The sequence below is a fragment of the Dermacentor albipictus genome, unplaced genomic scaffold (assembly GCF_038994185.2).
Source record: "Dermacentor albipictus isolate Rhodes 1998 colony unplaced genomic scaffold, USDA_Dalb.pri_finalv2 scaffold_14, whole genome shotgun sequence".
Classification (NCBI taxonomy): Eukaryota; Metazoa; Arthropoda; class Arachnida; order Ixodida; family Ixodidae; genus Dermacentor; species Dermacentor albipictus.
Genome location: NW_027225568.1, coordinates 7134445 through 7273917, shown reverse-complemented (window position 1 = coordinate 7273917; position 139473 = coordinate 7134445). Strand labels below are relative to the sequence as shown.

The 139473-nt window shown below is 47.2% G+C and overlaps 1 protein-coding gene across 1 annotated transcript; it reads left to right on the top strand.

The window, feature by feature from the left end:
- The first annotated feature begins 34117 nt into the window (after positions 1-34117).
- Positions 34118-110261, top strand: LOC139051797 (nose resistant to fluoxetine protein 6-like). Its single transcript, XM_070528787.1, has 17 exons — positions 34118-34358; positions 34469-34670; positions 35061-35212; positions 35786-35997; positions 38028-38073; positions 49809-49893; positions 55084-55175; positions 56584-56763; positions 62361-62454; positions 67607-67693; positions 69119-69284; positions 76901-76983; positions 84030-84152; positions 85319-85439; positions 92417-92606; positions 98133-98275; positions 108277-110261. The coding sequence occupies exons 1-17, from the start codon at positions 34118-34120 to the stop codon at positions 108532-108534; spliced, it is 2475 nt and encodes an 824-aa protein (XP_070384888.1). The 3' UTR covers positions 108535-110261.
- The last annotated feature ends 29212 nt before the right edge of the window (positions 110262-139473 follow it).

The following is a 139473-nucleotide window of genomic DNA, read 5'->3' as shown; positions in this document are numbered from 1 at the left end:
ACAACAGCAGCAACTGCAGCGACCAATCCTGTTGGCTTCCGTGCTTCGACACGTCATCCAAGAGCACATATCCGAGGCCATGCCGGTGCCCATTCAGCAGCAACCTGTCGCCGCGCCTCTTAGTTACGCTGAGGTAGTAAAGCGGCAGCAGCTTCAATAGCTCTCACCGTCCCATGGTGTGTCGTATGCTGCAGCCCCGATTCAACCGTCCGTGACATGGGCTGCTCCTATCACTGCAAATCCCTGGCGAACGCGCGACAACCGGCCGATCTGTTTTGCATGCGGTGGCCCTGGTCATATCGCCCGATTCTGCCGCCGTCGCGCGCCAGGATACTCAGACGCCCTTTCGCAGAACTACATGGATCGTCCCCGCTCTCGTTATGAAAGTCCGGGTCCCCAAACAAGCACGCCTTCACGTGACTATCCGCAACCCACGTCTCGTCGCTCACCTTCACCTCGTCGCCGATCCTTGTCGCCCATGCGTCGTCGACCAGCCCCTGAAAATGAGGGAAACTAGCCCCCACAGTTCGTGAGGCAAGAACTGCTCTGTCGAAATGCTCAAGTCCTTGACCATTGCCGTCAAATATTGTCGATGTTTTTGTAGAAGGCACCCGTGCATATGCTCTTGTCGATACCGGTGCTTCCGCTTCTGTTATAGACGCCACACGTTGCCGCAATCATCGGAAGGTGACCATGCCTCTTGAGATGATGCCCTTACGTACAGTGAATGGAGACCCTGTTCGGCCTATAGCTGCCTGCACTGCTCGACTTAGTATCGCTAAAGAGCACTACATAGTTGAGTTTATCATCCTTTCATCCTGCTCGCACGACATCATACTTGGCTGAGACTTTTTATCGTATAATCACGCCGTTATTGATTGGGCCAGATCTGAACTTGAGCTCTTCCCGTTGTGTGACCAGTCCTACAACCCTGCTCATCAAGCCGCACACAAACTAGTCGTAACAGAAGACACAGAAATTCCGCTGACAGCAGCTGTTTTGCTCCCCGTGTTCTGCAACAGCATATGTGATGAAGCTGCATTCTTTGAACCATCACGCCTCCTTCTAAATCGGAAGCCACTTCTTCTGCCTTATTCGACCCTCTCTATTTCGAATGGAACAAGCGCTCTCTGCCTCACAAATCCTCTTCCGTATCCCATCAAAGTGCTTATAGGTGAATCCCTTCGATGCGTGCAACCCATTGGTATCGGCCAAATTTTTTCAATGCAGCAAGATTCAGCTCGACGCGACCTCGACGTCGTCAGTCCTCCTGATTCTGAATCCTTCTGATGTACCAGCTGCCGACCTATTCGATTCGTTGATCGCAGACGGACTGTCACCATTTTAACGCTCTTCTCTTCTCGAGCTGCGCTACCAGTTCCGCGACCCTTTCGATGTTGCCCAACGTGCCCTTGGCCGAACTTCTACCATTGTTCACTACATCGACACCGGCTCCAACTCGCCACTGCGACAACTCCTTTACCATGTCTCCACCGCGGAACGTCAAGTTATTACCGACCAGGTTGACGATATGCTTAAACGCGACGTTATTCGCCCTTCCCAAAGTCCATGGACATCACCTGTGGTTCTCGTTAAAAAAAAGGATGGATCAATTCGCTTCTGCGTGGATTAGCGGCGCCTAAACAAGGTCACTCGAAAAGACGTGTACCCGTTACCCAGAATTGTCAATGCCTTTGATAGCCTACAAGGTGCCGAGTTTTTTTCATCGTTATATTTGCGTTCCGGGTATTGGCAGGTGCCTTTAGCAGAGGCCGACCGTTCAAAGACAGCCTTCGTCACGCCTGACGGTCTATATGAATTCAATATCATGCCCTTCGGCCTCTGCAATCCGCCTGCCACCTTGGAGCGCATGGTGGACTCGGGTTTGAAGTGGCGCATGTGGCTCTGCTACCTCGACGACATTGTTGTCTTTGCGCCAGATTTCGCAACCCATCTGGAACGCCTCAACCATGTCCTGACGTGTCTGAAGACCAGTCAGCTGCAACTAAATCTCAAGAAGTGCCGCTTTGCTGCGCGAAAACTTACAATTCTCGGTCACGTCGTATCAAAGGACGGCGTGCTTCCGGACCCGGCTAAACTACGTGCAGTGACCGACTTCCCCAAACCGACGACTCTAAAGCAGTTACGAAGCTTCATAGGGTTATGCTCCTACTTTCGTCGGTTTGTGCGCAACTTCGCCCCTATAATTGCGCCTTTGACCCAACTTTGACCCAACTGATCAATTTCGCTTGTTTAACTAGAAGGACTGCGCTTTAAGAAAGGCCCTTGCCCGTGTTAAACGTTTGCGAAAGTTACAACAGAAATTCAGCACTTTGGGCTCCCAGAATAAAAACACGGAATTCTCCCTGGTTTTTCTGTTAAAATATAAATCCAATTTTTAACTCTCGAATTTCAAAAAAAATATAGCACCCGAAAACAAAGGACCTTATTATACATCATTCATTGCCTCCGACACTTGTGCTGCCGTGATAGCATGTACTGTCATAAAGTATCGAACCATGTTGCAGTGAACTTGAGTCAAAGTCTGAATAATACCCGTGTCACACGGGCGTTTGGAAGGCCTTCCAACCGATAGTCAGTTGACTCAAAGGTCAAGTTCGAGCTGCCACACGGGCCGTTTCGAAGGCCGCCGAGTCAAAGGTCTATCGAGTCAACGGAGCACCTTACAACTCTATCGAAATCTCGATGGCCTTTGAGCAACGGAAGCGGAAACAGCGCGAACATGCCTTCTCGTTCACATTGTGCTCGTACTCACGGTTAGTAAGAACAAATCAAACCAAATGCTCTTAAAATACTGTATATGATTGTTATTCATTATTCAATAAACTGTTTTTGCCACTTGACATGTGCGAACACACACCAGAACGGCAGCCGCATCGAGCGGCGCAAACGTTGCCGCAGTTTCGCTACTCAACAACTTAAAAACTAAACATATATGTATGATAAACAAATTTTTTTAATGTATAAGCAAATATAAAAGAAATTATAGTGCTTTTCAATGGTTTTAATGTTGTTTAACTTTTCGTGACATGAAAACGAAAATAAAGAACCGCAGTGCCACACAATTTTGCGAGAAATGCCTGAACCACTCAACGGCCTTTCAAAAGTGCCGTGTAGCAGCGTGACAACTCCTTTGAGTCGATAGAGTTGTGGGTTTCAAAGGCCGTTGACTGGAAGGCCTTCCAAATGTGCCCGTGTGACACAGGTATAAGATAATATTAGACTAGGCGTGACGCAATGTGCCAATTAACTCCCATTGTTGCCTGCATAGTTTTTACCCGTTAAAAATGACAGATATATCGATGTGAAACGGGCAGCGAAGAGAATGGGTAAAAAATTGTGATCTTGACAAGCTATACCACTGAAATCGAAAATTACTTCTCACCTCATTCGGAAAGCACAAAGCTTTTGCATTTGCTTGCGAACACCACGTGCACACTGTAATAAAACCTTAAAGTACCATTAAGTACGTTAAGATGCACTGTTGCGGAATATCACTCCCACAGGTGCCGCTGAGCTATGGGTTCTACTATAAGCTCTCAGCGGTCAACGTGAAAAAATTCATACTGAACATTGAATATGCTTGGAATTCTACATTAGAGAAGACCACTGCTACTAGCTTTAGTAAAATCCAGGGCATCTGCAGTTATTCCTCGGCATCTGGTGATGGCTTCCTTGAAATATTTCCACGCAATTCGCTTTCACAAATCAGCTTGGTCAGCTCTGTCTTGTGATTTCACGTGCATATGTTTGAGACAAAGAAGACGATAAGGAAGGAACACCAATCCACTAGTGGCGTCCGTACTAGCAATAATATACCAAAATGTTCAATGTGTAGACATGTCATTGAATTGAGAACAGACAGAATTCCAGCATCTAAAATTTCCGTGGAAAATCCAGTGGTGGCCATCAAGACAGCCAGAAGTAGTGATCACAAGATAAGGATGCCGTGTTCGCCCATTTAAACCTTTATTTACACAGGAGTGGTCTCACACTAGTGCCTCCATGTCCATACACTGCCAAGAAACAGAATTCCTAGATCAGCATTTTTTTGTCGCCGATAGAAATTGTTAACAACAAGACTTCTAGACCTCCTTCTTGCTAAATTATTGCTAATCTTATCAGAAATAACAGTGTCTTTCGGCGCGTCAATTATAGGTTTCAGCCATGCCGTTTGCGGTGTCATACAATCAACTAAACGAATAACTTTCTTAATCTTCTTTCTTCCTTCGTTATTGTATGCTTTTTTTTCTTGCTTTAATCCAATACGTAATACTTCAAGACATTAGGTAAATGGTTAAGCACACAATTCTCCAGCAAACCTCAGTGTGGATACGAGCCATACTACGAGGCCAGCATCATCATCGCCATCACCCGCACGTGCCTGGATGCGTCATCTCCAGTGCTGCCACTTAATGTTCTGCCCCTGCGTGTCATCATGCTAAGCGGCGATAACGCTGAGCAAGAACCCATTTTGCTGCGGGGCCAAAGCGCCGTGAAGCGGGATTGTCCGTACGCCTGGGGCGCCCACCGGTCTTCAGATCCCCATGGTCTTCAGCATTTGTACTTCCGGCCAGAACGCCTCCGGCCTCGTCCCGTCGCGAGACGGGGACCACTGGTGCCGGAAATGCCCTGCGTTGGCAAGCGCAAACGTCGCCCGCTGAAAGGAGTTCCACAGCGTGGTGCACGCCAACTCAAGCTGCAGCCGCCAACCTCGGAGCCACGACCTGCAGGACGGCGTTCGAGAGGCTGCATCCACGTCGTGCCTAGCTTCGCCGGGAAGTTGCACCTGCGCAAGCACAGAGGCGTCAGCGAACAAGGCGTGGTGGTTGGGCGCGGACGGCGGACCGTCACGGGGTTCGGGCCTCGGAACTCTGCCGGCGGCGCTATCTCGGAGCTGCGGGCTCGTGCTGAGCCCGGCGTCGCGGCCCATGGCTGCCGGAAGCGTGTGCTTTCCATCGTACTCTCGCACGCTGAGCAGATGGTCCAGGAATGCCGGGGTGCTTGAATACGTTCGCCTCAGCGAAGACCCCGAGGCCTCGGAGATGCGTGAGGTTGCAGAAGAGGCGGCATTTCCGGCCATCGGGAGAATTATTTTTCAATCTTGTATTGTTGAAAAAAAAGCCACCAGGGGGCCGAGTGGAGCGGACGCGCTTCGCATGGGCTGCTGCTTTTATCGTGAGTTATTGCGGTTAACCTTAACCAACCTTCACGATTTTGTGCCACTGAACTCAACAAGGCAATCGGCATCGAAAGTCGCCAGAATTACCACGGTGAGTGGATTTGTTTACCTTGACGCACCGAGCAAAGAGCACCTCGGCATATTCGAACACCGTTCTCCGAACGCCGCACGCGCCCCAGGAGCGGGCGCGCGTGGCCTCGCGAGCACCGAGAATGGCAGGGGAAACGAACGGCAGTGCTCACGAAATGGACATAGAGAACAATAGCCAAGACTCCACAGCGGTCCAGAGCAACATGGAATTCGATGAGAACAGCGGCAAGACGCTGAGTCAAGCTGGCCCATGGTTCCAAGCAATCAAGGCAAGAAAAAACAAGAAGGCGCCGAACGAGGACCGCATACAAGAGAGAGGAAAGCAAGAAAACCCCCAGAACCAGCAAGGAGGACTGAGCGCGAGGAGCAACCCGAGAGTAGAAGCAAGCATGCAAGCCACCAGCAACCACCAACGGCAGCAAGATCAGGGAAGCCGAACCATCGGCAAGCCACCGCCGCGACGCGTGACGCCGCCGCTGCCAGAGAACGATTACAAGGTGGTATACCGACCAAGAACCGGCATGAAACTGTCAAGCTGGCCGGACGAGAAGATCACCGAAGGACTTGCAAGGGCAAGTGGTTCCCCTTTCAAAGAATTTTGCGCGAACGTAACCATCCAAACGCAGTGGAAGCAGAACCTGATACTTGCCAGCACCGCAGACGAGGACTACGCACTGAAACTCGGTTCCATCAACGGCATCGAACTTGGGGCGGCCACATACGAGATGACGCCGTACATCAAACCGCTCCCAGGAACAGTACGTGGAGTCGTGCACGGCATCACTGCGTGTACGACGGAGAAACGACTTGCGGAACTGCTGGCAGCCAACAACTGTGGCATCCTGCATGCGAGGATGCTCGGCAAATCCACCTCAGCAGTTATCACCTTCGAAGGTCCGCACATCCCTTTCTATGTGAAGGTGGCCGGCTCGTACACACGTTGCCGCCCATACCGCAGATCGGTACAGTATTGCAAGGCCTGCGGAGAAATCGGCCACCGGCAGGACGTATGCCCCAACCCAGACAAACACATTTGCAACAGGTGCGGGGTGCAGAACCCACAAACAGATCATGATTGCCAGTTGCAGTGCAAACTATGTGGGCTACCTCACGAGACGGCAAGCAAGGAGTGCGAGAAAAGGCTCAAGCCAAGACCCCCACCCCTGTACGTGAGGGAGAGAAGTAAATCAAGAGGCCGACAACCACCTATAACAAGGGAGACAAGTTCAAGCTCCTCGGAATATCGAACAAGTAAGCCACAGCAAGAACAGCAGAAGATCAGCTGGGCGGAAGTGATAGCCAGTTCCAAGTCGACAAACGACCAATTTCCCTCACTGCCGACACAAGAGCGAAATTCAAGATACGAGGAAACCATCGCCTCCCTCAGAAGGCAAAACGCCGACCTGATGAAGCGGAATGAAGTGCTCATGAAGCGTCTAGAAGAGCAAGAAGGACGTCAGGAGGAACGGGACAAAAGAGCTCAGGCCAGGGAACAAGCCCTGGAGAGGAAGCTCCAACATCTCATTGAGCAATTGCAAAAACAGCAGACACCGACCATAACGCCAACGCCGCCGAGGGAACATACTCCCCCGATAGAGGACCTAGAATCGGGAATAGAGTACAAGGTGAACAAGGCCCGAACCGAAGACAAGACCGAACTGAGAAATGAATTCCGAGCCGAACTGGCTCAGGCCGTCGACACCATAAGCAAGTGTGTGGCAGCCACCGTCCAAGCAGCCTTACAAACGCTCCGCCAGGAGATCAACCAGATGGGCAACGAGCTCAACCAACGCATCTCCATCCTAGAAAGGGAAAAAGAGCAGGCAAGGAAAAAGCCAAAATACCCCATCAGAGAAGCCCAGATGAACGAGACTCTGGGAAACCAAGATGGCGAATAAAATAGCAAAGAAGAAAGAAGCGACCGAAACCCTGAAAATTTGGCAGTGGAATTGCAGAGGAATAAATCGGAAACGGCAAAATTTACTTCACCTATGCACCCTACACCAACCTGACGTCATCGCGTTACAGGAAACAGAGACAAATAATATTACGATGCGTGGCTACAAAACGCACATTGCCCAAGGAAGGACCAGGACCGCCGTCCTCATCAAGAAGCACTACACGACGCAGCAGCACGAAATCAACCACAGAATCGAGCACACTCTGATTGAGCTGGTTCCTCCCAAGAAAACCCTGCAGAGCCTCTACATCCTGAATGTATACAGTCCTCCGCGCGACACGCTAAAGGACTTGGACAAGTTACTGAGAGAAGTGAAGAAAGTCACCGACGGTCAGGAACTTCTCGTGGTGGGCGACTTTAACGCTCCACACGTGGCTTGGGGCTACCGATCAACCAACAAGAAGGGTATGGACGTGCACAACGCGGCACAACACCACCAGCTGACGTTGTGGACCGATCCTCTAATACCAACTAGAATCGGCAACAGTGTCTCCAGAGACACCAGCCCAGACCTGACCTTCTCCACTGGCTTCAGGCAAGTCGAGTGGTCGAGACTGGACGAGACTCTGGGCAGCGACCATCATATCATCCAGACCGAAATCATGCACCACAAAACCCCTGTGAGATTAGGTCAAGCCAAAATTACAGACTGGCCTGCTTTCCGCAAAGATGAACACCCCAGCAGCCTAGAGAACATCGAGGAGTGGACCAAGAACGTGATGGACTTGGTTACCAAGTACACAAAGACCATCCAACTCACTGCGGACAATCCCGAAGTCGACCCACACCTACTTCACCTCTGGGAGGCCAGGCGAGGACTTTTGAAGAGATGGAAGAAGCAGAAGAGAAACCGCAAACTCAAGATCCGCATTGCCGCAATCTCGCGGCAGGCGGAGGAGTATGCTGAAAAACTCGGACGTCAGAACTGGAATCAAGTGTGCGACCAGTTACAGGGAACCCTCAGCAACCGAAAGACCTGGGCCATTTTAAAGACCCTTCTGGCGAAGACGGAATCAAAAACTGTCACGGGGCAACACATACAAACACTTATACACAACTTCCAGGGAACCGAAGAAGAAGCGCTCGAAGCCATCACTGCGAAATACATCGGAGACGAGCAACAACGGAAGACGCAGCCAGTCATTCACCCGGAGTACGAGGGGGAACCCAATCCGGATTTAGACCAACCTTTCACCAAGTCGGAGATCGTGGCAGCCATAAGAAATCTCACAAGAAACACGACGCCCGGCAGGGATAAAATTAACAACAAGACCCTCCGTAACCTGGACGACGGGGCGACGGAGAGTTTGCTAAAGTATATCAATGAAAGCTGGGAGACGGGCAGTATACCGGCTTCCTGGAAGCACGCGGACGTAATGATGATCCCGAAACCCGGCAAGCCCATCAACCTACAGAACCTGCGTCCGATCTCTCTTACGTCATGCGCGGGAAAACTCTTCGAGCACATGGTCCACAATCGTCTCTCGCCCTACCTGGAAGAAGGTGGGCACCTGCCGAACACTATGTTCGGTTTCCGGCCTAACCTCTCCACCCAGGACATTCTACTTCAGCTTAAAGAAGAAGTCATCGACGGCCTCAGCACATGCCACAAGAGTGCCATCCTGGCACTCGACGTGAAGGGAGCCTTCGACAACGTCTCACACGAAGCAGTGCTAAACAGCCTACAACATACCAACTGCGGACGGCGGACATACAACTACGTCCGGGACTTCCTGACGGGTAGAACGGCGACCATAGGCCTGGGGAATCTCAGGACCAAGAAGTTCACAGTACCGCAGAAAGGAACCCCCCAGGGGTCGGTGATCTCCCCGTTGCTGTTCAATATAGCGATGAGGGGATTGCCGAACCTCTTGGAGAACATCAGGGGTATCCGTCACGCAATATATGCAGACGACCTGACCATGTGGACGTGCACGGGATCGGCGGGCGAACAACAAGACGCCCTGCAGGAAGCCATCGACAGGACCGAGCATTATCTACACCACTGCGGTCTTTCATGCGCGCCGGAAAAGTCGGAGCTCCTGATCCTCAAAAAGAGGACAAGAGGGCGGCCTCCGCAGGACACACCTGACCCAACGTTGACACTAAATGGAGTCAACATACCCAAGGTGGACACACTTCGTATTCTGGGCCTCACTTTCCAGAAGGACGGTGCCGGTCTCGCCGCCATTAAAAAACTGCAAGCGACAGTTATCCAAGTCGCGCACTTGGTGCGAAGAGTGACAAACAAAAAGCACGGCCTGAAAGAGCAGGACACAATCAGATTAATACAAGCCCTGATAATCAGCAGAGTCACTTACGGCACCCCGTACCTGGGTCTCAAGAACAGCGAGAGAGACAAATTGAACACCCTAATACGAAAAACCTACAAGCTGGCACTAGGGCTTCCACCGACGACGTCGACGGAGAAGCTGCTCAGCCTGGGCATACACAATACTTGGGAGGAACTTGCAGAGGCCCACAAGACCAGCCAGATAGAGCGACTCAAGCTCACCAGCACGGGTAGGGACATGCTAATAAGACTGGGCTACCCAGTCGAATATGAGTCTACAAAACAGCGGGTTCCTCTACCCCTGAGGGAGAAGATCACGGTGGCCAGCATCCCGAGAAACATGCACCCTGAATACCACAGAGAAAGGAGGCGAGCGAGAGTGAAAGCTCTACGTAAGGCCTACGAAGGACCAAAACAAGGAGAAGTCCGATACACCGACGCGGCAAAGTACAAGAACAGAGCGGCCCACGCTATCAGCGTGATCAACGGCCAAGGACAAGAGGTAGCTGCGGCCTCGGTAAACACTACAGACATCGACTGCGCGGAAGAAACGGCGATAGCCCTGGCGGCCACTACGGGCCAGCGAGAGGAAGATCTACTCACAATCATCACCGACTCGCAAACAGCATGTAGAAATTACCAAAAAGGCCGCATTTCCAAACAAGCCCTGAGCATCCTCGAAAAACGAGACAATTTTCCTGAACTGTACATTGTCTGGGCCCCGGGACACGAGTCCCTGGCGGGTAATGTAGCGGCTAATGCCGCTGCCCGAGATCACATTCTCCGGGCTATCCCACCAGGTTCACGAGCGCCGGTAGACCAACAAGATAGCGTCCCGAAAAGATACGCCGATATCCTGAGCCACTACAGGCTGAGTAGGAGGATCTATCCGCCCCCGCATCCCCAGCTGACAAGAGAAGAGGCGGTGATGTTCCGAAAACTACAGACCGGCACATTCCCGCACGGCACCCTGCTACACGCGATGTACCCTACGAGCTATACCCACAAATGCGCTTTCTGCTCTAGGCCCAATACCCTCTACCACATGGTATGGGAATGTCAGCAAAACCCATCGACACCGCCCATCACCGGACCAACCGTCGAGCAGTGGGAGGCCCAGCTGACAAGCTCGAGCCCTGAAGACCAGCATCGCCTGGTGAGCAGGGCCAAGTTATCAGCTCAGGCCCACGGCATCCTGGACTAGGGAAGCCGCCCACCTCGGACGATTTTACCGTCGGCTCATTTCTACTAATAAAGTTTATTCCTCCTCCTCCTTGTATTGTTCCTCTTTTTTCATATTTGTATAATTGTCTTTGTACCTAAATGAAATAAAACACGACGTCGTGTCTGAGCGGCGTGTTACTTGTCAGCCCCCGCGTCGTGGCTCCGGTTGAAAGCATTGCATGCGTAAGCGACAACAGGCCGCGCAATATGGAGGGGCTCCTTTGACAGTGGCTGCGCATATTTAGAGTTTTAGAGCGCAGCTTTTTGGCGTCCGTTCCTGGGTTTCGCGTCGTCGTCGGCGTTGTCGTCGGCCTCGTAACCAGCTCCGCCCCCCTTTCATGCCCCCAGCGCTAGCAGCGACCGACTGATACCGCTGGATGCCGCTGACGCCGCTAGAGAGTCAAGATAACGTGACTGCATAGAACACCGTCGCCGCCATGCAGAAAGAGGAGGAAAGGGTCCCCCCCCTGTTCTTGTGTGGCGGATAGGCTGCTCTTCAGTTGCCGACGCGCCGGTTATTTCACGTAGGCCCCGGCACGTCGACGAATACGTGACCACCTTCCCACGGCTAGACCTGGTTCTTAGCGCTGCGGAAGCGAGGGTATCATATTGTTTGTGTCGGCATCGGCGGCGTTGTCCCTGAAACCAACTCCGCAGCTGGGGTTGACTCACTATCGGCGTCAGCGGCATCAGTCAGTCGCTGCTATCTCTTCCCTCCTCCCTTTATCGTGTTGTCCGCTTGCTGCGCACGCTTCTGCCCCCATCCTTTGCCGCTGGGTGTACACGCCGCCCCCCTCCCCCCTCTTCCTGCGAGTCTCCGGTTGTCAAAGCGCCGGCTGGAACTTAATTCCTTTCTTCGCTCCTCCTCCAATGCAACCCCTGTGCGGTGGCAATCAGAGAGCCAGATCGGTGGCGGCGGATCTGTATATGTGCACCGCCCGAGCCGAAATTGCCGCTGCCGTTCGCCCTGTGCGGTGGCAATCAGAGAGCCAGATCGGTGGCGGCGGATCTGTATATGTGCACCGCCCGAGCCGAAATTGCCGCTGCCGTTCGCCACTGCGAAATTATCTGCCAGTTCTTTCTGAGCCATGAGCGAGACGACCGATGGAAGTCCTCCGTCTGCTGCTGCTGCTGCTAACCGAGCTGCCAGGCCCAGCGCCGTCGCCGTCAGAATCCAGAGGTGCGTGCCGCCGAAGCAGAAGCTTACCGTCGCCGCCGTCGAGATGATCCAGGAGTACGCGTCGCCGAAGCAGAGGCTAAGCGCCGCCGCCGAGAAGACCCTGCCGTTCGCGCCGCCGAAGCGGAGGCTCATCGCCGCCGTCGAGAGCAACCAGCAGAGGCTGAAGCAGAAGCTCATCGCCGCCGCCGAGAAGACCCTGCAGTTCGCGCCGCCGAAGCGGAGGCTCATCGCCGCCGTCGAGAGCAACCAGCAGTACGCGAGGCCGAAGCAGAAGCTCATCGCCGCCGCCGAGCTGCGCTCAAATTTCGCATTAGGAAGTAACGTAATCGTCGGTAATTTTTTTAAGTGCAAGAGGTACACTTGCTAAGCTCGGTGATCAGCTGCCTCGGAACAACGTATATTGAAGTAATAAAACGGAAAGGTGTGTGCCAGTGTAAACATTTAAAGCATGCTGACGATGCTTCGGGACGCTGCGGGAGCTATCCGTACAGGGTGCTTTTTTTTAGCTGCACCAAATTTTTTAAAGATTGCCTGTGACAGATGGCACAGTTCAAACCCTTGTTCTGAATTACTCCATGAAGCGGCCATTACTTCTAGGAGAACTCAAAATGTTCGATTGTATAATTACCGCTCCTGTTGTAAGGTTCGTAACAGCGCAATACAAGACGCGGACAAAAGGACGGTAAAAACGACGACACGGCGCTGTTTCGTCGCTCCTTACCTTCCCTTTGTCCGTGTCTTGTGTTGCGCTGAATTACGAACCCTACATTAATGAATCCTAACCAACTGGCCCCACTTGCCGTCTTGATGCATTACCGACCCCGCTGTGCTTGCCTAGTGGCTATGGTGTTGGCCTGGTGTGAGACGAGGTCACGGGACCGAATCCCGGCCACAGCGGCTGCATTACGATGGGGGCGAAATGTCAAAACACCCGTGTACGTAGATTTATTGGTGCGCGCTAAAGAATCCCAGGTGGTCCAAATTTCCAGAGTTCCCCACTACGGCGTGCCTCTCCCGTAATTAGGTTAATTAAATCTTACTTATTATCTTTACGCCACATATTTCAAACTACGAATTATAGCCGCTGAGTTCGCACGGAGTATCCACTCGAAACGAATTCTCTGGACAGCATCAGTACCGACGTATTAATTTTCAGTGTCCGTGAAATGCATTGGTGTTACAGTTACTCTTGTGCTTCAATGCATAAAAGAGCAGTTGCTTAAACTACTAAGTGGAATGCTAATGTATTTCATCGGACACATTGTAAATTCATTCTACTTATGAGTAGACATGATATGTTCGGCTTTCATGTAGCAATTTTATTGCGATAACAATTATATGAACACTCCAGGCGCCTTTTTGCCGTCGGCGACGCCGTGAAATTACGTACAGAGTCAAAGGGCGACAACATAGTCGCCGCGCGCCGTATGCTGTATGTGCGAGTGAAAGCGAGCGAGACTGACCCGCGATAGCGACTCAATCTCGCGCACATAAGGGAAGAAAGCGGGGAGGAAGCGCACCGTCTCCCATCGCGCACAAGGCTTCAGGACGAGAGTAGGGAGCGTTGCATTTCGGGCAGCCCGGGCGGATGCGCGCGCCCTCCCGGGGCGCTGTATCTTTCTCTATGGCTTTATCTTGAAGCCCATCTGCGGCGGGGGACAGTCAAGCACGCGCTGTTTCCGCGGCTCAGTTCGTGTTGATGCGAGACGCAGCACGGAGGTCAATTCGCTCGCCGCTGCTGCCGGGCTTCCTCAATACATGCAGTGTTTTCACAGCGAATTTCCGCTGTCATCGACTCTGATGTGATTATGTTTGGCAGAGTGCGCGTGAGACCATGCTTGTTCATTTAGTTAGTAAGTGAATGCCCCAAAGTTTAGATAAAACTATTATCCTTACCTAGTGTAGATGCCCACCAATTCGCTAACGCAACCGATGCGTCGCCTTTCGGGACAAACTGCCATCAATTTTTTTTGTCCACATAACTAGGGAGCAGGAATTACTTGTCAAAACGTTTTCTACATCCTCCGCCTTTCCCTGCAGCACAAAGCAGTAAATCTTAATGTTATTAGGATATCCGTAATCAACCCAAGAATGCCTAGTTTATCATATGAATCTTCTATAAAAAATTTTTTCAGTCTCTTTAGACAGGCAATTGGGGCCGAGGAGTTACGGAGTCGCCATCTGTCGGAAGCGACTCCCTTGCGTAGTATGAGGGATCACGCGGCGCGCTCCTCATAGGTTTCACTTACGGCGCTCAATATAAACGCCACGAGGCAGCCCTCCAGGACATTTATGTAGGTACTCTCAAAACGAGCGAAGTTTTTGAGTGTCGATATAATAACCTTGGGCAAACTTACAGCACATAATCGTTCACAGACGCTATCTGTTTACCGAATACGTACAGCGAACGCCACTAAGCGCAGTCGCCGCGATGAAGTCTCCCCAACCGACTTCTTGCGTGAAAGGTAGGCAAACGCAGAAAGTAATCTATGTGAAATATGTTCTTATAGTAAGCTGTCTGTTTAACCAGATGGGGCATAACAGAATGAAGCCACAATGCGGCGATCGCACGGGTTCACAACGACCGACTACGCGTATGCATGCATGTCCGCGCACAATGTTTTGCTTTCGCTGTGAGCGCGTTTGCGCACCGTGCCGTGATCTTTAGGTCGCAGCATATGAGTATTTGACGGTATACTAGCAACCATAGTTGTGTGGACGCTATCAGAACTGTTCAAAAATAATTTTGTTCTAGAGACATTGACGCCTACGGTGACTGTGATGTGCCGTCGCAACGATTCAATATTTTTTTTCTAAATTCTTGAAAGTTTCAATATTATTTTTCATGTTGCGTCGCACTGTATGCATTCAGCGGGCGATTTCGCGCTGCTTCTTTTTCGTAATCCTGTGCCTTAATTCATAAAACAAATTTGACCATATGCCATGCCTTTGTTTATAGTGCTTCTTACCATTTCCTTTTCATTCCTCTAAACTTGCTAGTGTCTAGCATCAACAAGTTCATAGACCAAACCGTCGTGACATCAGCCGGGCAGCGGGCGCGGGCGAGCGTCTCAGTGCGCGTTTTCTGCTACTCACCGAACATCTTCGCGTCTGTATTCACCGAAATTTCTGTACTCACCGAATATTCCTCGCGTCTGTGCTTGCTGTACACCCGAGTTATGGCCGGTGGCTGTCTGCCGCTTCTAAGTTTTGCCAGCCAATCTTCACGCAGCTCTTTGCCCTGCGGCTACGTGCGAATAAGGCTGACACCGGGCTCCGTTGCGTAAGTCCGGTACTGCGGAGCCCAGGAGTAACCTACCATGCTGCACGCTTCCAAAGGCAGCCACTACCCATTACAGTAGTTTCAGATGTTGTCAAGTTGACGCCCGAGGTGGTGAAGCCTCGCCACTTAATCAGAACTGCGGCGCAGGTGGGACTATAAACTTCCGTTTTCAGCTCGCTTCGGCGCTTCCGAAGCAGCGAACGTGGCCACTGTGTCCACGTGATCCCTCATGCCACGTCACGCCAAGGGTGGCGCCAGCTTCGCCAGTGGTGGAGCTCGCCGCCAATAGGAGAGGGAATGTTATGCCGTCTAGCAAAGCAGCTGGCACCTGTGCTCATTCATCTTTTTTGCAGCGCTCCTTCTCCTCTTATCTCACTTGTTGAACGCAAAACATTACCAAATCTTGTTTTCTTCCTATATTTGTGACTTTCTAATTTGTCGCCAATAAAATCGCTTTGTGCTTGCTGAAATGGCAGCATGAGCGCTGAACAGATCGCCGAAGCGGATTATACCGCGAACAGGTCTTAAATATATGCCATTCTGCCTGTACGTCCTGTCCGTGACGGCACAATAGTTGGACTATTATTGACCATGCGTGCCGGGCAATGGACAACTGTGCAGGTCCAGAGTTCGCTAGGGCGTGGTTGCGCCAAGAGAGGCGCGACATTTTACGAACGTGAATTCGCTCATTGTCAGCGAAAACTGTTCGGCTTTTCAGTTAATCCTATAGTCTGGAACATCGCGTACTGCAGGCGAGCAAGCGATAACGAGAAACTGACAAGCACGCGATTTCTTGGTGCACGCGGAGCAAATTTGGCTGCGTATGACGTTACAGGGCTCCCGGCGCCGTAGGAAACGACGAGGATAAGCCAGCGCTGGTCGCGTGCTCTTGACACTTGCGGGGTCCCCTGTCGAGTGGTTCTTGTACGAAAATAATGAACTACAGATACGCCGACTGGCAACCTCTAATAACGTGTTTTTCTTACCTTCATCGATAAGGGACCGCTCTTCCACTCCGATAGACTGCACAGCCAACCACGATACGGTCGGCGTAGTCCCTTCCTCGAGCTGGAGTGGTCAGAGCAGAGGCCGTAGCCGTTATACATCTGCTCCCGCGTCAGCCCCGCCAAGATCTCTCCAATTAGCGAAATGTGTCAAATCTGAAAAATCGGCAAAATACCGCGTGGCCATAATTGAAGAACACGTCCTTAAAAGCGATCCCAGAGTTGAGAGTATCAAGAGGCGACTAAAGAATTCTGCCCTTCTAGGCACAGGTTGAAGAGTGAAGCGAACCTATGTCGTCACATAGCTAACTCGAACTTCTTGTAAATCAAAATGCAAACGGTGACTGGTACCTAATCGATTCTCTTTTACTTCTGCCGTGTTAAAGGCAATTCAAAGGCGGTGATGGAATAAGCGAAACACTGGTTACCGAAATGCTCATGCATCCCAGTCACCATCAGGATAGGAGGAAAGGCAGGGTTAAAGCATTACAAAAATCACTAGATAAAAAGCAAGGGGTTTTCATGGAGAGTAAAACTTTATGCAATGTAAATAAAATAAGGTAAGATGGTTGGAGCCCCCATTCCAGGGCCCCACTGGCGCGAGGGGCTCGCTTGGCTTGGTCCAGAAGAGCCAACTGGCTCTCCCGACCATCGTCCGCAAGCCATGCTTCCCACTGCCTAGTCCTCATTAGTGGATGTTGGTGTAATATGGGACTGTCTATGTGCGGAGGCCTCCTGGGGCACTCCAATGTGATGTGTTTTAGTGTGGGTGTGCCTGGGCACCACGGGCACTCGTCAGTATACCTCGTGGGGTGTATTCTGTGTCGGTGGTGCAGGTTGTGGTATGTATTCGTCTGAATACGGCGCCAGTCCCTCTCTTGTTGGCTATTTAAATCGGAGTGAGGATGTCCAAAACGTCTCCGCTCCTGCCTTTACTGTAGGAAGATGTCACGAGAATTCGGTGGAAGGTCGTCGTTAGGCCATTCCGTTGCTCGGACGTTCAAACCTCGAGCAATATTGTCTGCCCTCGCGTTTCCTTCCAGTCGCTCGTGTGCCGGACACCATACGATAGTGTGGTGCCCCTTTAGTTGAGTGCCTAAAATTTTGATTATTGATTTGGGTGCCGTTCCATGTAGAAACAGGCGGCAAGCCGCTTGTGAGTTGGATAATATGACAGCCAAATTGCTTTGGCGCTCGGCGCCCTGAATGGCCAAGGCGATAGCTGCAGCCTCTGCCACGCATGCCAAGGCGGTTTTGAAGGATGCCGTTGTTATGTTGTTGCATGTAGAGACTATGGTGAAAGTGTCTGAGCTGGCTCGACTGGCATCCGTATGATACAGCCCCCTTCCCATGCCAAAACGTTTGTGAATAGTCTTTGCCCTTGCTCTGCTTCGTCCGGGATGGTACTTGGGGTGGGTGTTTCTGTGAATTGGAGCCACCACGATGTGCGATCGAACGTTGCGGTCTATCTGTGCCATTTCCTCTCCGCAATACTGGGGTCTCAGGGAAAAGCCTGACCTCGCCAATACTTCCCTGCCCTGAGTTGAAGAACAAAGTCGTTTTTCCTGAGCATATAACGTCGCGCGACTGCGTACTCGTCAAAAGTATTGTGCAGGCCCAGTCCCTAGAATCTCTCTGTGCGGCGCATTCGGGAAGACCAAGGGCGGCTTTGAAGGCTTTTCTTATTATTGCGTTTGCCTGTTTAATCTCTTGGTTTGTCATGGCCTGATACGGAAAGGCGTATGTGATTCGGCTAATTACGAATGCGTGAACCAGGCTGATGGTCTATTCCTCAGTTAGGCCGTCTCTGCCTCTTGCCACTCTCCGTACCATTCTGGCCACGTTTCCTGTGACCGCCTTTAGTTTTTGTAGGGTGTGAGATGTTTTAGCGTTCTGTTGTATCCACATCCCCAATATTCTGAGTGTCTCCACTGGTCGAACTGGCGCCCCGTAGAGAGTCAGAGTGAGCGGCACCCAGTCCTTCTTTCTTGCGTATTTCGCACGCACCCGAATGAATTCCGATTTTTCGGGTGCGCATGCCATGTCCACCGCGTTCGCGTATTCCACAACTGCGTCTATGGCCTTTTGAAGGGTTTCTTGCTTGTCCCCGTAGGACCCCTGGTGAGCCCAGAACGTGATGTCATCGGCATATATCGCACAACCGAGTTACGGGTGTTTATCTAGCTCCAGGGCTAGCTTTCTCATCCCTACATTAAATAGCAGTGGGGCGAGTATAGCTCCCTGAGGGGTACCCCTGGCGGGACAGCTGAAGGTGTCGGACCTCGTGCAGCCTAACCCGATTGTGGCCGTGCGGTCGCTGAGCAACGAGCGCACGTAGTTATAAATTCGTGTTCTGCAGTTCACCGCTTCCAGTCCCTCCAGAATAGTGTGGTGGGAGATGCTGTCGAAGGCCTTTTTGATGTCCAATGCCAGTACAAATTTATCGTCCGACTCTCTCTTGGGGTGCAGGAACTCGTGCTTTAGTAGCAGAAAAATGTCCTGCGCCGACATGTGGTGTCGGAAACCGAACATGATGGAGGGGAACGTGTTGTTTAGCTCTAGGTGGTTCGAGAGCCGGACCTGCACAACCTTATCAAAGAGTTTCCCCGTGCACGACGTTAGGGAGATGGGACGAAGGTTGTTGATGTTACGAGGCTTACCTGGTTTTGGAATAAGAATAATTTTTGCTTCCTATTATTCTTTTGGAAGGACGCCGTCCTCTGTCCAGACTGTGTCGTTAAAGAATTTGGTCAAGCTCTTTAGCGTGTCGTCACTTAGATTGCAAATCATTGCGTTCGTGACCTGATCTACCCCTGGGGTCGTGTTTTTCTCGAAGGAGTGTGTTGCTGCGTAAACCTCTTCAAAGGTTATGGGGGCGTCCAGTTCCGGTTGATCCTGACCTTCGTAAACGGGTTTGGTGGATTGCCCGGTCGGTACAGATCCTACGCATATCTGTTTTTTTTTTGTCTATCATGTCAGCTTCCCGACCTTCAAACTCGTTTTAAAGCAGCTTGAGTGTGCGATTCGCGACTGTTTTTGTTCTTCTCGGTCAATCATACTTCGAAGAATGCGCCATCTTTTCTTTGTAGTCAACGTGCCCTGAAGCGAGTCGCTGAATGGCTGTCGCTTAACTTTTGTGCGTATTCGTTAGCTTCCTGCGCAAGATGAGCTATCCGTATCCTGAGTTTGCGATTAAGCTTCTGCCTTTTCTACCTTTTTGTGAGGCCTCTGCGGGCTTCCCAGAGATGCAAGAGGTGACGATCCATGGCTGGAGCCTCCGTTGTCGTCTCAATTATATTTGCGACCCCAGAGTGAGCAACTCTGATCCGCTCGGCCCATTCTCCTACGTCTGTTATGCTGCCGATTGTTTTCTGTTTTTCACGAAATTTGGTCCAGTCGGATAGACTTGCCTTGCCAATAGCTCTTCGAATCCTGGCTGCATTAACCGATATGCTTAAGATATAGTGATCGCTTCCTAGGTTTTCACCTAGATTCGTCCATCGCGTCTCACTTTCGCTGTTGGTGAACGTGAGGTCGGGGGAAGTGTTCTGGCACACGCTGTTCCCGATTCGCGTTGGGAGATCCGATTGAGTTAGCTAGAAAAATCCGTAGCGCTCTACAACGTCTGCTAACAATATGCCTTTGGGATTGCCTCCACTGCAGCCCCAGTTTAAGTGTTGTGCGTAAAAGTCGCCTAACAATATTATATTGTCCCTACCTTGAGCAAGGCGCACCGCGGTGGCCACTACGTTTTCGAAATCCACCTGTTTTTTTTTTTGGGAGAACTATAAACGTTGACCATAATTGTTTTAAGTTTGCCCCTTTTCTGCGGCCAAATCATGATTATCTGGTGCTGAATTGTTTCCCGAATAAAATAATTTACGCTAATCGCGACATCCTTCTTGGCCCTTTAAGTTTTTTATTTTGTTTCCCTATTTCATTAATACAGATAACGTCGGGAGGGATAGGCACCGATTCTAATTAGTGCGTGAAATTAGCCAATTTAGTGCGTAGCGTGCAGCAATTCCATTGCCAGATTTAAATGTGTCCGGTCTCTGTGTTGTTTGCCATATTATCCATGGATATTACTGTCACTATCAGTGTGCTCTATAGCTTTCGGTGTCCTGGTAGGAGCTCCCGGATTCTGACTGGCCCTCTTTCCGTTGACGGCTGCGACTTTTGTTTGCACATCCTCTACCATTCGCTTGAGTTTGTGTAGCTCTGCGAATATTAGTTGCATGCTTTGTGCAAACTGTTCCAGCGTTACCGATTGAGCGTTAGAGGCGGTACTTCTTTGCAGTGATGTCTGCGGTGGTGATGTGGAAGTGTGCTCCGCAAATTGTATGGGTTGCTGCGATGTGCTCTTGTTTGCCGCTTAAAAGCTTCAAACTCGGCTCGTAGCTCGGCTAAACTGTTTCGAAGTATTTTGTTTCCTTCTACTATTTTCTTGTACTCTGGGTTTTGTGTGATTGGTGTAGGTGTATTCTAAGCATTGGCAGTGGGAGATGCGACTTGCGCCAAGCTCACCTGATTATTTTGTGGGGTGCTGCATGCCAGTAGGATCCCTGGTGACTTGCTTCTTGGGGCCTCTTTCTTTTTTGTCTGATGTTGCTGTTGCGGCACCTTGGGTCGGGATGCCGACCGTCTCCTCTGACCGGGCTGCCTGGAACAAGATCGGCTCCGCGATGGCGAGCGGGTTCTGGAGTGGCTGCGACGATCCATGGCCGGAAGGAACTCCAGCTGGGAGTCCTCGTCTTGGGTGGCGAAACACCATAGCTGGGTTTTTGTTGGTTTCTTTGGCCGTGGGCTTGATATCTGCCTGACTGGCTTTAGTCTTTTGGTACATCGGCGGTCACCCGTTGGATGATCACTGCCACAAATGGCGCATTTGGGGATGCACGTGTGTCCATCGGCATGCTCCCGCACCCCGCCCGAGCGGCACACCTCTACGTCGGGCTGTGTACAAACGTCGGTGCTCTTTTCCACGGTGCCACAGATGCGGCAGAAGTGTACCGCATTTCGGTTGGGTGTTCAGAGTTTCTCGCCCCCCCCCCCCCCGAATTAATAAACACACTTGGACCCTCGGTTGCCATAAAAGGTGAGCAGAGCACTTTGTGACTCGCCCATCATTCTTGCGTCGATCAACTCCAGTCCCTGCGTTCGGATACGTAGGTTCGATCGCAGCACGACAGAAGGGGTGTGTGCTTCTATCCCGTGGATTACTCCCCGCGTCGTGTCTTCTCCTGCCGTAACCTACGCATTGACCGGGTGTTGTCGTCCGTTGATGTTCAAGGGTTTAATAGCTCTTATGGCCTTGGCCGTATCCCGATTCGGGGTGGATATCACTGCAATGTTGGAGCCTGACTTGATTCTTAGAATAAAATTGTTGTCGGTGGTTCTGTGTGGCACGCCTCCATGACGGCTCTAGCCAGGGCCTGACTGGTAACATTCTTGAGTGGTAACCCTTGGTGTGGTCTGATTACCACCTTCAGGTCCCTCTTCGGTAGCGGCGGAAGACGCTTGAGTCGTCGGCGCCTGCGATGCGCTATGCGTTTGGATGAAGTGGTAACCGGACTTGATGGCAGTGCCCTTCCTTGCGCGGAGCGTCGTTCCTGAGCGAGATTTTTCTTTTCCTTCAGAGAAAGAACGCGCTCCCATCCGGCCTCCGCTGACGTTTCGTCGACCACGATAGCGGTTTGCATGTTGTTGTTGATCGTAGCTGCCCTATTGCATTCGTGGTGCGGTGTTGCATCACCCACCTGAGGTGCAGTGAAATCCATCTGTTCTTCAAGCCGCGACGTTGTAATAAGTCGCGGGCTCGATGTCGCAGCCGGAGTTCTTAAGGCCACCATGTTCAAATGCGCGCTCGCCCGCCGGCGCCGCTCCCCTAACTGAAGTTAGGGTTAGCAGCTCGCCACGTTCTGAAGATAGAAAATCGGCCGTAAAACGCCTAAATATGGTCCGACTGACATGCAATTGGTCTCCACAGGCGCCGGACCACTTCTTGGAGATGGTGGTTATCGTTTCTGACAGGTTTGAGAAGGTGGTCCACCCGAAAAACCAAACATGCGTAGCCCGATGTGAGCGCAGCCGTTTTGAACCCCACATATGCAAGCGGTATTGAATTTTCCTTTGGCTTCCAGTTTCGTGGCGACGCTTTACTGCCAATACCGAAACTAAAACTAGTTCGTCGGTTCCGTTTCTGCGTTTTTCTCTTCTACCACGCGTGGTAGGGTAACGCTAGCGTACACTCTATAGGTAACGCCTTGATGTCAGCGCCGAATCCTGCCGTTCACATCCCGATGGAGAGGCGTGCCATCGAGCGCATTTTAGAGGATGGATGGATGGAAGAATGTTATGAGCGTCCCCTTTGGAATGGGGTGGTGGGTCGCGCCACCATGCTGTTGCTATTATACTTACTAATGTCCTACACTATGTTAAAAAAGAAAAGGAAAGCCACGATGAATTCCCACAACCAAATTTTCTGAGCTCCTGCTGTGAACTTTGCATTTGTAGTTCTCCGTTTTTTTTTCGTTTCCCTACTTTTCATCCACCAATCTTCCAATCGCCTTTACTCTCGCTGAACCCAAGGGCTTCAAGGGCACCAGTGGTGCCTAAATCGACCACTGCACAGATGTCTTCACTATCTAATAAAACATGCTCCATAGTTTCCCTATCGTTCCTGCAGCATTGCACATGCTTCTTCTTCCTTTTTATATCTCGTTTTATAGGTGCGTGTCCTAAGGCTTCCTGATCTCTCTTGGAAGTGTAATGAGCTTCCCTTTGAGTTATCATAAATTGTTTCTTTCCTGATTTCGGTTTTTCCTCTTAAGTAGTCACTCATGGCAGGTTTATTTTTCATTGCCGCCACCCATGAAATTATTTCAGCCTGTCTGACTTCCGCTTGACCTTCTTTGTTGCTGTGTTGCTCACCCTACAGGCCGCATACTTGCTGGTAAGCTTCCTAGTTCTTTTCCTCCACTGTGAATCAATGTTTTTCCTGAACAGATTCATCAACACTCTCCCAGCCCATTTAATTTCTTCCATATTCCTCAATCGTTCTTCATACTCGATTTTACTGCGAGCTTCCCTCACTTCAAAATTAGTCTTGCCCATATCACCCTGCACAGCTTCTTTTGTAATCTTCCCGTGAGCACCCAATGCGAGGCGTCCCACTGACCTTTGGTTCCCATCGAGTCCTGATTGCACCCCTAATTTCAAGCAAACAACCGCATTTCCACAACGAAGTCCTGAAACCATTACACCTTTCCACTTACGCAGGAGCACCTTGTATACTTGTTGTATCCCCATAGCGCTATGTGCTTTATTCTGGCTCCATTTCTCTTCCGCTTTACTGTTTATGTTTTTCATGTGTTTCCATCTATCTATCGCATTCGTTTATCCATATACTAATGTATTTATATTCTTTTACGCGAGGTATTTCCTGGCCTTGTATTGCCAATGTCTGTTCACTACTTTCATTAAATACCATAACAACAAATTTTCAAACCGTAATTTTCACACGTAAATTCTTGTCTTCCTGTCCACAGATATTAGCCAGACGTTCCAAATAACTTTGCTTGTTAGCTAGCAACACAATGCCGTCCGCATAAAATAAACCTAGAAGCTGCTGCTCTGCTACTGTATTCGCCTGTTGGTATGAGAGATTATTCCCGATATTACTTCCTTCTAGCGCACTCTCCATCCTCACCTTGTGCATTATAAAGAACAATAGGCATAAAAGGCACCCCGGCCTCAGTCCCTTGTTGATATCAATTGTCTCCTCGCTCGTCATCCCCTACCATTCAACGCAAATGGTACTTTCTAGGTAAATCTTTCTCAAAAGCTGTAGACAATCGTCACTTAGGTCTTCCTCTTCCAGAATATCCCACAAAATTTTGCAGTCAACGTTGTCATAGGCTCCTGTAATGTCTAATAAGGCCACATCTAACGGTTTGCTTTCTACTCTTGATGTTTCAATACACTGAGTAAGAACAAATAAGTTATCATCCAAATGCCCACCTATTTTGAAGTCTTGCTCAAGCTCTCCCAAAATGCCATTATTGTCTGCCCATGCTTGCAGCTTTAATTTGATTGCCTGCATTTCTAGCCTTTATATTACCGATGTAATGGTCAACGGTCTGTACGAGTGAATTCTACCGTTCTCCCCCTTACCTTCATAAATTAAACTCAATCTACTTTTACCGCCAACCGTCTGGTATTCGTCTATCTTTTGAAGTTTTTTTACCCAGCTTTCATTCTTTACTTCTTGGTCCTAATTCATTAATCCTCCTAACGGGAACCTTGTCTAGCCCTGTTCCTGTGCGCTTTGGAATTTTCTCTTCGGCTTTCTTCCAGTTGAAATTTGTCAGCACCAGCTCCTTTTCCATCTGGTTCTCTTTCATGCTCTTTTTTTCTTCAAATACAACCTCGCCATTGCCTTGGAAAGATTCGGCTGTTATTTTTGGGATGTAATTTATTGCCGCTTCTCCTTCCAGTCTGTTTCCATCTTCGTCTAGGGTATGTTGTTGTATTGTTGCTGACTTCCTGCATAATAATTTTATGTGGTTACAAAATATTATTGGTGCGGCCGTCTTTTTCTCACATATTTCTGACAACCAACGTTCACTTCCACCTTTTAATTTTGCTTGCACCAGTATTTGAACCATAGGCTTTTCCTCCCGGTATATTTCCCATTTACTGGCTACTCCATCCTGTGGCAACTGCGCCTTCTTTGTCTACCTGGGCTCTCGGGATGCTTTTTGTCGTTCGGCGATCGCTTCTCGTATCTCCTTGTTCCACCAGCTTTTCTGTTTCTTTTTTCCTTCCCAACGAACATGTTGTTCCTCGTTCCGTATTTTTGTCGTTATTACACCTAAAAGCTCACTATATTCCTACTCTTTACTGGGCCATTTGCCAAGTTGTTCCATGACTCTAGTGACTATATATTTAATTCGTTCAGCGTTCAAATTTGGACTACAATTTTGCACTCGTTGCTCTCTTTCCCAACAACATCTGCCATTTTCAAAATGATGCATTTATGGTCACTCCCTATGCTGCTATACCCTTCCTCGTCAATGACCATTTCTCTCAAGTTATCATGAATTCCTTCTGTAATCAGAAAGAAATCAATGGTCCATTGCCGGTCGCCCACTTCCCACGTGATCTGCCCTTCACAATTAGGCCCTTTATTCACAATAACGATGTTATCTTGCTCACAAAGGTCTAGAATTGACTTCCAGTTGTTGTAAGTACAGCCATCTAATTCCTGTATGTGGGCATTCAAGTCACTTAAAATATATATTACGGGCAGTTACTACTGATCCTCGCTTTTGTTTAACTTCATCAGACTTACAGTTTGCGCGTGCTACAAAGTATTCTTAGAGACAACTGTGCTCGGCATAGGCCCCCACTTGAAGGCCGTGTAGTTCTCTCGCGAAAAAGCGGATGCCATCGTTGACACTGTTGGCAACTGAGCGAGTTTATGCTGCTGTTCCGAATGCACTGCCTCTTCTTTCCTGTTTGACGCAGAGCAGGAACGTAGCCAGGGGAGGTGGGGGGGGGGGCTTATGGGGCTTCAGACCCCCCCCCCGCCCGAAATATTTTCTTGCTGTCCATGCACCGCCGACCAAACTAACCCCCGGCGCCAGAAATAATATTGGATTTCGTCTAGAATGTCTTTTTCATGCTCGAAAATACATTTCACCATGAACATTGCGAACTCGGGCGTGATTTTGCGACAACGTCCGTGCTCTATACAAGCAGCCGCTTCCGAGCACAAAGTTTCAAGGTCGTTTTGATGGCGAACGGGCTCGCCGCGACATCTCGCAGAGGCCGCGGAATCTACGGAGCGCATGGATGTCAATTCCGAATATTTATGGGTATAAAGTTCTCATAAACATTTGATGTGAAACGTGCATTGGCATTTCCAAAGTTGTGCTTCGCATTTTCTATTGCAGAACGTTGTTGGTTTAATGCTGTCATAAACATTTGACGCCTAAGGTGTATTGACATGTTTAAAGTCGTATATCGGAACACACAACAAGGCTACAGTGTACTAGATAGGGGCAGTCTGTTCATACGGCGCAGCGCGCCACGCACCGCTTTGAAGCCGGAAGCGTAGACAGGTCCCGGATGTGTGCGGCGGCGCTGCAGTCGCACCGGTTGTACGGACGCGTTCTCCGTGTGTTGCGCTCTGTGGTGCTGCGGCCAGTTGCAGCCTGCTTGCCGTGTGCTTGCTCTGAAGGGTTCTGAAGGAATTCCTCGAGTTTCTGTCTCGTTGGGAGTCACATGAAAAAGGATTGCCATTTGTTGGGCGTGTTGGTAGACTGACTTGGAAAGCATATTTAGCGCCAGCGAACAAGGACAGAAGGGAGACGACACCTCAATGCGCTAACTTTAACGTGATTGTCAGGAAACACCCGCCTATTTAACTGTACATGGGTTAAATAGGTGGGTGTTTCCTGAAAATCAAGTTGTTAAAGTTAGCGCATTGTGGTGTCGTCTCCCTTCTGTCCCTGTTCGCTGGCGCTAAATATGCGGCTTGAGCCAGTCGACGGCAGATGGGCTCCGTGTGACATTGTGCAGCACTTTGGCTCTGTCAGAATACTTGGAAGGAGAGGGTTTTAAATACCTATTGACATCTAGACTAAGCCAATAAAAGTTGGGGAATTTCTTGTGAGGTAGTCGTGCGGATCCAATGATCACCCAACGCCGCATCAATTTTTATTGTTGTGAATAGCCTTTTTATATCTTGGCGAAGGCAGTGCAAACAGGCAACACAGAGTTCAGTAAGCATTTGCTATCGCTACTTCACTCACCTGATAATTCTGACAAGGAAGGGGACGTTGCGTCACAATTGACGAGTTAGTTGAAGCTGGAAATCTTACGCTGGTAAAGCAAAGGCTAAACAATACTCCGGCAGAGCACCGGGCTTATGTGGAAGAATGGAGCGGTGACCGCCTCATCCGTTATATATGGCAGTGTATGTCACGCAGAAATATTTTGCTCGCAAAAAATGTGAGGACTGCCGCTCTCTTCTTTTGCAGAACTCTAGTGTCAGTAGCAGTCTCAAAATTCACGAAATTTGTGACAGGGGAGGATTGCTGTATCCGTCCAAGTTCCTTTTCGAAGCACTAGAGAAACTTGAGGGAATATATTTACAACCTTCTTCCGCAAAGAGGAGCTTTGTAGCGACAGCATAGTTGATGTCATGATTCTAGTGAAAGCTTTAAATTTGGCTCTGCCATATATGCTGCAAATTACATGCTGAGGATTTCACATCAGCAGCTGTGCGTTTTTATGTCCCAACAAGGCTGCACTTATACGTAAAAGGTGTTAATCAGTGAAGAGAAGCATGACGAAAAAAGAAATTCCACTTTAAAGTTAGCTATACTGTTCTTAGCAGGCTGGTGCAACATATGTATGCTGACCCTTCTTTGTCTTTTTCATCTGAATGCACAACTTCTTCTGGTGCATTCAAAAAGCTAATTTTGGTAATATAATTAAAAAGGAATGAAGCAATATATTTGCGCATATTAATTCCGCTGTAGGTCTCCATTGTTTAGGTAGGAATGTACGTGCACTGTTTTTCTGTGTTTTGGCATACTGTGTGTAGTTTTGCAGAGATGCCCTTTACTTAGCGTCTTTCCTACCTGTTTTATTCCTTCCATAGAAATGTAAGATGTCGGTGTGTCTCATACTCGCACTTGGGCCTGACGTTCGGGAACGCTTCATGATGGAAATAAAAAAAAAATCACGAATAAACTTATGTAGTTGCGGGGGGACAGAACGAGGGACAAATGTTTATTGCGAAAGAAGGTAAATGCCAAGCAGTGAAGCTCTTTGGCTTTGGGCTATGTACGTGCATGTTTGCCTTCTCTTCTACAACAGCGGCTGAGGAACTAAGCGCTTGACGTTGGGTCGCGGATGCTGCGGCCGCTTTTTTATGAATGCGAACCGCAAAATAAAATGTGTGCACCTGGAATCCGAGCCGACTTTTCCGGTCGAATAATTTCTGGCTACGGGGCAACGTGGCTCAACACAAATTTAACGGCTTTACGCCACTACTTCTGTGTCTGCAAAACCTTTGCTGTCAGGTTAATAAATGCGTCCAATGGGTGTTGAGATGCGCTAGGAGTGCACATACCATTCATCTCTTATATGTTGGGAGTTTCGGGGATGCATCATAACATCCGCCGAGCATTTGCACGTCTATTTGGTTGGAACAGAAAACGATCATCAAAATATCAGCGTGCAGCGCCGGCACTGCGCCGTACGTTCCGTGCAGCCCATGTTCCTGCAGCGCCATCTCGTTCTATCTACATGAAGCGCCTCAGCGGCGAGCGCTTCCTGAACACACTGCCCCTATTCTAGTACACTGTAACAAGGCAAACCAGATGAACACACTATCAGACAAGTTGACAAAGCACGCAGCGAGGTCCGATGAGACGAAGCGTTGAGGTGCTTCATTTGTGCCGCCATCTCACATAAAAAATATAAAGATTTTTTTTTTCACCTACTCCAAAGCATCCATGTCAAGACACCAAAGCCAGGAAAGGTAGCTGCGTTCTTATTTATTTTTTCTACTTTGACTTTTACTCACGAGGACACATTTAGCCTCTTCAATTTTTTTGTTCTCCTACCCTACCCGCGGGCTGCCAGAGCCAGCCAGAGCGCTTGCGTTTTTCTCATGTTGCCCCGACCACCGTGCGGCGCAGTTCGGTGCGCATTCGGTTTTCTCTGGCCGAGTGGAATTTCGCCTAGCAGAGCTTTGTACGCTTTCTGGCTAGCAGACGAGGAAAGGGAACAATGGTCACTCGCCGCCATCCCTGGGGGGACTCGACGGATGGCATCGCGTTCGCTTGAGAGCAACATCTCCGGAAAGTGTTGTCTAGCCGGTGTAGGACACCGAGGAGTATGCGCATGGTTATGGGTGGACCAAATGTCTCGCGTTTTCTTCGATATTCCTTCGGTAGCCACATTAAGGGCCCAAAGTAGGCATTCGATTGTGGAGATACTTTGCGTTTCTTCATTTCGGTGCCCCACCCCACAGAAGGAAAAAAAAAGACATTGCTGTGGCGCAGCGACTTATCGCATGGTGAAAGTTCGATGTCGTTACTGCTTTTGCGGAAAAGAAAGCGATGGGCCACTGGACGCTTCACTTGCCGGATACTCTGATTACATTATTCAATTATACGGATGCTACGGGCCCATTCCTGCCGCCGCCGTCGCCCTCCCGTTCCGTATAAAGTCCAAAGGCGATAACATCGCGGTGGCATGCAACGGAAGGTTAAGAATGCCGCTAAAAAGGATCATCAGCAAAGAAAAGTTGACTGAGCGAGGTCGTAAACATGCCGAAAGTCCTCGAAAACGTTACACTGCCACGCAAAAAGGTATTATGGCACGCAAATAAACCCATGCTCTCCGGCAGGTGCGATTAGTCAGTGCCTGAGCGATCGGCGGCAGCCATTTTTTATTCCTTTCGGAACGGCATAGCCAGCGGCTATTCAGAGAAAAAATCAGTTTTGTTCGGCATATTAATGCATCTCTGGCCGCATCGTACTATGGCCACATCGTCAGCGAATATGGCATTGCAGCGCACGCGATGCCAGAGGTTCAACTCTGAACACAAGGGACCACACCTTTAGTTCTGATGGACGGGAAATTCCTGCGAATGTCAATCACCGATTCTGTTGGGACCCTCTTATTGTCTACCACTCGACTGCAGCGATAAACAGCAATTACTTCAGTCCCAGATAACTTCTCTAATGTTACTTATGGAGACAGATCAGCGTCGACACCTCTGACTATTCCCTCACTGCGTGCGAGGTGAGAAGAAATGAAGGCACTCACCGGTAGTGACGCGAATGATGAACACTTAAGAAAATCCGCGACACAGCTCTGGTTAGGTGATCTGCACCTAACTTTAACGCGTACACGTCACTTTCACGCGGTGAGTTTTCGCGGTTTTGTGACGCCGCGTTACAGGCAGGTGAAGTGGGGCAACCCGACAACTTTTGACCGATAGCCGAGGGCTAATGGCGAAAAGGCGTCGAATCAGAAATAACTATGTTTCTTTTGTTCTTTGCAGTCATGCATAATCAGTCTGTTCACATCATATCAGATGGGGAGTTTCCGCGGTTCTCGTGACGTCGCGTGACAGACAGGCGAATTGGGGGTGGTTAAAAAAAGCTGTCGGCCATTGGCGGAGGGATGATTGCAAAATTGAATTAGAAAAGCCAGGAATAGCTTTACGGTACAGCGCCCCTAGTATATGAAATTGTCAGTTGCCGAGAAGGACACAACTGTGTATTGCAGCGAAAATTTTGTAAATCGCCCTTGGGAAATGAAATAAAACATTTATCTAGTGTTCGTATTTTTTCATCTGAGCGCATAGCTTTAAGGTTAGCAACATGATGATATTGGCGCTAGTTTGTTGCCCATTTTGATTAGTGTTCTTTTTTTCTTTTTTCGCCTTGGTTGCCACACGGCATAATGCGGGAATGTAATAAAGCGCTTCAAGGTCCTCGTTGAAATTTAAAAAAAAATTACCTGTGGCCGACGCTCAATTCTATTCCATGAACCGGTCCACTCGAAGAGGCGGACATTACTGGCACATCAAATTGAAACGAATAATCGGCTAACTAACAAACGTTCACTTATAAAGTTTCAACTATTTACCTTATGCCACATATTGCAGTTTATAGATTCTAGTGGGTGAGACTACAAGGCATATACACTTGAAAAGAATTGTGTGGATGACACCATTCACGAGATAAGCGTCGTCAAACTTGCAGTAAAGACCCACTGTCGTTTCATTTAATTTCTTAACAAAACGTCGTTTTATACAATGAAGCCTAAAAGTAAATGGAACGCCAATGCATTTCCTCGCAAAGTTCGGGAATAGAATATCTCGGAACTGATGTCACCCTGAGAATTCCTTCCAGCCTTGCGGAATCTTTGGCTAGAATTTGTGAATATCAATATGTGCCATAAGGAAATAGGTAAATAGTAAATTCTTGTTAATTAGTCGATTAGGCATTGCAATTTTTTTGCAAGTAATATCCGCCTCTTCGAGCAGACCAGCTTATGGACTAGAATTGTGATATCTGCCACAAGGAATCACAAGGAGTCTGAAAAAAAATTGACAGTCTTCGCTAAAACACCCGGTATGTCTAAAGATGGAGGCCAGTTTCATCCAAATACAGCAGGTGCAACTTATAGAAAGCATTGCCTAAGAGCCACATTACTCAGGTTGTTCAGTTCTTAACTTATTCCCGAGTACACTTTCACAGACTGTCGTTGTCCCACCACTTGTCCAGAGTAGATGCCGGGCATCCACTGCAGACACGGCGTTGTCGTAGGCGCGTTGAGCGGACGAGCATTTTTCAGTGAATCGCTGGCAGTGTCTTCGTTTCGCGAACCCCTTCACCACCCTTTGCCCCCAAGTAGACCAGTGGGCCTCCCGTCAATATTCCAATAGCACTTATTTCACCTTCTCCTCCTCGTCATTATCATCATCGTCATTATCTTCCTCATCATCGTCGTTATCATGTTCAACTCTCATAGAGCTGTCTTGTCCGCAAAAGTAACGCAATCACACGAGGCTAGTTTTTCCCACAAATAGTCAAGCACAAAATTCACAAACTACGGACAGCGCAAAAAAATAATAAATGAACAAAAAAAACGTGAAGTACGGCAGAAGCCTCTGGTTTTTTTGGAGCGTTAGGCCCTACGCCTGTTTCTCGGACTCCCCAGGTTGGTAGCTATTAATGTTATCAAGAAGCGCGCTTCCGAAATTGCCCTGCAGATTTCGCATCTTAACAATTCAATAATTTCTGAAATTTTACAGCTTCTCGCTTAGACGATCTCAATACGCCTTTACTAATTATCCAAATTCCTTCTTTCTTTCTCATTGGCCTCATTTTCATTCTCCACAGACTGTATTCGTACAAAAACAATTAGTTAGCCGTAATGTGAACATTCGAGAAGTAATTCCACCAACCGAATCAAATCAGACTATTAAGATACATTTTGATGAAATTTTTCCCCCCAAACTCGAAGTTTCTATCAGCCACTTCATTAAATAACCTGTTGCAAGATTGCCTTGCGCACGTACAAACAAATAACATAATAGCGACAGATGCTTAAGCGAACAACGAAAAGGCGGGCGTGGGCATTTTCTCGCTTCCGCTTGGCTGGTCATTCTCCTTGAGACTGCCTGATTTCACACCCGTTCTTGAAGCCGAGGTTTTAGCAATGGTTTTAGCGCTTCGGAAACTGCCTTCGAACTCAATAAGTGCGGTTATTATACCAGATTACCTTTCGGTCTGTACTTCGTCCACAGCTTCATCCAATTCGGCAACTCTAAAGACGTTTCTAACATTAGTTCCTCCACAGTGTAATTCTCTAAAACTATTATGGGTACCTGGCCACTTTGGCTTACATTTAAATGAAATGGTAGACTCAATAGCACGATAATCCATGAGTGGACCTATGATGCCGGTTCTTCGAGTAGTGGTGCACATAACAGCAATTAGATATAGACAATATTCAATTCATAGAGATGTCAATGAATCCATAATGACATGGACAGAATTTCAGCACCTAAAATTTCCATGGAAAATCCATTGGTGTCCATCAAGACAATCAGAAGTAGTGATCACGAGATTACGCTGCCGTGTCCCTCCTTTAAACCTATATTTACACAGGACTGGTCTGACGCTATCGCCTCTGTGTCCATACTGCGAAGAAACAGAATCACTAGATCACTATTTTTTGTATGTCGGCGATACAAATTGTTAAGAAAAAGAAATCTAGAACTTCCGTTTGCTAAATCAGGGCTAATGTTATCATCAGAAATCATACTATCTTTCGGTGCGTCAGTCATAGGGGTCAGCCATAGGGACGTGTTTGATGCGGTTTGCGATTAGATACAACCAACAAAAGGAATAACTTGTGATTGTTCTTTTGTAATTTGTTTGTTTTAATATGTTTCCCTTTCTTTCCTGTTTTCTCATCCAATATGTAACACTGCAATAGAATAGGCAATCGTTTCAGCACGCTATTCTTGGCCAATCCCCGAGTGTGGGTATGAGCCATAATATGAGGCCATCATCATCATCATCATCTTCTATCTATTAACGTCTAGGCTCTACATGTATGTACATCTGCCTATCTCACGATCTCTATCAACAGTAATGAGATTAGCATTCAAGAAATATAGCTACACACTGTATTGCAGAAGTTACGTTTATTATTTAAGATCAGTAGTGCTAAAATGCAGAAACTACGCTAACCTCAGCTGTGGAAGAGCAGCAATTCCGCATACAACGCCTACGTACGTAGACGTCGTGAAAATGCATTAATTGCATAGCAAGCCGACAACAAGACAACACAGAAAGTTTCAGAGTCCTGCTGTTGCGTGACTAGATGACACGGCAAATTTCGTGGCCTATTGTTCCGTCACTAGATGACGCAGCAAGTTGCACGATATATTGACAGCTAGTCCGTTTCGGGCACTGTTGCTCCACTGTCTCTAGAAGACGCAGCAAGTTTCAGAACCTAAATCTCCGCCACTAGTATATCGCCTCGGCGCTAAAAATACCAAGCACCGACGGTCTCAGAACAGACCGTCGCCTGCGAAGAATCACAAAACACCATTGCCATAGATTTCATTTTATGTACAATTTGAAATAAAGAAAAATTGAAACACACAAAATCACACAAGAACACGCTGCAAAAAAGTTAGTCAGCGCAGCCTTCGCAAAAAACATCGGGGTGCTGGTGCTGCAGGACGGCAGCACCGACACCCCAAGCCCGCGTCGTGCGAGCCGAGCGATTCAACAGGGCCCGTGACGTCGCCCTCTGGCCCGGCGGATGAGGCCCCACCGCTGCTGCATCGTGGCCCGGGCAGGCTGGGGCTGCGGCGAGCTGTGCCAGCGCGGACAGGTCATCGGCAGAGGCACCCCCGGTGTGATGGAGAGCATAATCCGGGGGGCGCCGCGGACGGGTGCACTGGGCTCGCCGCCAGTAGGAGGCCCGGGGCGCAGGCGAGCAACAGGAGCGACGCCCCCTCGGCCCGAGCGACGTCCCGGTGCTCCCGTTGTTCATGCACACGGCACGTGCCCGCTCGCCGATGACGCCGCCGCTTGTCCGCTTAGCACTCGGCGGAGAAGCGAGGCCCGGTGCGAGGCCTCCTGCAGCGGCACCCGTTGACCTTCCGCGTAGCGCCGAGCTCGCTCCTGGCGGTGACGTCCGCGCTGGAGAGGCCGCGTGGCCTCCTGCGCCAGTGGACCACCTCGCGTCGCCGGAACAGCTCGATGGAGTCCGCCGTTGCTCCAAGGAGCCCGGGTGCCCGATGGATGCTGGGCGCGCGGGCCACCGCGCTCTTCTCGCCGGCCCCGACGACGGCTGGCCGCATGTGGTGCTCGTGGGTGGATGACATCTTTCGAGACGGGAGCGCTGCCCTGCATGGCGTTGTAGAACGGGGCCATCCGCTGCGGTGGCTGCTGCTGCTCTGGCCGCTGACGTGTCCTTTCGTTCCCTTTCGTCTTTTACCACGCGGAGCGCGTGAGCACGCTAGATCGCGTGATCGCGCGAGAACACGAGCCCAAGCTCGTCTTTATCAACTGGGGATAGCCGAAAAACAAATATTTTATGCAAATTATTTGGTAGAGAGCCCTGAACTTTTCTTGCGATTTATCGCGAAAATACGCGTTCCACGCAAATGTTCCTTCTTGCGCTTCATTCGTGTTAACTAGTCAATGCATGAACAGCCTCTCCTCCAGCCGTCATCCTCGCGCCCGTCTTATCCCGGCAGACACAACGAGGTAAACAAAGTGAAGGAGGAAGAAGTTACCGCATACTGCGCCATCAGAAAAGGGAAAGAAAACCAAACGTCGTGGTATGTTGCAGTACTGCTTCAGGGCCAAGATGTGACACATGCCGCAAGCCCACCAGTACCCCCACTAGGTACGCGTCATCGTTGTGAGCAAACGCGACATGTTACCCGTCCATGAGCCGTCGGCATTCCTGGAACGTATGCCAACTCGGCGCGTATTTGATTTCGCATGGTTGGTAGCGTTCTTCTGTGTAAAGCTATTTTGTTAGAGTGAATTTGCGTCATATCCCAGACCACCTTGCTACGTTTCTCTGAGAGAGTGTTACCTATTGTTTGAAATTAAGGGCATTGAGTGACTTGCATGGGTAAAAGAATGAAGTTTTCATCTTAAAGGGTTAGCAGCGCACAAAGACGGAGACTGAGTGAAGAACAACAGGACACAGAGCTACAATTAGTGCTTTGTCTTGTTCTTCTCTCTGCCGCCGTCCGTGTGCACTGCTAACCCTTTTAGACGCTTTACCAACTAGCCCACCACGCCATCGTTGTTAACATGTCAATTTTGCTTTATTGGGGTCAATAGGCGGACCACATGCCTGGGTATGCCTTGTTCTTGTTTTCTCATTTAGCAACGTGCAGTTGCATTTGGGTTTCTAGATGAATTGTGTGATACCAACCGGCCGACCATGGTGCGTCTTCCCTCGCAGTGATCGACGCAAGCGCCAAGTACCCGACGGGGCTGTTCCAGGGCACGTGGTCCGACCTGGGTTCCTTCGACGAGTGCATCGAGACCGTGGCCCGTGACCGGAACGGCGGCGAAGTGGCGCGCGGCCAGTACTGCAACGTCTACGTCAAGATGGCCAATGACACCTCATTCTTTGACGAGATGCTGCCTAACTTCATCATGGCCCACGAGCGGGTGAGCTGGCCAGAGTTTGTTGCAACTGGGTGGCGCGTGTATCAATAGAATGTCACTTGAAGAAGAGGAGTCACAGACCACAGAAACTTCTCCATTGCTTGCATGATACTCTCTATGAAAAGCGAAGAGCGAAAAATTAGTATTAGCGAAACAGAGCAAAACGTACCACGAAGTAGCCTGCCGTTGAGCCAAAAGGATAAAGGCAGGAATGAGGGGCTAGATTTTTGGTTGACTTGAGCACAGGCGCTCGAATGGACTGCAACTACAGAACCTTACTGAAATTTCACAATGATGCCTGGTTGTATCCACTTACAGAATACTTGCGACTAAGACGCCCGACTACCTTCCTAGAACCAAAGAAAACGACAACGAAGAAGAGCATATAAGTTGTGTATAAACTCTCTTACGTGTACACCTTTAGCACCTTTTACACCTTTAGCACCTTTTACATGCTACCTTTAGCACTCGTAGAGCACGGGAAAGATATGCTATGAACTGAAAGGTCACCGGTTTGAAGGTGCTTGAGTTAAGCATGCGCTACGTCATGGCCATGTCGCTACTGTAACTTACGCTCTCAACGTTTTTCGTGGAGCTTTATCGCAACTCACACATACAGTGCTCACGGAATGAAACGCGTCAATTTATGGCTAACTAATGCTCATACTTCAGTTTGCACCCTTATCAGTTCGTATCACATGAACGTAATTTTGGCGCGTACATTTAGACCGGAGTCCCCGTCACCGTCGGTGTCCAGATTCCTATTGAGATGACATGGTACTTTCGAGTACTTTGCATATATGCAGGGATCTAGTATATGCTCCCTGTCGCGTTTCATTCCGCGAGCACTGTACAATATCGCCAGTCGCTGTGGCCATTGTCAAGTGCCGAAGCAAGCTTTGAGCCGGCAACATGTGTGGACGATGGAACCTCTAAAGCCATGAACATTTCCTACCCTGAGACGGGCCCAATGGTGTCAATAAACACACCGAAGCAATCCGGACGGCCTGTTATCGCAAGTGTTTTTACTATCGACCCATCCCGTATGTACTGCTGCCTTGCACTCGCCACAATGGTGCTGGTGGCGGAATGCGAGGACGCTCTTGTGGTTAGGTGTAGGCGCACGTTATAAAGAACGCCAGGGAGCAAAGTCCTCCACCACGTCATCCGTTAAAGCGTCACAGTGTTGCTTTCGGACGTTAAACCTCATCTATGAATGAACTGTCTCGGAAGGCGATGTTTTGAGAGAGCTCGATGCATTACAGTCTCAAGGGTAATGTGTAACACTGGTCCCACAGATGCGAACCAGTGAAACTCGATATGGCTTTCATGTTAGCTGGAGTACTGGGCTCAGCTGGGTAACAATATAAAAGCCGCTTATACATAAATACAGCAATGTCGACTACTACGAGTATGCAATATTCCAATGTAGATCTAGCTTTTTCTTTGTGCTTCGCACTCCTGCCAATTGCTAATACGCTGTAAATATATAAGCCGCCGTGGTTGCCTAGTGGCTACAGTGTTGGGCTGCTGCTAAGCACGAGGTCGCGGGATCGAATCCCGGCCACGGCAGACACGTTCCGATAATAAAAACATTGTGGTTTTAGCATGTAACACCCAAGAATATTTTTAAAGTTCATGCTACGTTTAACTTGGCTTAACTTAGCCCGCAAACGGGAATCCACATGAACGAACCACGCGTCGAATAAACGAAGTTATCGCTCACGAAATTCCGTATCCGCACTGTTACAAAACCTGCCAGCCTTCTGGCAAATCCCGAACTGTTGCGTGTGATTAGCATTGTCCATTCGGCTCTTGATTTGTTGACACCGGACCCAGAATCCCTAACCACGCACGCACGGTTCTAATGAACCATGACGATGGAGTAAAATTGCCACGGGGCGGGTATACAGCATCAAAAGCCTCTGTCAGGCTGCATAGCCTTTTGCTTTTGCTTCGATTTCTGTTGATGTACAGAAAGAAATCAATAAATAAACCTCAAACCTCAAACATTTCGCTTTTTTCCATTTCAGTCCAGCCCCCCTCCCCACTCTACACCGACTGGGTCTGATAGCAAGGGTGAGGGTGGTCTCCACTCAGGCCAATCACCATCATCACCATCATCATCATCAGCCTGTTTTTCATCATCATCAGCTTTTGCCTTATTACAAACCGCAGTACAACTAGTGGCTTCAAGGTTCATGCATGTGACGCACGCGTTCTGGCCTATGAATACGATATAGCTGTTTTTTGTTCAAATCTCGAAAGTATTGCCGAGGTTAACACCGTTCTAAAACACTTTTGTGAGGTAAGCGGAAGTGCAGTGGATTAGTTTTTCTCGGCTACCACTGCACCAAATTTGACGAAGTTTGTTGCATATAAAAGAAAAAATTGGGGGGGGGGGGAGGGAATTCTAGTGACTGCTGGTTTCGAATGTTTCATGTAGGTCGTAAATATTTTATTAAAAATTGGCCAAACTAGCAAATTTTTAGAAATGAAGCTATCTAGTTTAGAACTCTGTAACTCAACAATGAAAAAACATATCACAATTCTGTGAACTTCATCTAATAGCACATCTACAGCGGACACAATTGGTATGTTACACATGAATCTAAAAAATTTAGTATTATGGAAACGCGGCTTTTGCAGAACCTTTGTACACAACGTAACCAATTCGCGTAAGATACAAATTGACATACCAAATTTGTCCGCTTTGACTGTTATAATAGATGCCGTTGACAGAACCGCGATATCAGTTCTTGATGCAGAGCTGTTTGCAAACGTCGTGCTCCTATTTTTTTCGAACTTTCAAATTTTTCGAAATGTTTCAAACAAAATTCAGGTCCTCAATCGAAATTTCGCTTCCAACAGACACTACAATTTAACTTTCTGTCTCAAATGCAACAAGTTTCATTAAAAGCGATCCAGAGGTTATCTCAGAAAAACGTTTCTGCGTTTTACATGTATTGAAATAGGCCGCGTCGGAGTGGGGCCGAGCTAAAGATTCCTCTTCAACAATTTGGCGAGGAATCAAATACATAAATAACAAATGCATTGCCATTGCCAAAAATGCTGCAAACGAATTCTTGAACGCTACGCACCGTAAAAACAAGTAAAATATATCATTCTTCATAAAAGAATGTACTCGTATGTGCCGAAAATTGTGTTCAGAATAACTGATATCAATGCTTCCATGTTTTCTGTCTATTTAATAAGGTAAGAAAATATCACACGAACTTTAGAACTATATCAGTTCGAAACCAGCAAAGCAGTGCATGCCGCTGATATGAAAAATGTAAAGGCCATGAAATGAACAAGTTGAGGACAAATATGTTAATGAAACTTTGTCACTCAAGAACCGTGTTTACATTCATGTACGTATGCAACGGCCAGTGCAAAATATCAACGACGCTGGCTTTCATCCAATGTATTACGCAGGAGCAGTTGTCACCGGTCGTGTATCGTGAGTAATTACACCGAAATTATAGTCGCAACAGAGAGCACGTCTAAAAAGCAGGAGTTCTGCAAAGTATACGAAGGCGAGTCAAATGAAAGTGAGCCAGATCGAATATATGACAAACGGGGTCCTTTATTTAAAAGTAGTCTCCATGAGCATTTAGACATTTGTCCCATTGACTAAGGAGTCGCGTGATTCCGGTCTCATAAAATTCCTTGGGCTGCTGCTTCAAAAAGTCTGCAACTGACTCTTTCACGTCATCGTCCGACACGAATGGGGTTCCTTTGAGCTGTTTTTTTTTTCGGTTGCCCAAAATGTGGATGTCGCAAGGCGACAGCTGGGCTGTGTAGCGGATGTTGCAGTGTTTCCCACTTGAACGTTGCCAGTTTTGCATTAAATTCATCAGCGATGTGGGGACGGGAATTGTCGTGGAACAAGATGACCCCATTCGTAAATTTCCCACATCGTTTTTTCTTGATTGCAACACACAGCCGTTCCGGCGTTTCACAGTATCGAAAACAATTGATAGTCTCTCAAGACTTAGCGAATTCTATCCGTAATGGTCCATGACGATCGAAAAAAAAATTCAACAACACCTTTCCGGCAGAAATGATGGCCTTTGCGTTCTTTGGGCGTGGTGAATTTGAATGTTTCCACTGTAAGCCTTGCCGTCGTGTTTCAGCCTCGTAGTAGTGGCACCATGGTTCGTCCCCAATCACAATTGCAGACAAAAAGTCGTCACCGTTATTGTGATACCGGATCAGATTATTCAAGGCAGCGCCAAACTTCTCCGTCTTCTGGCGGTGGTTCATAATATTGGGCGTCCATTGCACACACAAAAGCCGATGACAAAGACGTTCATGAATTATGGCGGGAACCGAATTGTGACTGATGTGCGGACGCTCTGCCACTTCATCGATGCTTATCCTCCGTTCTTGTGTCATCATATCATCAGCTTTTGCAATTTTGTCAAGGGTGATTTCACGATGGCTTTAGTCCCGTCTTGGATCGTCTTTGCATCTTTTACGTCTTGCTTTGAACCACTCTCTCCGACGCTTCACAGTGGCCAGTGAAATACGATGTTCAACGTACATGGCAGCCATACGGCGACTAATTTCTTTTTACGGAATACCTTCAGCAGTCAAAAACTTCACGGCACCACGCTGTTCAACTTTTGGAGTTTCCAATATGTCACGCAACCATGTTCAACCGAATGTATGAGAGCATTACAGAACCTTTATCCTCACACCTGCGTGTCACTTTTGTAAATGAGACATCCCTCTCTTCTACGCATATACCTCGCAGATAATGAACCGAACCATTATTGCGTGGGGTGGGTAGGCTCACTTTCATTTGACTAGCCCTCGTACATTAGAAATGTGAAGATGCAATGAGATATACAAATGCGAAGATAGAGCTTGATAAAGGGCAAAAAAGTGCCACTGGAAACAAAGTTCACTGCACGTATACACGAAATCTCCCAACAAGAAGTTTAAATACACGCATAAGTTTGCAATAAATGTACGTACTAAGAAAAAGTCACGGTGTATAATGCGTCAAACGAAGCAAATAAACATGTTGCGCAATCACAGATTCACAGAATCCTAGAAACCGCCCCCATTCCATTCACTCCCCCCGATGTATCGCACGCGACGGAACATGACTAGCTTGTTCTCCACTTTTCTCCTTTGCGCACACAAAACTGAGTCACCATCGTTGTCTCACCCATTCCAGCCCCCCCCCCCCCCTTCACGTACGCTTTCACTCGCACATACAGCATGCGGCGCTCGGTAACGATGTTATCGCCCTTGGACTTTATACGAAACATGAGGGCGACGGTGACAGCAGGAATGCGCTTGGAGTGTCCATATAATTGCTATCGCAATAATGTAATCAGTATCCGGCAACTGAAGCGTCCCGTGGCCCATTTCTTTCCGCAAAGGAAGAAGTAACAAAATCGAACTTTCACCGTGCAACAATTCGCTGCGCCGCAACAATGTATTTTTTTCCTTTAGTGGGGCGGGGCACCGAAATTAAAAAAACCCAAGGAATATATGTTGGCCCCAATTGAATGCCTTCTTCGCGCACCTAATGTGGCTACCGAAGGAATACCGAAAAAAATTTGAGACGCTTCGTCGACAGAAAACCATACGCATACTGCTCGGTATCGTACACCGGCGAGCCAAGACTTTCCGGAGAGGTTGTCCTCAAGCGAACGCGGTGCAATCCGTTGACTCCCCACAGTGATGGCGGCGAGCGACCACTGTTTCTGTTTTTCGTCTGCTAGCCAGAAAGCGTCTAAAACTCTGCCAGGCGAAAATCCACTTGGCCAGAGCAGACCGAACACGCACCGAAGTGCGCCGCGCGGTGGTCAGGGCAACACGAGATAAACGTATGCGCTCTGGCTGCCTCTGGCAGCCCGCGGGTAGGGCAGCGCGACCGAAAAATTGAAGACGCTCAATGTGTTCTCGCGAATAAGAGTCAAAGGGGGAAAAAGAAATAAGAACGCAGTTACCTTGGCTGGCTTTAGTGTGTTAACCTGGATGCTTTGGCGTATAGGTGAAAAAAAAATTGATATTTTTATGTGACATGACGGCACGAATGAACCACCACAACGGTTCGTCTCATCGGACCTCGCTGCGCGCCTAGTCAACTTGTTTATTAGTGTGCTGATTTGGCTTGTCGCGTTGTATGTTCCAATGCAATTGACTTTAGAAAAGGCAATGCACCTTTGGCGTCAAATGTTTTTAACGCCATTACACCCACAAGGTTCTGGAATTGAAAATCTAAAGCACTACTCTGGAAATGTGAATGCACCTTTCACATCTAAAGTTTATGAGATTTATACCCATAAAGTTTCGGAATATATATCTATGCGCTCCGTAGATTCCGCGGCCTCCGCGAGATGCCGCGGTGAGCTCGTTTGTCATCAAAACGCCATTGAACCTTTGTGTTCGGATGGGGCTGCTTGTGTTATGTGACTCCCGCTGCCTGGGCGTTGCCACGAAATCCAGCCGGAGTTTGCAAATTTCGCGGTGAAATGTCTTTTCGAGCATGAAAAAGACATTCTAGACAAAATCCTGAACGATTTCCGGCACCGGGGCTTGCTTTGGTCGGCGGTACATTGACGGACAGGCCGCCATTGGAATCTGAACCTGGCAACGTTTAACGTTAGAACGTTATCTAGTGAGGCGAGTCTAGCAGTGTTATTGGAGGAATTAGAGGGTAGGAAATGGGATATAATAGGGCTCAGTGAGGTTAGGAGGACAGAAGAAGCATATACAGTGGTAAAAAGCGGGCACGTACTGTGCTACCGGGGCTTAGCGGAGAGACGAGAAGTAGGAGTCGGATTCCTGATTAATAAGAAAATGGCTAGTAACATACAGGAATTCTATAGCATTAACGACAGGGTGGCAGTTCTTGTTGTGAAACTTAATAAGAGGTACAAATTGAAGGTGGTACACGTCTATGCCCCTACATGCAGTCATGATGACCAGGAAGTCGAAAGCTTTTATGAAGACGTGGAATCGGCGATGGGTAAAGTCAAAACAAAATACACTATATTGATGGACGACTTCAATGCCAGGGTAGGCAAGAAGCAGGCTGGAGACAAGTCCGTAGGGGAATATGGCATAGGCTCTAGGAATAGCAGAGGAGATTTAATAGTAGAGTTTGCAGAACAGAATAATATGCGGATAATGAATACCTTTTTCCGCAAGCGGGTTAGTCGAAAGTGGACATGGAGGAGCCCGAATGGTGAGACTAGAAATGAAATCGACTTCATACTCTGCGCGAACCCTGGCATCATACAAGATGTAGACGTGCTCGGCAAGGTACGCTGCAGTGACCATAGGATGGTAAGAACTCGAATTAGCCTAGACTTGAGGAGGGAACGGAAGAAACTGATACACAAGAAGCCAATCAATGAGTTAGCGGTAAGAGGGAAACTAGAGGAATTCGAGATCAAGCTACAAAACGGGTATTCGGCTTTAACTCAGGAAGAGGGCCTTAGTGTTGAAGCAATGAACGACAATCTCATGGGCATCATTAAGGAGTGCGGAATAGAAGTCGGTGGTAACGCCGTTAGACAGGAAACCAGTAAGCTATCGCAGGAGACGAAAGATCTCATCAAGAAACGCCAATGTATGAAAGCCTCTAGCCCTACAGCTAGAATAGAACTGGCAGAACTTTCTAAGTTAATCAACAAGCCTAAGACAGCGGACATCAGGAACTATAATATGGATAAAACTGAACAGGCTCTCAGGAACGGAGGAAGCCTAAAAACAGTGAAGAAGAAACTAGGAATAGGCAAGAATCAGATGTGTGCGTTAAGAGACAAAGCCGGCAATATCGTTGCTAATATGGATGAGATAGTTCAAGTGACTGAGGAGTTCTATAGAGATTTATACAGTGCCAGTGGCACCCACGATGATAGTAGAAGAGAGAATAGCCTAGAGGAATTCAAAATCCAACAGGTAACGCCAGAAGAAGTAAAGAAAGCCTGAGGAGCTTTGGAAAGGGGGAAGGCAGCTGGGGAGGATCAGGTAACAACAGATTTGTTGAACGATGGTGGTCAGATTGTTCTAGAGAAACTGGCCACCCTTTATACGCAATGCCTCATAACCTCGAGCCTACCGGAATCTTGGAAGAACGATAACATAATCCTGATCCATAAGAAAGGGGACGCCAAAGACTTGGAAAATTTTAGACCGATTAGATTACTGTCCGTTGCCTGCAAAGTATTTACTAAGGTAATCGCAAACAGAATCAGGAACACCTTAGACTTCTGTCAACCAAAGGACCAGGCAGGATTCCGTAAAGGCTACTCAACAATAGACCATATTCCCACTATCAATCAAGTGATAGAGAAATGTGCAGAATATAACCAACCCTTATATATAGCTTTCATTGACTACGAGAAAGCGTTTGATTCAGTCGAAACCTCAGCAGTCATGGAGGCATTACGCAATCAGGGTGCAGATGAGCCATATGTAAAAATACTGGAAGATATCTATAGCGGCTCCACAGCAACCGTAGTCCTCCACAAAGAAAGCAACAAAATCCCAATAAAAAAGGCGTCAGACAGGGAGATACGATCTCTACAATGCTATTCACAGCATGTTTACAGGAGGTATTTAGAGACCTGGAGTGGGAAGAATTGGGGATAAAAGTTGATGGAGAATACCTTAGCAACTTGCGATTCGCTGATGATATTGCATTGCTTAGTAACTCAGGAGACCAATTGCAATGCATGCTCAGTGACCTGGAGAGGCAAAGCAGAAGGGTGGGTCTAAAAATTAATCTGCAGAAAACTAAAGTATTGCTTAACAGTCTCGGAAGAGAACAGCAGTTTACGATAGGTAGCTAGGCACTGGAAGTGGTAAGGGAATACATCTACTTAGGGCAGGTAGTGACCACGGATCCGGATCATGAGACTGAAATAACCAGAAGAAAAAGAATGGGTTGGGGGGCGTTTGGCAGGCATTCTCAAATCATGAACAGCAGGTTGCCATTACCCCTCAAGAGATATGTGTATAATAGCTGTGTCTTACCAGTACTCACCTACGGGGCAGAAACCTGGAGGCTTATGAAATGGTTCTGAATGGTTATGAAAATTGAGGATGACGCAAAGAGCTATGGAAAGAAGAATGATGGGTGTAACGTTAAGGGATAAGAAAAGAGCAGATTGGGTGAGGCAACAAACGCGGGTAAATGACATCTTAGTTGAAATCAAGAAAAAGAAATGGGCATGGGCCGGACATGTAATGAGGAGGAAAGATAACCGATGATCACTAAGGGTTACGGACTGGATTCCAAGCGAAGGGAAGCGTAGCAGGGGGCGGCAAGAAGGTGGGCGGATGACATTAAGACGTTTGCAGGGACAACATGGCCACAATTAGTACATGACCGGGGTAGTTGGAGAAGTATGGGCGGGGCCTTTGCCCTGCAGTGGGCTTAACTAGGCTGATGACGATGATGATGACATTCACAGCACGAAAAAGTTTCGGGGGGGGGGGGGGGCTCCACAGCGATCCTTACTGGCGGAGACAGACAGACGAAAACCGAGAAAAAACATAAAAATGGAAGGGCAAAGATTTGTATATTTCTGCTCGTGCTACAGTTCGCAATTTCTTTTTCATTAGTAAATTATGGTACGTGTTGTGAGTGCTCCACTATTCTCTAACGAATGTGCAAAGATTTCATCGGGTTTTTGCCGTGTTTATACGGGGATCAACATGGGAACGAAAAAGTCGGACAAACCTTTTTCGGCGTGTATGCCAGGGGGCCTTGAGTTTATCGCATTTATTTGTGAGACAGCTCGTAGATCGTTTTTTATACCTTCGGGATGTACAGGATCCTTTCTTGCGCACAGTTTGCCAAGTATGACTGGCCAATGCTTCGCCTCAGTTTGTCATCTCTTCCAGTAAAATGGAAGGTCGACTAAAGGGTTACCTCAAAGAAGCTGTTGAGTCGTGTCGCTTCCTGAAGGCACGATTTTCTTTTGAAATTTTAAGCACCGTATCCCCCCCAAAATTGTATAAGTATTTATAATCTTTTTCTCCTAATTTCATTGCACCGATCTCAATTCTCTTGAGGAACTTGGCGAAAAGTGCTGAAACGTGTAAAAAGCATGGCTGTGCGTCCGGGGGGTGAAAACTTTCTTTAACCTAAATGCAGGCGTTTTGCCAGTTAAGACATGGCTTTCTGAAAAGGGCTTCTTCGTTCTGCGTATGACCACTGTTACATTGTGCCACAAACCAGAAACGATTGAACATGTCACTGGAATGCTGACATGACGTGTTCTTCCGGGATTTCCTGCAAAGGACCTTAAAGGGAAGCTGAAACGGTTTTCAATTTCATGAATTGCTAGGGTTGGGAAGAACAGACCTAATAATTTACGGTACTCATTTTTTTTCGCTTTGTTATTATAAGGGGCGGAAATTTCTTTCTAAATCCAACCCCCGCGGACACGCCCCCGTCGCTTCCCGGAGTGCCGGGTGAGGAGGCAGCCGGAGGAGAGAACCCGCGAGAGTGACGTCAATCCCGGGGAGCATGCCGGCGGACCGGCGTGCTGGCATGTGCTGGCGTGTTTCTTCCCGTCCTGCGCTTTGCTAAACGACGCTACGAGAGATCTGCCGCCGCTGACGTTTGCTTTCTTTTGCGACTTTCGTGAACTGTGCTTCATTTCAGTGCTGCGTGAGTGCCTACAGCCAAGGGCACACAACATGCCCTCGTTCTGTGCAGCATTCGGCTGTGCGAACACACGCAGGTGAGATGATGTTGTGTGTCACATGTTCCCAAAGGACAAGAAGCTTGCAGCGCAGTGGGTCCGTGTGGTGAGGAGAGAGAATTTCGTGCCGAAGAAATCAACTGTGCTGTGCTCGGACCATTTCCGCGACAGTGACTATCATCGGAGCTTGACAACGATGCAGGTAATCGGTATTCCAATTCCGGTGTTCCGGTGCCCACATTGATTCACTCTAGAAATGCGAACATTTGCAGCCGTGAACGTCTGTTAACGCAGTTTTAGCGTAGCCGGATAGCCTTACGACCAATGCGTAAACGCGTTGTTGCTAGCGTTGCTAGGCTTGCCTAGCGACATTTGAGGTACGGTTGCAGTTACGGTAACGTTACCGTGTTTATCACACGGCGGTGCTAAAACTGCCTAATATCTGTATGTCAACAATAGCATGCAGCATGCATACCGATTCTTGATCGAGCCACAATAGAAAAGTCGTCGAACCATAGTCTGAATATTGCACATATAATGCCTCTGGCCATCTCGATCTGGATGTGTATGATGAGCAACTTTCATGACTGTACCTCGCAGCACTGTATGGGCGCGCTTTGAAACGCGGTACTTATGTTCGCGATCGCGTATCAACACGCAAAAAACCACCGAACTTTAGACAAGCAGCGGCAAGGTGCTTGACATCGCGGAATTGCACCGGTCTTTACGATCTAATGAGAAGTTAGTGCTTCGGCATTCCTTCAGCAGCAAGTTCCCAGTGACACTTTAGCGCGTTTTGTCTCCTATAATTGCAACGTGCAGCTACATGAAAAAAAAAACATATGTACCAGCTAATATTTCAAATGCGCGAGAAGGTGCACATATCGTTCTCGCTGTTGGCCATCCCACCACCTCGGGCTTCCTGATCGGCCACTACTTCGCTTCCATCGCTACGACCCTCTACCTTTCCACCTCCTACTCTCTCTCTCTCTTTTAACCCCATCCCCTCCACCCTGCTGGTGCTGAGCCGTGCTCCCGCATGGATTGCAGCAAATAGCGCTAGCCTTTTCTCCTTCCCCACAAGAACCACTTCTCTCTTTGGCACACTCAACATCGTCGTTGCTGCCATAGTTTTCTGTAACGGCTGTCGGTTCGAACATGTAATGCTATGTTCACACTACGGTCGTAACGCGCGTAACAGCTCTTTTGGCGTATCGAACGTAACGGCTGTAAAAAACGTTACGGCAGTTAAGCCGGCACCTTTGTTCACATTTACTGCTGCTTAAATTACGGCTTTTACAACAGGCCAATCAAATTTGGAGCTGCAGAATCGACGTCACCAGCGGTCCAATATGGCTCCTGCCAACATGCGAGCGCTGGCCGAGATCGAAGAAATTCACGCTCAAAACAAACTTATAGTCATGTATTCAATCGCCCAAAGACGACGAAGGCGACGCAGAAGGGTTTGGGTGCGGCAAGTATTTTTCGACAGGGCCGTGGACGGCGATTTTCACAACCTTTTCGCCAAGCTCCGAGTTGGTGACGCTGCGATGTTTCATAACATCATGCGCATATCGCCTCAGCAGTTCCGCTTCCTTGAAAACCTAATGAGACCACTCATCGAAGTTCTGAGCACGCATCTGCGGCCATCGATTTCCTCGGCGGATAAACCAGATGAACTGAAAACAGTCTCGCAAGGCGCACTGCAAAAATTTTCACGAACACAGCCAATCGTGCGCACGGAATGGCGGAATGGCACTTCCCGCGCCCGGAGCTGTCTGCAGACGGGAGGACGGAAGTGTCGTCACCGGTTGTTGAAAGCCGAAAGCTTATCGGTCATTGGCTGTGTCGCAGCGGTCGTAACATAACAGTCGTAAATGTTGCCGACCCTTTAACACTCTCACCCACGATTTTTGCGAGAATTGCGCACGTTGGTACCTTTACGTTCGCAGTCTGAACTAGACGCATACGCTTGTTGCGCTTCCGCTTACGTATATTACGAAAAATCGGCGCCTTACGAACGTAGTCTGAACATAGCATAAGGCGAAAATACAAGCTGTCCGAGACCGCGAGAACGTTCCATAATGCTTACAACTCATCTGTGAAGCCAGACCAGAACGGCGTGCTACGCTCTGAAACGGCGGCGGCGACCGGTGATCCCCGTGAAGGACGTCACAGCCATCTCGACCAATCACGGGCAACAGCGGCGTTCGCGCGATGCCTAGAGCCGCTGGCGCGCGTTGTCTTGCAAAAAACAGCCGCTTGCGTTTGTTTCAGCCCTGTTTAAACTAGATATTCGTGTTCAATGGTCTAAGAACTGCAGAATGCCGCAGGGAACTCATGTATTTTCGAAAAAGTGTTTCAGCTTCCCTTTAATGAAGTATTTCCTTTTGGAGGCACCGGGAATAAGGTACCTAACGGTTGACAACAAGGATGGTTTTCCTTAGGATATTGTGGTGTTATTGACTTTGCACAGCATTTGGGCGTCACGCAGGGCTGTTCGCCATGCAGATGTTGATGCTCGTCCCGCTATAGAGTACTTCCGCTAGCCTCTCATTTCATTTATGGAAATAGAAAAAGCGCAAAAGCGTGTACCTGATTGGGTGCCCCGCATGGAATGTTTGTCACATATGAAACAACTGCAACATGTGTGTTTGGCATTACGTGGTTGATTATTGTACCACTGCAATAAACAAGAAAAAAAGCGTAGCCCAGTTCGTAAGACCCCAATTCCGTGTGTTCGGTCCAAGATTCGACACTTACTACAGCTAACGTTGCTTTAGTTTGTTTAACGTTTATTTCTTTATAGCGATTACCGAGTCCTAGTTCGAACGCAAGCGAGAACTTGCGCCGGCAAGGAACGCGGTAGTAATTAAAGCTTGCGAGAGAGAGAGTGACGTGGCGTCGCGGCGATTCCCTCTTCTCTAACGCAGCACCTGCACGCTATCGCGACCGCAGGTGTTTCCTTTCCCGCGGTCTGCTCTGTCGAGGCTCGCTCGGGATGTGGCGTCGCAGCTAACGGGAATTTAGACGGCCTTTCACTGCTCCAGACAACAGACACGGACTTATTCGCTTAATGTGCCATTTGGTGCTCTCGCATTAAAGAAACCCTGTCCACTCTTGCAGTCACTGAAGGAGTAGCCAAGGCTATTGTGAGCGACTGCACGACCAACGAGCCGAAAGAAGTCACCCAGGTCCAGCTGGTGTTTATGTAAGTCATAGCAGAATTTTATGTTGTGATGTCGAATAGGTGCATCAAAGTGTCATAGTTCAAAACTTATGCAAGAAATTCCTCTCACGGAGAAACTGCCACACACACGGAAACAAAAATTGCACTGCCTCTTGAAGTGAACAGAAGTGCAATCTTTGCAGTGTGCAGCTTTTTCCCGAGTCTATCTGCCGAATGAGTTCCTAACAGGTTGTCAAGCTTTCACTTATGCGAGTACAACCACTGAAGCCCGCATGCGCCTTCACTGCACACATCGGTCGGCCCTCGCTGATCATGCCATGCCTACAAGTCGCGTTGCGTGTTGGGAAAACGCTGCTTCCTTGTGGATCATAAATGAATATTGGGCAATCCAGATGAACACAGATTACTTAACGTATGGTAGGTGTACTCAATACACAAAAGAAATGTAGGTATAATAACTCGAACGAGCTACTGAATTTCATTTGATTCCGTGAAAAGTGCATTCATCGTTTCCACAGGCGAGGCAGCTGTGTCATTCTTTAGTAAGGACAAGCCGCTGAAGAAGCACGACATTCTGCATTTAATGATGATATAACGAACCGAATGCAGCAGAATAGCGAAACAGGCCTGCCATATTGCTCTAATTGATATGGACGGCATACTCACTCAATTACCCAATGGCCCTCAGTCCCCAGCAGCTGCGGAGCACCTGACCAAGGCGGTGGTCAGACCTGTAACGCAGCACAGGGTGCTGAGAATCTCTGGGTCCGGACAGGCCGCCAATGGGAACTGACCCTTGCAACGTTTAACACTCGAACCCTCTCGAGTGAGGCTGCCTTAGCAGAACTCTTTGAGGAACTATCAGATATATTGTTTGGGATATCATCCGCCTTAGGGAGATTAGAAGAATTGCTGAGGCTTGTACATTGCTGAATAACGGACATCTCCTCTGCTATGGAGGTCTCATAGATAAGAAGCAATACGGGCTGGGATTCCTAATCCTTAAGGACATAGCCGGAAACATTGATGAATTCTGCAGCAATAATGAGAGGGTAGCTGTAGTCGTAATTAACCTAATAGGAGGTATAGATTAAAGGTATCACAAGCCTACGCTACAACATTCAGTCACGATGATGATAAAGTAGATCAGTTTTACGATGACGTTGAATTAGCGATGAAAAAACTGCAAACTCAGTAAACAGTAGTAATGGGCGACTTCAGTTCAAAAGTGAGGGAAAAGCACGCTGGTGAAGAAGCGATAGGCGATCACGGCGTCGATTCTAGGAACGCCTGAGGAGAGATGATAGAATTCGCAGAAAGGAATAAGCTTCGAAAAATGAACACGACTGTTTCAGGAGGCGTAGCGACAGAAAGTGGACCTGGAAAAGCCCTAATGGTTAAACACGAAATGAAATTGATTTCATACATTCTGCTGATGCCAGCATAGTGCAGGATGTAGAAGCTATAGGTAGAGTAAAGAGCAGTGATCATAGGTTAGTGAGCGCTGGTATTCACCTAAGTTTAAAGAGAGAAAGAGTAAAATTGGTCAAGAAGAAATAGATCAACCTAGAGGCAATAAGGGTAAAAGCAGATAAATTCAGGCTGGTACTTACAAAAAAATTAGCTGCCTTAGAACAGAGAAATGATGATGACACATAGCTAATGAATGAAACCCTAACAAGGCTGGCTTCAGATGCAGCAATGGAAGTGGGAGGCGAGGCACCAAGGCAACCAGAAGGCAAGCTCTCCCTAGTAACAAACTACCTAATAAAGAAACGACAAAGAATGAAAGTGTCCAACTCAAGAGATAAGATAGAACTGGCGGAACTGTCAAAACTGATCAAAAAGGCGAAAAGAAGTGATATTCGAAACTCTAACGTGAGAAAGAGTGAAGAAGCCGTAAAAATTGACGCTGCCTGAAATCCGTGAGAAATAAACTTGGCATAGGACAAACCAAGATGTATGCACTGAAAGATAAGCAGTGGAATATCATCAGCAATCTCGATGTTATATAGTAAAAGAAGCGGAAGAATTCCATACTGACATGTACAATACCCAGAGAGGTCAGGATAACTCCATTAGAAGCGGTAATGAACAGGATACAGAAACTCCACCTATAACTAGTGACGAGGTCAGTAAGGCCTTGCAAGACACGAAACGAGGAAGAGCGGCAGGTGAAGATGGAATAACAGTCGATTTAATCAAAGATGGAGGAGACATAATGCTTGGAAAACTGGCGGCTCTTTATACGAAGTGTCTATCGACTGAAAGGGTCCCAGAAAACTGGAAGAATGCAAATATTCTTATCCACAAAAAGGGAGACGTTGAAGAATTGAAAAATAATAGGACCGTTAGCTTACTCCCAGTATTACATAAAATATTTACTAAAATAATCTCGAATAGAATCAGGGCAACACTGAACCTTAATCAACCAAGGGAACAAGCTGGCTTCAGGAAGGGATACTCTACAATGGATCACACCCATGTCATTATTCAGGTTATCGAGGAATCCGTAGAGTACAATAAGCATCTCTATATGGATTTTAGATATTACGAAAAGGCGTTTGATTCAGTAGAGACACCAGCAGTCATAGAGGCGGCAGAACGCTTACGTAAATACCTTGGCAAATATCTACAGAGGTTCTACAGCTACCTTAATTCTACGAAGTTAAGCAAGAAGATACCGATAAAGAAAGGGGTTAGACAATGAGACACAACCTCTCCAATGTTGTTCACTGCGTGCTTGGAAGAAATATTGGAGCTATTAAACTTTGAAGGCTTAGGAGTAAGGATGGACGGTGAATACCTCAGAAACGTTCGATTTAACGATGACATTCTTCTATTCAGCAACAATCCAGACGAGTTACTACGAATGATTGAGGACCTAAATAGAGAAAGTGTAGGGATCGGGTTGAAGATTAATAGGCAGAAGACAAAGATAATGTTGAATAGCCGGGCAAAGGATTAAGAGTTCAGGATCGCCAGTCAGCCTCTAGAGTCTGTGAAGGAGTACATTTACCTAGGTCAATTAATCACAGGGAACGCTGATCAAAAGAAGGAAATTCATAGAAGAATAAAGACGGGTTGGCTCGCATACGGCAGACATTGTCAGCTCCTGACTGGAAGCTTACCATCATCACTGAAAAAGAAGGTGTACAATCAGTGCATTTTACCAGTGCTGACATGTGGGGCAGAGACTTGGAGACTGACAAAGAAGCTTGAGCACAAGTTAAGGACCGCGCAAAGAGCTACGGAACGAATATGGCTAGGCATAACGTTAAGAGACAAAAAGAGAGCGGTTTGGATCAGGGAGAAAACGGGTATAGACGATATTATAATTGACATCAAGAGAAAGAAATGGAGCTGGGCAGGTCATGCTATGCACCGGTTAGATAACCGTTGGAGCATTAGGTTTACAGAAAGGGTACCAAGAGAAAGGAAATGCAGTCGAGGACGGCAAAAGATAGGTGGAGCGACGAAATTGGGAAATTCGCGGGCGCTAGTTGGAATCGGTTGGCGCACGACAGGGGTCATTGGAGAACGCAGGGAGAAGCCTTCGTCCTGCAGAGGACACAAAACAGGCTGCTGCTGCTGGTGATGATGATGATGATGACGATGACGTTATTTTCATTTGGAGGCCGTTTGCAAAGAGTGCGTCATTGTGTGTCAAAACTTCACACACATCCCAACGAACATTTCCAGAACTTCGCGCTGAACAGGAACATTGTCTCAAATTTATTAGGCCAAATTAGCAAATAGACGGACAGTACAAACACAATAGTAGTAAATTTTCGCGTCGAATACTTTCGTGACCGCACCTATTCCCATCGATAGCATGTTAACGATGGTTTCGAATTTTGCGACTCTTCGAGCGCTTTTGGATAGCTAGCGGTACCTATAATGGGTTAAAACGAAACTATTTTTATCGGTTTTGTTTTTATGTTTCTGTTTTCTACCGCGCGGAGATTATTAAAGCGCCATCGCAGTCGGGGTGACGAGCGCTCGTAGTTTTCAAGATGGCGTCGACGTCGCGCGCCGGTGTTCCGCGGAAACGGCGAATTTTGGCGTATTCCGATGCAAATGGGCTCGAACTTCCGGAGCATGGTAGTAGCGCAGACTTGGAAGACGACTTCGATTCGTGAGAATTCAGTACGTACGACGTCAGACCGCCCCGGAACGTCAACAGGCACCCGCCGGGATTTTCGCTTCCTGTACCGCTTCATCGCTGCCGCGCATTGGTCTAATGGCGAATTCGGCAAATGGCACCGGAGCACACCGGGGCGAACCGGTGCGATATGCCGAATTCGCCGTAAGTATATCCGGCGTGTTCTAAAGGCCGCAGTTCTTGTCTGCAGGGCGGCAGCGTCGTTCGGCCGGTACCGCACAAAAGAATTAACGGCCGGCGAGCGCCCAGGGAGTGGCGTTTTCTGCGCGTAAGACGGTCGGCAGTGGACCTCGGCATCGTGCTCACTCGGGCCAATGTTTTCCCATGTATCGAAAGAAATGTGGTGCGTACGGAGCGCAATATGGAGCATGATTGCATGTGGCGCTCGTGTTAAACATGCAAGATTTCGATTCTTTTGTCTTCCTTTAGCCCAGAGCAGCATGGATGTTTCTATCGATCTTTTTCATTCTTGTTCCAATTTCCTGTTTTCTAAATAACTTCCTAATACTGTTTTAATGTGTAGTTTGAAATTAAGACACGCGGAAAGATAATTGCGTTACTCTACAATTTGATACAATACATTTTAGCATCAAGCATTTTTTGAGGCAGGAAAAAACAATTATTTCCTTGACCACCCAAAAACTAATGATATTCCCGCGGTCACGAAAGTGCTAACTAAAGCAAAAAAAATTTCGCATAACGAGCTTTGAGCCAATGTCCTTGTCACGTCGGAAAAATGGGATACCGATGTAGAGCACACTTGTCCTTTACACGCGTTCAATTAGCACATCTACAATGTGAGCTCATTGGACTTTCCAGATTCAGTGATAACAACATCTTCTATACTGCCTAACGCAGGTGTGTTAGCCCGCTGGAACCCATCGAAGCATCCGAGTTTCCTGTATGCTATAATTATTCCGTGAAAGAGTGTACGGCTTACTCTCAGAGCTCGAAAGGTATATTCCTCACGCCACTCACCAGCTCCCACAGGCCTATACAGTGAGTGGCCTTACGTGCAGCGCTTGACGCATTCATTCATATTGCAGCTGCTTTCTGGGAGTTGTGATATTCTTCACAGTGGTGAGCACCATCATCGACGTCTGTTGCTCCCGGAGAGGAGAGAAGCCGGCACCACGAAGTGAGTTTTGCATGATGTGTTTAAATGACCACCGTATTGCAGCACGGATAACATTATTGCACGATTTGTTTCAATTTATTGCTTGCATCGTGACATAAATTTGCGGCTTGACACTTCAGATGACTGCTCTTCCAGCGTCTAACAACAAAAGAATAATAATAATAATAAAATATAAACATCAGGCATGCAAAAACCTTGAATTATATGTTCATATCCAGTGTACAATAAAGAAAATCATATATAAATAAAATACATGTTTGAAATATCGTAAAGGGCCGCGGCACTCGTTAAGGAAAGCATAGAGTGTTGGATCGGCTGCTGGCATTTGTTTCATCAAGACTGATTCCGAGGAAGAGAAAGGAATTAGGAGATGTGCGCTGAAAAATGTTTCTGGAAGTTCGCCACTTGACCATGCACTTCGCGCTATATGAGATGACACTACAAGAAAAAGATAAAGCTTAGTACGGAGACACGTTCTGCATAAAAAAAGAATTAAATTTCACTGCTCCAAAGTCCATCTACAAGTGTGCTTCTGACTCATACATTTCTCACGAGTTCCTGCTCTTTAAAAAAATATAGTTGTTCAAGTTCAATCATTAATCGTTATTCATTAATCATTAATCCGCATGCTCATACATGCATGCGGACACACACACACAGACGAAGTAAACTGATGCGCAGATGAGGTGCAGTTACATTAACGCCATAGTTATCCGGGCCCTGCAAGCTTCGGTTAAGCCTCACCGCACTTATGGTCTACCGCAGCACACAGACACACCCTAGCTTCAAATAAAATGCCTAGTTACCATGTGTAATGAAGACAAAGATTTTCTTTCGTATACGTGCTGTTTGCTACTGGCCTTCGCTTACATTGTGTCCGACATATCCACTGTGGTGGCATAGTGGCTTTGGCGTTGCTCTGCTATGTCCGGGGTCGTGGTATCAAATCCGGGCCGCGGCGGCTGCATATCGATGTGGACGAAATGCAAAGACCACCGTGTGCCGTGCATTGGGTGCACGTTGTAGAACCCCAGGTGGTCAAAATTATTTCAGGGTTTCCTAGTACGGTGTCCCTAATATTCTTATCGTGGTGTTGGCAGGTAAAACACCAAAATTTAATTTGATGTTAGGGTCCGATATCACTATTTGCTGGCACCTGCTGTCCCAAAGAGTTTCAGCGTAAGAATGTTTCTTTTCGTGTGTGTGATTACGGGTCAAGTTATTTTCATACAGAGAATTTGTGCCTTTCTACTGCCGGGAAGTCAAAGAGCTCAGTCAGAAGAGTGATGACACCGAGCAGCACACACAAATCGCAAAAAATTGAGACTGAAATTTCTTTCACGTTGTTTACATCCACAGCAGGAACTATTGCTCAGAAACTGCATTTCTTGTTGTTTATCCACACCAGCCACGCTGCGCATCTTGCTGACGGCGTTTTCGATGCCCAGAAACACGCGTGTCCTGCTTGCTTTGAATCGGGACCGCAAGTCGGACTCGTACAAGTACCGCTTCGTGCATGGCCTACGTTTCTTCAGTATCCTGTGGATCGTGCTGGGACATTCCTCTATGGCTCTCGACCCAGTAATTTGTGAGTTCGCATCTTGGATGATTTGATGAAGAGCTTATTTCTATATTGAGGCTATTCGTTGAACTTTCTGTGATAAGCTGGGGCCTAATTAACAAACCTTTTCGGTTGTAGGTGTTCAGCATCAAGATTGGTTAGAATTGCTAATACGAGCAATTAAAGGGTTAGAAATGTTTGGGAATGCGGCCCTGAAAGCACCGAGTAACGAGCGTGCCAGCCATTCTTATCCAGGCTGGTATGAATGCATACCACATTGTCACGTGGTCGTGACGTCAAAGAACACAGTAGAAATACTGTGAAAGGCAAAAACTAGCTTTTATTGGGCGAACCTCTGCCCACAAAAGAGGCTACACTTATAGCTCAACGATAGCGGCGAACACGGTCGGCGATCGTCGAAAATCTGATCAGCGGGTCCAGCGCGTCCGCTTTTGTACAGTAGTCATCGAATGTTCTAGACTAATCGTAGGTACCCGCGTGCCTTCCACAAAGTTCTATACTATTCGCGTCACGCGATGAAATCAGATAACACCAGGTTAGGCGACAACAGACAGCGGATAGAATCATCGATAACTTTCCCGGAACTTCGGATACACACAGGCGCGTCCCGCGCTGTGCGATAAGATTTGTTAGGCGGCGAAACGTGGTCGCCCGATAAATATAAGTACACGTGTCAATATATTCTGCGATACGGGTTGATACTTTTTATTTAGAAAAAGTGTGTAAGAGAGTCCAGAGTCTGCTTTGATTCAAGGATGTGGTTTGGGCACAACCGACACTTTACATCAACCCGCGGCCTCTATATGGTGGAAACAATGGAGCAAACTTTTCTTTTGTGCTGCGAGGCAGATGGCTTTCACCTTACCACATTTAGGTCCACACCATGAGGTGAAAAAATAAACGAACGAAAACACGTTGCTAATTTTCTCTATACTGAATGAAAAGTCAGGAATGTACGTTGTGACGGAAACCATGCTGGCAAAGCCAAGGATTGTCGATACAGATCGAAGCGTCGTTTGGAAAAAATTCAGATGCCTGTCTACGTCGACATGCTCACACACTGCAGTAAAATGCTGGTTCTTTTTCCAGTGAATTGCCCATTATGTTTGCAGCTTCGATTCACGGAATCGTTCTTTATGGCACTTCTACATTCAGTGGTCCTCCAAGAGTTGAGGTCGGCCTAGATTAAAGTAGGTGTTGGTGGTGAAAACTTATTTATTTGCAGTGAAATTGCCGCGGAGAGACTCTGAGTGGTCGGACGTACTTGGCTTGCGATAGGCGGGACCCTCAGGGTTCACCGAATGCGGTCTGTTCTTTCGGCAATTGATGACAGGGACATGTGCTTGCATTGTGGAATACTGTCTCCCAACATCCGTTTCATCTGTTCTTATCGTCATGATTTTTCATAGTTATTCTAGATATTGGCATTGTCACTGCGTCGGCTGTGAGGCTAGCACGCTAATTTACGACCCGCACCTCGCTTCATCTTGTTCGAACTGAAAGTGAAGCTACAGCAAGTTACACACGTGCCGGACCAGCTTAGTACCTAGAGAGCGCCAGAACGCATGTTGCAGAGGGTACGTTAATTTTAAGCTGAGGTTATTTTTTTTTTCTCACAAGATATAGCTTTGCCACGAGAAGGTTTAAAGGGACCCTTAAACAATTTTGACGATATTGCACAAACCTACTGAGTCGTTAGAGTAGGTCCTTCTGATCATTAACTGACGCATCTAAGTGGTCCGCGTAAATCGTCTAATTTATTATAAGGTTTTAAAAATGTACATCGCTACCGATCGCAGCACACAGCTCGGCTGAATTTTCAGCTTTCCTAACCATTTGACGTAGATTGGCCGAATGATGCTTGTAGGACGAGCAATCCGATTGGCTGCCCAGGGCACGCCATTCATTATTTTTCCACCTTTATGGTGAACAAATGTTGTTCGCAATAGTTCCAATGTTAATTTGCTTCTATAAAAAGAAAGTAACAGAAGGGGAATACACGGGAAGAATTTCTCACTACACTTAAGCACTTCCGACACTCAGCAAGTGTCGTCTGCTTGTATTACATCCTGCTCCATGTTGACGAGAGCTCGGCGGTCAGGGTCGGTCTCAGATTTTTCGCGAGCGCCATGATTCACCCTTGTTGCGTTGTGGGCTGCAAACGCAGCGATGCAAACGCAGCGACTATCAATATGTCAAGCTGTGACATCGTGTCCCTATGCAAGGCAGCTGATGAGTGGAGTGGCTGCAGCGCATCGGACTGCCGCTATCCGATCGGCGCCAGGATTTGCGATTTGCGCATTGCACACACAGGTGTATACTTTCGCTCGCACCTTCGTATCGCTCTACGTTACTTTCCTCGCATAGTCGTGCAGTTACCGACAGTTCAGGCTTTCCGTCCATTTCTGTGCAACCAGAATTACCTTCTGGTTAGGTTTTGTTTGCTGCGCGGGATGAAAAATAACTCCTTGTCGGCCTCCATCTGATCTCGGCACCCATCCGCACAGCAACAAGGCATTTCGGTCCTTCGCATCCTAGGTCATACCGATCTATTCAGCGGGCTCACAGCGAACTAAAATAAATAATCTTCACAAACTTCGGCCCTCAACATTCATGTACGCGAGTGAAATACTATCACCGCTCGAAACACGCACGTGCATATTTTCTATCGTACCTTTGTATCGTTGTATGTTACTTGCCTCGCGTAGTCGTGCTGTTACCGACGGTTCAAAGTCCGTCCGTGCAATTCTGAGTAACCATACTTTTCGTCTGGTTAGGTTCTGGTTGCCGCGCGCGATGCAAAATAACTTCTTGCCATCGTTCGTCCGGTTTCGGCACCCAATCGTACAGCAACAAGGCATTTCGGCCTTCCCGGAACGAAATTATCGCAGCGATGTGCATAGCACAACAGGCGAAACGCGTGCACTTCGCCCGGCGCGCAGAAACTTTCCTGGCGGCAAAGGGGTGGAGCAAGGTCACATGTCACCGATCAGCCTATCGCAGGCGTTGTCGGCTGGATCAAAGCCTGACGGTGCTTTTAAATGATTGAAGGAGTTTAATCGCGCCTCCCCCTCACACGGCGCAGATACGCCACCGCCCGCCCGGTCGGCCGTGAGCAAGGGAGGTCCGGAGGGAACGTCTTCGGAGGCCCCTTCCCACGCGCCTTTCAAGACGCGAGACAATGGAGCACCGGCGGCCGCGCTTCGGGGGTCAGCTCAGGGAATATGATGCGCCTATCCTGACGTAAGCCCCGAGCTCTGCGAAGACCGTCTGACGTCTGTGGGGGCGGTGAACCTGTGCGGAAGTGTGTGTGTGTCCCTCCCGCAGAGAGGCGGCTTGTTTACGATGCCTGGTCGAACGCTTCCCTCACCTTGGGATCGAGGGAGGACTGAGTGTTTATAAACCGCCGTTCTGCGGCTGCTGAGTGTACTTTCTCTCTCAGTCATGCTAGACTGATGCACTGCAACGTCCTTATGCAGATACTGTAAACAAACCCATATATTCCTCGTTCTCGATGAGAAGCAGTCCTTCCCTTCAACAACGTCCTCAGCGTGGATATGTTGGACGACGGCATGGGCCAGCTACCATAAAATTCATGCCCGACTCCAATCTTGACATCTGGTTACGAACGGTGGGATTGGCATCCCAATCCTCACAGCGTGCAGACAAGTAGACCGCGCTTGTTTGCACAAGCTGGGAAGCGTCGCACATGTGCCACTGTGATTATCTTGAGATGCGTAGTACGTGATATTGCGCTGTTCATGTGTTATGTATTAGATGACGCGGCGTTTGTCAGGGCGTTGAAAGCACGAACATTTTTTGTACCCGGGTGCAGAAACGGGTATAGAACGTGTAAAGCCAGGGCCTCAATTTTTAGACCGGCTAAAAACTCAGCTCGTCATGAATTGTGGTAGCGAAATATCAAACGTGCTAACGAGGAGTTGACAACGGAGTGTGTCCTTTGTGAATGGCACTTTGAATTGAAGTACATCGAAAGGACCTTTCAGCATGTGATCAATGGAGATATAGTCATCAGAGAAGCAGATAAATGCAATGCAGACAGCGCGTTCACGCAAAAATTTGACCGGGTAGGCCCATCGTAGACTGTATATGAGTTAGCCACTCTCATTAAAGCGTTGATGGAATGCATTGACATTGTTCTTTTTTCAACAGAGAAGCTTTGTATGCTTTCAGTGTGCATGATTTTCTGCAGTTCTTGAACAGTAGAACGCTCTGCCAAATGGGATGTGAGCTCCATAGCAAAGAGCTCTCTGCATAACTGATCCAATTTGTGGTGTTAACTAGGCTGCACTTTTTCACATTGAACATGGACAAGGCTCTTCAAAGGGAGTGCCAGAAACACTTGAAATGAAGGAGAGTGAAGTAGAGCCTACTGCAAAGCTCGGTCTGATGTGTGCATGTTGAGTGCTGTACTACGTAATAAAGTGTTTCGGCTTGTCTACCTGTACAACAGAAGCAGTTATGGAAAATATTTAGTGCAGGTTGAGGTTCGTCAAAACACTCACATATGTTCCTAATTCTTTCTTACAAAGCTAAAGCTTTTTAAAGGGCATGTTGCTGGCGCATGCAGACGCGAATAGTGAACTGAACGACATGGTGATGCTATTCCCCGGTTTCTTGCGCACAGCCGCAGCGTTGTCTTTGTCTGGTTGCATGTACGATTTTCCCCGCGCCGACTGGCTACACTTGCGCCATGTGAGGGAAGGACAACAGTTGAAAGACGGCGTTTCAGGTTGTTCGCGTTTACTGTCCACGTTCACTTGCGCCAACACGATACAAGCTTATTAGTGAAAACCAACTCGACCAGAGTGGGCTTCAAGTGCGATATTCTTCCTTTTAAATCGCGTGGCTAAGCATCTGCTGTGCATTCCGGTGTTGCAAATAGCGCATCTTTCAATTGTCTGCTCTCCAAAGAAGTGTCACCCTTCTTAATAATGCATCTATGAGCCGCAAACACTTCGTGATGTTTACATCATGCTTTACATTAAAAATTCAAACGCGTCCCAAAGTGAATACGACGCACGTGGCAGCTGCTGTGCGCTACCCCTTTCAAAAGCTGCGAAAGCTGCACAGCAGATGCAAGTAGCACCATCTTCAACTTTCACCGCGCCTTTGTGCAGCCAACCGACTCCCACCCGTCACACTGCCCCGTTCTAGCCACCATAGCTTTGTGCGCTCGCTCTATACAAGCGGATGTAGACGACACGACGTGCCATGATGACGCTGAGCCAGTGTAGGCGGGGCTTAGCTCTGATCACTCAGTGAACAAGTTGAGGAGAAAATGCATGCCTATGGAGGACGCTAACTTGTAGTCGTCAGTAGCTCTCTTAGTATGAGGCGCTTAGGACAAATTGTGACGCGAATGATTAACTTTAGCTGTGCCCTACGCGTCTACAAAATATGTGCGAACAGTTTCAGGTCCCCTTTAAGATGGTGCACAGGGATCCTTACATAGGCTAATGATCAATGCAAATTGTATGTGTCTGCACGAGACTGAATATTTTGCGTATACTACAGTGTACTTACTTTGTGTGTGCCGTTGTATGTGGCATACTGAGCTCGGTATAATGAACCATTTGCAGCTAGGTACGCCAACGTACTGCATGTCACCTCAAGCTGGATCTTCTGCATCATGTCGACGTCGTTTTTGAGCGTTGACACGTTCTTCTTTCTAAGGTTGGTGCCCATGCAGATTGTACTAAGCGAAGTATGCTGCCAGCTTCCATGATTTGGAATGTGAAAAAATATATACAAACGCAGGGGGTATGTAGCAAGAGAAGATTGTGCTTTGTTTAGAGAGCCTTAGAATTCCGTAAATGAGTGCTGCTTACATGGCCGACTTGTTGAATCAGCTGAACTTTTGCATGATGTACGTAGCTTCAATTCACACAGAGGTTCATAACCTAGTTGGTTTAGACAATAGAACATCTACCACTCCATTTCATTAACCTATATTTCGTGTAAGTGTATGTAGCGTAACATTCCACATTTTGTCATTAATTCCCTTGAAACCAGTAACTTTTTTATTGTCAGCACGGTTTCCATAAGGGACTCTCTACTGACACACAGCTTGTAACACTAATTCATGATATCACACTTGCTGTAGATGCCTCAAGTCAGCTTGACCTTATTTTACTTCATTTTAGAAAAGTGTTTGACTGTGCCTTCCACAATAAGCTAACAACCAAAGTATGATACATTGGGATTTCAACATCGGACACACACTGGGTTAAATCTTACTTGTAGAACCATACCCAGCTTATGGAAGTTCCAAATCACAATCTCGGCCTGTAACATCTGGCTTTCCTCAGGGTAGTGCCCATAGTCCCATTCTTTCCTTAATACATATAAACCGTTGTTATACAGCTAATGCACGTCTTCTAGATGTTGATACTAATTTCTTTGCCAAAAATTGTATTCTTTACACAAAAAACAATAACTTGTCACACCGATCAAATCACTGTGAATACATGTTAACTTGCATCGTCGAGCAGTGCACGAAGTGGTCCATGACATTAAATTCCAATAAATCTGCGCTCTTACGGGTCAGGTACTAAATCATGTATTTCGTGTATTCTTACAATGTAAGTGACGGGTCAATTAAGGAAGTATATGATTCTAATTTACAATAGGCAGCGAGACACTGGAAGTAGTAAGGGAATACATCTACTTAGGGCAGGTAGTGATGGCAAATCCGGATCATGAGACAGAAATAATCAGAAGAATAAGAATGGGCTGGGGTGCGTTTGGCAGGCATTCTCAGATCATGAACAGCAGGTTGCCATTATCCCCCAAGAGGAAAGTGTATAATAGCTGCGTCTTACCAGTACTCACCTACGGGGCAGAAACCTGGAGGCTTACGAAAAGGGTTCTACTGAAATTGAGGACAACGCAACGAGCTATGGAAAGAAGAATGATAGGTTTAACGTTAAGGGATAAGAAAAGAGCAGATTGGCTGAGGGAACAAACGCGAGTTAATGACATCTTAGTTGAAATCAAGAAAAAGAAATGGGCATGGGCAGGGCATGTAATGAGGAGGGAGGATAACCGATGGTCATTAAGGGTTACGGACTGGATCCCAAGGGAAGGGAAGCGTAGCAGGGGGTGGCAGAAAGTTAGGTGGGCGGATGAGATTAAGAAGTTTGCAGGGATGGCATGGCCACAATTAGTACATGACCGGGGTTGTTGGAGAAGAATGGGAGAGGCCTTTGCCCTGCAGTGGGCGTAACCAGGCTGATGATGATGATTCTAAGTCCTTGGTATTAAACATGCCGAAAACATTTGCATATCAGCGATGCGCAAACTTGCTTGTTTGACATGGAAACTAAAAGTACCACTTTCCGAGTCTAAGCTCTTGGCAAATAAACCATTCAGTCTCTCGAAGTTGAAGTATGCTTGTATTACGCGGGATGCTTTATTGGCGCGAAGAATGTATGCAAGTTGGAAATGATTCAAAGGAATGCAGTCCGTTCTATCTTATAAGCCCACGGATTCACCAACAAGTCTTATGGGCGTGAAAATAACATTCTTACGCTTCAGGATAAACGAAGAATCGCAAGACTGACGCTTTTGTACGCACCGTACAGAATTATCTGAAATTAATGTGCATGCCTACATATAAGCATTCTACTCCTTTTCTTCCCGGCATAAGCATGCACAGAACTAGCTCACGTGCTCTACGTGCACAGTATTGTTCAAAAATTGCATTTGTTTCTGAATATAATGCCCTGTACATCTGACAATCTATTCATGAGTGATTCCACAAACAGTTTTCAATGTCGAGTGATGTTTTTATTTCCAGCTCTGTGATTTGCTCTTGGTAATCATAGTATTAGTGTTGTAAAATTGTGCATTGAACCTGTTTGATGTATTTCCATTTACATGTTTTCATGTTCTTACCATTCGGCCTATAAAACGCCCTTGGTATTAAACATGCCGAAAACATTTGCGTATAAGCGATGCGCAAACGTGCTTGTTTGACATGGAAACTAAACGCACCACTTTCCGAGTCTAAGGTCTTGGCATATAAACCATTCAGTTGTCCACAACAAAACAAAATCAGGCTGCGATACTGTGTTAGTTACAGATGCATCTAGGTTATTCCACTCGCGAACAACACGGGGGAAAAAGAAAGACCGAAGAATATCGTTATAACAAAGGAACTAGTTTAGTGTATATGCATGATTATGACGAAGTACGCGTGATTTACAAAAGGCATACGACACACTCGTTAAATGGGTGTGCCGTATGTCACAGGCTTCTCGTACCACACCTTGAATATATTGCAAAATAGTTTCTGCATGTGTGAAGCTTACATTTTTTGGGCGAAGCGTAAAATTTCTGTGATCTGTGGTTTTCACGTATTTTCAAGCCGACTTGCTATGTCTTTCGATAGCCTGCAACGTCCCGCTAAATAAATATTGGCAGTTCAACCGAAGCGCAAACCACTGACTGCCATAGCAAGGGATAGCGTTTGCGCATGAACTTATCGGGCGGTGTTGTAAGCACAAGAGGGTCCGACTAAGGTGAACGCGACATACGCGGGTGTGTTAAAGGTTCTGACACCATTAAGCACCCTGAACGCACCGTGTATGACCTGTAACGACAACGCACAGGCGTCACTACGCTGACTGTAAAGAACCACGCCAATAAAATTACATCACTCTCAGGTTTGAACACCGGTATTGTTTTGAACTTTTCATATTTAAAACCTGAGAAAATTTCAGATAGAAGCAAGGCGCTGTGAATGTAGTGTTTCATTACACATGTTAGTGGGGCTGCCATTCCCAAAATTCTGAGAAATAATTCTGGCGACAACGTAAGGCGCAGTTTGAACAAATTTGGTGGCTTAATTGTATAGAGTTTAGCTTGCATGTATGGCACGCGCACACATATACCAAGCATATAGCTAAATATATGGGGAGCCCCATGGCGACGGAGTGGAAATTTGCCTGGAGTGTCCATGTAATTGCTATCTGAATAATAATATTTTGAGAAAAAAATTTGTAGCACTGGCGCTGGCATAGTTAACCTGAACAGAAACAGTGTGCTTATGGTGCTTTCGTTCCGAAGATATGATCTTCTGAAAACAAAACACTGGTAGTATTTGAAAGCGGACAAGCCAACACTGTGCATGTGTCGCGCTCTACGCCAGTAAAGTTCTCAATGAAACTGAGGAAGCCTGAAAAGCACTTCTTGTTGGGCGAGTTGGAAGCTGTTCATTATAATATATGAAGACGCCAAATAAGCAGACACACACAAGAGAACGGGACCGGGGAAGCCTGACTAGGGAAAAGCGGCGAAGGACGTTAATGTTACTGAGCCAGGCTTAGAAACTGAATAGTCGGTACGCTACATTCTGAAGAGAGTGAAAGCTAGAAGGGAATGCTGTGACGACTAGGGCAGACACGCACAAGTAGTCCCCAACTTCCAACTAAATTTCATCAAGCAAAACAATGCGATTTATATTTATTTATTTATTTATTTACATTACTCCCAGTCTCATATCGAGACCATAGCGGGTGGGCATATGATTATACATACAATTCATGTTTTATAGGCCGAATGGTAAGAACATGAAACATGTAAATGGAAATACATCAAACAGGTTCAATGGACAATTTTACAACAGTAATAATATGATTAACAAGAGCAACTCACAGAAATAGCACACTTCAGGTTACATGTACGTAAGGACCATTAAAATGATATAAAGCAAAGAATTAAACAAAGGGGGTAACTGTTTAGCTATAGTTCAGAAAATGGGAGTTCTGACGATTATCTATGCATAATAACTATTCTTTCCTAACTACTTATTTCATCTTTTTATAACTTGACAAAATTAGACTGCGAGACTGTGTTAGTTACAGATTCAGCTAGGTTATTCCACTCACGAACAACGCGGGGGAAAAAGGAAGACTGAAAAGTATCGTTATTACAAAGGAACTCGTCTGGTGTATATGCATGATTATGACGAAGTACGCGGGATTTAGAAAAGGCAACGCATGCAGAGGCATTTATTTTTAGTCGGCTGTGTAATATTTGATGCAGAAATTTTAGGCAAAATTTTAGTGTACGGGAACCATACGACATTAGCCTACTCAAGGACAGGTCTCACATATGTAATCTAAGTTAAAAGTTTTACGTTAGTTGGCGCCAACCGCAGGCATCCTTTGAGAAAGAAGAGTTTTCGTAATGCACAAGAAGTAATGTTGTTATTAGGCGCTGTCCAGTACATATTACTGCACGCTCGTAATAGTTCAGAAATAAGCTACAAAAAGTTAGCCTTCGAAGGTGTGCACATTTGACGCGTCGTTCAATAGCACTTGCTTTGATGGCTACTTTTTATCCTTTGTTACAACATCTTGCATATAACCATGTTGTTTCGCTTGAAATACAGTTTAGGTCGGGCCTGTCCGGCTTGCTATCGTATCGTTTTCAGGCTTCACCTCTAGACATCAGTGTATAATGCAAGCAAACATACCCATACAGGTCTATTGCGCGTCAATGCAGTGACCTGTGTGGTGAGTTCTTAGTCTCTAAATCGGTTACGCATTCGCCCTGACCGAACGCTAACAATGTGTATTTCCCTGTTATTTTGTCCGCTTTATGGTTTTATGGTAGTCACTTTACTAGCTGCTGGAGGCATAATCGTGAGGCAAAGATTGGATCAAGCCGTGAAACAGTCAAGGATGCTAATCAAGAAAACGTATATTCTTCTTTCAATTTGCTGCTAGAATTTCCTAATAGCCAGTTCTAAATAAACTGTTTCAGTTCCTCTCTCCTCCACGTGAACCTGTCTGATTATCTCTTTTTTTCTGTCTTTCAGTGGATTTCTGCTGGCTTACAACATCCTGAAAATGAAGAAAAACCCTGTTCTTGTCGGCACCATAGCTGTATTGCGCAGAATTATCTGGTAGGTGCATTCTAAGCAGTGCATCAGCCACGTATACACTACACCATATACACTGCGAAAACATTCCAGGCTATGTTTTGTAAAGGAGTTAATTTTTGAAGGACGTGATTATAGAGGCTTGAGTCATTATCACACTTAACAACAAAGTGCTTATTTTTCTCAGTAAGCGTCATCGTGGCAGTGGGGTCTTCTGGCAAATTACTTCGTGTGGTCTTGAAAAAAAAGTTCACAGTAATGTCGATAACAGCGTGCTATTTGATTTTGCAAATTATTCATTACGCTGGTTCTATTTTTGCATGGTCGTAGCTTCGTATGACACCCGGTTCTATTAAATACATGCTAATGCCTACATGGGCCCTCACAGCTGAATGAAAAGTCCTTGCCTTTTTAGTAAGGGTTTTTGAATATTCAAAATTTTGAATTAGAATCGAATTGCTCTTGCTAATCGATTCATATTCGATTGAGAGTTCGCTGCTCGAAATAGTCGAATATTCGTTTCTATTCTTGTTAAAGTGAAAATAAAACTTGTTTTGAGTCTCAGAGAAGAGAGTGATGGTGCAAGTGACGACTGTTCTGAGTGATTCCGCTGCAGAAGAGTGGTGGTTGTTGCACACAAACCCTAGGTAACGACCGAACACACGGCGCAGATACCTCTCGCTCAATAATTTCCGGTCGTTGTGCCTCGTTTTAAGGCAACATACAAATTTTATGTCTCTATTTAGACAAATCAATTTATTATTTAGCCAGCCTAACCAGATTTGGATTCCTTCAAAACAATATGCACCGCTGTAATGAACAGTGCCCTCGCAATGAATCTGGTGACGTGGCTCTTCCCTTGTTTCGTTACTCTCTTTGTCGTGGAGCGTATAGCTGAAAACAGTTGTCTCTAATTTACAGACTTCTTGTTTAACCAGGCGTCTAGTTGCGACTGGTGTTATACTTGCACGCATAAAATAACCTAAATATGTCTAATTTCATTTAAAGTATGGACTCCAGACAAACCTTGTATTTTACTTTCATGAGAAATAAGATATCTGATATTTGATTTAATATTTGAAGGTGATTTTTTCACAAATATGCGTATTTAATTCGGCTCTGGAGTTTCGGTATTCAAAATACATTACTTTCTATGAGCGCCTATAGCAAGGGCAGATAGCCTAGACTACATCCATTATAAGGTAGAAAGTACGCACAAGAATACTGCTCTTGCGTTCTTGGGTAATGAGTTGGACTAGCCCGCATGCCTGTAGGCGTCTGATCAGGAAAAAGGGCTGCTGTGATTCCTTGGCAGTGCAGGTGAACAATAGTCTTTCTCTCGCATTGGCTTGCTCAACAGACGCCCACTCACACACCATTAAATTTGCCGAGTATGGTAGTGGATTGCCGCATTTTCTGTCCCTGTCCTAAGCATCACCTGTCATGCAGGGTTACCGTTCCCATGTTTTTTGTCCTGATGTGCTTCTGCCTGCTGCCACTGGCAGCCACTGGTCCGAACACCGTCTTGCTGTTCAGCAAGTTCCACAGCGAGCTGGAACGACACTGGTGGAGGCTGATCCTTCACATCCGGAACTTTGCCAACGCTAACGAATTGGTTAGTGGGCACTATTTCATCATTCACACGACATTGTGCACCAAACGTTTTTTTTGTTGTTGTTGTTTCTTAAAACCTCGCGCGGAATGAGTTCTAAGACAGCTGCTAAGTCTGGTTATTGGATAATTTAGGACCATTTTATCTTTTCTAGACTGCACTGGCAATAGTTATGAGTAGGCGAACTTGGAAAGGTTTTGTTTCGTAAGTGCGTTTTGCCATTGGCCAACCAACTTCGCTAACGATATATCTATCAAGGAGCTTGGTGGCCATCTGCCCTTACGAACAGTGCGGGGGTAAAAGCTATCGTGCGAATAAGGGTACACATTTTAGCTAGCTGGTATATGCTTGCTTCAAAAATGAGTCCTTGACTCGATGCTGTGTCATTGTTTTATTGAGTTTCTTCTGTGTTTTTGTTAGATTGCTCGTTTATTCTTTTCTTCGAAATGCCTCATCTACGAACTTCATATATATGCGGGGCCCGCATTTGGTTGGCTTTTAGTTCTTAAATACGGTTCAGTATTGGCCAGGCGCCTTTACTCCGACGTTGCAATTGGCTGGCGTTTGCTCACACGAATAGTTCTTGCATAAGAACCTTTCTGTTAATACAGACACTGGATTTCGTCACGAAGGACTACAACAGTCAGATAGAGTCACGAAAACCACGTAGCGCTTGCAGTCTTTCTAGTCTGGTATTCTAATAACATACTTGCCAACTCTCCCGAATTTTTCGTAAACTTTACGAATTTGTATATTACTTACGGTTTTACGAATGTTGCATGAAGTTTTACAAAAAAATGCTCCTATCGAAAAAGTTTCGCTCGTCGGTCTCCGAACCTCCCGCTCAAAGTTTTCCGATGGTGAAAGGGAGGAAAAGGGGCGCCTGCTTCGAGCGAGTTGATGAAGAAAAAAGGTGACATCTGTACTGTGATGTCCAAAACGGTCCGTTACTTGTTAGTCTCAGTGGTTCAAACTTTACTGCAGCTGCTGCTTGTGTGCTGCGTCTAAAGCTAAGCCATCGTTAATAATGTGCATATTTCCCCACGAGCTAGCGAAATATGAAGTCGACCACGAGGAAAATTGGGCTACACACATTGAGATATTTCTGACAACTGATCTATAGGGCTCTTGTGCAGTGCAATATGTAATCACGCTTCATGTTCAAATTTTATATTAGGAGAATCCCAGCAAGCTTGAAGAAGCGGGAAAATCAGAAGCAGACATAGACAAAGGGACAGAAAGGTGGCAGGACTAACAACTTTATTCTCCAAAGCAACATCCTCCATGTCCGTACTGAACATGCGCAAGCCACAGCATATTGACACGTGTATTTATATTTATCGGGCGACCAGGTTTCGCCGCCTAACAAATCTTATCGTACAGCGCGGGACGCACTTGCATGTATCCGAAGTTTCTGGAAAGTTATCGATGCTTCTATCCGCAGTCTGTTATCGCCGAACCTTGTGTTATCTGATTTATTCGCCTGACGCGAATGATGTAGAACTTTATAGAAGGCACGCGCGTCCCAACGATTAGTCTGGAGCATTCGACGACTCTGTATAAAAGCCGACGCGCTTGACCCGCTGATCAGATTTTCGGCGATCGCCGACTGTGTTCGCCGCTATCGTTGTGCTTTAAGTGTAGCCTGTTTTGTGGGCACAGGTTCGCCCAATAAAAGCTAGTTTTGTCTTTCACAGTACTGCTACTGTGTCATTTAACGTCACTACCACGTGACACCTGGTGGAGGTGCTTTTGGTTCATGTACCGGACGCCCCCGACAAGCCGTGATCCAAGCCCGGACCGTAAAGAGCGCACCAACGTAGTCACGGACCATCGAGTAAGCCGTCGTCTACAACAGCTGCCCCCGGAGCACGGACTGCTTCCTGAGAAGACCAAGAAGATTATGGTCAATGCAACCCCAATGACAGCCCCAGTGTCGCCCATCGTGCTGCAGCAGCCCAGGGAACCACCGACGTTCCGCGGTTCCACATTTGAGGACCCCGAAAGCTGGCTGGAAACGTATGAGAGGGTCGCTACGTTTAACAGCTGGGCAAGCGACGACAAGCTGCGACATGTCTATTTCGCATTGGAGGACGCCGCCAGGACGTGGTTCGAGAATCGAGAAGCCACTTTGACGACGTGGGACCTGTTCCGCAGCGGCTTCCTACAAACATTTACAAGCGTCGTGCTAAAAGAGCTAGCCCAAGCTCTACTGGAGACCAGAGCGCAGCTGCCGAATGAGACGATTGCGATCTTCACTGAGGAAATGACCCGTCTGTTCCGCCACGCCGACCCGGAAATGTCAGAGGAGAAGAAAGTCCGCCTACTAATGCGTGGTGTAAAGGAGGAATTTTTTGCCGGAATGGTAAGAAGCCCACCGAAGACCGTCGACGAGTTCCTTCATGAGGCGACGAACATTGAGAAGACACTAGAATTGCGGAACCGGCAATTCGACCGACGCACCAAGCCAACAAGCTACGCCGGCGTTCAATCAGTGGCCACCGACTACCTGCGCGAGACCATCCGGGCAATCGTACGAGAGGAGCTTCTGAAGATCTTCCCTTCATCGCAACCTCAAGTGGCCTCAATCGCCGAAGTTGTCAAAGAAGAAGTCCAGCGACCGCTCGGAGTTCCCGAGGTACAATCACAATCATCGCAGATCCAGCCAGAAGCGATGACCTACGCCGCCGTTGCACGCCGTCAAGGTCCCCCTCCGCGACCGCGCCAGGGCCCTGTCACGCCGCAGTTCCGTCGTCCGCCGCCGCCGCCGCCGCCAGCACGACCACCCGTCGCCCAGCGCACCTACGCTAGGAAGACGGATATTTGGCGCGCCCCCGACCACCGCCCGCTCTGCTACCACTGCGGCGAAGCCGGCCACGTCTACCGACGATGCCCATACCGGGAGATGGGACTGCGAGGTTTCGCTGTCAACGCTCCGCGCCCGCAGCAAGGTGAACGCACTCGCGATGTCGCCGACTACCTCGCCGCTATTCAGTGGAGCCCTCGACGACCATCCCGTTCGCCGTCACCAGGCCGCTACCTGTCGCCGCAGCGCCGACCATACACTGGCCCAGCCCGGAGCCGGTCAGCGAGCCCATATCTGGAAAACTAAAAGCAGCAACCGATGGAGGTGCGGTTGCTGTTCGTCGAACTGACGAACATCCTCCGCCGCCGACGAAGACGACGAAGACGACGAAGAGACCATCTCGACGACATAATAACGACACGCCGCCGTCCCGACAAAGTCAGGTAGCCAAGACTACACCGACTAAAGACGATTTGACGAAGCGACGTTCCTGCTTCAGTTCAACCCGACGCAGCCGTGATCCGACGCCAAGACCTAATTGCAATGCCAGACAAAGAACCACCGACCTCGACGTGCTTCTCGACGACCACGGAGTCACCGCTTTAGTAGACACAGGAGCCGGTTACTCCGTCATGAGTGGGCCCATCGCCGCGCAGTTGAAGAAAGTTAAAACTGCATGGGAAGGCCCTCAAATTCGGACCGCTGGAGGACACCTCATCACGCCGACTGGAATCTGCACGGCAAGAATAACCATTCATGACTGGACTTACCCTGCCACCTTCGTTGTCCTCCAACAGTGTTCACGAGACGTCATTCTGGGAATGGACTTCTTGAATCAACATGGCGCAGTCATCGACCTGAAGTCGAAATCGATAACGCTGTCACAAGATCAAGCGATACCGCCGGAGACCTGTCGTAGTCACCACGCCTTGAGTGTGCTCGAAGATCAAGTGAGCATCCCGCCTCGCTCCAGCATTGTTATTTCGGTCGGCATCGAAACACCCGCTGACGTAGAAGGCGTCATCGAAGGCGACCAACGTTTACTGCTCGACCATGAAATTTGCGTCGCAAGAGGGATCGCTCGACTGCACGGAGGAAACGCGAAAGTGTTGCTGACAAATTTCAGCCAGGAGTTCAAGCACATCAACAAGGGCACGACGATCGCATACATTGAGGAAATTCAGGAAACCAGCGATGCCTTTGTCCTCTCGGATTCAGCCGCATCTACCCCGATGAGAATTGTCCCCGAACCAGACCTCGACGAGAATCCAAGTCTTCCTATGAGTAAGCAGCAACAGATCAGAAATCTTCTCCGACAATACAAAGACTGCCTTTCGACGTCATCGAGGATTCGACAAACACCAGTTGCAAAGCATCGCATAATAACCGAAGAGGGCGCTCGACCACTCCGCCAAAGCCCTTACCGAGCTTCGACGCGAGAACGCGAAGCTATAAGACAACAAGTCGACGAAATGCTGCGCGACGACATCATCCAACCGTCGAAAATCCCGTGGGCGTCTCCAGTTGTTTTGGTGAAGAAAAAGGACGGCACCTTACGTTTCTGCGTCGATTATCGTCGACTTTCTTTCGACCAGTTGGTCGAAATTAGTCCGGAGCCTCCCACTGTAACGCGTCTCATAATCAGATGGTGGTTGGGCACATAAAACTGCATAATTTAGATTTATAATTTTCACGCTATGCCTTGCGAACCTTGCGAAGATGCAGCTGCGTTGCGGTCAGTTTCAGACCTGGCAAAAAAGATTTAGGACAAACCGTACTGGCGTGGGCTTTACCAAACGGTGAAGTATGTTTGCCAAATATTATTGGTCAACGCACCAAATCGCGAAAGTGAAGCGGAGTGTGCTCGCTGACGTTCTTAAACTTCTTGCATATCGCCACATCTTATTTAGATACACTGAAACCTATGAACTGGTTCGTACGCTAGAGATAGTTTGATGTATGAAGTAATTTATTACATTGGAACACAGGTATAACAAATATTTTTTTATTGATTTGTGTTTTGCACAAAAGTTGAAAACTGTGTGACAGTGCTGAGACACCCCATGTCGCCCTGACTCTTGTAGCAGTTTGAGTAAGTAAATGACGCAACCCGGTATCGGACTTTGCACAATATCGCCCACTACGTGTTTGCGTCTTAAGAGGTAGATTTAGCTTGTGCCCAACCCCGATGAGGCCTATTCAAATACATGTAGAACGCAAAAACGCTTTTCTGAAATGACCCCCGGACCGATTTTAATGAAAGTTGTTGCAGTTGAGAGAGAAAGTAAAATTCTAGTGACGGTTGGAAGCGGAATGTTGATTTAGGGCTTGAATTCGGCAAAAAGGTTTTCAAAAGTTCAGTAGTTTGAAAAATATAGAAGCAGGAAGTTAAGTTATTAGCTCTGCATCAAGAACAGATATCGTGGTTCTGTAAATGACACCTATTATATAACTGAAAGCAATTTCCACATCTCAATTCATATCTTACCTCAGAAAAGTAGGAAGATACCTATAAAGAAAGGGGTCAGACAGGGAGACACAATCTCTCGAATGTTATTCACTGCGTGTTTGGAAGAAGTATTCAAGCTGTTAAACTGGGATGGCTTAGGAGTAAGGATCGACGGCGAATATCTCTGCTACCTTCGGTTTGTGGATGACATTGTTCTATTCAGCAAAACTGCAGATCAGTTACAACAAATGATTGAGGACCTTAACAGAGAGAGTGTACGAGTGGGGTTGAAGAATAATATGCAGAAGACACAGATAATGATGAATAGCCAGGCAAGGAAACAAGAGTTCAGGATCACCAGTCAGCCTCTAGAGGCAGTGGAGGAGTACGTTTACCTGTCGCCTAGTCATAGGGAACCGTGATCAGGAGAAAAAAATTCATAGATGAAATAAAATGGGTTGGATCGCATACGGCAGACATGCCAGTTCCTGACTGGAAGCTTACCATTATTATTGAAAAGGAAGGTGTACAATTAGTTCATTTTACGGATGCTGACATATGGGGGAGAGACTTGGAGATTGACAAAGAAGCTTAAGACCAAGTTAAGGGCCGCGCAAAGAGCGACGCAACGAAGAATGCCAGGCATAACGTTAAGAGACAGAAAGAGAGCTTTTTGGATCAGAGAGGAAACGGGTATAGCCGATATTCTAATGGACATTAAGAGAAATATATTGAGCAGGTGAGGTCATCTAATGCGCAGGTTTGTTAACTGTTTGACCATTAGGGTTACAGAACGGCTACCAAGAGAAGGGAAACACAGTCGAGGACGGCAGAAGGCTAGGTGGAACGATGAAGCTAGAAAATTCACGGGCGCTAATTGGAATCGGTTGGCGCTGGACAGGGGTAATTGGACATCGTAGGGAGAGCCCTTCGTCCTGCAGGGAACAAAAAATAGGGTGATGATGATGATGGTGATTAATTATGTTGTGTTCAAGGGTACCACAAAAGCTGTATTTCCGTGTTAATAATTTTTTATAAAATTGATGTGTATATCAATTTTGTGCGCTTTATATGTACTATTAGATGAAATTCACAGAACTGGGATATCATTTTTCATTACTGAGTGACAGAGTTGCGAACTTGATAGTTTCGTTTTCTGAAAATTTTCGAATTTTGGTACTTTTTAATAAAAATTGACGACCTAAATCGACAATTCGAAACCAGAGTCATAGATTTTAAGTTTTCTTTTAAATGCAACAAACCTCGCCAAATTTGCTGCAGTGGTTACCGAGAAAAACGAATTCTCCCTTTACATGTATTTGGATAAAAGCACCCGACCTAAAGCTTTCTCTTAAAATGCTGTAACGCATGATCAGCCGCGTGATTGCAAAATAGTAAAAAAAAAAACATAGAGAAGATTTTCTGTGGGTGATATGGCGCTGGTTGCAGGCGCTCGAAGGGCAATACGCTTTTTTTTAATAAGAAATATATGTTGCGCTATTGTCACTAAAAATCTTCGCATGGTCGACACAAAGCATCATTTGCTGTACTCGGGTTTGTTGTTACCGCAGTTCGACCAGAAGAATTTGTAGCTTGCCTAAAAATTGTTGAATATTTAGCCTTTTCACGTAGCAACCACCTGCAACAAAAAATTAAATTCTGGATAAGTTACGCACTATAGCCACCATCTGATTATGAGGCGCAACATATTGGGGTGCTCCGGAATAACTTTGACCCGCTGTGGCTCTTTAACATGCACCAAATACTCGGTACACGAGCATTTTTTAATTCTGACCCCATCCGAATGCGGCCGCCAAGGTCGAAATTGAACCTGCAACCTCGAGCTCAGCAGTACAATACAACTGACACTGGGTGCCATCCCGAATATCCTGGGCGACTGGCTTAGTTTGCCTGCTCCGTCAGCATGCAGCACACCGTGTCCTTTACTGCCGCTAACCAAATATTCAAATGCTATAGTTCCTGTCATATATGACACATACATTGACGAAGATTGTTCTGTGGTAGCAACGCGTGACCGGTGTGGTCTCCTGTGTGGTCATGAAGTCGTGAAAGGCAATGTTTCTCTAAAGAAACATCATATCTCGTTTTAACGCGGCCATTATTTCAGCACGCTGCTCTGCAGTTCATGCCGATCCAAATGTTCCAGAAAAATAACGGAAGTGCCAAACGTGGTAGCAGGTAAACCAGAAGATCACGCCACTGAGCAACATTGCAATTATAGGCGCTTCCTCGAAATACAGGTTTTATAATTTATTATTACGTAAAGCTTGGAATCTATTTTACACCACACAACTGAATGATGCATATATTCTTTATCTCCCTCTTTTTTTCACCATCTCTCAGGAGTGCTTTTCGCATTTGTGGTACCTATCGACCGACTTCCAGCTGTTCTTCGTCTGTGTCATTATTCTTCTACTCTTCAAAGGGTGAGTGGACAATGCCTCGCCGATGAGTTTTGCACGCGAAGAGTTAGTTTCGTGGCTACGGTGTGCTAGGCACATTCGACCGATGCACATTGGACAGCATCTAAGGGCTACTATTGTGCAGAGGGCTACATGTTGTCACTGCTTTTGTGTCGCTCACTCGTTGTGAAGAACTAAATTGTGGCACGAAGGGTTCCTTGGGGAGCATATGAATCTGATGCAAAAAGAACGACAATCGCATGTAAAATGCGTTTCTATAGTGCAGTGTAGCACACTACAAGCACGCTACAGGGAAGTAGCAATATAGGACAGCACATTATATTTCAGTACGGTATAACACAGTAGTAGAGTAAAGGTTCCCCATGTTCTTCGATGCAATCGATGCCCTTCTTACTTGAGATTTGAAGCCGAAATGGGTGGAAAGTGAAATGATTCTCCGATCAGCGGGTGGTGGCTATATGTGCTACCAAACTATTCCAGGAAATGTGGCAGGCGTATGCCCTGCTACACACAAAGAGGGGGTGGAGGAGTATTACTTAAGTGTCCACCTGGTAGACATGCCCATTTTGTCCGCTGCTGAAGTGCCGATTGGCTGGGGGCGCTCGTTTCTTCCTGATGCTCACCCCAGCACAGCCACTCAGAACTTCAGCAGCTCCCCCGCTGCTCCAGGAATGATGCGGAAATGGGTGGTGGTGTTCACGAGGCTTGCAATGTGGGCTTGTTGGTAATGCATCTTCAAGTGGTGTACGGTAGCGCGATTAAAAGACGGGACAAAAGAAGACACACAGGGACACACACAGCGCTAACTTCCAACAATATTTATTATCGAAAACCAGGTCGTGCTTATACATTCAGTGAACATGAGTCACAGCCACGTGAAGAGTTAAACAATCAAAGCGAACCATTTTTGTAAGTGATACCTTAAGCCATGCGCAAAATTTTCGGTTCTTTTTCAGAGAGAGCCAATGACGATTTGCTGACGCATGAATCACCTAGGGCATCAATCTGCTCGGCTTCTATTATAAATCTAGTGAGTTCGCACCTATTTCTGCCAGTAATGGCTGTTGACTCGAAGAGAGAGGAGCCCTTATGTTGCTTACAATGAAGGGAGAGAAACCCATCTGATGCAACTTTGTCGGCCTTATAGGGATGAAGCAGGTTACATGAAGCAGGTCACATGAAGCAGGTAATCCCAATCATGTTCTCGCATCACTTGTAGAGGGAATACTTAGGCAAGTGCAGCAATATGGGACTTCTGAACGTGCGGGAGGAAATAGTAACCGCGAGAAAAAAAGACCAACAGTGATACCTTATATGCACCGGTTGTCGCATAACCTAAAGAAAATTGCCCGCCGAGGTAACGCGGATGTGGTTTTTTCTGCACCTGACAAAGTAATGAGGTTGTGCGGCAAATAAAAAAAAAACCAGAAAAGAAAGTGCTCCTCGCTGCCAAGTTAAACACAAGAAGAAGTTTGGAGATTGTAAGACACCAATTATATATCCTATGCCCTTATCGTGTGGGAAGTATTACGTCGGACAGTGGGGCAGATGCATTAGTGATAGACTGCGCGAACACAAAAATAAATTCGACAAAGTTGTATCAGATGGCTTTCTCTCCCTTCATTGTAAGCAACATAAGGGCTCCCCTCTCTTCGAATGAACAATCATTACCGGTAGAAATAAGTGCGAACTCACTAGACTTATAATAGAAGCGGAGCAGATTGATGCCCTAGGGGATTCAGGTGTCAGCAAATCGTCATGGAATTTTTCCTGAAAAAGTACTGAAATTTTTTGCGCATGGCTTAACATATCACTTACAAAAATGGTTCGCTCTGATATTTTAACTGTTCCCGTGGCTGTGACTCATGTTGGCTGAGTGTGTAAGTACGACCTGATTTTCGATAATAAATATTTTTGGAAGTTAGTGGTGCTGTGTGTGCCCCTGTGTGTCTTCTTTTGTCCCGTTTTTTAATCGCGCTACTGTACACACCTTGAAGGTGGTGTTCAGCCCAACCACTTCCGTCCTGTTTGTGTGTGTCGTAGATGGAAGAGGCAAATGCATATAATCTTCCAGAGTTCGGGAAAATTTTAAGCAATGGGAGTTTGTTATTATTCCAAGTGCTGCTACCATTACGTTCAGGGTGATCAGAAATTAATTTGGGATAAGAGAGCCCAATTAAATGAAGCTGCTTCTTCGAAAATAATCCAAAAGATCTCTAAAACGTTTGGAAATCGTTTAAATAGTTGCTCTTGCTTGAAAAGACATTTTTGCAAATAATTGCTAGTAACAATACATCTCATTCATTAAACGTGTCTGCATGTCTTTGGCAGCGGTCTATAGTTTCCTAGAAAATCATGAAAAAGATAGTAAAAGTTAAAAACAATATAAAACGACCTAACATTGTTGACATCAAAAACTTAATCACCACACTTGTGAGCACTGTACTTCCAATATCACAATACGACGGCCATATCCAGGAATTCTGGACATTCTCCTTCGGAACTTCACAGCAACGCACAAGTGTAACTCAATGGGAAAAATTTTTTCGAATTTATATTTCAGAGTATAGCGCGAGGGTCAAAAAGTTTCAAATGACGACAACAAGAGGGTAGTCCCTTCTAGCAACATATGCATTTTGGCACTTAGTCGGAACATTGGTGGTACGTTAAAGCAGTTAAAGAAAGTCAGACAGGGGAGGTGAAGTCCAACGACAGGAGAAAATTGTTTTGCACCCTCCCGCCAGAAGGCACATTGGCTTGAAAAAGCGCCAAATTTAAACCATAAAGCGATTTATTAGAGTTGGCATTGAGAATGTATTGGTAGAGGGAGTGTTATGCAGCCTGTTGGCACGTGCAGGCTTTCGAGAAGCAGCCGAGATGGTACAGAGTGGTTATGCATGTGCATGTCTTGAGCGTGCCTGAGTATGGTCCTATGCACATGTTCGCTCTGTGTATGAGTGTGCGGGCGTGTGGCTCCGTATTTGCGTTTGCATGCGCGCGAGTGCGTGTATGCGTGTGTCAGCGTTCGCAACGTGTGTGAGCGTTCGCAGCGTGTGTGCCTGCGCTTACGGTGCATGCGTGGCCGCGTGTGAACGTGTACCCGTGCCAACGGGTTTTCGAATTCCAGCATGCATGATTGCGAAGAAATGTGTGCGTGGTTGTGTGGATGGCTGTGCGTGCGTATAGTGTGTGTGTGTGTGTGTGTGTGGGTTTGTGTGCGTGCGTGTGTGTTTGTGTGCGTGCGTGCGTATGACGGATGGAGAGAGAGTACGTGCGTGTGAGGGAGAGTGCGTTTGTGTGCGGGGGAGACAGAAAGTGTGTTTGTGTGCGAGGGAGAAAGAGCGTGTGTATGCGCGAGGGAGAGAGAGACTGCGTGTGTGTGCGTGCAAGGGGAGAGTGTGTGTGCGTGCTAGTGCCTCCATATTTGCAAATGAATGCACGCAAGTACGTGTATGCGTGTGTGAGTGTTCGCGGTGTGTGTGCATGCCTGGATCTGCGTGTTAGTGCATGTGTGCGTGCGCTTGCGTGCTTGCGGCGCATGCATGGCGGCGTGTGAATGTGCACGTGTGCGACCGTGCGTATTCGTCTTTCAGCATGCATGCCTGCGGACAAAAGTGCGTGTTTGTGCGCGCATGGATATATGTGCGTGCGATGGAGAGAGCGTGCGAGTGCTTGTGAGGAAGAGAGTGTGTGCTTGTGCGAGGGAGAGAGAGTGCGTATGTGTGCGTGCGAGGGTGTTTGTGTGTCTTCGGGTGTGAGTGAACATTTTCCTGCTTACACCTACTCTTGGAAACAAACGCGGTGTGGAGAGCATTAAAACCCGTGTTTAAATCCTCGAGACAAGAACGAATGACACTGCATTTGTAGCATTATCTCTTTGTTAAAGCGAAACCGACAAAAAAATGCGCCTGTGACGTCAGTATTGTCGCCCTTGGCTGGCGCGGCCCCGTAAGAAGCAGCCAAGCAGTTCAACTTCGTTATCTTGCTTCCGTTGGCGGCAGCGCAATGCCTTGAGAGCAATGACGCGATAAATCTGCACTATCATTCAATCGTGCATCGTTTTTGCGACCAAGCATGCCTTCGACAGCGCACGTTCGTTGCTACATTGACATTTAAACTTTAAACGGCTTGCCTTCGGAAAAACGATGTGAATAAATATCGACAGTCACCTGGCCGCAAGGAACATGCTCACGGAGCCGTGCCATTCATCGCAATATCTCGAAAGGCTGGAAGCGGTCAGGTCGATGCTACCCACGATCGTTTTCCGCGTAAGTTAGGCTTTCAGAGAACGCTTAATTACAAAATATTTGTTCTTAGCTCTTACAGAAACATGATTAATAAGCATATATTCGCTCAACTACAATATGTCGAAGACAGGCTCCAGACTGCTAATTTGCTTTAGCCACCCAAAACAATTATTTAAATGGTAATTACCATACATTCGTAAATTGCGCACACAACTGCTCAACTTGATCCGTATCCGGAGGTTACTATCTGAACACTCGAATGATAACAATGATGTCAGGAAGATTTACATTGATCTATTCCTTAATATTCGGTGCCGTTAAAGGAGACCGCCTGTATATTGTTGGTGCAGTAGGCACCTAATAAAGCAGGTGCGAATACTCGGACAGGTGGTTGACGAGCGAAGCTATTTAGCACATGACTCGGAGGTGACACATAATTTTGAACAAAAGGTACAAACTCATTTATTGTCCTGAGGGTCGTCATTATTTCACTCGCAACTGCAATCACATTCTTTGAGAATGTCAAATCGGTGCACGTACGCCGCTGGATGGACGGCTGGGCCGGATCAGTGTGGCATCGCAAGGCGTATGTCTGCAACACGGAACGCGTAAACCGCTCCCTTTTCGATACCCACACATAAACATTGAAATCACCGACAACAACAGAGATAGTGTCATCGCAGCTAATTCACGCAAAGTGAGTAGCCATGAAACTTACGGAACTATGAGTCATTGCATTTTTTGCTTGCTTACTGGGGTATGAGCCATTGATGATGACATTCTTCGACATGCTGCTTTGTATGTTGTATGCGTGATTAGAAAGAATTTAAGTACTGTTCGCTTGACTTTACTGAGGGCTCGTAGCCTCTGTCTTAGTGGGCTATGAGGCATTGCATTTTTTGTTTGATTGGGAGTATTCGTGTTGCTATACAGTTTTTTCATTGACACTTTTAACCAATTATAATATTTGAGAAGTTGAATAATTAATTAGGGCTAGTTATTTAATTAGGCCAAATAAAATAATTAATCTCAGTATCTCCAAGCGATGGCAAACAACATTACCTTGAGTCTGTTCAGCTACGTTGTATTTGCATATTTTTAATGTTTCTCTCAAGTTACGTGGGACACCCTGCATATACGCATAGGTATATACAGTGCTTGACTGTGCGTATGACTTGCTGTTGAATTGACACGATGTAATTATTCGTCCTTTCATTACAGATTATAAGTCCCGATTTCTCTGTGTAAACTTAAGGTCTAGGTTTGTCGCTGCCTTGCCACAAATATTCGCAAGTGTCTAAATCACATGCGTTGTCCGTTAGAGGCAGAATGTCGTCATCCTACATCAGTCCGGGGACCTTCTGTTGCGCGATTTCTCTATTACTCATGCAAGCTAAATCACACCCTAATTCACTGTATTCCAGTCGCCTCCCCCCCCCGCCCCCGACAACAGTGCCACATTGAAGTGATCGCAGTCTCTCTCTCCCTCGCGCATACACACGCTCTTTCTCCCTCGCACACAAACACACTTTCTGTCTCCCCCGCACACAAACGCACTCTCCCTCACACGCACGTACTCTCTCTCCATCCGTCATACGCACGCACGCACACAAACACACACGCACGCACACAAACCTCCCCCCTACACACACACTATACGCACGCACAGCCATCCACACAAACACGCACACATTTCTTCGCAATCGTGCATGCTGAAATTCGAAAACCCGCTGGCACGCGTACACGTTCACACGCGGCCACGCATGCACCGTAAGCGCGCGCACACACGCTGCGAACGCTCACATATGCTGCGAAGGCTCACACACGTTGCGAACGCTGACACACGCATACACGCACTCGCGGGCATGCAAACGCAAATACGGAGGCACACGCCCGCACACTCATACACAGAGCGAACATGTGCATAGGACCATACCCAGGCACGCTCAAGACATGCACATGCATAACCACTCTGTACCATCTCGGCTGCTTCTCGAAAGCCTGCACGTGCCAACAGGCTGCATAACACCCCCTCTACCAATACACTCTCAATGCCAACTCTAATAAATCGCTTTATGGTTTAAATTTGGCGCTTTTTCAAGCCAATGTGCCCTCTGGCGGGAGGGTGCAAAAGAATTTTCTCCTGTGGTTGGACTTCACCTCCCCTGTCTGACTTTCTTTAACTGCTTTAACGTACCACCAATGTTCCGACTAAGTGCCAAAATGCAAATGTTGTTAGAAGGGACTACCCTCTTGTTGTCGTCATTTGAAACTTTTTGACCCTCGCCCTATATTCTGAAATATAAATTCGAAAATAATTTTCCCATTGAGTTACACTTGTGCGTTGCTGTGAAGTTCCGAAGGAGAATGTCCAGAATTCCAGGATATGATTTATGAATCTAAACCCATGTACCAGCTCGTCGCACAAATAAAAAAAAAAGAACGAATTTGTCATATTTTGCAAGGAAGAGCCGTGAAAGTCAGAAAGCGCCCAAAAAATGCAAAAGCTATTGGGCGAAAATGAGAAGCCTGAATCCAGCGGTTATATTTGGTGCGAGTGCTCCTCAGTGTCTGTCCTTCTCACCCGACTGCTTGCCCGCTTCCTTGCAATACTGTAGCGAAACAGGAGCGGCATTAGGTCGCTTTCTTGTTTTTTGCATTCGTGCATATATTGTTCTGTTTCAGCGGTCCTTGATTTTCCATTCCTCGTGCAGGAAGCTAGAAGGCACGTAGGCTGTTTGTGCGCGCACGAATAAACAGTCCCGTATGCCTAACTGTCTTCCTGTACTGCTGCTGACGCAGGCGCACCGCGCGGCAGCAGTGGTCGTTCGGCACCCTGTCCGTCGGGTGCTGTGCCTTCTCTGCATGGCAGATGAGCAGCGGCCGCTACGTTCCCGTCATTCCACTCATCGTGTCCGACATATCGTGAATGCGCTGCCTTGAACTGAACTCCCTACGTTGGCACTGAACTTGTTTCATTGTGCGTCGCCGTCGTTGAGAAACGACCGGGCGGCTGCGACGTAAAGTCTAACAATGTCACCGTTGGCGTTCGATTGCTTTCGTTAATGAAACAGGTTGCAAGCGGTTGCCTACGGCGTCGTTCCTGGTTGAGACGGAACGTTTTGAGGCGAGCACAAGAGTGCGCAATGATGTCGTCCTGCTGGGTATTCCTTGGGGCACAGTAAAATCTGATTGTTGTAATTGGCTGGAGTATGCTAGGTACCCGTACGTGTCATGATAGCCAGCATAATGCGATTTCGCGCAACTCGAAGACGCATGCTGCGTTCATTGTTGCTTAAGGTGTAGTATACTGTGCCGCAACATTATTCTCATGTAAAGAAAATTGGCGATATTTATTCTTCACTTGAGGTGAAAATAGGAGCTTGAAATCTTAGATTTATGTCCATCACTTTTGTAGTCTGGAGAATGTTTCTTCTAGGGCTTTTCTAAATTTCAGTTGACATAACGACATGGGCCTCCTTTTGGGATAGTCAATGCTGCTGTCCTTGCACTAACGTCACGCAACTAAAAAAGCAAGCATGTGGAGAGTTCATTTTGCCCCTCTTCGAAAGAGTGAACATCATTAGTTGTCAACGCATTCACAAGACAGTGCTCGTAATACAAGCAAATATATTCTTAATCTGGTATTTCAACTAAGGGACCAAGAAAAAATGAAATAAGGAGGGCATATTCTACCCGGAAAGCTTGTTACCCTATATTCACCATGCCACCTGATTTCAAGTCCAGCCAGTACTCATAAGAGACATGTTATACTAGCGAAAGTGTCGAGACAATGAAAAAGAATATGATGTGCGACGGAGCTTTGTGAATTACGGCCCTGAGCATGTATTCACCAAAAATGTTTTTATACTAGAACGGTTTGTAAGACCACGTTGCAGCAGTGATGCTGGGGATAATATTAGTGTGTTGTAACATTCTGTCAATGTTAAAAGACCATTCGTCCACTCTATTCGCACTGTTTCTCCACTGAGCAGACTGGTTCTGTGGCATTTCTATACTGCACGCCATGAGATCCTCCTTCGCCTTGTAAACATTGACCTTTTCTTGTTTTTGTTTGTTGTTCACAACAGAACGCTGGCAGACACATTCAACGAGGTGTACATGTGGCCCACGTTCCACGGTGCCACCTTCTTCCTCGGCTGCAGCACGCTCATCTTCATCGAGAGCAAGAGAGACATCAAGATGTCAGCGGTAAGGGTCGGGCTTTACAATGCCTAGCGTCACTGTTTGTAAAGCCAACAAATGCAGCTCCTTGAGCCAGTGTTCTTGTGCCTTCATTTAGGCGGCAGATGATGCGCTCGCTAATATTTGTGCAACGCAATCATCACAAGTTGCCTTAATGAGCTCCTCACCAGGTCCGGCCATATTGAGCTGACTAGTGCCGAGCATGCAACGTGTGCCAGCGATCGTGTTTGTAAAGAATTAAAAATAAATTATGGGTTTTACGTGCCAAACCACGTTCTGATTATGAGGCACGCCGTAGTAGAGGACTCCGGAAATTTCGACCACATGAGGTTCGTTAACGTGCACCTTTATCTAAGTACACGGGTGTTGTCGCATTTCGCCCCCCCCCTTCGAAATGCGACCGCCATGGCCAGCATTCGATCCCGCGACCTCGTTCTCAGCATCCCAACACCACAACCACTGAGCCACCTAGGCGGGTTTTACAAAGAGGAGAGAGAGATTTATTTACCGAAAGGCAGAGAGGTCGGCCTGAGCTATAACTTGCTCTGGCCTGGTACTTTACACTGGGGAAAAGGGACGGGGAGGGAAAGGGCTGATGAATGAAGATGGTATAAGGAAGAGATGCGTATATACAAATTCACAAAGTTGTGGCATCTCTAAAGCCGTGCGTCCAGCCCAGTGGCTTGGAGAAAAGCTATAGTGCACTTGTTACCAGGACTGCGCTGTTTGCATTAGGCCAAGGACCTAAAAGGAACCCGTCTGATAGCGGGCTCTTATGGATCGTCGCAATGCAAGAGACAAGTTGCTGTCGTTCTTGCGCGTACGTGGGACACACGCAAAATATATGTACAAGTTTTTCTGGCACCTCACAGTATTCACAGTTTGGGCTAGTATCACTGGCACCTATCGTATGTCTATAACGGTTGGTGAATGCGGCACCAAGGCAAATCCGGTTCACCATGCTCGTGTGGCTTCGTTTAACTTGTGAGGCGTACGAAATTTCATTTCTTCGTCCCATTTGTTTAATCGCTTGTGTCGTTGATCTGGTTGGGTGCAGTGTTCCAACGTACGGGTACGTATTACGCGACGAAGTAGGACGTTTGTGTCTGTTCGTGAGAACGGAATGCGTACTTCACAACCATTATCTAAAGCAGTTCTCGCTTCAACGTCTGCCTGTTCGTTCCCGATCACGCCACAGTGTGATGGTATCCACTGAAAGGTGACATTGTGGTCCTTTCTAGTTGCCTGTTCGAGGCGCTCTGTAGTTCCTATGGCCACGGAATAATACGGGCCCCGTCTGAAGACACAGTCAATCGTTTGAAGAGCTGGCTTGCAATCGCAGAATATCGTCCATGCCTGAGGAGGCTCCTCAGAGAGAAAGCGAAGTGCCTCTCGGATAAAAACAAGTTCTGCGGCAGTTGATGTTGAGCTATGGTCTAGTTTAAACCGCCGAGCGATGATCATATGTGGAATGACGAAGGCTGCAGTGGAGGCATATGGTGTGACAGAGCCATTGGTATACACGTGTACAGTATCTCCGTAGATTGCAGAAATTCGCAACAAGGTGAGTTGCCTGAGGCCAATAAATGCAACGGATGACGTTTTAGTAATTCTAGGGATCTACAATGTAACGACAGGTTTAGACAGAACGGAGGTATTCTCGGAATACAGGCAGGAGAAAATCGTGACGGCAGAACATTCTGATGGCAGAACACTCTGATGGCGCGATATAGTCCTTGAAAAGCTGGAACATGGGTGGCTGGCAGGGAGCGATGAAAGAGGATGGTGCCTGTGTCGGGTCAACACGCGAAGGTACATTCGAAGAGGCTCGCAGAGCAAGTATACCCCAACAGGACAAGCACGAGCTTCTACTATTGTTCCATTGGTTGACGTGCATTGTAAGAGGCCCAAACACGTGCGCTTTGTTTGAGCTTGAATGCTCTCCAATGCGCGCACACGGCTAAGTCCAATGCTTGAGAGCGCCGGCATGCTGTACCGTACATTCCCTACGATTAGTGCTTGGAACAATTGGAGTAATGACGACTTCGAGGGGCCCCATCTTGTTCCTACAACGACGCGAAAGACGTGAACAAAACTCTTTAGCTTTGACTTCAGTCCGGCGACGTGTCTTGACGAAGATAATCCCCGGTCTATGACTAAGCCAATTAAGGAATCTATGGTGTGTAACAGTAGGTATCGCTACTCCGTTAACGGTTATCAGATACCTGGTCATTTGTTTTCGCATGAATGTAATCACGGAACATTTTTCTGTTGAGAGTTGGAGGCCTTGGCACCGCAGAAACTTAATTTTGATTTTCACTACACGTTGAAGCATAGCACGCATTTGGGGACGGGTGGCTCCAGATGTCCATATGCATATGTCGTCCGCATATGTGCTAATCTTCACCGTGCTAGGAAGTTCAGATGCAAGGCCAGTCAACGCAACATTAAAAAGAGTTGGAATGAGAACTCCCCCTTGTGGAACACCTCGATGTATATGGTAGTGTCCGGTGTCGCCATCACTTGTCGACATATACACCGTGCGGCCACTGAGGCAGCTAACAATCCATGTATATAGCCGGCCACCGACGTCTAAATCTTCCAGTGCATCAAGGATTGCATAATGGAGTACATTGTCGTATGCACCCTTAATATCCAGAAAAACAGCTCTAACTAACCGACTCCCTCTCAACAGTGGATACCAAGCCGATAACACCGTCAATGCAAGCGTGACCTCTTCGAAATCCGTACATAAAATCAGGAAAGCAAATATTTCTCGCTAGAAACCATTCCAGCCTTGACAAGACCATTCTTTCCATTACTTTACCGACGCAACTGGCTAAGGCGATCAGTCTGTAAGAGGAAAGCTCGTTAGCGCACTTCCCCGGTTTAAGCAGCGCTACAACGCAACTTCATTTCCATCTATCTGGAACATTTCCTGTCTCCCACGTCGTATTATAAAAAGATAGAAGAAGACGTCGTGATTCTGTGTCAATATGGCGGAGTGCAGCGTACGTGATTCCGTATGGTCCTGGTACCGATAAACGTCGAGAAACCGATATCGCAGCGTCAAGCTCTTGCATCGTAAACGGTACTTCGAGTCGCTCATCAGGTGACGGGGGCGCGATGGCGACAAGGGATTAAGTCACTGGATTAGATGCGCTCACAATGAGGTTACAGTAGTCCTCTACTACCTCCAATTCACTCCGGCGTTGATGTAGAGCCACCGCACGGAACGGGTGTCTTTGTTGTGGAGTTGCCCGGAGAGTTCGTATGACCCGCCAGATCTTAGACAGAGGCTGTCTTGGATCTAGGGATCCACAGAATGTTCTCCAACGCTGTCTGTCAAGCTTCTCCAGATGTCGAAGAACATGTCGTTGAGCTCGGCGACTGCTCGAAGGATCTAACGGTGACTTTGTTATTCTGTATCGCCGTTCCGCGCGGAGACGATTTGTACGAAGGGCGTCATATTGTATGTTGACCGATGATCTGTGCCTCGGTATGCTGACTTCTCTGCTTTTGTCCCGCAGGGTAGAGGCAATAATGTGCTCTATTTCGGATGGAGATGTCATATTCTGTCAGGCGGTGTCGACAGAGGTCTTAAATAAAATCCAGTCTGTTTGACGAATGCAACGTGAGCCTGAACGGCGAAACGAGCTAAAGTGAACTTAAGAGGGGAGGTGTTCACTACCATGAGTCTCTAGATTCTTCGACCAGCATGCTGAAGACAGAAGGCTCCTTGATACAAACGTTAGGTCAAGACAAATGCTGTAAGACGTGCGACGAATAAATGTAGGAGACCCGTCATTGAGCACATTTACTCCCTGAATACAATGAAGTCGCCAAATCTTTGCCACGAGGATTCATCGAAGTGCTATCCCCCAGGGGACGGTGTGCGTTAAAGTCACCAATCACAATATGAGGACCTTGCGATGCTTGCAGCAGAGACATCAGGTGCGAGCAATCGATCTTCGCTCTTGGGTGGATGCATCCTCCAATCACTGTAACCATGCGACATCTGTGTTTTATGGTAAGGCATGCGTAATCTTAGTAGTATGCGATGGGACATCATGTCTGAAATACACCAGACCGTGACTTACACAAACTAACACTTTGCTTGAGGTTTGGTCGTTACGAGATCACATCTGGACATATCAAGAAGTACGGAAAGAAGAATCCATATGAGGTTCACAGCTAAAAATAACTGCAAATTGGTACTTAAATACCCGCTGTCGGAAATCAGACAAACGACCCCGTAGACCTCGAGCATTCAGTTGCATAACAAGCGATTGACGCATCCGTTCTTCAAACATCAGTGCCCTACTTGCTTAGCGAAGAACCACTAGGAGTGGTTCCAACACTTCAATTAGCTGCACGGCGGCCTTGGCAGCCGGGGTATTTAGGCCGGAAAGAATCCTGCGCATGGAGCCGATCAAAATTTTCAACATTCTCGTGACGTCAATGTCATCCATCTTTTCATTTTCTTCAGTGCGTGTAGGAGCGGTGCATAAGGGCGTTCCCGCAGGCCTTGATGGTAACGAGGGCCACTGAGTCTCCGATGTTTTTTGGGCCGATGATGAGTCGCCTTGTACTTTCGCAACATACAAAGGCTTTGAGACATGTGCTTTTTCATTCCTGAGACGAGGAGGGGGTGGATGCTGCACTTGAGCTGTCGTTCCTTCTACGCGAGGAGGACTGCGGTCCCGTTGATCTCGGTGTCGTGAACGGCGTCTGCGGTGGCGGATAGCCCTTGCCGCTTCCCTGTGCGTGGAATGATGTCTACCCACCTTCTTCAGAATACCCTGTTCCATCCTGATCTTTGGGCACTCTTTTGACGTTGCGTCGTGGGCACCAGAACAATTTGGACACTTCGTAGCAACGTTGAAATTGCTGTCTCTGTGAAATCCACCACATCGTTTCCATGTTACTGCACCCTTTGCAAACTGCACTAGCATGCCCAAGTTTCATAAAATTGTGACATTGTAAAAGCCTCGGCATGAAAGACGTACCGGATGCCTCACATATCCGACCTTGACGTGTGTCCAAAACGGTCGTCCAAAATGGTCAAAGCTGAGCACAGGAGCCGACGACGATAGTAGTTTCGCCAGGTCAGTGTCTGTTATATCAATGTCCGCGCTGTAGATCGTCGCTTCCTGTCGTCGCCTCCTTGCCGTATGTGGGGAATGCGCGAACAGGGATGCTTCCCAACTGAGTGACGTTTTTCAGTGTCTCCAGTATTGTCGGTGTATTGACTTGCACCGAGAGGATGTTCTTTCGAGCGTTTATACGTATTTCTTATATTTGACCATGGGTAGTTCGTTCGAAATATTCAGACAGGCTCTGCCAGCTGTTCAGTGAGTTGAGGTTGTCTGTTGTTGTTGGTACGTATAGAATAGTGTATGACTGCTTGCCACTTGCCTTTTTCGTCGCCTGGCGATGGGTCGGGGATGTTCTTCGTATCTTTCTCTTCAGACATCGGCTTCACACCAAGGTAAAATCGCTGTCCGATCCCATATCATCAGTAGAGGAGCCATCAGATGACTCAATCAGGACCATGCTGGGGTCGAAGCGGTCACTCACGTCACCGGCATAACGAACTGGCCGTTCAGGACCCAATTGCTGGGCGCGGTTGGGGTCCCCCATTTCAGAGTACGACGTCCCCCAGTTTCTTTGTCACTGATTGCCGAGACCACAGAAAATAAAATAGAAAATGCAGTGTGCTCGAAATTAAAGCCGCTCGCTACGATCACTTCTTCTTCCTCCCCCCTTTACAAAGAATGACATCGCTACGCACCGTGAAGGGTCTGAAATTTCAATCCGAACGCTGTTTCTCCTTCTCGTGGCCGCTGCTATCAAAGCCAGACGGCGAGGTACTCGCGTCCCTGCGCCTTCGTTCTCGGGTCCGCAGTGTGGCGTTGATCGTGGTGACACGTGACTTCGAGAATTATATTCAAGGCACCATCTGTTATTTGCGTGTTCTATTGCTTGAATTGACGAATTGAAGTTTAGAGAAATAATAAGACACACAAACGGAATGTCTGTATGTGTTTGTTTTACTTCGCACCGAAGGAAGAGAGATGTACTTCCGCTTCGTCTGCTTGTTCGCACGGTCGTGCAGTCAAGAGCGCAGGTATCGAAACTATGCCATTTTCTACCGTGTTGCAGCACGTGATCATGCTCTGCTATCCGCTTGTTCTGCCTCATTATTTGTGTAGCACTGAATTACACCTCCAGTCATGTGTCTTTCGCCACAGGGCCAACATCGTGCGCTGCGTGAAACCAGACAATCACAACAGCTTGTGCGCAGCGCCCCCCCCCCTCCAACAGAAAAAGAAAGAAAGAAAGCGAGGAAAAAAAAAGGCGGGGTCCGTGACTTATACATCACGCGATCCTCGAGGTCCGGTACAGGAGAACGCTGGGAAGCAATTTTGCTTGTGGAAGCTAAACGGGGCGAGTGGAGAGACTGTCTCGCCATGCAGTGGAACTCACTCCCTGAAATCACGCGTTCGCGGCACTGAAATATTTCCGTCCCGGCTAATAATGAGCCGATTTGAAAACTTTTTGCGGCCGAACGCTCTCTAGAGGACACGTAACAAAATGATAGAAAGTTGGGCAAGTTGGTACGGTAACATGATCTTGAATTGTAGCGCGAAGTGACACACAGACTTGGAGAAGACAGGACGAGCGCTAACTCTCAACTAAATTAAATAGAAAGACACGTAACAACTTTCAGCGGATAACTAAATTTTGCCATGGGGTCTGGTGAGGGGTCTTTTAGCAGTAGATCACGAAGGTGGTGGTCAGGCAAACTCCAATGTAACTTTTGAAATTGCGCTCATGACCATATTGCCAGGGATGCCAACTGTCGAGCCTTTTGCAGAACGTCTCATCTATACGGAGCTTTGGTTTTGGTCACCCTAACGAACTGCGTGTCTATTTCGAGGCTATATATGAAACGTCTGGCACGCGCAAGCGCTTTGCAGGTTAAGCAAGCAGTCATGTGGGCGGTGTGCTTGACCTGCGGCGCGGTGTGCATCCTGTCGCGCTACCACAGGAACGGCGGCTTCACCTCTACGGGGGACTGGATCGACGTGGTCTTCTCCTTCGTCGACCGCCTTCTTTGGTCAAGCTTCCTCGCATGCCTGGTGTTTGCATGCGCCAACCGGAAAGCAGGTACACTGCTCAGGCATCAATGTAATAGTGCCTAAATCGTCCGATCCCACTGGCCTGTACTTGGCTGTAGGTTGGGCACGCTACAAAGGGGCTCTGTTCTATAGATTGATTGCAACGATCCCCGATTTATTAGCTACACACAGGCACCGGAGAAGAAAAGAATGCGGCAGCTGCATTGTGCTGGCAATCTATACATCCCGACAGAAAAGAAGAAGAAAAAGAAAAACAACCACGCAGCCCTGTCGCAGCTACATATGGCATTGGCTAGTTGAGGACCGTGTTCACAAAATTTTCTACTGTATTTTTTATTTTCATTTTATAGTACCCTAAAGACCGAAGTATTACAGAGGGGAGTGGGTAACAAAACATCCACAAGTATATAAGGAAGAAGCAAGATATGTTTAGTTATTAAGAGCAAAATTGATTAGGTTATTGTTCCGGGAGTGACGATGTCTGATAAGGCCGAACGAAACTTTGGGTTGACCTTGATTGCGACAACTGCGCCGGGAAGGTGGTTACATTCCTGAGAGGTCCTGGGAATAAATGATTCGTTACAGGTTCTGGTGCGGCACTGAACGATTCGAACCTTATGGCTATGATCAATGCGAGAGGAAATGTAGGTAGGAGGTGATATAAGATTATCGCGCAGGTAGGAATTGTGGAAATTTAGTTTATGAAATAAAGCAAGGCGAAAGCACTTACGCCGGGCTGAGAGAGGAGCAAGCCGCAAAGAGTTCACGGCAGTTACGCTTGATGTGCAGCTCTAATTGCTATGAATTAAAACGCGCGGCATTGTTTTGGATTAATAAAATGATTGAATAAGGGTTTCGAGGTGCGGGTCCCAGATGGATAAGGCGTACTGCATTTTACTCCTAATAGGCGTTTTGTATAGGATTAATTTTAATGATGTAGGAGCAGAAGAAAAATTTCGGCAAAGATAACCTAGCATGCGATTAGTATTGCAAATTACGTTGTCGATGTGCAGCGACCAGTGAAGTGGCGAGGTTATGTGGACGCCTAGCAATTTATAGAAGGTTACGACCTCTAGGGGAGTATCCCTAAGGTAATAGTTCGGCGGAGAAATATTGCTGCGAGTTACACGCATACCTTTACATTCAGTTACGTTAAGTTGCATTAACCATACGTCACACCAGTTAGAGATAGCATTTATATCGTCTAGTAAGAATTTGTTATCAGATTTGTCCAAGATTTCACGGGCGATAACACAGTCATCTACAAAAAGGTAAATATTAGAACAAACTTCATTGGGTAAATCGTTAATGTAAATAAAAAAAGAAGAGGGCCTATAACTGATCCTTGGGGCGCACCAGAGTCTACAGGATTAGATGGGGACATATGATTGTTTGACTCAACATACTGCGACCGATGAAGGAGAAACTGCTCAAGCCACTCAAACAGGTTAGGATCAAGATTAAGTATTTTTAATTTTAAATAGAAGCAATTTATGACACACTTTTTCGAAGGCCTTGGCGAAATCAAAGAAAGACAGTCTGCGAATGAACCTTTGTTGAGAATAAGATGAAGGCTGTGAGTAAAAGAAAGAAGTTGAGTTGCACGAGACAAATTCTTTCGGAAACCATGTTGTGCTTTTGTGAAAAATGAATTATTGTCTAAGTGCTTTGCTATATGTGAGTACCAAATGTCTTCAAGAAAATTGCAAGGAATACTGGTGGGGGAAATGGGGCGGTAGTTGAGGGGCGAATGTTTGCTACTGGACTTATGAAGTGGGACCACCTTCCCGACCTTCCAATCTGCAGGTAGCTGATGGGTATCTAAGCATTGCTGAGAAATTTTCGAAGGCAGAACAGATCAATAAACAACAGTAATTCTCAGAATTTTTTTTTAATTTTCTAGGGTTGTTGGTAACAGCAAATACTAGCCAATGCTGATGCTGGACATGAGATTACCGAATTCGGCAGGCAAAGGGCACTACTAACTTGTGAATTCGTTCCCAAAACTCACTCGAATTTTCGCAGAGTAGTGAAAGCTAAAATGAATTATATACCATACAGGATCTGTACTTGATTAGCGTGGCCGATTGCTTACGAGCATCAGCTTAGCCCCCCCCCCCCCCCAGCTACCACAACACAGCACAGATTTTCTGAGACAGGACCTGCGAGCACAATGAGGCTGAATATAACAGTAATGAGGCCGAATATAGCAATAGCATCCGCAGAAAGAGTGCTACCTAAGTCTGGCCATGTTGGCAAACTTAGAAAAGATACGAAATAAATATTTGAGTATTGCATATTCTGTGGCGTGCCTATTGCTTAAGCTGTCACGCATAAAATTGTGTAGAGTATCCAAGTCCTAGCCATTGTTTGCCGCTTTCAATAGGCTGCATACTTACCGCATTTACTCGAATCTAGGCTGGCCCCGATTCTAAGCAGACTCTTAGAAGTCCGAAGCCGGAAAAAAAATAAAAAATGTTACCTTGAATGTAGGACGAACAAAAAAAGAAAAAAGCAAGGACAGCCCTCACAAAATGAAAATAGCATTTATTGAATATGAACATGCCGAGCTCATTCTACGTTGCTGTTTTTCTTATTGCGGGCATCTCAAGGCCGGCGCACGCAAAAAGTGTCTTCTGTTGCTCCCTCCAACGACGGACATTTTTCTCATCGATGCCGAAGTCGCACCCAACTTGATCGTTTAATGATGCCTCTGCGGCTAGCACAACTTTTTGCTTAAGAGTGGCAGCATAGTGGCGTTGCCGGTTTGGTGCCATTATGATAACGCCGCACCACACGACGATACGAGAAAGACAAAAATGGCGACGTCGCCTGTGTACTTCTGTTGGGCACTGGCGCGGCTAGTAGCAGCTGCAGTACTGACTTTTCTAGATCATGCTATCTGTGCGCAATATTTATCAATATCAATTACTAACTGGCGAGTTCTTAAATATACTCAGACCTAATCCGACGCCGGAGTTTGGTATATGAATATTTAAACGATACTTTCGGCCTAGATTCAAATAAATACGTCATTAATCCGCGCGAGAACAATGGAACACCCAGAGTTAGGGCTCAGGATGAGCGCTGTTCTAACTCTGTGTCTTCCTGTGTTTTCGCGCTGAGTAATAAGTATGCATCCTTTCCAACTCGTTCATCTTTCTACCTTACTTCAACAAACTATAGACATGTAATAAGAGTTACATTTCAGTAGTCATTTCACATCTGTCTTTGGGACCTTCGTCTGCATATTTTTGTATCTAACAGATGTTATCATGCGTGAATAATAAACTTAAACTAAACTCAGCAAACAGCGTCGCAAATCCGGATACATTCGTCTTCGCAAGCTTATGCCGGAGGTGAAAGCAACGAAGGGAGAAGGAAAGGCTGAGTCGTCCACTTATATTGCACGCTAGAAGCAGCTATATCGTCAATTTCATGCACAGTATGCGCAGGTGTTGAAGTCACAAATATTTGCATTCATTAGGACTCGTTCCTTATTTTCCTGCTGACAGGGCGAATTTTATGTTCGGTGCCATGATTGACCGGCAGTTATTATCATGAGTAAATATAGCGGGCAAATTATATAGCGAATGCGGCTAGAGAGTCGGATCCGCCAAGAGTTTTGTATTGAAAAACGACACCGGCCAGTCGCCTTCATTGAATATACGATCGCTACCTCTAGCGACTAGCACCTGTTCGTTTAAACTGCTCTGGCGTGCAAACATGGGCTCTTGGGTGGCATTCACAAAACATTTCATACAAGTCAGTATAATAGGAAGCGTGTTAGCGAACATAACCTAGGCGAAAGTGGTCAGCCAATGATGGAGTTCTCACGAACAAGCTCTTGCCATCCCTCACCATGGGGCCACATATACAAAGCTTTTGGTTCATGGGTGCTATTCGCCTTCGCTAATAACATGTACAGTGGTGAGCAGCCTTGTCTAGAGCGCGCCGACGGTGCTCTGCGGAGCAAGTCAGCGCCACCTAACGTTACGCTCTGGGTTTGAGTTAAGCGTCCTGCGCGCATGCGCGGCAGAAACAGAGGCATGCCTGCTCATCGCTTCCTTGTCCAGCCACCGCCTTGAGAGTTCGTTCCGTGCCGCCAGGAACGCGCTGCCTGAAATTGTGACGCTGTGATGGCGGCCAGGGCGTCGCCATGCCGCCGTGTTTCACGAGTGTAACGAGACGGCCAGGCAAGCAAGCGCGAGTGGTAGCAGATCACCGCGCATTTCTGCACAGGCACCACTCGCCGCGGCTATAATGTTTTTCGGCATGTATCTGCACTGCGTATTCAGCTAAGGGCGACAGCCGAGGAAAATAGGCGACGAAAATAGCCACCAAACAACCATATAGGCCCAATTCTCGCACTCTTAGCCTGGTCTGCGCCTGAAACGCGCGATCGCCCGCTATCACTTGAACGTGCTTCAGAAACGCGCGATCACCCGATACCACTTGCACTTGCTTGCCTGGCCGCCCCGTGATTCGCGCGAAACGCGTTGGTTTTCCGGCCGCTGTTACATATCATTCAGCGCGGCCCTGGCGGAGTGAAGCGCAAGCACTGAGGCCGAGAACCCACGAGCAGGCAACGCTTTATTGTGGCCGCGCATGCGCGCGGGAAGCATATCTCAAACCCAGAGCGTAACGTTAGGTGGCGCTGACTTGCTCCGCAGAGCACCGTCGCCGCGCTCTAGACAAGGCTGCTCACCACTGTACACCAAAAGGATTGGCAGTATTCCTTTCAAGATCAGTTCAAGCGTAAGTACTTTTTTGTTGTTGTTGTTAATACAGGCCCTCACAAAGAATTTTGCTTTGTATGCTAGGGCAGTTGACAACAGGCCTGACAGCGAACATAATATTAGGAGGCGCTCAGGCCAATCACAAAAAGTTGTTCTGAACAATAAAGCATCTGTGAATTTGTTTCTGGACTTATGGGGAAGTGGTGAGATGGGCGAGCCGTAAGATGTCAGTGGTGGAAATGATGTGATGATCCCACTCCTCTTGTCAGGTTAAACGACAAAGATTCGTACGTCGTCTTGGCCATTCGCCACTCACCTTCGCTAATATTATATCCAACTTCAGGATTGTTGGGAATGTGCTCTTACAAGCAGATCCATCGCATGTGCTTTCGGTGAATAGGGGTCCTATATTGTTTCGTTCGTCAGGTCGGCCTGCAAACACCGATTCGCCTGCGCCACCACCATAATCAGTTAATCCAGAACGGTGCGTGATGACAATGAAACACAATTGAGCGAAAAACAACAATTGCGACGCAAGAGCTTTGAATGTTATCAAATATACACATGTTTAAGCCAAGCAGTAAGCAAAATAAGGCCGGGTGAGGCACCTGCATCAAAGCGCGCAGCCTAAAGGGCCAAACTACATCTCACCGCAGGGGTCACTGCCTACAAGTTTTAAAGAAACACTGAAAACATAACAGCAGTGCAGCAGGCTAATTGTGAAAGTGGAGGTACGCTGAATGTAGTGATTTTTCGCGCCATTCAGCGATTGGATCTGGCACCACTAAGCTTAAAAAAATATGTTTCTTACGCAGGATTCCTAGGCCGTTTCCTGTCCTGGCGTCCCTTCGTCCCCCTGAGCCGACTCTCTTTCGGCGTCTACCTGGTGCACATGCCGCTCCTGATCACTGGATACGCACTTACCAGGGAGAGGGTCTACTACTCTATCCTCGGAGTGGTGAGCATGCATCATATCCCATGGCGTAGACGGATTGCAGACACTTCGCCGCTAGAAGGAAACTGCAGAACCGAAAGGACACGCAATTTACGAGCAGAATCAATGGTTAACAAAACGAGGGCCCAAATAACGTAACGATACTATTTTACTCGTATTCCTTTTTTGGCTCTACATCAGCGGTCTGAGCGGCACTCCGCCTACATTATGGTAGGCTGAGTGCTGCTCAGGCCACTGATGAAGAGCAATAAAGAATAGGAGTGGAATATAGTCAGTAATATCCCAGCCAAGATGCATGCAGCCTATGTGAGCAGGAGCCCACGGTATTTAGGAAGCTGCCTAACGTATTCATGTGCGGCCCAACACCGAGCACGGCGAATACGGTTGAAAGCGACTATAAAGCGAAGGGCTGATCGATATTCTGCTTAGTCTTCGGGCCATTTGTGCCAAACAGAACCTGCAATGACCAATTTTCACTCTTGTAAATGGCCTACTAATGGGCAGAGTTTGTAAACAGGGATAAGGTGCCTTAGACAGGCTGGCCAACGTTTCGATAGGAGGACCTATCTTCTTCAAAGGCGGCCTCGTCATCCTCGGCGTGTTAGTTTTAAAGGTTTAGTGCAGTGACGTCACGTGCGGGTGTTGTCGCTGGCGGCTGGTTTTAAAGAGAGAGATTACCAGAGGAAACAAGCGCTGTCGTACGACGTCTGTGAGCTCCATTCTCAAGACGAGGGGACAAGAGCGTGAGAGCGCGGGGAGAAAAGGAAAGAAATAGAAGCAGAAAAAAAGGAAAAAAAGGGAAAAAAGAGGGTGGGGGAAGCCAGGGTGGCACCAAAACAGACAAAAAAAAGAGGGGGGGGGAGAGTGAAAGTTTTAAGAAATACGGGGGCTTGGGAGCGTGTTGGGGATGCGAAAGGTTAGGAGAGGTATTCAGGGGGAGTCGTTGGCGGCATGTTTTTGAGGCATTAGAACGGCTGGTAAAGCGGTCAGTATGCGAGTAACACTAAAGACAAGAAAAAAGAGAAAACCCAGACACACACACACACACACAAAAAAAAAACATGAGTTGAAAGCGACTTGAGTAGCAGAGTAGCAATACGTCGAGGAATGCTGAAATAGTTAAGATGGCGATGAGGAGTCTGCGGTGCAATGTATGGGGTGACTGAAAGGCAGCGGTATGGTTATTCAAGGGGCACTGCCCCACGCGCTCAACGTAGGTGTCGTTACGGCGGTATCCTCAAATGGCGATACTCTGGGTTTAGGCGCCGGAAAAGGCATATTGACTTCGGAATGTGCTGCCGAAGGGGTTTCAAGAAAAAAAAAATAAAAAAATTGGAGGACGCTTAAGCTTCTCCTTCAAAAGTGGAACGCGAGAGCGTTCCCATCGACCCGCCAAGGGCTGTAAGACAATGCGCTACGGCGCAGGGATCACTTACGAGGCGCCCCGCATCGGACTTTGCGCCCACCTATCACACGGAGAGCGTCGAGCAACGCAGCGTTCGGCGCGGCAACGAAACGTGCGCCTGAGCAAACGGAACGAACCAAAGAGCTCGGTGTCTCGGAGGGGGAAACGATCTACGCCAGCCAAACGTCGTGATCGGCACGGGCAGAGAGATAGATAGATAGTAATCTAAAGAAAGGAACGGCGCTTGATTCTGCAACCCGCGTGGAAGCACGGCGAAGCGTCGTCAGGGGAGAGGGATTCGGTGGAGAGGGAGCCGGACCGCGCACAGCCCCAATGCGCGTATGGCGCGCCACCTGTCGGGGCAGCGCCGTACATTGAGAGGAGGGGGTCTTCTGTGTTTGCCGCAAGATGGCTCTGCGTGTGCAGTAAGCGCAGAAGAAATGTAGCGGAAACGAACTTCGCTATCGTGTAAATGCGACTTCTGTAAGTTACAGGCTCATAATTACCGAAATACACCGCAGTATAACTTTCTACGGCACGTTTTTAAGGCAATACCGCGTTCACTAGGCGCGCGTTTGTACGGCTTTCAAGCATCGAACTCGTGGTTGAGTGGTAGCGTCTCCGTCTCACACTCCGGAAACCCTGGTTCGATTCCCACCCAGCCCATCTTGGAACTTGCTTTTTATTTATGAAGTGCCTGCCATGATTTATCGCTCGCGGCCAACGCCGCGGACGCCGACACCGACGACACCGGCTTTTCTGCGACACGAGCTCCTTAACGCTATCGCGTTAAAAAGGGGGGAGGAAGGGAAGGGAGAGGGGGAGGGAGGGGGGGGCGAAGCCGGTATAACAAACAGGAGGGTGACGCACGCAGAAGCGGGCGGGGGCAAGTGTACATGGAAGAAGGGGATCGTACAGTTGGTATAGACGTAAAAACCTGAAAGTGTACATTAAATTGAGTAGTAGGCAGGAAAAAAATTTTCGAAATGGAAGAGTAGGTGAGGTTAAGCATTAAAGTTGGCTCGTGGCCTAATGTGTTTCGTGTATTGGTTGATGATATGAGAGTTTCAGCTTTAAGTTACAGCTTTTAAAGATTCAAAGCTGCCGCGTGCCAAATTAATTCCTGTCGGGTGTAGGCAATTAAACTTGTGTATGAGGTATGATTCCGTATACTTCCTTTCGCGAGGGGAACGGAAATTTGTTTGTAGTATATAGAGACTTGGTTTGTCAAACATATGACCATGTTCGTTAAAGTGGCTGGCTACTGGTTTGGGTAAATTGTGTTTTGTGTCCACGCGGTGAACATTGAGTCTTGTATTAATTTGTTGTCCAGTCTCACCTATGTATTGTTTGCTGCAAGCGGCGCATTCTAGACAGTAGACTACGTTGCTTGATGTGCAGCTGAAAGCCGAAGTTGCCTTGTGTGTGTAATTCGACGCTGTACTTTTTACTGTAGTAGTAGATTGAATGTGTTTGCATGTAGAGCACCTGGGGCGGCCACAGGGATTGGTTCCCAACTTCCTCTTTTTCTTTAGTTTGGCGTGCACAAGGACATCTTTAAAATTAGTGTTGCGTCTGTAGGCTACTCTGGGAGGGTCGGGAAAAATCTTCAGTTTCTGGTTGCTGGTGAGGATTGGGTAGTATTTACTTAGGATGTTATTCACGTTTGGGAGTGCGTTTGAGAATTTAGTAGTAAGAGGCGTTGTTGTTCTTGTGATCCTCGGGCGGGGCATGAAGACCTCGGCTCGATCAAGTTTGGTTGCAGCGATGTAGGCTGTTTGAAGGTCACTGTTTGGGTGGTTCCTGTTTGATAGCGTTTCTTTAAGGTGATCGAGTCTATCTATGTAGTCTTGGTTTTCAACGCAAATGCGACGTAGTCGTGTGGCTTCGCCTTTAAAGATGCCTTGTTAGCAATGTCTGGGATGGTGGCTGGTGTATTCTAGGTAGTGTTGTTTGTCGAAAGGTTTCCTATACAGCGTTGTCTTTAGTTCACCATTGTCAATGTATATTGTTGTGTCCAGAAAGTTTATGTGTCCAGAAAGTCCAGAAAGTTTAAGGACAACAAATTAATACAAGACTCAGTGGTCACCGCGCGGACACAAAACACAATTTACCCAAAGCAGTAGCCAGCCACTTTAACGAACATGGTCATATGTTTGACATAGCAAGGCTCTACATACTACAAACAATTTCCGTTCCCCTCGCCAAAGGAAGTATACGGAATCATACCTCCTACACAAGTTTAGTTGCCTACACCCGACAGGAATTAATTTGGCACGCGGCCACTTAGAATCTTTAACAGCTGTAACTTAAAGCTGAAACTCTCATATCATCAACCAACACAGAAAACACATTAGGCCACCAGCCAACTTTAATTCTTAACCTCACCTACTCTTCTATTTCGAAAAATTTTTTTTACCTGCCTACTACTCAATTTAATGTAGTCTTTCAGTTTTTTACGTCTATACCAACTGTACGATCCCCTTCATCCATGTACACTTGCCCCCGCCCGCTTCTGCGTGCGTCACCCTCTTGTTTGTTATACCAGTTTCGGGGCCCTACTCCCCCTCTCCCTTCCCTTCCTCCCCCCTTTTTTCATCTATTTTTTTTCTTGAAACCCCTTCGGCAACACATTCCGAAGTCAATATGCCTTTTCCAGCGCCTCATCCCAGAGTATCGCCATTTCTGGATACCGCCGTAACGACACCTACGTTGAGCGCGTGGGGCAGTGTCCCTTGAAAGACCATGCCGCTGCCTTTCAGTCACCCCATACATTGCACCGCAGACTCCTCGTCGCCATCTTAACTATTTCAAAATTACTCGACGTATTGCTACTCTACTACTCAAGTCGCTTTGAACTCATGTTTTTGTGTGTGTGTGTGTGTGTGTCTGGGATTTCGCTTTTTTGTCTTTTGTGTTACTCGCGTACTGTCCGCTTGACCGGCTGTTCTAATGCCTCAAAAGATGCCGCCAACGACTCCCCCTGAATAACTCCTAACCTTTCGCATCGCCAACACGCTCCCAAGCCCCCGTACTTCTTAAAACTTTCACTCTCCCCCCCCCCTCTTTCTGTCTGTCTTGGTGCCGCCCTGGCTTCCCCCACCCTCTTTTTTCCATTTTTCCCCTTTTTTTCTGCTTCTATTTCTTTCCTTTTCTCCCCGCGCTCTCACGCTCTTGTCCCCTCGTCTTGAGAATGAAGCTCACAGACGTCGGACGACAGTGCTTGTTTCCTCTGGTAATCTCTCTCTTTAAAACCAGCCGCCAGCGACAACACCCGCACGTGACGTCACTGCACTAACCCATTAAAACTAACACGCCGAGGATGACGAGGCCGCCTTTGACGAAGATAGGTCCTGCTATCGAAACGTTGGCCAGCCTGTCTGAGGCACCTTATCCCTGTTTACAAACTTTATACCACAGTGTGCTATTCCATCTGTCAGCCCCTTTCTTGATTTTGGACTACTTATGGGCAGGTAATAGCCGGATAAATCAGGGGAACTGAGGGTCTCCATTTAGTTTCAATAACCAAGAATTTAAGGAAGCAGAAATTTAAAGGGACCCTCAAACAATTTTAACGATCTTGTACAATTGTACTAAGTCATTAGGTTAGGCCGTTTTGATCGTTGTGTGACACTTCAGGGTGCTCCACATAAAGCGCGTAATTTATTACAGGGTTTTGGAAATGTGCTTTGCTATCGATCGCAGCGGCGCCGCTTCCCTTAGTTTTAAGCCGCCCTCTCCCAATTGACGCAGCTAGCCCAATCGATGTCAGTTGGGCGAGCTATGCGATTGGCTGCCCAGTGTGCACCATCAATCATTTTTCAATTTGATTGTGAACAAATGTTGTTCGCAATAGATGGAATATTGGTGAAGTTGTTTCTATAAAACAGTGCCAGAAAGAGTATACACCACGATCACTTATCACTAGACTGGAGCACTTCCGACACACACCAAGTGCTGTCTGCTTGTGTTGCTGCATTCTGCGTGTTCACGTGAGCTATGCGGTCAGTGTTGGCCTCGATATTTCTTTTCGCGAGCACCATGTATCGCCGTTGCTGCCTTGTGGGTTTCAAATATACCGATCGGCAATATGTCAAGCTGCGACATTGTGTTCCTCTGCAAGGCAGCAGGCAAGCGGAGTGGCTACAGATTAATTTTTAGACCCACTCTTCTGCTTTGCCTCTGCAGGTCAGTGAGCATGCATTGCAATTGGTCCCCTTAGTTACTAAGCAACGAAATATCATCAGCGAATCGCAAGTTACTAAGGTATTCTCCATTAACTCTTATCCCCAATCGTTCCCAATCCAGGTCTCTGAATACCCCCTGTAAACACGCTGTGAATAGCATTGGAGAGATCGTATCTCCGTGCCTGACGCCTTTCTTTATTGGGATTTCTTTACTTTCTTTATGGAGGACAACGGTGGCTGTGGAGCCCCTATAGATATCTTCCAGTATTTTTACATACAGCTCGTCTGCACCCTGATTACGTAATGCCTCCATGACTGCTAAGGTTTCGACAGAATCAAACGCTTTCTCGTAATCAATGAAAGCTATATATAACGGCTGGTTATAATCCGCACATTTCTCGATCGCCTGATTGATAGTGTGAATATGGTCTATCTTTGAGTAGCCTTTACGGAAACCTGCCTGGTCCTTTGGTTGACAGAAGTCTAAGGTGTTCCTGATTCTATTTGCGATTACCCTACTACATACTTTGTAGGCAACGGACAGTAAGCTGATCGGTCTATAGTTTTTCAAGTCTTTGGCAACCCTTCATTATGGATTAGGATTATGTTAGCGTTCTTCCGAGATTCCGATACGCTCGAAGTCATGAGGCATTGGGTATACAGGGTGGCGAGTTTTTCTAGAACAATCTGCCCACCATCCTTCAACAAATCTGCTGTTACCTGATCCTCCCCAGCTGCATCGCATCAGGCTATCGTTATCCGATTGGTGCCAGCTTCCATGCGTTTGTAGGTGTCACTTTGCGCCAGAGGATTACTACCACTGTAAAGAGTTTTACTGTGTCCAGTATTTGTGTGAACGCAAGCGCAATTGGAGTGGGCGTTTAACCGGTTGAGCTGAGGTGCGAACGGGAATTTCCTGCATGGTGCAGCCACCTGGTGGCACAGACCTCAACCAGACAAATGCAGAGCGCATAAATATAGCAGTAACCAAGTGCGTGCTACTTTGCTGCTGGTGTAAATTTTCTGCAGAAGCATAATCATGAATACGTCCTCTTTTTAAATATTTAAAATGTTTTACATATGGCTGCAGCATTAGTAGCAGTGTGTTTGGCTGGTTAGGCTCCGCACCACCAAGTGGATGCACCGTGCAGACCACTCAAGCCACTTAGGTTTACGTTAAAGCCCCTACGTCACAGCGATAGGAATAAGGACGTGCTTTAGTTTACGCCTCTACCTATCCGTCCCAACGCCCAGCTTTCCTGCTTTTACAGGAATACCGGACAAACTCGGCACTGCGGCAGAACGCTCGCTTGAACTGAGTTCTTTAGCGCGAATATGACTGGACACACGACAAACGGGACACATACGGTGCTGTGCTGTGTGTGTTCTTGTGTGCAGTCTTATTCCCGCTAGCGAACAAAGGTGAAGATGCCATGCCAACAAGCCCACATTGTTTTTCTAGAGAATGCTTGCAACACATGCTGTTTGGATAGCACTCGCGCAACATCGATAGCCAGGCGTCTAACGAAAAGTTTGAAGAGGCTTCGCGCGCTACCTCCAAGACAACCGCAAGTAGATAACATGACGTCATTTCATGACGCAGATCCAGTGAAGGCAGAGCGTCGCCCCGATCACTCGGTGAACAAGTTGAGGAGAAACCGCATCGGTAGGGTGGAAGGTAACTTGTATTTCTTCGTAGCTCTCTTAATATGACACGCTTCACTTAAATTATGGCACTAACGTTTTATTGTAGCTGTATCCTACAAAATTACGGGTCTACAAAATTACTCCGAATGGTTTCAGGGACCCTTAAAGTGAAGAATAGCATACAGGAACCTGTCCTTATATTGAAATGTAGAAACTGCAATGAAAAATTAAATTTAAAGTGAAAAAAGGCAAGTTTTTGCCACTGCAAACTGAACCCAGAACTTCCACATGACGCATGCGACACTCTATCCGTTTATAACAAAATATGACTTATACCATTAATACATCATCATCATCATCATCATCAGCAGCAGCAGCAGCATATGTTATCAATTAACCCTGTCCTGCGCTCACCGAGTCCAACTAGCAGCGGCCAATTTCCTAATTTCATCGCACCGCCTGGTCTTCTGCCTTCCTCTCCTGCGTTTCCCTTCTCTTGGTACCCATTCTGTAACCCTAATTGTCCAATGGTTATTTAACTTGCGCGTTACATGAGCTGCCCAGGGCCATTTTTTTCTCTTATGCCAATTACAATATCGGCTATACCACTTTCTCTCTGATCCAAACCGCTCTCTTTCTGTCTCTCAAGGTTATGCCTAGCATTCTTTGTTGCAGCACTTTTTGTGCGGTCCCTAACTTGTTCTCCAGATTCTCTGTCAGTCTCCAAGTCACTGCCCCAAATGTCAGCACCGGTAAAGTGCGCTCATTGGGCACCTTCCTTTTCAATGATAATGATAAGCTTCCAGTCAGGCGCTGACAAAGTTTGCCATATGCGATCAGAACCATTTTTATTCTATGAATTTCCTTCTCATGATCAGGGTTCCCTGTGATTCTTTGACCTAGGTAAACGTACTCCTTCACAGACTCTACAGGCTGACAGGCGATCTTGAACTCTTGTTCCCTTGTCCGGTTATTCATCATTATCTTTGTCTTCTGCATATTAATCCTCAAGCGCACTCTTACACTATCTTTGTTAAGGTCCTCAATCACTTGTTGTAACATGTCTGCAGTGTTATTGAATAGAACGATGTTATTCGGAAAACCGTAGGTTGCTCAGGTGTTCACCATCGAGCCTTACTCCTAAACCTTCCCATTTGAATAGTTTGAATATTTCAACAAAGCAAGCAGTTGGTATCAATGGAGAGGATCTGTGTCCTTGCCTGACCCATTTATTTATAGGTATCTTCTTATATATCTTGCGGAGAATATCCGTAGCAGTCGAATCTTTGTAGATATTTTACAGGATACTTACGTGATTGGTCTGTATTCCTTGATTGACGTAATGCCTCCATGAATGCTGGTATCTCTACTGAATCAAATGCGTTTTGTCAATCTATAAAGGCCATATATAGAGGCTGATTGTACTCTGCGGATTTCTCGATTACCTAATTGATAACATAGATGTGATCCATTGTAGGGTGTCCCTTCCTGAAACTTGCCTGTTCCCTTGGTTGAGTAAAGTCCAGCGTTGCCCTTATTTTACTGGACATTATCTTGGTAAATATTTTATATAATATTGGGAGTAAACTAATTGGCCTATAATTTTTAAGTTCCTTAACGTCTCCCTTTTTGTGGATTAGTATAATGCTTGCGTTCTTCCAGTTTTCTGGGACGTTTGCGGTCGATAGACATTTCGTATAAAGAAGTGCCAGTTTTCCAAGTAATATGTCTCCTGCATCTTCGATTATATCGACTGTTATTCCATCTTCACCTGCCGCTCTGCCACGTTTCATGTCTTGCAAGCTCCTTCCGACGTCATCGTTAGATATAGGAGGACTTTCCGTATCCTGTTCATTACTGTTTCGAATGGAGTTATCCTGAGTCCTCTGGATACTGTATTGGTCAGTATACAATTCTTCCGCTGCTTTCACGATACCTTTGAGATTGCTGATGATCTTACCCTGCTTATCTTTCAGTGCATACACCTTGGTTTGTCCTATGCCAAGTTTCCTTCTTACTGATTTCAGGCTGCGTCCATTTCATACGGATTTTTCAGTCTTTCTCACGTTATAATTTCGAATATTACTTATTTTCTCCTAGTTGTTCAGTTTTGGCAGCTCCGGGAATTCTATCTTATCTCTTCAGTTGTACACTTTCATTTTTTGTCGTTTCTTTATTAGGTCCTTTGCTACTTGGGAGAACTTGCCTACTGGTTGGCTTGGTGCATTGCCTCCCACTTCGATTGCTGCATCTGAAGCCAGCCTATTTATGGTTCTATTCATTACCTCTATGTCATCGGCACCTCTCTGTTCTAAGGCTGTATGTTTTTTTGCAAGCACCGGCCCTAATTTGTCTGCTTTCACCCTCACTGCCTCTAAGTTCACCTGTTTCTTCTTGACCAATTTTACTCTTCCGCACCTCAAACTGAGGTGAATCCTAGCCCCACTATCGTATGATCACTGCACGTTACCCTACCTAGTACTTGTACATCCTGCACTATGCTGGGATCGGCAGAAAATATAAATCGCGTAAATGCGATTGGTCAAAATGAATCTGGGAGCCCTACAATACAGCGATCGTCGTAACCCTCTGTGCCGTTAGGGGACGTTGTATCCCGCAATTTCTGTATGCTCGTTGTTTAATGAGAACAAAATGTCGTTTTACGTGTGCAGAAAAGTGGTACCACATACCTTCTCTCTACACCCACTGAGATGCGCTCTCAATAAAAAGACCGACTCCCTCGTTTTGCTCCGCGCTTTCCGCAGGTGTCCAACGCACTGAGCCTCTTTGTGTGGAGGTGCATATTGAGCTTCTGCCTGTTCCTGGTGTGCGAGTTGCCGACCAGCATATACGAGAAAACGCTGTTTGTACCGGGCCGAGTGAAGCGCGACTCGGAGAACAAGGACAGTGGCCACAAGACGAGGAGGACCGTGATCACATACATCTGTCCACGCCTAGTGGTAACCCAGGACCAGACGACGCAGGCCAGCACAATCCATCTGGACCAATGGTGCCACTTATAGACTCCTTTTGTCAGAAGCAAAGAAATTTCGCCACCTTACTTTGTTTTTGCGGAGGTGTGTAGTGCCAGCGCGCAAATCGTTAAGGACTTCCTCGCGAATGCCTTAAATCGTGCAAGAGGCATTTGGCAACGTGAAGGTGCGTTAAATGAACACCAAATCGTGGAAGAGCACAGCGTTCTGAAGGTGGAACCATCCTCCTTAGAGAAAAGGCTGTGAAATAATGAATTAAGAACTGAGGACAAGTTGCCTGGTGGCTCGAAACGGCACCCGTCTGCGAGCCACTGGTGGTCAGACAAGAAGCAGGCGCATCGTTGTCGCTGGCATGGCCGCTGGACAGCTGATGCCGAACCGGCCGCATTTGCACATCTCGGGTGGGCATAGAAGTTGAAGCCGTGGGTGCACTGAGATTGACGAACGGCGCTAATCCATGCATGTAAAACGTGACGCGACGAAGCAATGGACGGTGCAGGAACCGTGCGTACTGCTACTGCTTCTCGCATATTTGTGCAGCTGTCAGGCGCATTAGCCAGAGTGTGCGACAACATATGTGGTCACTACACTGCGCAAATTTCCTATCGAAGCTGTTCATTCCTCCTGAGCGTTCCCTATGCAAAGAACCCATCCGGTCCATCGCATAGCATTACTTCGGCATGCATTCTGACAAATGCGTTGTGGTGATCAAGTTTCGCTATGCATTATTATTTATAGCTTTTGCGGGAACAAAAACCGATGCGGGAGAGGCGCGACTTGTTGAGTTCCAAATCCAATGTTGGCAAATCAGCTGACATAGCGATTGGGTATTCTTACACAGGGTACCTTTGGCACAATAACCGAAATAACGATGTCCCGTTTTACAGTTCCATTTCACTCCAGTAACTCATTTGAATATAGCATTAATGGTGCCCGGTTTGCCCATTGACCCCCATCACCAGACCTCATAATTTTTTGCAGTGAGGCTCACGGCTGTGATGCTCGGACACATGTTGTCCATGAACTCTTTTTTTTCTTTTTATTATTGATTAGGTTAAGGTGCATGATCGCCAGCAATTTCGGCTGGTAGTGCAATGCTCTCAGCCGGCAGGTCCAAGGCGGGTGGACAAGTAATGTTTTCGCAATTAAACAGCCGGCATAAATATTTGGATTTGCGGTGAAGACATTGTGGCGGCTTTATGTCGCGGTATTAAGACTTGCACAACCACAGCCCGCTTGGCTGTGGTCGAGCAAGCCACAATGACCCTCAGTGATAACTGTTTCTGTTGGGAAAAATAATTATGCCTATAGGAGAGAACGCAGATTGTATCTGTTACATACATTAGCCCTAAATGTGGTTCAATATAGGCATTCGAAGATACCATCACCGAATAAAAACACTACAGCTTCTCTTCTCCTTCATTTAACGAAAAGCGACGAAACTCTCTGTAGAAACCTTCAAGTCAACGTTCTCCACACATCGAGAAAAAAATAGCTAGAACGAACAATATTTACTGTATGCAAAGCTGACGTCGACGCATCCGGACGAAGCACTATACTATGGTCGGTAGGAATAATATATTAAATTTATACCATGGAGGTGAGCATGGAATGTTGGCACTCCCTAGTTCTTGCGCATCGTTGAACGTTACCAGTCTTCTATGTAAATATGGTTTTGTTCTTTATATGCTTTAGGAAGTGTTGTGTGAAAACATCAATTATTATAGCACAATAAACCATTTTCTTGTCAATAGAAATGGCTATTTTATTCTTTTAACGGCAAGCCTGTGATGTGCAACGCCACTGTAATATAGTAATGATACAAGGACAAAAGGAGAATTCAATCAAACATCTGTATCACATAGCGCTTGAGAACTCCGAATACTATCGTTACACAGGTGACTTCGTTGTGAAGATTACGCACTGTGCTGCCATGACTTGAGCAGGCTAAGCATGTTAAACAAGAGAAAACCTTTATTTAAAGGGCCCCAAATCAAGTCTGGCCATTTGGAGCTGACCAGCGCAGAGCATACATTGCGCGATAACAATCGTGTCTGCAAAGTATGACATCGCTGCGCGCCGTGCAAAGATATGAAATTTCAAGCCAAATGCCGTTTTTCATTCTCGCGGCCGCCGCGTTCCAAGCCGGGCGGTGACGTAGTCGTGCCCCTGCGCAACGTAGTCGTGTCCGTAGTGTGATGTCGCTCGTGGTGACACAGTACTTCGTGAATTATTCAAGACATCTGTTATCTGTGCGATGTGTTGCTTGAATTGACGAATTGACGTTTAGAGAAATAACACGCACAAACGGAATGTGTGTGTGTTTTTTGCTTTACTTCGCACCGAAGCAAGAGAGCTGTACTTCCGCTCCGTCTGCTTGATCCCACGGTCGTGCGCTCACGTGCGTAGGTACTGAAACTATGCCATTTTCTACCGTGTTGCAGCGCGTGATCATGCTCTGCAATCCGCTTGTTCTGCCTGAGTTTTCGTTGCCTGAGCAACGCCGTCGGCGGAAGTGTGTAGCCCCGAAAAAAGAAGTGAGGAGGAAAAACTTCAAGGCGGGGCCTGTGACGTATGCGTCACGCGATCCTCGAGGTCCTGTTTGGGGAACGCAGGGAAGGAATTTTGCTTGCGGAGGCTAGACGGGGCGAGTGGAGAGAGCATCTTCCTTGGCAGTGGAGCCCGCCTTCTGAAATCATGGGTTCGCGGCACTCAAATATTCCTATCTCAGCTATTAATGAGCCGATTTGACTAATTTTGTTGGCGGAAGCTCCCTAGAGGACACGTAACTACTTCCAGCGTATAAATAAAATTCGCTATGGGGCCTGGTGAAGGGGCCTTTAACAAGAATTCAAGATTACCTTCATGATACGCGCCGTTATTTTTCTTTCTTTCTTTGTGCAGACGTAAACTCAAGGAATGTGAGACTGGAGCCAACCGTTTTGCATCGAGGTAGATGGTATGGTCGGAGGCGAAGCACATGAGCAGCGCAATTTAGAACTCCAGATTGTTGAATGCCGCTGTCGCTTCGCTTGGCATGAAAATTTTTGGTTTCTTTAAATGCTGTTCGTGACTGTTACATTCGCTGACATTTGTGGTCTTTTCACCTTTGGACACTTTAAATACGTCAGTCGTCAGCTTCATTTGCATCAGCTTGGCGCCGTCAACTGCGACGTATTCGTCGGCCATCGCGCCCACCGCTCTGTTACAACAACCAGCGGCTGAATGGAGCGATTCCTGGAGCATTGCAGCAGCACAGTAACACTCGTGACATAATCACGCTCTTGAAATGCTTCACTGCTGTTAACGCTAGCACAGAGCGCAGCGAGAATGAAGCGATCGTACACCTTTCTTTTCAATGCATATGACAGATTAGAATTCAGTCGGGACATGAATCCTTACTTATACAGGCCATTTAGGAGTAGAAGCGTTTGACTATATGCGGTGAGCAAGGACCCATTGTCCAGGTCCTTTCTGCTGCGTAGCCTTGGCGACTGAGCAGATGGAAAGGCTGTGCATGTTCAGATGGGAAAACTACGCTTCTGACGTTTCCTAGATAGATGACGGTTACTTATCGCGCGATGTTTAGACCAGCCAGTCTATACTGCAAAAGTGTGCTATGTTTTCACATGCACGCTGACACTACGGAACGCATGCACGTTACCGTTTGCCTCACTCTTTGGTATGGAAGAAGGGAAACTGAGGAGCCTCATCTTTGTTGGTCACAATCATACGAAGTCAAGAATTATTCCACGGAAAGCACAGAGGAAATTACTTGCTTTTCTGTTCGCGCAAATGGGAGCCGATCCAACCAACGTTATTCGCACCACGCGTGCTGTGCAGTACTGCGGCACCAGTTTCTCATAAAATTTCTTCGGCATCTGTTTCTGTGTGCTAGAACTAGCCCTGGAAGCGATAGTCAGAGCCGCTACTAACGGGCATGTTGGCTGATTGCGAATTACTGGATTGTCGTTTCATATTTTAGACTCAACAAATGCTGCGCAATTAGTGACATAAAAGAGAGACAACAATGTAATTTTTTAGCACTGCGGTGGCACCGCACCTATCAGTTGCCAACTGCAAGGTCGGAAGTTCAACTCCTGGTTTAGATGGCCGTACTGTGACAACAGTATAGTGGAGAACTGCCCTTATACGGAAATTTGCATATATGTTAAACGCGGAAAGTGCGTCATACGCACACAAAAACTGAAAAGACAATTGGCGCTTTAATTTTTCTTGTAAGGAACACCGCGCCACTACACACGCTTCGCATCTGAAACATATGACAAGCGAAGGAACACTTTCTTTCAGGTTTACGTTAGCATTTTAACCTTGGTATTCTGAACGGATCCTCGACTCGAAGGCCTTCCTTCACTGCACCGACTTGAACATAGTGCCTCCCCACGAATAAAGAGGCTACAATTTTCAGGAATTGCCGTGGATAATCATGAAGCGCAGTGACCCCTTCCGTCGAGGGGTGGTGATGCTATCTAAAATCAGACATAATGTCGGTGTAGGAAGTTGATCAAAGTTCGGTAGGCCGGTTGACTTCAAGAACTCATGGTAAAACAACAAACGAGACAATGCAGGGAGACGTGGGGTCGGCCTGTTTGAAACTCAGGGAAATGCAAAGCAAAATTAGTTTGGAATAAAGACTCAAGAATATGGATGAAAATAAACGGGCGGCTAAAGTTAACAAATATCTGTACCTCAAAGCGGGGACACAGAATTGAGGAAGAAGCCAAGAAAGTTGACAATCAGGTACAGGGTAATTGAAAGTGCAGAAAGACAACCAGTAGTCGTCAAAAAGTAAGTGAGAGAAACAGAGGGAGTAAATTGGATGTAAACGATGGAAACAAAGACCGAAAGTGTACAATAATTGCAAAAACTAAATTACGAGAAATAAAATTGACGAGAAGCTCAGGGATGTAAAGAAGACGAAAGCATTAGCCGGTCAGCAGTTGAAACAAACAAAAGACATTTAGAGTGCTGGTGGGAAAAATAAAACATGGAAGAAATTGATAGTACCGGATTTGTTACAGGAAAAGGTGACATTACAAGGCTGATGTTGAGATTTTAAGGAAAAGATAAAACTATAAAGAGACCTAGACATCAGGTTAGATTGATAAATGTCAATACAATAAGTGATTAGCTGAAACAGGCAAGGTGGCTATTTATCGCCGCCCTATTTGGAAGGGGACGCCAATAAACCACCATTCATAGTGAAAGTAGATAGCATTAAAAAACTGACACGGGTAAGACATTCTGCAAAAAAAAAATAAAGAAACAGAGCTTGGTGGGGCAAGCCACCGCCCCTTTTCAAAGGGGACGCCCACAGCATGCATGCATCCATTGATCCATCCGTATAGTCGTAGTGGAGTATTGAGTGAGGGAACGTTCTAGAGCAGAGGGGTGAGTCCTCAACATTATACCTGGATCCTTTACTGTGTAGTCTTGCACAGCTTTCATGCACATTTCAGACGGAAAGGTCTGCGAGGGCTTAGCTGCCCTGATAGGCCGCTGTGCGCTCTCAGAAAACTGCTCGGTGCAGCTGTGGTGAAAGCCAAGATGGCCGTAGCAGTCTTATTAAAGGCGTTGTCTGCATGTTTTGTCGCAGATAGACAGCTGTACGCACGGAAAAATCCCATACGTGCAAGGATCGAGCTCCCATTTCAATTAACTACTGCAATATTCTTTACAGTGGGAAGAGCAAGCAAAAGTGCTACCTTTCACTCCTATATGTTTCCTAAAGAAGAAGTGCAGGCCTACATCAAAAGGCGTGTCTCTCAACTCCTACAAGAAGAGCTTCACTTCCAGAAGCAGAGAAATCATTACCGTTTGCGTGGGCTGTCCTGCGGTACGTCCAAGAAACCATGATTATCCATCCGACCTAATAAATATGCAGTAGAACACTGTCGATATGGCTTTTAAGGGACCACACAATAAAGAATGTACGATCCGACAAAAAAAAAAAAACATCCGCTCACCGTATTGACCGCGCTACTGATGAAACATAGAGGTACTCTCACAAAAAGCCTAATTTGAGGCTTTTAGAATGCCAAGTACCCGCTCACTAAAGCTCCATCTCGCTTGGATCGTACTAAATGTTAAAAACTCCTTATCTGGTGCTTGTGTGAAATCTTGATAACCTTTAAATCTTTAAACCGTTTTTCAAGCACTCGAAACCCTTTTTCAGTTTCTGCGCAGCCTTGCATATCGAAATGCGCAAGGTATCGAAGGTCACGACCGGCGTCCGTGAAGGTTGGCCATAGTGCAACCCCACGTGCCTTCATCCGCCTCTTCCTGGCTTCAGGTTTCGTGAGGAGTGTTCTGATCGGCGACCGGCGATGATCTCAAGTAATGCCAATGCTAATGCTAATGAACGTTAACAAGGGCTTGCAAAATGAAAGATGAAAAAAAAAAGCATCCTACACCCTGCGGAGCATGCCCATGTGCGCTACTATTTCTAATTTTTTGCCTTTGTTTTAAACAGGTGCAGCAAACAAATAAAAAAGGGACGCCTCGCTTTTTTGTTCTTGTTGACATGATTTCCTTCAAATGTAATAATAATGTATGCAAACAAGGAATCGTTAACATATCTTCGCCCTTTGATTTGCTACCGCTTCTTTGTCACTACATGTTCCTCTTGTAATGAAGAAAGGAAGATCGTGACATCCCGATCATCATCAAGAGCGGAGGGCACGAGATCGGCGGTCGAATACCACCATCTTGTTCTCCCGACCTACTGTTCCGAGCTACCGGCTGTTTCTTGGACTCGTCCAATAAACCTCGCTACTTTTGGTGGGGGTGCTGGGTACGCCCATCGCCCGCACCCTGGAACTCCGATCCCGTACGTCGCAGTCGACCATGCAAGCTGACGCTGCCCAACCGCTGCCATCTCTCCCGGCCGCCGTTTGCCCCGGCCCGGTTCGCCAGCGAGACCCTCCGGCATTTTCGGGTACGGAAGAGCAGGACGTCGAGGACTGGCTGTCGGCCTACGAAAAAGTTAGGGGACCCAACAAGCGGGATGACGCTGCTAAGCTGAGCACCGCGAACTTTTACCTGGCTGGCGTGGAGAAGCTCTGGTATGCGAACCACGAATCGGAATTTGAGAACTTGCCCGCTTTTAAGGAGGCAATATCTGCCGTTTTCAGTCGCCCTGGCACGCGAATGTTACGCGCCGAGCAACGGCTGCGCACATGGGCACAGGAACCAAACGAAAATTTTACCGCCTATATTGAGGACATAATCGATCTCTGCAGGTGCGCCGATGCTTCAATGAGCGAAAGTGCCAAAATACAGCATATTATGAGGGGTGTCCATGACGATGTCTTTCAAATGCTTCTTGCGAAGTCTCCTGGCACAGCGTCTGAAGTGGTAAGTCTGTGCCACAGCTATGACGAATTGAGAAGGCAGCGGGCTCTCACCCGACGTTCATCTCACACGTAATGTCAACCACTCGCTGCACTGGACATCGTGCCTGACCAGTCATACCTTCTCGCACAAATGAAATAATTTGTGCGTGAGGAGGTGGCCCGTCAGTTGTTTCTCCTGCCGTTTGCTAAGCGTCAGGAGCTGCCACAACAGCAGCAACTGCAGCGACCAATCCCGTTGGCTTCCGTGCTTCGGCACGTCATCCAAGAGCACATTTCCGAGGCCATGCCGGTGCCCATTCAGCAGCAACCTGTCGCCGCGCCTCTTAGTTACGCTGAGGTAGTAAAGCGGCAGCAGCTTCAATAGCCCTCACCGTCCCATGGTGTGTCGTATGCTGCAGCCCCGATTCAGCCATCCGTGACATGGGCTGCTCCTATCACTGCAAATCCCTGGCGAACGCGCGACAACCGGCCGATCTGTTTTGCATGCGGTGGCCCTGGTCATATCGCCCGATTCTGCAGCCGTCGCGCGCCAGGATACTCAGACGCCCTTTCGCAGAACTACATGGATCGTCCCCGCTCTCGTTATGAAATTCCGGGTCCCCAAACAAGCACGCCTTCACGTGACTATCCGCAACCCACGTCTCGTCGCTCACCTTCACCCCGTCGCCGATCCTTGTCGCCCATGCGTCGTCGACCAGCCCCTGAAAATGAGGGAAACTAGCCCCCGCAGTTCGTGAGACAAGAACTGCGCTGTCGAAATGCTCAAGTCTTTGAGCTTTCCCGTCGAATATTGTCGACGTTTTTGTAGAAGGCACCCGTGCATATGCTCTTGTCGATACCGGTGCTGCCGCTTCTGTTATAGACGCCACACTTTGCCGCAATCTTCGGAAGGTGACCATGCCTCTTGAGATGATGCCCTTACGTACAGCGAATGGAGACCCTGTTCGGCCTATAGCTGCCTGCACTGCTCGACTTAGTATCGCTAAAGAGCACTACATAGTTGAGTTTATCTTCCTTTCATCCTGCTCGCACGGCATCATACTTGGCTGGGACTTTTTATCGTATAATCACGCCGTTATTGATTGTGCCAGATCTGAACTAGAGCTCTTCCCGTTGTGTGACCAGTCCTACAACCCTGCTCATCAAGCCGCACACAAACTAGTCGTAACAGAAGACACAGAAATTCCGCTGACAGCAGCTGTTTTGCTCCCCGTGTTCTGCAACAGCATATGTGATGAAGCTGCATTCTTTGAACCATCACGCCTCCTTCTAAGTCGGAAGCCACTTCTGCTTTATTCGACCCTCTCTATTTGGAATGGAACAAGCGCTCTCTGCCTCACAAATCCTCTTCCGTATCCCATCCAAGTGCTTAAAGGTGAATCCCTTCGATGCGTGCAACCCATTGGTATCGGCCAAATTTTTTCCATGCTGCAAGATTCAGCTCGATGCGACCTCGACGTCGTCAGTCCTCCTGATTCTGAATCCTTCTGATGTACCAGCTGCCGACCTATTCGATTCGTTGATCGCAGACGGACTGTAACCATTTTAACGCTCTTCTCTTCTCCAGCTGCGCTACCAGTTCCGCGACTCTTTCGATGTTGCCCAACGTGCCCTTGGCCGAACTTCTACCATTGTTCACTACATCGACACCGGCTCCAACTCGCCAGTGCGACAACTCCTTTAATGTTTCCACCGCAGAACGTCAAGTTATTACCGACCAGGTTGACGATATGCTTAAACGCGACGTTATTCGCCCTTCCCAAAGTCCGTGGGCATCACCTGTGGTTCTCGTAAAAAAAAGGATGGATCAATTCGCTTCTGCGTGGATTAGCGGCGCCTAAACAAGGTCACTCGAAAAGACGTGTACCCGTTACCCAGAATTGTCAATGCCTTTGATAGCCTACAAGGTGCCGAGTTTTTTTCATCGTTATATTTGCGTTCCGGGTATTGGCAGGTGCCTTTAGCAGAGGCCGACCATTCAAAGACAGCCTTCGTCACGCCTGACGGTCTATATGAATTCAATATCATGCCCTTCGGCCTCTGCAATGCGCCTGCCACCTTCGAGCTCAAGGTGGACTCGGGTTTGAAGTGGCGCATGTGGCTCTGCTACCTCGACGACATTGTTGTCTTTGCGCCAGATTTCGCAACCCATCTGGAACGCCTCAACCATGTCCTGACGTGTCTGAAGACCACTCAGCTGCAACTAAATCTCAAGAAGTGCCGCTTTGCTGCGCGAAAACTTACAATTCTCGGTCACATCCTATCAAAGGACGGCGTGCTTCCGGAGCCGGCTAAACTACGTGCAGTGACCGACTTCCCCAAACCGACGACTCTAAAGCAGTTACGAAGCTTCATAGGGTTATGCTCCTACTTTCGTCGGTTTGTGCGCAACTTCGCCCCTATAATTGCGCCTTTGACCCAACTTTGACCCAACTGATCAATTTCGCTTGTTTAACTAGAAGGACTGCGCTTAAAGAAAGGCCCTTGCCCGTGTTAAACGTTTGCGAAAGTTACAACAGAAATTCAGCACTTTGGGCTCCCAGAATAAAAACACGGAATTCTCCCTGGTTTTTCTGTTAAAATATAAATCCAATTTTTAACTCTCGAATTTCAAAAAAAATATAGCACCCGAAAACAAAGGACCTTATTATACATCATTCATCGCCTCCGACACTTGTGCTGCCGTGATAGCATGTACTGTCAGAAAGTATCGAACCATGTTGCAGTGAACTTGAGTCAAAGTCTGAATAAGATAATATTAGACTAGGCGTGACGCAACGTGCCAATTAACTCCCATTGTTGCCTGCATAGTTTTTACCCGTTATAAATGACAGATATATCGATATGAAACGGGCAGCGAAGAAAACGGGTAAGAAATTGTGATCTTGACAAGCTATACCACTGAAATCGAAAATTACTTCTCACCTCACTCGGAAAGCACAAAGCTTTTGCATTTGCTTGCGAACACCACGTGCACACTGTAATAAAACGCTAAAGTACCATTAAGTACGTTAAGATGCACTCTTGCGGAATATCACTCCCACAGGTGCCGCTGAGCTATGGGTTCTACTATAAGCTCTCAGCTGTCAACGTGAAAAAATTCATACTGAACATTGAATATGCTTGGAATTCTACATTAGAGAAGACCACTGCTACTAGCTTTAGTAAAATCCAGGGCATCTGCAGTTATTCCTCGGCATCTGGTGATGGCTTCCTTGAAATATTTCCACGCAATTCGCTTTCACAAATCAGCTTGGTCAGCTCTGTCTTGTGATTTCACGTGCATATGTTTGAGACAAAGAAGACGATAAGGAAGGAACACCAATCCACTAGTGGCGTCCGTACTAGCAATAATATACCAAAATGTTCAATGTGTAGACATGTCATTGAATTGAGAACAGACAGAATTCCAGCATCTAAAATTTCCGTGGAAAATCCAGTGGTGGCCATCAAGACAGCCAGAAGTAGTGATCACAAGATAAGGATGCCGTGTTCGCCCATTTAAACCTTTATTTACACAGGAGTGGTCTCACACTATTGCCTCCATGTCCATACACTGCCAAGAAACAGAATTCCTAGATCAGCATTTTTTTTTGTCGCCGATAGAAATTGTTAACAACAAGACTTCTAGAACTTCTGCTTGCTAAATTATTGCTAAACTTATCAGAAATAACAGTGTCTTTCGACGCGTCAATTATATGTTTCAGCCATGCCGTTTGCGGTGTCATACAATCAACTAAACGAATAACTTTCTTAATGTTCTTTCTTCCTTCGTTATTGTATGCTTTTTTTTCTTGCTTTAACCTTTTACTTGCCAATGTTCCAAAAATGGAGCATACGAAACCTGATTTTTTTATTTTCTTCCCAATCTATCGAACATTTTTCTTTTTCTTTTCGCATACACACTGATACTTGTAGAAAACATAGCAATAAAAATTTTGATTGTCAACCTATTTAAAAGGTTCTGATAAGTGCTCACAAACAGGCATATTTTGCGTTCCTTCAGCGCCATATGGTTGTTGAATTATTTCGCAAGAAAAATGTAATGTTCCAACGAGCAAAGTAGAACTAAAATATCGACATATAGTTAGGTATTACTGGGCAAGAAAATAAAAAATAATAATGACACTCTAGTTTTCAGTTTTTAGAGTTTTAGGCGAATGTTCCATTTTTGGAACATTGGCGTTTTATGTTGTCAAAAGCAGCATACACTCGCGCATGCATTTCGCCGTGTTTTTCTTCTTTTTCGGCATGTTGATGGCGCCCTCTACGTGTCGTTTGGCACAAACTTGAACGCTATCTTTCCTTGGCATTGTTTTGACATAAGGCGTTCTGGCTTGGCACGTGGAAGGACCAGCGTTCAACTGCAGCGCATAGCCGCATAGCCTGGTGAATGTAAGTAGAAAACGACTTCACGGCTAGTTTTATATTGCAGTTCTATGCTTCTCAACGCAATCACTCTCGTTGTAGGTCATGGCTCAACGGTTCCTCACACTGGAGGCTGCAATTGACCTATTCTTCAGCCTTCCCGATGACGAACGCGAAAGTGCGTCTATATGCCAATTGCCGCCTGATGAAGACGGCAACATTACTGACGAGGAGCACGTGAACGAAAATGACTTTTCTGAAGTTGTTCCCGATGACGTTTGCGGGCAGGTTGAAGTTATGCAGTGCTGCGATGAAGACGTTGATTCGCCTACTGCATGTTCGAGTCCTGAGCCACGACGAAAGAAACCAGCGCGGAGGCAGTCGACTGCTGGAAAAGGGTGCAAGTCTTCAAACAAGGCTGGAAAAACAAAAACCCTGAAGCACTCCCTTAGCGCAGCATGGGGTGACCATGCTACGTTCGACAAAGCACTTCCCAGAGAGAACCCTCCGTTGTTGCTAGAGGCATTTCCTGAGCTAGCAGACATGAGCCCATTTATGCTGTTCAGCAAAATTATTTCTCCAGAATATCTTGGTTCATTGGCTGAACTGACTGCAAGGTACGCACCCCAAAAGGGGGAGGAGGTGGACGTCACTGGAGCGGATATAGGTCAGTTTTTCGGCCTCTTACTGTTGAGTGGATATCACTCCGTTCCATCTGAGGACTCGTATTGGAGCACCGCAGAAGACTTTCGTGTGCCTTTAGTCGCGACAGTGATGGCCCGCAATAGGTTCCGGCAGCTAAAAAGGTTTTTTCATGTAGTGGACAACACTCAGTTGAAAGAAGGCGAGAAGATGGGCAAGATTCAGCCGTTTTACGACGAAATCTCCAAATGTTTCCGCCAGTTTGGGGTTTTCCACGAAAGCCTCAGCATCGACGAGTCAATGGTGCCCTATTATGGCCGCCACTCGTGCAAAATGTTCATTCGCGGTAAACCTATCCGATTTGGGTATAAGATATGGATGATGTGCTCTTCGAATGGGTACCCCTATTCAATGGAAATATATTGCGGGAGAAACGAGAAGGACGAAAAGGCACCTCTCGGGCTGAGGGTTGTTAGCAATATGACATCTGTCCTGCCCGCCCCTGAACAGCATGAAGTCTACTTTGACAACTTTTTCACTTCACACGGTCTCCTGACGAAACTGGCTAACCAGGGGATTCGAGAGACGGGGACTGTACGAGATGCCAGAACCGGTGGTTGTCCACTGAAGAGCTCGAAAGACGTCGGAAGAGAGGAAAGAGGTTCTTTCCACTACAAATGTGACGGGGTGGCCTACACATGCAGGTGGAACGACAATGCAGTCGTCACAGTTTCTTCAAACCGCCTCGGCCATGAGCCTCTTGGAACTGCAAAACGCTTCTCACGGCGGGCAAACAAAAAGGTAGACATTCCTCAACCATATTTGATAAAAAAATAAAATGAGGGCATGGGGGGAGTAGATGTTCTCGATCGCCTCCTCGGAAGTTATCGGCCAAGACTTCGAAGCAAAAAATGGTGGTGGAACCTTTTCAGCAATGGTCTGAACATGGCTGTCGTCGCAGGATGGCTCCTTCATTGCGAGCTTCACAAAGGAACTGATGCCGCCATGACACACATAGCATTTCGGCGGGACGTCGTCATGTCCTTGCTGCACCTCAAGCAGAGAATCACTGTGCGGCCTGGACCTCGGGTTCATCCGAGACGCGAGGATAGGAAAACTGATGGCCACTACATCATCTCAGCAACTCAGGGGAGGTGTGCTGAGTGCAAGAAAAACACGATGAACCAGTGTCAGCAGTGCAAAAAGCGCCTACACACGAAGTGCTTTGCAGCATACCATGGCTTGTGAAGTGTTCACAGACGTGTTGTGAAGCAAGTAGGACGAAAAAATAAATTTTCGCAAGCATTGTTATAAACATTTATACTTTTGAAAGGCCTTGTATGACGCTAACAATTATTCTTCTGTTAACATGAGAAAGCAATTCCCCTTTAACAGTCAATAAAGGTTGTTCCAGACGAAGTTTGTATTTTTCATATGGGAAATGCCAATGTTCCAAAAATGGAACATGCGAAAAAACCTACTAAATCTTTGTGAATGCGGCTGTATTTTTTATCATAGGTAATTTAGAAGACCAATGCAAATTATCAACACCAATTTCAGTTTTTTGGCTAGTGATTCATAGTGCGGCGCCTAAAAGGTTAATCCAATATGTAATACTTCAAGACATTCGGTAAATGGTTAAGCACGCAATTCTCCAGCAAACCTCAGTGTGGGTACGAGCCATACTACGAGGCCAGCATCATCATCGCCATCACCCGCACGTGCCTGGATGCGTCATCTCCAGTGCTGCCACTTAATGTTCTGCCCCTGCGTGTCATCATGCTAAGCGGCGATAACGCTGAGCAAGAACCCATTTTGCTGCGGGGCCAAAGCGCCGTGAAGCGGGATTGTCCGTACGCCTGGGGCGCCCACCGGTCTTCAGATCCCCATGGTCTTCAGCATTGGTACTTCCGGCCAGAACGCCTCCGGCCTCGTCCCGTCGCGAGACGGGGACCACTGGTGCCGGAAATGCCCTGCGTTGGCAAGCGCAAACGTCGCCCGCTGAAAGGAGTTCCACAGCGTGGTGCACGCCAACTCAAGCTGCAGCCGCCAACCTCGGAGCCACGACCAGCAGGACGGCGTTCGAGAGGCTGCATCCACGTCGTGTCTAGCTTCGCCGGGAAGTTACACCTGCGCCAGCACAGAGGCGTCAGCGAACAAGGCGTCGTGGTTGAGTGCGGACGGAGGACCGTCACGGGGTTCGGGCCTCGGAACTCTGCCGGCGGCGCTATCTCGGAGCTGCGGGCTCGTGCTGAGCCCGGCGTCGCGGCCCGTGGCTGCCGGAAGCGTGTGCTTTCCATCGTACTCTCGCACGCTGAGCAGATGGTCCAGGAATGCCGGGGTGCTTGAATACGTTCGCCTCAGCGAATTCCCCGAGGCCTCGGAGATGCGTGAGGTTGCAGAAGAGGCGGCATTTCCGGCCATCGGGAGAATTATTTTTCAATCTTGTATTGTTCCTCTTTTTTCATATTTGTATAATTGTCTTTGTACCTAAATGAAATAAAACACGGCGTCGTGTCTGAGCGGCGTGTTACTTGTCAGCCCCCGCGTCGTGGCTCCGGTTGAAAGCATTGCATGCGTAAGCGACAACAGGCCGCGCAATATGGAGGGGCTCCTTTGACAGTGGCTGCGCATATTTAGAGTTTTTAAGTGCAAGAGGTACACTTGCTAAGCTCGGTGATCAGCTGTCTCGGAACAACGTATATTGAAGTAGTAAAACCTAAAGATGTGCGCCAGTGTAAACATTTAAAGCATGCTGACGATGCTTCAGGCACGCTACGGAAGCTATCCGTACAGGGTGCTTTTTTTTTAGCTGCACCAAATTTTGTCAAGGTTGCCTGTGACAGATAGCACAGTTCAAACCCTTGATCTGAATTACTCCATGAAGCGGCCATTACTTCTAGGAGAACTCAAAATGTTCGGTTGTATAATTACCGCTCCTGTTGTAAGGTGCAATACAAGACGCGGACAAAGGACGGTAAAAACGACGACACGGCGCTGTTTCGTCGCTCCTTACCTTCCCTTTGTCTGTGTCTGGTGTTGCGCTGAATTACGAATCCTACATTAATGAATCCTAACCAACTGGCCCCACTTGCCGTCTTGATGCATTACCGACCCCGCTGATCTTGCCTAGTGGCTATGGTGTTGGCCTGGTGTGAGACGAGGTCACGGGACCGAATCCCGGCCACAGCGGCTGCATTACGATGGGGACGAAATGTCAAAACACCCGTGTACGTAGATTTATTGGTGCGCGCTAAAGAATCCCAGGTGGTCCAAATTTCCGGGGTTCCCCACTACGGCGTGCCTCTCCCGCAATTAGGTTAATTAAATCTTACTTATTATCTTTACACCACATATTTCAATATACGAATTATAGCCGCTGAGTTCGCACGGAGTGTCCACTCGAAACGAATTCTCTGGACAGCATCAGTACCAACGTATTAATTTTCAGTGTCCGTGAAATGCATTGGTGTTACAGTTACTCTTGTGCTTCAATGCATAAAAGAGCAGTTGCTTAAAATACTAACTGGAATGCTAATGTATTTCGTCGGACACATTGTAAATTCATTACACTTATGAGTAGACATGATATGTTCGGCTTTCATGTAGCAATTTTATTGCGATAACAATTATATGAGCACTCCAGGCGCCTTTTTGCCGTCGGCGACGCCGTGAAATTACGTACAGAGTCAAAGGGCGACAACATAGTCGCCGCGCGCCGTATGCTGTATGTGCGAGTGAAAGCGAGCGAGACTGACCCGCGATAGCGACTCAATCTCGCGCACATACGGGAAGAAAGCGGGGAGGAAGCGCACCGTCTCCCATCGCGCACAAGGCTTCAGGACGAGGGTAGGGAGCGTTGCATTTCGGGCAGCCCGGGCGGATGCGCGCGCCCTCCCGGGGCGCTGCATCTTTCTCTATGGCTTTATCTTGAAGCCCATCTGCGGCGGGGGACAGTCAAGCGCGCGCTGTTTCCGCGGCTCAGTTCGTGTTGATGCGAGACGCAGCACGGAGGTCAATTCGCTCGCCGCTGCTGCCGGGCTTCCTCAATACATGCAGTGTTTTCACAGCGAATTTCCGCTGTCATCGACTCTGATGTGATTATGTTTGGCAGAGTGCGCGTGAGACCATGCTTGTTCATTTAGTTAGTAGGTGAATGCCCCAAAGTTTAGATAAAACTATTATCCTTACCTAGTGTAGATGCCCACCAATTCGCTAACGCAACCGATGCGTCGCCTTTCGGGACTAACTGCCATCAATTTTTTTTTGTCCACATAGCTAGGGAGCAGGAATTACTTGTCAAAACGTTTTCTACATCTTCCGCCTTTCCCTACAGCACAAAGCAGTAAATCTTAATGTCATTAGGATATCCGTAATCAACCCAAGAATGCCTAGTTTATCATATGAATCTTCTATAAAAAATTTTTTCAGTCCTTTAGGAAGGCGATTGGGGGCGAGGAGTTACGGAGTCGCCATCTGTCGGAAGCGACTCCCTTGCGTAGTATGAGGGATCACGCGGCGCGCTCCTCATAGGTTTCACTTACGGCTCATTATAAACGCCACGAGGCAGCCCTCCTGGACATTTATGTAGGTACTCTCAAAACGAGGGAAGTTTTTGAGTGTCGATATAATAACCTTGGGCAAAATTACAGCACAGAATCGTTTACAGACGCTATCTGTTTACCGAATACGTACAGCGAATACCACTAAGCGCAGTCGCCGCGATGAAGTCTCCCAGACCGACTTCTTGTGCGAAAGGTAGGCAAACGCAGAAAGTAAACTATGTGAAATATGTTCTTATAGTAAGCTGTCTGTATAACCAGATGGGGCATAACAGAATGAAGCCTCAATGCGGCGATCGCACGGGTTCACAGCGACCGACTACGCGTATGCATGCATGTCCGCGCACAATGTTTTGCTTTCGCTGTGAGCGCGTTTGCGCACCGTGCCGTGATCTTTAGGTCGCAGCATATGAGTATTTGACGGTATACTAGCAACCATAGTTGTGTGGACGCTATCAGAACTGTTCAAAAATAATTTCGTTCTAGAGACATTGACGCTTACGGTGACTGTGATGTGCCGTCGCAACGATTCAATATTTTTTTTCTAAATTCTTGAAAGTTTCAATATTATTTTTAAAGTTGCGTCGCACTGTGTGCATTCAGCGGGCGATTTCGCGCTGCTTCTTTTTCGTAATCCTGTGCCTTAATTCATACAACAAATTTGACCGTATGCCATGCCTTTTTTTATAGTGCTTCTTACCATTCCCTTTTCATTCCTCTAAACTTGCTAGTGTCTAGCATCAACAAGTTCATAGACCAAACCGTCGTGACATCAGCCGGGCAGCGGGCGCGGGCGAGCGTCTCAGTGCGCGTTTTCTGCTACTCAACGAACATCTTCGCGTCTGTATTCACCGAAATTTCTGTACTCACCGAATATTCCTCGCGTCTGCGCTTCCTGTACACCCGAGTTATGGCCGGTGGCTGTCTGCCGCTTCTAAGTTTCGCCAGTCAATCTTCACGCAGCTCCTTGCCCTGCGGCTACGTGCGAATAAGGCTGACACCGGGCTCCGTTGCGTATGTCCGGTACTGCGGAGCCCAGGAGTAACCTACCATGCTGCACGCTTCCAAAGGCAGCCACTACCCATTACAGTAGTTTCAGATGTTGTCAAGTTGACGCCCGAGGTGGTAAAGCCTCACCACTTAATCAGAACTGCGGCGCAGGTGGGACTATAAACTTTCGTTTTCAGCTCGCTTCGGCGCTTCCGAAGCAGCCGACGTGGCCACTGTGTCCGCGTGATCCCTCATGCCACGTCTTTTGAAGGGTTTCTTGCTTGTCCCCGTAGGACCCCTGGTGAGACCAGAACGGGATATCATCGGCATATTTCGCAGAACCGAGATTCGTGTGTTTATCTAGCTCCAGGGCTAGCTTTCTCATCCCTACATTAAATAGCAGTGGGGAGATTATAGCTCCCTGTCGGGACAGTTGAAGGTGTCGGACCTCGTGCACCCTAATCCGATTGTGGGCGTCTGGTCGCTGAGGAACGAGCGCACGTAGTTATAAATTCGCGTTCCGCAGTTCACCGCTTCCAGTCCCTCCAGAATAGTGTGGTGGGAGAGGCTGTCGAAGGCCTTTTTGATGTCCAATGCCAGTACAAATTTATCGTCCGACTCTCTCTTGGGGTGCAGGAACTCGTGCTTTAGTAGCAGAAAAATGTCCTGCGCCGACATGTGGGGTCGGAAACCGAACATGATGGAGGGGAACGTGTTGTTTAGCTCTATGTTGTTCGAGAGCCGGACCTGCACAACCTTATCAAAGAGTTTCCCCGCGCACGACGTTAGGGAGATGCGACGAAGGTTTTTGGTGTTACGAGGCTTACCTGGTTTTGGAATAAGAATAATTTTTCCTTCCTTTTATTCTTTTGGAAGGACGCCGTCCTCTGTCCAGACTGTGTGGTTAAAGAATTTGGTCAAGCTCTTTAGCGTGTCGTCACTTAGATTGCAAATCATTGCGTTCCTGACCTGATCTACCCCTGGGGTCGTGTTTTTCTCGAAGGAGTGTGTCGCTGCGTAAACCTCTTCAAAGGTTGTGGGGGCGTCCAGTTCCGGTTGATCCTGACCTTCGTAAACGGGTTTGGTGGATTGCCCGGTCGGTACAGTTCCTACGCATATCTGTTTTTTTTGTCTATCCTGTCAGCTTCCCGACCTTCAAACTAGTTTTCAAGCAGCTTGAGTGTGCGATTCGCGACTGTTTTTGTTCTTCTCGGTCAATCATACTTCGAAGAATGCGCCATGTTTTCTCTGTAGTCAACGTGCCCTGAAGCGAGTCGCTGAATGACTGTCGCTTAACTTTTGTGCGTATTCGTTAGCTTCCTGCGCTAGAGCTATCCGTATCCTGAGTTTGCGATTAAGCTTCTGTCTTTTCTATCTTTTTGTGAGGCCTCTCCGGACTTCCCAGAGATGCAAGAGGTGACGATCCATGGCTGGAGCCTCCGTTGTCGTCTCAATTATATTTGTGAGCGCAGAGTGAATAACTCTGATCCTCTCGGCCCATTCTCCTACGTCTGTTATGCTGCCGATTGTTTTCTGTTTTTCACGAAATTTGGTCCAGTCGGATAGACTTGCCTTGCCAATAGCTCTTCGAATCCTGGCTGCATTAACCGATATGCTTAAGATATAGTGATCGCTTCCTAGGTTTTCACCTAGATTCGTCCATCGCGTCTCACTTTCGCTGTTGGTGAACGTGAGGTCGAGGGAAGTGTTCTGGAACACGCTGTTCCCGATTCGCGTTGGGAGATCCGGTTGAGTTAGATGGAAAAATCCGTAGCGCTCTACAACGTCTGCTAACAATATGCCTTTGGGATTGTCTCCACTGCAGCCCCAGTTTACGTGTTGTGCGTAAAAGTCGCCTAACAATATTAATTTGTCCCTACCTTGTGCAAGCCGCACCGCGGTGGCCACAACGTTTTCGAAATCCACCTGTTTTTTTTCTGGGAGAACTATAAACGTTGACAATAATTGTTTTAGGTTTGCTCCTTTTCTGCGGCCAAATCGTGATTATCTGGTGCTGAATAGGTTCCCGAATAAAATAATTTACGCTAATCGCGACATCCTTCTTGGCAAAGGTGGCTACTTGAGGGTAGTCAGGGTGAGCATAAAGCTCATACCCTTTGAGTTTTTATTTTGTTTCCCTATTTCATTAATACAGATAACGTCGGGAGGGATAGGCACCGATTCTATGTAGTGCGTGAAATTAGCCAATTTAGAGCGTAGCGTGCAGCAATTCCATTGCCAGATTTAAATGTGTCCGGTCTCTGTGTTGTTTGCCATATTATCCATGGATATTACTGTCACTATCAGTGTGCTCTATAGCTTTCGGTGTCCTGGTAGGAGCTCCCGGATTTTGACTGACCCTCTTTCGGTTGACGGCTGCGGCTTTTGTTTGCACATCCTCTACCATTCGCTTGAGTTTGTGTAGCTCTGCGAACATTAGTTGCATGCTTTGTGCTAACTGTTCCAGCGTTACCGATTGAGTGTTAGAGGCGGTACTTCTTTGCAGTGATGTCTACGGTGATGATGTGGATGTGTGCTCCGCAATTTGTATGAGTTGCTGTGATGTGCTCTTGTTTGCCGCTTAAAAGCTTCAAACTCGGCTCGTAGCTCGGATAAGCTGTTTCGAAGTATTTTGTTTCCTTCTACTATTTTCTTGTACTCTGGGTTTTGTGTGATTGGTGTAGGTGTATTCTAAGCATGCGATTTGCGCCCAGCTCACCTGATCATTTTGTGGGGTGCTGCATGCCAGTAGTATCCCTGGTGACTTGCTTCTTGGGGCCTCTTTCTTTTTTGTCTGATGTTGCTGTTGCGGCACCTTGGGTCGGGATGGCGACCGTCTCCTCTGACCGGGCTGCCTGGAACTAGATCGGCTCCGCGATGGCGAGCGGGTTCTGGAGTGGCTGCGACGATCCATGGCCGGAAGGAACTCCAGCTCGGAGTCCTCGTCTTGGGTGGCGAAACACCGTAGCTGGGTTTTTGTTGGTTTCTTTGGCCGTGGGCTTGATATCTGCCTGACTGGCTTTAGTCTTTTGGTACATCGGCGGTCACTCGTTGGATGATCACTGCCCCAAATGGCACATTTGGGGATGCACGTGTGTCCATCGGCGTGCTCCCGCACCCCGTACGAGCGGCACACCTGTACGTCGGGCTGTGGACACACGTCGGTGCTCTGTTCCACGGTGCCACAGATGCGGCAGAAGTGTACCGCATTTCGGTTGGGTGTTCAGAGTTCCTGCCCCCCCCCCCCCGAATTATTAAACACACCTGGACCCTCGGTTGCCATAAAAGGTGAGCAGAGCACTTTGTGAGTCGCCCATCATTCTTGCGTCGATCAACTCCAGTCCCTGCGTTCGGATACGTAGGTTCGATCGCAGCACGTCAGAAGGGGTGTGTGCTTCTATCCCGCGGATTACTCCCCGCGTCGTGTCTTCTCCTGCCGTAACCTACGCATTGACCGGGTGTTGTCGTCCGTTGATGTTCAAGGGTTTAATGGCTCTTATGACCTTGGCCGTATACCGATTCGTGGTTGATATCACTGCAATGTTGGAACCTGACTTCATTCTTAGAATAAAATTGTTGTCGGTGGTTCTGTGTGGCACGCCTCCATGACGGCTCTAGCCACGGCCTAACTGGAAACATTCTTGAGTGGTAACCCTTGGTGTGGTCTGATTACCACCTTCAGGTCCCTCTTCGGTAGCGGCGGAAGACGCTTGAGTCGTCGGCGCCCGCGATGCGCCATGGGTTTGGATGAAGTGGTAATCGGACCTGATGGCAGTGCCCTTCCTTGCGCGGAGCGTCGTTCCTGAGTGAGATTTTTCTTTTCCTTCAGAGAAATAACGCGCTCCCATCCGGCCTCCGCTGACGTTTCGTCGACCACGATAGCGGTTTGCATGTTGTTGTTGATCGTAGCTGCCTTATTGCATTCGTGGTGCGGTGTTGCATCACCCACCTGAGGTGCAGTGAAATCCATCTGTTCTTCAAGCCGCGACGTTGTAATAAGTCGCGGGCTCGATGTCGCAGCCGGAGTTCTTAAGGCCACCATGTTCAAATGCGCGCTCGCCCGCCGGCGCCACTCCCCTAACTGAAGTTAGGGTTAGCAGCTCACCACGTTCTGAAGATAGAAAATCGGCCGTAAAACGCCTAAATATGGTCCGACTGACATGCAATTGGTCTCCACAGGCGCCGGACCACTTCTTGGAGATGGTGGTTATCGTTTCTGGCAGGTTTGAGAAGGTGGTCCACCCGAAAAACCAAACATGCGTAGCCCGATGTGAGCGCAGCCGTTTTGAACCCCACATATGCAAGCGGTATTGAATTTTCCTTTGGCTTCCAGTGTCGTGGCGACGCTTTACTGCCAATACCGAAACTAAAACTAGTTCGTCGGTTCCGTTTCTGCGTTTTTCTCTTCTACCACGCGTGGTAGGGTAACGCTAGCGTACACTCTATAGGTAACGCCTTGATGTCAGCGCCGAATCCTGCCGTTCACATCCCGATGGAGAGGCGTGCCATCGAGCGCATTTTAGAGGATGGATGGATGGAAGAATGTTATGAGCGTCCCCTTTGGAATGGGGTGGTGGGTCGCGCCACCATGCTGTTGCTATTATACTTACTAATGTCCTACACTATGTTAAAAAAGAAAAGGAAAACCACGATGAATTCCCACAACCAAATTTTCTGAGCTCCTGCTGTGAACTTTGCATTTGTAGTTCTCCGTTTTTTTTTCGTTTCCCTACTTTTCATCCACCAATCTTCCAATCGCCTTTACTCTCGCTGAACCCAAGGGCTTCAAGGGCACCAGTGGTGCCTAAATCGACCACTGCGCAGATGTCTTCACAATCTAATAAAACATGCTCCATAGTTTCCCTATCGTTCCTGCAGCATTGCACATGCTTCTTCTTCCTTTTTATATCTCGTTTTATAGGTGCGTGTCCTAAGGCTTCCTGATCTCTCTTGGAAGTGTAATGAGCTTCCCTTTGAGTTATCATAAATTGTTTCTTTCCTGATTTCGGTTTTTCCTCTTAAGTAGTCACTCATGGCAGGTTTATTTTTCATTGCCGCCACCCATGAAATTATTTCAGCCTGTCTGACTTCCGCTTGACCTTCTTTGTTGCTGTGTTGCTCACCCTACAGGCCGCATACTTGCTGGTAAGCTTCCTAGTTCTTTTCATCCAATGTGAATCAATGTTTTTCCTGAACAGATTCATCAACACTCTCCCAGCCCATTTAATTTCTTCCATATTCCTCAATCGTTCTTCATACTCGATTTTACTGCGAGCTTCCCTCACTTCAAAATTAGTCTTGCCCATATCACCCTGCACAGCTTCTTTTGTAATCTTCCCGTGAGCACCCAATGCGAGGCGTCCCACTGACCTTTGGTTCCCATCGAGTCCTGATTGCACCCCTAATTTCAAGCAAACAACCGCATTTCCACAACGAAGTTCTGAAACCATTACACCTTTCCACTTACGCAGGAGCACCTTGTATACTTATTGTATCCCCATAGCGCTATGTGCTTTATTCTGGCTCCATTTCTCTTCCGCTTTACTGTTTATGTGTTTCATGTGTTTCCATCTATCTATCGCATTCGTTTATCCATATACTAATGTATTTATATTCTTTTACGCGAGGTATTTCCTGGCCTTGTATTGCCAATGTCTGTTCACTACTTTCATTAAATACCATAACAACAAATTTTCAAACCGTAATTTTCACACGTAAATTCTTGTCTTCCTGTCCACAGATATTAGGCAGACGTTCCAAATAACTTTGCTTGTTAGCTAGCAACACAATGCCGTCCGCATAAAATAAACCTAGAAGCTGCTGCTCTGCTACTGTACCCGCCTGTTGGTATGAGAGATTATTCCCGATATTACTTCCTTCTAGCGCACTCTCCATCCTCACCTTGTGCATTATAAAGAACAATTGGCATAAAAGTCACCCCTGCCTCAGTCCCTTGTTGATATCAATTGTCTCCTCGCTCGTCATCCCCTACCATTCAACGCAAATGGTACTTTCTAGGTAAATCTTTCTCAAAAGCTGTAGACAATCGTCATTTAGGTCTTCCTCTTCCAGAATATCCCACAAAATGTTGCAGTCAACGTTGCCATAGGCTCCTGTAATGTCTAATAAGGCCACATCTAACGGTTTGCTTTCTACTCTTGATGTTTCAATACACTGAGTAAGAACAAATAAGTTATCATCCAAATGCCCACCTATTTTGAAGTCTTGCTCAAGCTCTCCCAAAATGCTATTATTGTCTGCCCATGCTTGCAGCTTTAATTTGATGGCCTGCATTTCTAGCCTTTATATTACCGATGTAATGGTCAACGGTCTGTACGAGTGAATTCTACCGTTCTCCCCCTTACCTTCATAAATTAAACTCAATCTACTTTTACCGCCAACCGTCTGGTATTCGTCTATCTTTTGAAGTTTTTTTACCCAGCTTTCATTCTTTACTTCTTGGTCCTAATTCATTAATCCTCCTAACGGGAACCTTGTCTAGCCCTGTTCCTGTGCGCTTTGGAATTTTCTCTTCGGCTTTCTTCCAGTTGAAATTTGTCAGCACCAGCTCCTTTTCCATCTGGTTCTCTTTCATGCTCTTTTTTTCTTCTAATACAACCTCGCCATTGCCTTGGAAAGATTCGGCTGTTATTTTTGGGATGTAATTTATTGCCGCTTCTCCTTCCAGTCTGTTTCCATCTTCGTCTAGGGTATGTTGTTGTATTGTTGCTGACTTCCTGCATAATAATTTTATGTGGTTACAAAATATTATTGGTGCGGCGGTCTTTTTCTCACATATTTCTGACAACCAACGTTCACTTCCACCTTTTAATTTTGCTTGCACCAGTATTTGAACCATAGGCTTTTCCTCCCGGTATATTTCCCATTTACTGGCTACTCCATCCTGTGGCAACTGCGCCTTCTTTGTCTACCTGGGCTCTCGGGATGCTTTCTGTCGTTCGGCGATCGCTTCTCGTATCTCCTTGTTCCACCAGCTGTTCTGTTTCTTTTTTCCTTCCCAACGAACATGTTGTTCCTCGTTCCGTATTTTTGTCGTTATTACACCTAAAAGCTCACTATATTCCTACTCTTTACTTGGCCATTTGCCAAGTTGTTCCATGACTCTAGTGACTATATATTTAATTCGTTCAGCGTTCAAATTTGGACTACAATTTTGCACTCGTTGCTCTCTTTCCCAACAACATCTGCCATTTTCAAAATGATGCATTTATGGTCACTCCCTATGCTGCTATACCCTTCCTCGTCAATGACCATTTCTCTCAAGTTATCATGAATTACTTCTGTAATCAGAAAGAAATCAATGGTCCATTGCCGGTCGCCCACTTCCCACATGATCTGCCCTTCACAATTAGGCCCTTTATTCACAATAACGATGTTATCTTGCTCACAAAGGTCTAGAATTGACTTCCAGTTGTTGTAAGTACAGCCATCTAATTCCTGTATGTGGGCAATCAAGTCACTTAAAATATATATTACGGGCAGTTACTACTGATCCTCGCTTTTGTTTAACTTCATCAGACTTACAGTTTGCGCGTGCTATAAAGTATTATTAGAGACAACTGTGCTCGGCATAGGCCCCCACTTGAAGGCCGTGTAGTTCTCTCGCGAAAACGCGGATGCCATCGTTGACACTGTTGGCAACTGAGCGAGTTTATGCTGCTGTTCCGAATGCACTGCCTCTTCTTTCCTGTTTGACGCAGAGCAGGAACGTAGCCAGGGGAGGTGGGGGGGGGGCTTATGGGGCTTCAGACCCCCCCCCCCCCCGCCCGAAATATTTTCTTGCTGTCCATGCACCGCCGACCAAACCAACCCCCGGCGCCAGAAATAATATTGGATTTCGTCTAGAATGTCTTTTTCATGCTCGAAAAAACATTTCACCACGAGCATTGCGAACTCGGGCGTAATTTTGCGACAACGTCCGTGCTCTATACAAGCAGCCGCTTCCGAGCACAAAGTTTCAAGGTCGTTTTGATGGCGAACGGGCTCGCCGCGACATCTCGCAGAGGCCGCGGAATCTACGGAGCGCATGGATGTCAATTCCGAATATTTATGGGTATGAAGTTCTCATAAACATTTGATGTGAAACGTGCATTGGCATTTCCAAAGTTGTGCTTCGCATTTTCTATTGCAGAACTTTGTTGGTTTAATGCTGTCATAAACATTTGACGCCTAAGGTGTATTGACATGTTTAAAGTCGTACATCGGAACACACAACAAGGCTACAGTGTACTAGATAGGGGCAGTCTGTTCATACGGCGCAGCGCGCCACGCACCGCTTTGAAGCCGGAAGCGTAGACAGGTCCCGGATGTGTGCGGCGGCGCTGCAGTCGCACCGGTTGTACGGACGCGTTCTCCGTGTGTTGCGCTCTGTGGTGCTGCGGCCAGTTGCAGCCTGCTTGCCGTGTGCTTGCTCTGAAGGGTTCTGAAGGAATTCCTCGAGTTTCTGTCTCGTTGGGAGTCACATGAAAAAGGATTGCCATTTGTTGGGCGTGTTGGTAGACTGACTTGGAAAGCATATTTAGCGCCAGCGAACAAGGACAGAAGGGAGACGACACCTCAATGCGCTAACTTTAACGTGATTGTCAGGAAACACCCGCCTATTTAACTGTACATGGGTTAAATAGGTGGGTGTTTCCTGAAAATCAAGTTGTTAAAGTTAGCGCATTGTGGTGTCGTCTCCCTTCTGTCCCTGTTCGCTGGCGCTAAATATGCGGCTTGAGCCAGTCGACGGCAGATGGGCTCCGTGGGACATTGTGCAGCACTTTGGCTCTGTCAGAATACTTGGAAGGAGAGGGTTTTAAATACCTATTGACATCTAGACTAAGCCAATAAAAGTTGGAGAATTTCTTGTGAGGTAGTCGTGCGGATCCAATGATCACCCAACGCCGCCTCAATTTTTTATTGTTGTGAATAGCCTTTTTATATCTTGGCGAAGGCAGTGCAAACAGGGAACACAGAGGTCAGTAAGCATTTGCTATCGCTACTTCACTCACCTGATAATTCTGACAAGGAAGGGGACGTTGCGTCACAATTGACGAGTTAGTTGAAGCTGGAAATCTTACGCTGGTAAAGCAAAGGCTAAACAATACTCCGGCAGAGCACCGGGCTTATGTGGAAGAATGGAGCGGTGACCGCCTCATCCGTTATATATGGCAGGGTATGTCACGCAGAAATTTTTTGCTCGCAAAAGATGTGAGGACTGCCGCTCTCTTCTTTTGCAGAACTCTAGTGTCAGTAGCAGTCTCAAAATTCACGAAATTTGTGACAGAGGAGGATTGCTGTATCCGTCCAAGTTCCTTTTCGAAGCACTAGAGAAACTTGAGGGAATATATTTACAACCTTCTTCCGCAAAGAGGAGCTTTGTAGCGACAGCATAGTTGATGTCATGATTCTAGTGAAAGCTTTAAATTTGGCTCTGCCATATATGCTGCAAATTACATGCTGATGATTTCACATCAGCAGCTGTGCGTTTTTATGTCCCAACAAGGCTGCACTTATACGTAAAAGGTGTTAATCAGTGAAGAGAAGCATGACGAAAAAAGAAATTCCACTTTAAAGTTAGCTATACTGTTCTTAGCAGGCTGGTGCAACATATGTATGCTGACCCTTCTTTGTCTTTTTCATCTGAATGCACAACTTCTTCTGGTGCATTCAAAAAGCTAATTTTGGTAATATAATTAAAAATGAATGAAGCAATATATTTGCGCATATTAATTCCGCTGTAGGACTCCATTGTTTAGGTAGGAATGTACGTGCACTGTTTTTCTGTGTTTTGGCATACTGTGTGTAGTTTTGCAGAGATGCCCTTTACTTAGCGTCTTTCCTACCTGTTTTATTCCTTCCATAGAAATGTAAGATGTCGGTGTGTCTCATACTCGCACTTGGGCCTGACGTTCGGGAACGCTTCATGATGGAAATAAAAAAAAATCACGAATAAACTTATGTAGTTGCGGGGGGACAGAACGAGGGACAAATGTTTATTGCGAAAGAAGGTAAATGCCAAGCAGTGAAGCTCTTTGGCTTTGGGCTATGTACGTGCATGTTTGCCTTCTCTTCTACAACAGCGGCTGAGGAAATAAGCGCTTGACGTTGGGTCGTGGATGCTGCGGCCGCTTTTTTATGAATGCGAACCGCAAAATAAAATGTGTGCACCTGGAATCCGAGCCGACTTTTCCGGTCGAATAATTTCTGGCTACGGGGCAACGTGGCTCAACACAAATTTAACGGCTTTACGCCACTACTTCTGTGTCTGCAAAACCTTTGCTGTCAGGTTAATAAATGCGTCCAATGGGTGTTGAGATGCGCTAGGAGTGCACATACCATTCATCTCTTATATGTAGGGAGTTTCGGGGATGCATCTTAACATCCGCCGAGCATTTGCACGTCTATTTGGTTGGAACAGAAAACGATCATCAAAATATCAGCGTGCAGCGCCGGCACTGCGCCGTACGTTCCGTGCAGCCCATGTTCCTACAGCGCCATCTCGTGCTATCTACATGAAGCGCCTCAGCGGCGAGCGCTTCCTGAACACACTGCCCCTATTCTAGTACACTGTAACAAGGCAAACCAGATGAACACACTATCAGACAAGTTGACAAAGCACGCAGCGAGGTCCGATGAGACGAAGCGTTGAGGTGCTTCATTTGTGCCGCCATCTCACATAAAAAATATAAAGATTTTTTTTTTCACCTACTCCAAAGCATCCATGTCAAGACACCAAAGCCAGGAAAGGTAGCTGCGTTCCTATTTATTTTTTCTACTTTGACTTTTACTCACGAGGACACATTTAGCCTCTTCAATTTTTTTGTTCTCCTACCCTACCCGCGGGCTGCCAGAGCCAGCCAGAGCGCTTGCGTTTTTCTCATGTTGCCCCGACCACCGTGCGGCGCAGTTCGGTGCGCATTCGGTTTTCTCTGGCCGAGTGGATTTTCGCCTAGCAGAGCTTTGTACGCTTTCTGGCTAGCAGACGAGGAAAGGGAACAATGGTCACTCGCCGCCATCCCTGGGGGGACTCGACGGATGGCATCGCGTTCGCTTGAGAGCAACATCTCCGGAAAGTGTTGTCTAGCCGGTGTAGGACACCGAGGAGTATGCGCATGGTTATGGGTGGACCAAATGTCTCGCGTTTTCTTCGATATTCCTTCGGTAGCCACATTAAGGGCCCAAAGTAGGCATTCGATTGTGGAGATACTTTGCGTTTCTTCATTTCGGTGCCCCACCCCACAGAAGGAAAAAAAAAGACATTGCTGTGGCGCAGCGAATTATCGCATGGTGAAAGTTCGATGTCGTTACTGCTTTTGCGGAAAAGAAAGCGATGGGCCACTGGACGCTTCACTTGCCGGATACTCTGATTACATTATTCAATTATACGGATGCTACGGGCCCATTCCTGCTGCCGCCGTCGCCCTCCCGTTCCGTATAAAGTCCAAAGGCGATAACATCGCGGTGGCATGCAACGGAAGGTTAAGAATGCGGCTAAAAAGGATCATCAGCAAAGAAAAGTTGACTGAGCGAGGTCGTAAACATGCCGAAAGTCCTCGAAAACGTTACACTGCCACGCAAAAAGGTATTATGGCACGCAAATAAACCCATGCTCTCCGGCAGGTGCGATTAGTCAGTGCCTGAGCGATCGGCGGCAGCCATTTTTTATTCCTTTCGGAACGGCATAGCCAGCGGCTATTCAGAGAAAAAATCAGTTTTGTTCGGCATATTAATGCATCTCTGGCCGCATCGTACTATGGCCACATCGTCAGCGAATATGGCATTGCAGCGCACGCGATGCCAGAGGTTCAACTCTGAACACAAGGGACCACACCTTTAGTTCTGATGGACGGGAAATTCCTGCGAATGTCAATCACCGATTCTGTTGGGACCCTCTTATTGTCTACCACTCGACTGCAGCGATAAACAGCAATTACTTCAGTCCCAGATAACTTCTCTAATGTTACTTATGGAGACAGATCAGCGTCGACACCTCTGACTATTCCCTCACTGCGTGCGAGGTGAGAAGAAATGAAGGCACTCACCGGTAGTGACGCGAATGATGAACACTTAAGAAAATCCGCGACACAGCTCTGGTTAGGTGATCTGCACCTAACTTTAACGCGTACACGTCACTTTCACGCGGTGAGTTTTCGCGGTTTTGTGACGCCGCGTTACAGGCAGGTGAAGTGGGGCAACCCGAAAACTTTTGACCGATAGCCGAGGGCTAATGGCGAAAAGGCGTCGAATCAGAAATAACTATGTTTCTTTTGTTCTTTGCAGTCATGCATAATCAGTCTGTTCACATCATATCAGATGGGGAGTTTCCGCGGTTCTCGTGACGTCGCGTGACAGACAGGCGAATTGGGGGTGGTTAAAAAAAGCTGTCGGCCATTGGCGGAGGGATGATTGCAAAATTGAAATAGAAAAGCCAGGAATAGCTTTACGGTACAGCGCCCCTTGTATATGAAATTGTCAGTTGCCGAGAAGGACACAACTGTGTATTGCAGCGAAAATTTTGTAAATCGCCCTTGGGAAATGAAATAAAACATTTATCTAGTGTTCGTATTTTTTCATCTGAGCGCATAGCTTTAAGGTTAGCAACATGATGATATTGGCGCTAGTTTGTTGCCCATTTTGATTAGTGTTCTTTTTTTCTTTTTTCGCCTTGGTTGCCACACGGCATAATGCGGGAATGTAATAAAGCGCTTCAAGGTCCTCGTTGAAATTAAAAAAAAAAATTACCTGTGGCCGACGCTCAATTCTATTCCATGAACCGGTCCACTCGAAGAGGCGGACATTACTGGCACATCAAATTGAAACGAATAATCGGCTAACTAACAAACGTTCACTTATAAAGTTTCAACTATTTACCTTATGCCACATATTGCAGTTTATAGATTCTAGTGGGTGAGACTACAAGGCATATACACTTGAAAAGAATTGTGTGGATGACACCATTCACGAGATAAGCGTCGTCAAACTTGCAGTAAAGACCCACTGTCGTTTCATTTAATTTCTTAACAAAA

Coding starts and splice junctions, on each gene's coding strand:
- LOC139051797 (XM_070528787.1), top strand. CDS start 34,118: ATGAGGCCCCACCGCTGCTGCATCGTGGCCCGGGCAGGCTGGGGCTGC. Junction 38,074..49,808: donor GACTGGGTCTGATAGCAAGG/GTGAGGGTGGTC, acceptor CCACTCTTGCAG/TCACTGAAGGAGTAGCCAAG. Junction 62,455..67,606: donor GACACGTTCTTCTTTCTAAG/GTTGGTGCCCAT, acceptor TCTGTCTTTCAG/TGGATTTCTGCTGGCTTACA.